The 144179-nt window shown below is 41.3% G+C and overlaps 2 protein-coding genes across 4 annotated transcripts; one reads left to right on the top strand and one right to left on the bottom strand.

Moving 5' to 3' along the window:
* Window positions 1-2148: 2148 nt before the first annotated feature.
* LOC118816735 (exportin-5) lies at window positions 2149-29969 on the bottom strand. Its single transcript, XM_036583297.1, has 33 exons — window positions 29745-29969; window positions 28228-28349; window positions 26437-26509; window positions 26207-26344; window positions 24079-24261; window positions 22316-22342; window positions 20800-20985; window positions 19020-19096; window positions 18858-18890; window positions 18070-18166; window positions 17904-17987; window positions 17017-17142; window positions 16237-16327; window positions 16014-16142; window positions 13814-13929; window positions 13478-13633; window positions 13317-13358; window positions 12297-12386; window positions 11877-12076; window positions 10749-10848; window positions 10119-10300; window positions 9324-9424; window positions 9134-9230; window positions 8911-9047; window positions 8689-8786; window positions 7443-7489; window positions 7261-7364; window positions 7118-7177; window positions 5628-5725; window positions 5405-5512; window positions 5157-5294; window positions 4600-4764; window positions 2149-2816 (listed from the first exon to the last, which is right to left on the bottom strand). Exons 1-33 carry the CDS (start codon window positions 29844-29846, stop codon window positions 2670-2672), a joined length of 3654 nt encoding a protein of 1217 aa, XP_036439190.1. The 5' UTR covers window positions 29847-29969; the 3' UTR covers window positions 2149-2669.
* A 6060-nt stretch (window positions 29970-36029) lies between these two features.
* Window positions 36030-90630, top strand: tp53bp2a (tumor protein p53 binding protein, 2a). Of its 3 annotated transcripts, XM_036583298.1 has the most exons (20): window positions 36030-36594; window positions 54736-54883; window positions 59579-59692; window positions 61219-61289; window positions 61615-61716; window positions 62705-62879; window positions 63505-63686; window positions 64724-64888; window positions 68148-68186; window positions 69286-69333; window positions 70150-70348; window positions 73109-73219; window positions 73374-73507; window positions 74660-75095; window positions 78031-78791; window positions 82551-82688; window positions 84680-84813; window positions 84947-85113; window positions 86412-86611; window positions 89222-90630. In XM_036583298.1, the coding sequence occupies exons 1-20, from the start codon at window positions 36568-36570 to the stop codon at window positions 89261-89263; spliced, it is 3393 nt and encodes a 1130-aa protein (XP_036439191.1). In that variant the 5' UTR covers window positions 36030-36567; the 3' UTR covers window positions 89264-90630. The 3 variants fall into 3 exon arrangements, with proteins under 3 accessions (XP_036439191.1, XP_036439192.1, XP_036439193.1); XM_036583299.1 differs by lacking the exon at window positions 68148-68186; XM_036583300.1 differs by lacking the exons at window positions 68148-68186; window positions 69286-69333.
* The last annotated feature ends 53549 nt before the right edge of the window (window positions 90631-144179 follow it).

Here is a 144179-nt window from a genome sequence, read left to right on the forward strand (position 1 = left end):
TATCCCGTGCGAATCGCTCATAACCGTTACAGGCGACCTGAGGTGAAGCCGGATCACCCAGCTCCCCCCGGAGAACTAATCCCGCCCGAATCAGGGCTTAAACCGGCATTTAGCCGCTCGTCGCCGGCCGGTGTCGTCGCTAGGCAATCAATAAATAAATAAACAATCAACTAACAGTGGCTTCTTCATTTCTGTGAGCAAACAAAACAGTTTGTTTAAGTTAACTCACAGCGTTGCTTAAGTCTCTCTCTCTCTCTCTATGTCTCTCTCTCTCGCTCCGGCAGCGGAGTCGCGGGCGGGGCGGCTTGGCTGGTTAGCTGAGGCGGCTAACGGTTCAGGCAAAGGTACGGGGCCCCGCTGGATCACAGCTTTTACTAAATCGTGGCCACGCGTTAGGATTTCTACGGAGCCCCACTGGTGACATCCTATATAAATAAAAACAATGCGTGGCCACGACTTAGTAAGGCGTGGGAATGAGATGATTAAGTCGTGGCCACGACTTAGTAAAGCGTGGGAACGTACATGAGGCGCCGTTTTAAACTCCTATAACTGGAGTTCAAAAGCCAGAGAACTTGTAGAGAGGAGAATTGCCACTCTGCAATGTCTTCTGGATTTCTCAAACACTAGAGGGCGCTCCCGAGCGACTCCAAAATGAATGGGTTGATATGGCGCATTTGAGCAAAATCATAGTTTATAAATACTTAAACATTTTAATGTAAAAGAATACAATCATTTCCTGAACACAGAACAGCATAAAACATTTTAACACCGCTGTTATATTTTTAGGAGCTTTTAAACTCGAGTTAAAGGAGTTTAAAACGGCGCCTCATGTACGTTCATGACGTCTGTGAGCGCGAACAGCCAATGAGCTGCTCTGCTCGCCAATCAATCATCGCTCTCTAGCAGTAATGCCCGCCTTCTGCTGCCCAAAACCCGTTTGCTGTAGAAAAATGGAAACATATAGGTAAGATTTCTTTGTTTTTTTAGTGAAATACATTCTTCTACTTCCTACAATTAAAGGAAAGTTCTGGGTGAGAGATTAGAAACTATTTTAACTTTTTGTTTTTAGCCGTTGAGCTCAGTTCACTCCCGTTCATTGAGGACTCCCTCGTGGGCGCCCTCTGCTGTTTAGCAGTCCTGTTTTTGATATAACAAGGGAAATAGGAAGCGGCCAGACTCCTCATAAACCGGCTCTGGTTTTGATAACATTACTGCTACTGAGTGCTGATTGGTTGGCGAGCTGAGCAGCTCATTGGCTGTCCGCACTCACCGACGTCATGAATGTACACGAGATGCCGATTTAAACTCCTATAACTCGAGTTAAAAGCTCTTAAAAATATAACAGCGGTGTTAATGTTTTATGCTGTTCTGTGTTCAGGAAATGGTTGCATTCTTTTACATTAAAAATGTTTAAGCACATAAACTGATTTTGCTTAAATGCTCCATATCAACCCATTCATTTTGGACACACTCAGGAGCGCTCTCTAGTGTTGAGAAACCAGGAAGACATCACTGACAGACTTGGCATCACTCCACACTTGAAAAAGATGGTTCTTTAAGGGTTCCATGGTAAAAATGGTTCTATATAGAAACCTTTTCTTTACTAAAGAACCCTTGAAGAACCATTTTTGTATGTGTGCACCTGGCCTTATTCACCCATCACATCTATCAATTATAACGTACACACCATGAGACCATGCCACCTTAGACGTAGACCCCTTTCTGCAGGATTTCACCTGTTAATTATCTAGATCCAGAACCATGACTGTTGGAGTTAGACCTTAATGAACCAGGTGCGGTAGATGAGGAAACGCACCAAAAAAAAAGTGAGATTAGAAACCCATTTCCCAAGCCAGGGGTGCTCAATCCTGATCCTGAAGATCTACCACCCTGGAGGGTTCAGATCCAACACACCTGGCTCTAATTGTCAGAGGCTTCTCAAGGCCTTAATTATCCGGATCAGGTGCATTAGATTAGGTTTGGAGCTAAACTCTACAGGGTTTTAGATCTCCAGTACCCTTGTCCTAAACAATGGGCGAGCAAACTTGACTGTGGCTGTGGATTTGCACGTTTTATTTAACACTGTGCACTGTGAGCGTACAAAACGCTGAGCTATTCAGTGAGATTCGAATCAAAACAGCCACCGCGTCCTCAGATGACCACTGAGTCTACATTTATTAAAAACAGCAAAATATAAACACCACAACACTTTTTACATACCGTCTCCTGTACACAAACAATTCACTGCCATTAGTGTTAAACCAAAGTTGATGTTTTTAAAAAAAAAAAAAAATAATTCATTGATCAAGTCCACTAAGTTAATGGTACAGCTGGAATGTAGTGCTGGGTCTTCTGAGGTCTCCACGTCCACACTGGAGGTATCATCAATGATCTGCTTTTACATTCCTCTGACAGGATTTTTTTAGCTTTATATTTGTCATTTCGATACTTTTCCTCTTTTTCTCCCTTCTTTTCCTCTGCGGCTCAAAAAATGGCACAAAATAGAAACGTAAGGAAACATGTACACCCAGCTTGTGCAGGATTCAAATTCAAATCTTTTTGTTAAAAAGAAACCAAAAGTAGTAAAATAAAAATCCGTTAGTGAGAGCAGACACTGTGTTGTAACAGAGAGGGCCACCGGTAGTACCACAAAGTTAGCCGTCATCACATTAGTCATCGTGATCAGGGGCGAACAGACTGACCAACCCAGCGTTCTCGCTGTTGGCCACAATGTCTTTTGAAGGCTTCACCTTCTTGAAGAGGGATGGAAGGTTCCGGATATGGACCTCTTTCTTAAATTGCTGCCCCAGGGGTTTCTGTTGAGGCAAAGAAACAGTCCCATTAAGAATCAATTAAGAAATCTGATAAAGAGGCTGGATTTCAGCTCAGTAATCAGATTTCTCAGTGCATGTGAACTCTTACTCTGATTTCTTTCGTTTCTGTCAGTCTGAGCATGTGTGAAAACAGACCGCAGTACCGGAAATAAGCGAGCAGCGTCGCCGCGAGATGCAGCAAAACGCTTTTAGAGCGACGCCGAAACCAAATACATGCTTGACAAAATGAAGGATTTAAATATTCTTCATGTTCTGGTTGATGCATGTTCATATTTTTAGGTAAATGTTTAAAAAAAATAAATAAATAAAAAGCCACTGCATGAATTTTGAGTTTTAACATTATGTTTAAATCACGTCTTCTTCTGTGAGTTTATTGGCTGGATACAAAGCAGAAATCTGATTACTGTCTGACTCATGCAGACCTGGAGTTTCCCAGTGATCTGATTGCTCGAGAGCATGTAAACATGTTAATCGGATTACTGACAAAATCTGATTTTCTGCAGTTATCGGATCGCGCTCATTGTCATGACTGACAGGCAACTGGCAATGCAGACAAAAGGGACGGCACAACCAAGTTCTGCTGAATGAGAAACTAATAAAAGTGGTTCCTAACTGTAAATATAATTGAGGGTATTTAGCCAACACACATGCGCCAGGGTATTATATGACTAGGCAAAATTAACTAACTGAGTAGTTGTGTGACTTGGAGACTTTATGGCTATGTTCAGACTGCAAGCCCAAATAGGTAGTTTGGAAAGCCAAAACCACACAAAATCAGATTTTTGGCATATCCAGATTGATTTTTGGTAGTCTGGAAAGCTAAAAACCACACAAAATCAGATTTTTGGCACATCCAGATTGATTTTTGGTAGTCTGGAAAGCTAAAAACCACACAAAATCAGATTTTTGGCATATCCAGATTGAATTTTGGTAGTCTGGAAAGCTAAAAACCACACAAAATCAGATTTTTGGCATATCCAGATTGATTTTTGGTATATCCAGATTGATTTTTGGTAGTCTGGAAAGCTAAAAACCACACAAAATCAGATTTTTGACATATCCAGATTGATTTTTGGTAGTCTGGAAAGCTAAAAACCACACAAAATCCAATTATTGCAAATCTGATCCAAACCTTGTTTGGAGGTTTTTTGAAATGTGATTCCAATCGAACTTTTACAGATGTGTCTCAGTCTGTATGCTCAAATCTGATTTTAACGTGTGCTCTGCATCACTCGCAACACGGCAACTCCAGAGCGACGGAGGTGCTGGGATTCACGAAGAGCGCCAAAGATTCATTATTATTCCAGAGAATTCTGAAGAGTTTGGTGGGCTAGATTTTACTCCTCCATCTCTCCTGCATCCACGTTTGAAATCTGCATCACCAGTGTAGTTACTGAGGCCTACATCATTACCATAGCAACCCATGCAGACAGGCTGGAGATGTCTGAACACACAAATCCGATCTGAATACTTCTAAATAACACGGCGGACAGTCGTCTCCAAAGATCTGATTTGAGCAACAAATCAGATCTGCCTGCAGTCTGAACACGACCTAAGGTGATGGTCACCAAGCCTAGTCCTGCAGATCCATCGTCCTTTAGACTCTAATGTCTAATCACAGTTTGCAACAGTTGCTCTATTTAATTAACTCCAGACGTTTTGATTGGCCGGTTCAAAGGAATAATAAAGCACTTAAAACAACAGAAATTGACCCCTCAATGTTAAATGGACATCTTTTTCTCCCCCGAAACAGAGCTCGTCTTACCCCCACAGTGCCTGCAATGAGCTTCTTAAACTGGTCTTTCCTCTTCTTCTCCCCGACCTTCTGCAGCGCAGGGTTGACTGTCCTTTGGTCAAACTGTTCTAGCTGCTCTGGATGGATGTTGGGGATTTGGTTCATGATGGCGCGCAGCTCCGCGTATCGAGGCCGCTGTGGAGAGCACAATATTCAGAAGCGTTGAGTGGAAAGTCCTGCTTATTGTTTTTCACAGTTTCATGGGAATTTTAAGGTAAACTGAACCGGCTATCATGAAAGCATCAATGAGGTCTGTAAAGGAATGAATCATCACCAAATCTAACACAGACAAGTTAAGAGGAAAAACTCAAATTTCATCATTTTGAAATTTCAGAAAGAGAAAAGAGAGATTTAATTTCTCTTAAGAAAAGTGAACGGTTTTGTACCACCAGCTTTCACACAGAGTTCGTTAAAGTGATTTAAAAAAAATAAATAAAAAAATAAACCCCTTTAAAACAAGTCTCAGACTTCCAATTGGCAACTAATACTGACCAATGCTGCAGGTTGTAGTCCTGCTGTACACCTACCAGAGCATCATAGATGAGCAGAGCCAGCTGGGTCAGGGCGGCATTGCAGCCATCGTGTTGACCGTGCATCTGCAGAGCCTTCAGCACGCTGGCGTACAGCCACGTTACGGCCTCAGGAAGCAGGTTTCCACCAACGACCTGTGATGGAATAAGCGAAACAATTAAACAGCGTGGACCCGAAGGTGATCACGGAATCCACTGAGGTGTAAAGCATACAGGGAGCACAGACTGCGACAGTATTGTTGTACCTGTCTCAGCAAAGCCCAGCAGACCTGGGTAGCAACCCGCTGACAGTTAGTGGTGTCTCTCCAGGACAGGGAGTTAAATGAGATAGCCAGGAGAGTCATGTAGATGTCCTAAAGGCAGGCAGAGCACAAGTACAAGTCAAAACATGGTTCAACCGGATACTGTAATCAGAAGAAGTGTGAATCAATGACCACAGCAACCACCTGGCATGAACATCAAGGTTACCTCTTTTTTGAGAAGACATTTGCCCAGTTCTGTGAGCTCATCTGCCGTCTGTGACGTATTCAGCTGAGAGGAATCTGTTGCCATCATCTCCTCATCTCCTAAAGAAAAACCACAAACGCATGAGCAGTGCTGCAGCTGTCTAATACTTACATTTAATATTCTGTGGAATATTATCTCCAACCTTTGAAGATTACATATCACGTTATTATAATAAATATTATTATTGTTTCAGTTTCGCATAAATTCTATTTGTGTATTTAGATTTTTAGTTAAACTTAATGAGTTAATGACAATGAATAAATAATCAATTTCAAAGCAAGTTGCATTAAAATGCTAAACTGGGGATCCCACCCAATCTGGCAACCCTCCAAATGTTGCCAGCAGTCTTTTTACCCATCGTCTAAAAAAAAGAAAACCACTGTTTTGGAGAGTTTGTATGTGAGAGGGAGTTGCTATCATTTGTTCTATGTAACAAACCCAACTGAGAACGTGCTACACACTTAATGATGGGTCATCAAGGGTTCTTTAGTAAAGAAAATGGTTCTATGTAGAACCATGGACATTCAAAGAACCCTTTGCATTATTAAAGGGTTCTCTGAATCATGATAGGCTGCTTCAGATGGATGGAGAATGTGCTGTAGATGGTTCTGTATAGAACATATTTGGGGGAAAAAAAAAAAAGATTCTACATAGCACCAAAAAGGGTTCTTCTATTATTACAAGCTTGACATCACTTTAGCAGAACCCTTTTGGAACCATCTACAGCACATTCTCCATCAATCTGAAGCACGCTTTCACGATGCAAAAAACCCTTTAACCTCAGAAAGAGTTCTTGGAATGTTCACGGTTCTATATAGAACCACGAACATCATTTGCATCATTAAAAGGGTTCTTTCCATCATGAAAGCGTTTTTCAGATGGATTGTGAATGTGCTGTAGATGGTTCTATTTAGAACATTTTAGGAAAAAATGTTCTATATAGCACCAAAAAGGGTTCTTCTATTGTTACAAGCTTGACACCATATCCATAGCAGAACCCTTTTTGGTGCCAACCCTTTTGGAACCATCTGTAGCACATTCTCCATTAATCTGAAGGACTCTTTCACGATGCAAAGAACCCTTTAATCATAAAAAGGTTCTTTGATTGTTGATGGATCTATATCTTCATTTTTAAGTGTGTAGCTACCTAGCAATTCAGAGCAGTGAGATACTCAGCTGGACCGTATCTGGAGTAAAAACCAACGCTGACGCCTCTACATGCGAGAATCTCGCCAGCTGTGCCAAAACGCAGCCTTGAATGAGTCTAGAAAACGCGTGCTAATAGGGACAAGGTGTCTTTTAGCCACATTACTACATATTTCTGCTCTGCTTTCCTCCCATCCACTCCTCAACCTAATAAAAATGGCTCTATATGAATAAAAGACCTGAGTAACTCCACAGACTGGTCACCGTATTCACAATTACGTTAGTAAATGATTCTATGAACTCACCATCTGCATCCTCCTTGTTTCCTGCTGGTTCTGGCAGCTTTCTCGATATGCAGGACATCGCTGCAGGGCCGGATCATGAAATCGGTCGTTAAAAATGGTCAAACAGGCTGGAGCATTTCATAAAAAACTAATACAGAACTCACACAGCAGATCCATGACCTCTCGCGTGGCTAGTCGCACCAGCCGATCCTCCAGCATTTCCTGAGTCACCTGGTTCTCCTCGGAACCCTCGTCGTCATCTGGACCACTGATTGAGATGAAACCGTATGAGAATCCAGCAGAGTGGAAAACAATGAAACCATGAAACTGAGAGCAGGTCACTCACCACACGTTGGTTCTTTGGTTGATGATCTGCCACCGGAGGTTCAGCCTCTGTGAAAGGGCAGAAAATAACAGTATCTTATTATGGTGTTCTACGAAAAGGGGTTCTGCTATTGTTACAAGCTTGACACTACACTCTTTAAAAAGATGGTTCCTCAAGGGTTCTTTATGAAAGACAATGGTTCTATATAGAACCATAAACACTCAAAGAACCATCTGCATGCTTAAGGGGTTCTTTGCACTGTAAAGGCGCTCTTCAGATTGATGGAGAATGTGCTGTAGATGGTTCTATATAGCACCTTTTTGAAAAGGGTTCTACATAACACCAAACAGGGTTCAGCTATTGTTACAAGCTTGACATCATAACACTACACTCTTTAAAAAGATGGTTCTTCAAGAGTTCTTTAGTAAAGACTGCGCCTCATTTTAGAACCATGAACACTCAAAGAACCATCTGCATGATTAAATGGTTCTTTGCATTGTGAAAGCGCTCTTCAGAATGCAGACTTCGTAGTGCTGTAGATGGTTCTATATAGAAACTTTCTGAAAAGGGTTCCATGTGGCACCAGAAATGGTTCTGCTAGTGTTACAATGTCACATCTGCAACAACAGAAGAACGCTTTTTGGTGCTCTATAGAACCCTTTTCAAAAAAGGTTCCATATAGAACCATCTGCAGCACATTCTCCATCAATCTGAAGGGTTCTTTGAGTGTTCATGGTTCTATTAAGAACCAATTTCTTTACTAAAAAAACTTTGAAGAACCATCTTTAAGTGTGTAGAAGAAACCTTTTTTTAAAAAGGTTCTATATAGAACCATATTTAACCCATTCTCCAATCTTAAGGACCCTTTCACGATACAAGGAATCCTTTAAATTGTGCAAAGCGTTCTTTGAGTGTTCATGGTTCTATATAGAACCATTTTCTTTACTCAAGAACCCTTGAAGAACCATCTTTAAGTGTGTAGAAGAACCATTTTTCAAATAGGTGCTCCATAAAGCCCATATACAACACATTATCCACAAGTCTAAAGAACCCTTTCACAATGCAAAGAATCCTTCAGTTGTGCAAAGGGTTCTTTGGGTGGTCATGGTTCTATATAGAACCATTTTCTTTACTCAAGAACCCTTGAAGAACCATCTTTTTAAATTGTGTACCTATGAGTTTACAAAATGCTGGATTCACAGCTCTCCTTTGGGAAAGTGGTGGTTCGGACAGGACAGAACAGAACAGAAGAGAACGTGCGCTTTACCTGGAGCAGGTGGGAGAACAGAAGGCCCAGCAGGGGGCAGAGTAGACCGTCATAGTACTCCGAAGGACAGGACATGACCAGAGGTTTCATGAACACCCGTGAACACGACCACATTAAGGCAAACAACGACAAGAAGAGGCCATCTAGCACAGCAGCGTCCAAAAGACTAGATGGTAAGAGCTTAAATATGGTTATGATGAGATGATCTATTACAAAGGATATGGATTAAGGGGCGGAGCCTGTGGTCAGGAACGTGCTCCAGGTGGATAAGGGCGGAGCCTACCAACTGTTCCGCCAGTCCTTCTATTGTGTAGAAGTCCTGCTGCAGGGCTGGCCCAGCGTACCCGATGACGTGGTAACTGCAAGAGAGTGAGGAAGCAGAAATTTGAGAAAACGGCTCGGGCTGATCGGGTGATAACTCCGTATCTGTAAGATCAGGCCTCACCAGTTATCGTAGAGCGTGCAGAAGAAGCCCTGCATGCGCTCAAGCGCGCTTCTGTACACGGGGGAGTCGTACACGTCCATGGTTGGCTGGGAAATTGCTGTGTGGAGCAGATTATATCTTTTTATTACCATCTGCCAACCTTCACACAGAACTGATATCATAACCGGATAAAGATACGTTTACCATTTACCTAAAATAAGATTCTTCTCCACATCCATCACATCATAAGCCCGACTGAAGGTCTCGCTGAGCCGAGCCAGATTCTCTGGCAGAAATAAGCTGTTGTGGGTTCTGGAATAAGAATTCGACATAATTAAACAAAACCATAATTAAAAAAAGACCATTTACTGTTAAACTGTGTTGAATGATCAGCAGAGCTTTATTTTACTGTAAAGGAGGATTATTTTATTTTTACCTACTAATCTAATTCAGCTGTGGAGCCACAACAGGGCAGTAAAAGAGCTGCGTGTTGACGACCCCTGTTTTCAATGAATGTCCAACTACTGAAATTAATGTTCAAATAATCGAAGTCACTTAATGAATACTACCGCTGTTTACACTCGTTATCAAAAAAAACGTGCAAGCCCACTCAAGGCTGCCTTGTACCTTGTGTCAGTGCCTGGTTGCATATAATGTGGGGTGTGTAAGGGATGTTTATTTCTGATTGACGAGCCAAACGGCCGATCATGCCTGTCACAGTTATTCACTCACTCACGATTTGAACAATCTACCTTCACAATGAACTGGCAGTGACTGGCTGGCAATTTCACATGATGATGCTGCATATTTTAAACTCTCCTATTAGTCTCTTTTACAGTAGGAAACAGCCTGGTGGCAACATAGTCCCATAATTGTTTTTATATGTGTGTCATAAGATTTTTTTGTTGGCTTTGTTTTTAAACTCCTTTAAACTATTTGACCATTACAACATTCGTCAGATTTCTTGGTGAATTCTTGTTGGCACTGGCCAGGACAAACTCCCCACCTGATGAGGCTGAGCAGGTTTGGCAGCAGGGCGAGCAACGGCTCTGCGCAAGGGTTCCTGTAGATTGGGGCTCCAGCAGGAGTGTAGCCCACCACGAAGCCTCCAGCTTTGGCCTCCTCCAGATCAGCAGGCCACCGCGCCCGCTTCACCACTCCCAGGATCGTGTACACGCAAAAACTGATCTGCCAGTGAAGAGACAAAGATTAGGGTTAGAAGTGTTGGCCAGGACTTATAACATTCAGTTTGATGCAGGTGAAGATTAGGGCTTCATTCATATGCAAGTAAAACCATTCGAGTTGGCCACCATCCAGCCACATCTCAGCAGACTTTGGGCAATATTTAATCATAATCATAATCATATCGCTGCTGTTGAAACAAAACCTTGTACCTCTGAAATGGTAAAAAAACAAACTTTACTCTTAATGTAAGTCAATGGAACCAGACTTTTTCCTAAGAAATGTTGGGCCATTTCCTTTGGGCCATTCAACATGAAATGTGAAGGCCAATGGGTACTTTCAAATTATGTCCAAAACTGAAAAACAACAAAAATGGACATACGAGGTCTTGATACAACGTGTGATCCCAGTGTGTATACTGTAAATACAGTGTGTGCAGATGATTCATATTTACCCTTGACCTGTTGATTCCCATCTGGTCCTCAGCTGCGGGCTCATTAACAACCTGATCAGCACCAACGAAGGCCAAGAAACTAGCAGGATCCCACAGCACACTGAAACAAAGCAGGAAACAAAATACTGATCAATATCATCATCTCTGTGGTTCGACTCGATATCGCATGGAATCCCACTGTTGATTGTCCCTCTATAAAGACAACCTGTTTCAGTCTCCATTTCCCAAACGCTTAACCTACTCGATCAAAGTCAACAACCACTTGTTACGTCTGTTAACCAGCAACCAACCATAAGAGCTCAGCTGAAACGTAAACACATTGTCAAAATAATCAGGTTAGTTAGCCAGACTGCTAACGTTAGCTACCGTTACTGATGTAAAAAGGTCAAACCAAACGTGTGATAAACTGAAAGTTAAGAATACTGTGAGAGCGCCCCCTGCTGTTTATCAGTGTCGCCGCTCCCCAGTTTCAGTCTCCATTTCCCAAACGTTTTAGCCGAGCGCGCTAACGTTACTCCTCCTAATAAACAGACACACGTTCAGCTCCGTCTCCTCATTATTCACCACCATCACTAATATTTCATCATCAGCATTAACACACGAAGGTGATCAGAGGGGCGGTGGAGATCGAGTCTGCAGCGTCTGAGATCTTTAAAACGCAGAGTTAGAAAAGAAAATCATCTCACAGTGAAAGCAGCGTTTTACAGTAGAAATAAATGGAGCTCATTATGCTGGTAGTGAACTATGCTGCTGACACAGCTGCCTAAAAACCATAGAAACGGACCTTAAACAGAAGTGAGGACCCTGTTGGGGTTCATCCTAAAGTTAGGACAGGATTTAGGAGGTTTAGTCTAGTTAGGATGTTTGTGTGATGCTGTTTTCTTATCTGGAGATAATGATGAGATTATGAAGTCAGGAACTGGTTATTCTGTAATAGATACTGTCCTGAATTCAGTTCGTGCTGAAGTTGTCATGGAGACTAAACAGATCAGATTTCAGAGTTAAGAAGTTTCTGTAATACGACCCCAAAACAACAGCAATTCATTTCCTCAACAGCACTATGTAGAAGCATACAGTGAGGCTGGTAAGTACCTGAGCTCTTCCACATGCATCCAGTTTAACTCATACCTGCGCATCTCCTCCGAGAGCCAGCGTGTCGTGACGGGGGCCATCAGCTCCTCCAAAAAGGCCTTCTGCTTGTTGTAGTCCTTAAACTGGTTACTAAGCAGCACCAGAGCCTCCATGAGGGCACACTTCTCCATCTGGGTCAGCAGCAGCTCACTGGCAAACAGCTTCTTCACTTGGGTGTACAGCATGTCAAAGCATGGCTATAAAAAAATCAAAAATAAACAAAAACCACATACATTAACGGTCTTCCAGTTAATTTTGACACATTTATCTGAAAATCTATTTCATCTGTTCTACATTTTGTCTTCTTTCAGCCCAGGCTGGATTTTGGGCTTCTGTTCTGGTTAAATCATGTCAGCGTGTTATTAGAAATAATGAGAACAGTGAATTTAATGATTTCTGCAAAGGGGTAATACTTACTAGTATGAACTCTGGGTAATCTCGACACATCTTGATGATTGAGGAGCAGGCATGTCTTCTGACGTTCTTGACAGCTCGTGTTCGAGGAGCCTAAAAGCATTTAGTGACATCAGTTGTTCAAATGAAGCACTTGATCCAACTCAATCAGAAATACTGGATTTCACTGAAACATATCGTCGCTGTCCAAAATAAATACATGAATAAGCTCTGTTTTTTATCAGTGTGTTGACATCTGAGCACAGCGCTGTCCTTTACAGTGAGGCATTAACATGCACTCAATAATCAGATCATAATCAGATTTCTGCAGTTATCTGATCATTCACATGGTCATGTAAACACCATACTCCAATCTAGAAATATGATTAAGAAATCTGATAAAGAGGCTTGATTTTAGCTCAGTAATCAGATTTCTCAGTGCATGTGAGCTCTTACTCTGATTTCTTTCAGATTTCTCAGTCTGAGCATGTGTGAAAACAGACTGCTGCACCGGAAATAAGCGAGCAGCGCTGCTGCGACGCAGCAAAACACTTTTGGAGCGACGCTGAAACCAAATACATGCTTGACGAAATGAAGGATTTAAATATTCTTCATCTTCTAGATGATGATTGTTCATATTTTCAGGTAAAGTGGCGCGAAGTTTGAGTTTTATGTTGCGTTTATGTCACGTCTTCTTCTGTGAGTTTATTGGCTGGTTGCAAAGCAGAAATCTGATTACTGTCTGACTCATGGAGACCTGGAGTTTCCCCGTTATCTGATTACTCAAGAGCATGTGAACACATTGATGGGATTTCTGACAAAATCAGATTTTCTGCAGTTATCGGATTATTAAGTGCATGTAAACGAACTCGTGGTGTCAACATTTACTGATGAACGGGCCAACAGCAATGTTTTAAAAATGGCTTGTGATAAAATCTCTGTTAACTCATGTTAAAAGAAATACTTTTGCCTTCTTTTTTAAAGTTACTGTTTTGGAGACAACGACGATATACGAGGCCTTTATAGCTTAACATTGTGTCTTACCTTGCTTTCTTCAACTATTTCGAACGTGATGGCGGGAAACAGCTATAAAATACAAACATAATGACGTGAATACAGAGCGATACGATATTAGATCAAACGTCAGGACCTTTCCGCCACAGGTCAGGCGCTAACGGGCACTGGTGTGTGATGAATCGTCTTACCTTAAAAAACACTTGAGGTAGAAACTCTGGCCGATGTAAAACAAAAGGAAAGAGGGAGGACAAGTTGCTGAGGATGCAGGACAGTATGAGGGGATCCCGCGTCTCGTAGTTCACTACGGCCTGGAGCAGCTCCATGCCTTGGTCAACAGGCAATTTCTGAACACATAAGAAAACGGCAAATTAAAGGTGATCAACAAAGCCAATTTCAACCTTCTGTAATTGTACAGAATGTTCTGTTTATTTGGCTGCAATAAATTGAAGTAGAAAGCTGTTATTAAGACAACTAAGCAGGCAAAATGAATAAAAATAGTGTTGTGGAGGTAAAACGAGTGATACCTCCTTGTCCACGATTTTGAAGAGCTGTCCCATCACACTCTCTGTGAGGAAGGTCATGGCGTCCCACTGCCTGGCTGAAGGTGAAAGCATAGAGCACAGCCCCTCTCCTGTTTTAGCTTCAAGAGAGTAGATGAAGACGGTATTTACTCTTACGTTTCATCTGGAAACTGAACACCAGATGCCAAATAGGATGAATTTTGGACTGTTTTCAGTGCAGGAAAAGGATGTGGATGATTAAACAAGTATAAATTGTTTTTTGTAAGAAAATATAAGTAAGAAAAACAAAAAAAAAAAATGGTAACTTTACAAGAAAGGGGAAAAAAACTTTCTTTACTTTCCACCAAAGTTATTGGGAAGATATTTTATTCAAAGTGATTTTGGAGCATTTCTAGTGGTCCAGTCATTATGAAATGTATGTAAAGGAGAGCCGCTAAACTCCAACTGTGCACAAAACTAAAAATCGCAAAAAAACAGAGACACGCGTTTCTGTTTGGACAGCGACGATACACAAGGTAAAAAAACAGGCTAAGAAGTTATTTTACAAAAGAAAAGCAAAAGTGTTCTGAGAACACTTTAAGAATACTAATTTCCACATTATTGGAACCGATACTCGATCCCACACAATGGTCTTGTTCCCAAAAAACAAGACCTACAGAAAGACATCCAGCAAAAACAATTAATTAGACCTTAGCATGGAAATTAGCGAGCTGACGCTACCTAAATTAACTAATGACAAATGGTGGCTGACTAAACTGTACCTCATTCTGAATAAGTCATCTTCCAAAATATGCAATCCTAGGCCCAACTCCATTTCACCTCTCGCCCTACCACTCAGTTTTGTGCATTCACGTCTAGCGGCAGGGTGTCCCAATTCTTGTTGGGATAGGGGGTAGTGTTGAAGTGAAGTGGGTGAAGCGTTAAGGCTACATGGTCCTCCAAGCGGAGGTTCTTCAGAGGCACAATCCAAACAGTGTTACGAGAAAAAAGAAAAAAACAGCAAGATGGCGGCACAAGAGACCAAAGAAACCCACAAATGTGAGAATTTTCTCCGTTAAAATTACAATAATTACTGTATTATCTTATATTATTATATTATATTATAGTTTAAGGTCATTTCAGCGCATTATGATTCTTTTCTTCATCACAAGCAAAAAAAAATGATGTCTTAATGTCTTGGTTGCTAGCTACATTTCCTGTTCCACCTTAAATAGTCCAGCAGCTGCTCCATTTAAGGTGGACCAGGAAAATTCAAACAAGAAGCTGGTGAATATCTGACTTCAGCTTCATATCACTGAAGAATTAGGTGCATGTGATAATAAATAAGTGCCCCCCTCTTTGAAGGCATATGACCCCCTAAATGTAACTAAAGCCCAGCAGTGAGGAGCTGAACTTTACCCTCCTCTGCTGTCACTGCAGACTGGCAGGGTCGCCTACAGAGCAGCGCTAGTAGCTGTTAATGAAGTAATGCTCTTTATTTGAGGGTCCCGTTTCAGAGGGAAGATTTCAACCACTACCCCTTTGTAACTCAGTTCCAAAGGGCAAGGAGACACTCGAAAACAAGCGGCAGAGGTAAAAATAAGAGACAGGATCGGGCCCTAGGAGACAAAAGTGGCATGTGCCTTTTCCACTGTGTACGAAAGCTGAGAAATTTAAAAGTTCTACTTTTCCTACTAATAAAAGCAAGCGTCAGTTAGCCTTGTGCATTTTGGGCTCTTTTACACCACTGAAGTCAAATATGTTTGCAAAATGAATCCTGCAAACCCAAAACATATGATAATCAGTAGTATAAAGAGCACCGGTCTCACAGCTGTAAGCCACAGTAATTTCCTCCTCAGACACGTACTAGCATGACACTCCGGAAAGTGGGTTTCCGAATTGGTGTTAGCACATTATGTGGGGCGAGTTTAAAAGCAGTCAGGTTGATCAAGCTGAAAAGCTGTTTTGCCTCAGCGGGTTTCAATGGCCCCCATGTCCCCACGCTATGACCAAAACTGAAACTGCACAGACAGCATGCTGTTTTCTGGAAGACCTAATTAAAAGAATTTGAAATGAGTTGCTTTCCAGGAACTGCAGTCATAATATCGAGACTTTTATCACCTCTCACACCTCTTCAAGAGCTCGAACTGAAATAAGTTTTATACTCTGTTGAAAATGCTCTGCTGTCTTTTTTTGTCTTTTTGTTTTAGTGCAAGAAACGTACACAGAGCATTTCCAGTGTCGAGAGGCGCGTTGATCTGATACTGTAACCATTCCCCGGCGATCTGGAAGGCTTCCATAGGGGCAATCTTACAGGCATGGCGAGCAACGTCTCCCTGTTGGGCCCTGAAAGCTGTGAAAGACATCATGTTATTGGAAAAGTTCTTTCTTTCGCAATTTATTTGAACAAAGTCCAGTCTCTACATTAAAGAACCTGGTCTGCTTACAATTAAAGAATGTATTGAAGTCCTCATCACAGTCAAAGTCCACACGGGAGTATTCGCAAGCTGGGCTGTCGTTCTGAGAGGGGAACCCTGTCTAAAAACATACAGCAATTACTATAGCATGCGATATTATTCAGGCTGCCAACAGATTAAAATAATCACGATTAATTACATTTATTTGTAGTTAATTGTCTTATTTGTGCAAAAAGAAACATTCATCGCTGAGCTTCAGGGTGGAGCTGCAAATGGTTTGATAGGTCAAACTAGGGCTGAAAGATTCATCATATTATATCGAAATTGCAATTTAAAAGTGCAATTTTCAAATCACAAGAGCTGAAATTTTAATTACAGCCTATATTAACAACAGCGTTACCTTAACTAGGCAACACTAACCTAATATCAGAGCTTTTGAACTGTGTGTAGATGAGTTAGACCAATCAGAAGCAACCAAACACCCAAATGCTGTGACATCACAGCCACAACCAACTGGCAGTCTTAACCAGAAAAAGTGGATGTTCTGGTCTTCTTGGCCAAAATAACAAGCCTGGAATTCTGTTTACTGAAAGTAATCGCAATTTAAAATCACAATATTGATCAGAAAAGTCTCAATTAGATGTTTTTCGCAAATCATTCAGCCCTACGTCAAACCAGAAAAGTGGTATTATGGCATTAAAAATAATGGTTAAAATAATAATTGGTAAATTATCATGTTGACACCCATTTATACCACTAAATATTATACAAAATTCAAATACTCTGCCAAAGTGATTGTTAACCACTTACCTTCACGAGGTTGGTCATGGCTGCCTTCAAATACTTAATGGCCATCTGTGCAATAACAAGATCCTTTGATAAAACTTCATGTCTGAAAATGTTTCCCCAGGTGGTCTGTGTGGAGGACCTGAGAAACTGTTTGTAAAATGCAAAAGGAAACTGATATTAGTGTGGGGGCCCAATCTTCCATATGGCATCTCAACTGTCATCCAGAACGGTTGAAGAACCAAACACACAACAATGTGGGAGTCGAGACCAAATAAAGGACGTAAACGCTTTGTGAAAAAACTCCTTCACGGCTTTCAGAGCACAATAACATCAGCTAACAGCTACAGAGTGATAAACCGATGGATATGTAAAAATAGCTATAGCCAACATGCTAGATAAGCCATGTTAGCTGGAGATGTTGAAACAGCTCACTAACAATAAACTAGCTCAAGTGGCAAAAAGCTAAACACACACACTCGCCAGCAGGGGGCGCCGGGTCATCAACAAACACCGGCTTCAGTGAGCAAACATCTACTCCCTGCTGAGCACTCGCTCTCTCAGATACGGACAGCTTTTGAGGGAGGAAATGAAAACTGTTCCTCTGAAAGCGGCTGCAGCAGCAACTTTAAAGCACAAACTGCACTTTAACGTTAGCCAGCAGCTTGAAAAGCTGACACAGAGGTTCTTTTACTCCATACGACAAAGTTTATTCCTTTATTAATTGTACAAATTCATTGTCCTCAGCTCATCATCAGCTGACAAACCACTGAAACTGAGATGAGGGTGTTTCTGCTCTAAGCTCGAACCCTTAAATAAGCTGCACATGTTCAACTCGTCATTGTTGTTATTGTTACTGCTTTAGCGGAAACAGTGTTATTGGGCTTATTGTAGCACAAACGCCACTTTACCTGGCTGGGATGAGTAGTGAAGGCAAGGAAAGCTTCCATGTATTTATTCAGATTCCCAGGAACGTTCACTTCTGCGACTGAGCCCTAAATGAATACAGGACCATGAGCACCCACTCAGGCTGATACATTAACAAAGATAAACTTAAAAAACTGATCAGAGACTCACCACCAGTGCACAGAGCTGACCGCCGAGAGCACAGAGCACCTGACAGAGCCTCTTCAAGAAGGTGTATCTCATCTCCGATAGCCCTGCTCCCGCTGGCCTACATTAAAAACTCATGTTAAGCTTTGTACACTGTTAAAGACTGACTATAGACAGGCTTCCATCAGACTTTAGGCCAAAAGTGCTTTAATATTTTCAAACATTTGATGGCGCAGGCGACAAAAACATAATGCTAAATATGGCTAAACTTTGTGCAAATGTTTTTAGCTGGTATAGAAACGCAATAATGCATATCGCTGCTGTCAGAACAAAACCACGTATCTAAATTTTTTTTGTCGTTTTCCAGTTTTTGGCATATTTTGAAAATACCTGTTACCTTTTACACTGTGTGTAAATTTCATGAAGAATGGACCAAAAGAAACGGCCCAAAATTACTTGGAAAAACAGTCTGGCTCCATTGACTTACATTAAAAGTAAAGTATGTTTTTTCCTTCTCCTGTAAAGTTACTATTTTGGAGATAAGAGGTTTTGTTCCGACAGCAGCGATATGTAGATGTCGTAATAGGATTTTCTTCAAGTATACGTTTACATTTGCTCAGTATTAATCAATTCTCTGCATATGAGTTTTGATGGAAACCTGTCAAACATACTTGATAACGTTCTGGTAGCAAAGCTCATAAGCATTTTTATAGCATTTTCATTTTATTGCTTCCAAAATGCTCAAAAAACAACAGAAAGCTAGCAAAAGCTACCAAACACCAAGGCTGAATCTGTCTATGCTGGATACTCACTGGTCACTGGCATTGTTGGCTCCATCAGCGGACCTGGAAAGAAACAATATTGAAAGGCTCTATAAACTACAGCACTTACACTGTATATATGATACCAAACTGCAACAGAAGGTGCTCTGATCATGTTGATATTCCTTAAGAACTCTGAGTGCAGATACTCACTGAGCGGCCGACAGAATGTAGTGCATGGCCACATCTTCAAACAGCACCATGAGGGGCTTCCTGTCCTCCAGCTTTCCCTGCACAGGAGCAGAAACAACACTATTAACTGGCGTTCCCCTTATTTTTGCTTCTACATGAAAGTCAACCTGAAATTGAAATGAACCTTATTTTATCTTTTTATTTCATCCTTCTGCTCTTATTAAGCACAGTTTACTATATCATATCATTTATGAGAGAAAACGGTTTTCCAGTCATCTTTGATCAAAGAGACTTTTGCCTGACCTAAGACTGTTGATTACATCACTGCGCATCAGCAGGCGGAGAAAGATAATATTAACCAGTGATACCATGTTTCACCTCCCCCACAGCTACGGCTGAGTGATCTGGGGAAAATATCTGATTGTGATTTTTCTGACCAATATTGTGTTTAAATGCAGTAATTTTCTATGAATTAATTTGCAGAATATCCTCTTTTTTTCAGTGCATCAGACTAAGTTAGTTGCGATGGTTGTGATGTCACATATACAGGACATGGGCATTTCGTTGCTTCTGATTGGCCTAAACTCCTCTACTGGGAGCTCATTCTGTGTTATTAGTTTAATTTTGTCCATTTAAAACTTGTTAAGACATCATTGCTGATCATGTATTGTATAATAAAATTTACAGCTCATCTTTAGAAAATTGTACTCTTTCAAACTTCGATTTTGACACAAAAATATCAAACTTTCAGCTCTACCTCCAAACCCCCTCTCGCCGCCGGAGGAGATCCTAATGCATGACCACAACTTAGTAAGGCATGGGAACATGATCTTAACACATGGCCACGACTTAGTAAGGTGTGGGAACGACATAAGTCATAGCCATGATCTAGTAAGGCATGGGAACAAGATAATTAAGACATGATCCTAATGCATGGCCACGACTTAGTAAGGCGTGGAACAAGATCCTAACGCATGACCACAACTTAGTAAGGCATGGGAACATGATCTTAACACATGGCCATGACTTAGTAAGGTGTGGGAACGACATAAGTCATAGCCATGACTTAGTAAGGCGTGGGAACCTAACGCATGGCCACGACTTAGCAAGGCATGGGAACATGATCCTAACGCATGGCCACGACTTAGCAAGGCATGGGAACATGATCCTAACGCGTGGCTACGACTTAGTAAGGTGCGGGAAAGAGATCCAAATGCATGGCCAGGACTTAAGAAGGCGTGGAAACGAGATAATTAAGTTGTGGCCACTACCTGGTAAGGCGTGGGAACGAGATTCTAATGTATGGCCACGACTTAATAAGGCATGGGAATGAGATGAGCCTTGACCACATCTTAAAAAGGCATGATCCCGTTCTCACGCCCTACTAAGTCGTGGCCACACATTAGGATCTCGTTCCCACGCCTTTCTAAGTCGTGGCCACACGTTACTTACATTTATACGGGATGTCACCAGCAGGGCTCTGTACAAAATAACTTTATGGCTGCGCAACATACAGTTTATCAAGTGTTCTCAATATCTGCCTTTACTAAAGCTTGCAATCTGTAAATAAGCATAAACGTGTACGTTATAGATGTCAACGGACGTTAATAACATCCTGGGTTTGTGGGTAAGACGCTCAGAACCATCTTCTTGTAAGCTTTAACAGTAAACTGAACACGACCGCAACTAAAAAGCACATATTCACGATCATAACTGCTCCTGTACGTTAGAGCGGCGATGCTCGGTGTGTTTACTAACATAGGAGCCCTTTAGGGCTGACTGCAGTAAAAGCCCCACTCACTTTCCTGCTGATTGCTATGAGGAGACACTCTGCAGCCTCCAGCTGGAGCTCCGGCTCGCTCAGCAGCAGACACAGGATCTCCAGCAGGTGGCAGTTGTCGTTGGTGATGTGGACCAGAGCTACCCAGTCAATGTAGCCAGCCAGAGTGTTTAAGGTGGCTATACCGACTCGGCAGTGAGCTTTAGCCTGTAGGACAAGAAGGAACCGGTTAGAACAGCAGAGCCCTTCCTTTACTATGTAGGCTAATCGCTGGGTGTATACACTGAGTAGACCTACCTACACACCTAAAATGATGGTTCTTCAAGGGTTCTTTAGCAAAGAAAATGGTTCTATATGGAACCATGAACACTCAAAGAACCCTTTGCATTTGATTAAAGAGTCCTTTGTATCATGAAATTGTTCTTCGGATTGTTGGAGAATGTGCTGTAGATGGTTCTTTTGAATTGGGTTCTATATAGCACCAAAAAGGGTTCTTCTATTATTACAAGCTTGACATTGTAACTAACGATTTTTGGTGCTATATAGAACCCTTTTCAAAAAGGTTCCATATGAAACCACATACAACACATTCTCTATCAATCTGAAAAACACTTTTTAGTGCTTTACAGAACCCATTTTAAAAAGGTTCTACATGGAACCACATAACATTCTCTATGAATCTGAAAAATCATTTTTGGTGCTATATAGATCCCTTTTCAAAAAGGTTCTATTTGGAACCACATACAACAGATTCTCCACCAATCTGGAGAACACTTTTTGGTGCTATATAGAACCCTTTTTGGTGCTATACAGAACCCTTTTCTAAAAGGTTCTACATGGAAACATACAACACATTCTCCATCAATCTGAGGAACTCTTTGGTGCTATACAGAACCCTTTTCAATAAAGTTTTCTATATGGAACCACATACAACACTTTTTCTATAATCTGAAGAACCCTTTTAAGTGCTATATATAGAACCCTTTTCCAAAAGGTTCCATATGGAACAACATACAACACATTCTCCATCAATCTGAATAAATCTTTTTGGTGCTATATAGAACCCTTTACAAAAAGGTTCTATATGGAATCTCATACAACACATACAACATCATTCTGTAGAACCCTTTCACAATGCAAAGAATGCTGTAACCATGCAAAGGGTTCTGTGAGTTTTCATGGTTCTATATAGATCCATCAATCCTCATACAACACATTCCCCGTCAATCTGAAGAACACTTCTTGGTGCTCTATAGAACCCTTTTCATAAAGGTTCTATATAGAACCACATACAAAATCGTGCAAAAGGTTTTTTTTAATTGTTCATGTTCATTGTTCTATGGAGAACCATCAATAAGAGCGTAGTTTCGACACCATTTAATCAGAAACACCTGCCACACTCTGTAAATGCATACAGGAGCTGAATGTAGCTCATCTGTAGCTGCACGTCAGCCCCACTTTACTGGTTACTTCAAAATAAAGGGACCACCCAAGACCACCATAGAGACCAGCTCTGAGAGAAGAGTTCTAGACTCACCTTTAACTCCTGTCCTGGAATTATTTTCTGTGGAACAAAAGCAAAAAGACAGATGAACAAACATGATAAATACAGCCCACCTTATACCGGCTGTTACAGAAGTTGGCATAAAAATGGTTAAAATTCACAGTAAATTAAGCTGTGTGCTCCTCTAGGGGGCGTTTCATTAAAATCCACAGACAAAAATGCTTAGCACAGAAATGCCTCCCATAAGATGGGTCAGCAGAAATGATTGTCCATAAACTCTCAGATGGATGGTGAAAGTAGGAGCATGACGTTAACAAAACAGGCAAGCAAAAAAATAAATAAACAAAACAAAAAAACAAAAACAAAGAGGTCAAAAATGTGTTAAAGTGGTTTAAATGGGCCTTTTACACAACAATCCACAATAACATGGCCCATTCAGTTTCAATAAGGTGAGGCTCGCTGGTCGTCAGCTAATGACATCACAGCTTTTGCCAGGGGAAATATGGAGGAGCGCTTCATCCCGGCAGAGTTTCTTGAGCTCTATAACTTTTTTAATCCAAACACAGAAACATTTTTACTCTTATTTTCAGTGTTTTCGCAATTTTTTATCTTTCTCTTTAAAACAGTGGGGCATTCTACACTGGACAGGTGGCTGCGTGAGCTTTTCAGTCACCACACAAGAGACATGGGTGATTTTCTGCCTGATTCAACTCATTAGCTAATTAACAAGGTCCTAATGAGCCGAGACAGGAGTGTTAGAGTATGGTAAACAGAGCGTGGGGTCCCTAGGACGAGGATTAGGAACCACAGTCTTAGAGCTTCTGCAAAAAAATGACCAGACAAAATGTTAAAGTACGCTGTCCTCCTTACGACTGCGGGCCTGGCAGGAGTACGTCGTCACCCTGGTATTCCTCATAATTATAACCCACCAAACATCCTTAAGGCAAGTGCGCTATATTTGGGCCCAGAGACAGATTTCTGACAACCCCTGCTGCTCCCCGCCACTTCGGCTGGGTCCGAAAAGAGCAATGATTCAAATATATTCAAACATATTTTCGTTTTCTTTTCTTTTTTCTCCTGGAATAACAACAGTGAGTTTCTCTAAATCGACTTTAGCACAGGACAGACTCTTCTCATGCTTATTTCCCCAGAGTCGCTGGCAGTTTGTCATCAGGTGGTCTGTCTGGGTGGAAGACTGTGCAGTGTGGGCTTCGTCTGTGATCACTCCTGTAGTGTACACACCACTGTATCGACAAACAAGTGGTCTCAAGTGATGAATAAATGCTGTGCAGTGTGAGCAGCACAGGGATTCTGTGACTTCAAAAGTCGTGTAGTGTCCATCTGGTCGTCCGCAGGCCTGTATTAGTCCTTAGTGGGCCAGTGATGGTGCATTGTGTCATAATGATTAGTGAAAATAAGTTAATTCAATTAACATTGAGAAATAAATACTAAATGGCTTCAAACAGTGAAGCAGCCTCCTCGATTTTTGCTTTCCTCACAGTTTCACTCAACTACTGGTATAAAAAAAGGTTGCAGAAACATTCTGCTTATTTTTACCATCATTCTGCTTGATTTCTACTACAAAACAAGCTCAGATTAGCCTAATCTGCCAATATTTTATGTTCAATATTACACTTTGTATATTACTATGAAGTTTTTTTCCTCTCTGCAGATTTTGGATGTTAATGCCAGATGTAAACAGGGTCTTTTAGAGCAAGGAAAACACTGAAGTGCAGGGCAGGGCTGACTCCAGGACCGGGGTTGTGGACTAATTCCCTAAGAACCTGCACGCCTACCAGTCTCCGGTACTCGTCGACGTGCTGCTGCAGGATGCTGAGGAGGAAGGTGAAGATGCTGTCCATGTTCTGCGTCAGGGTCTGCTGGATGTCCCGCCGCCGCTGCGTGGGCAGAGTCTGAAACGTGATCACGTCTTCGGCCAGCCGCAAGAGAATGAGCATCACCAGCTCCGTCTGCGTTTCCTGAGCAAGAGGGATGGCGGGAGCGGGAGTTAGCCTCAAATTCATGCGGTACAACAGAAATACACAGCTGCATAACTCTGACGTATCAAAACCGTTTGACTCATGACAAATAGATCAAGAGAAACAGTTCAAAACTGATAATCAGTCTCTCTCAATGTTCTTTGCATTAATGTACATTAAAGCTTTTTTCAGAGGAAGGTTTTGTTTGTGTAGTGGCAAAAAAGTCAGTGCAGAGGAATCAGAGCTGCAACCATTAGTAAACAACGACATCAATTAGGCAAAAAAAGCTGACACTTCATTTATTTAACCCCTTAAACGATAAGGTTAATAACTGAATAATAAGCCTGCGGTTGAGGAGGTTCGAGGAAAAAAACCTCAAAAACGCTCTACAACGTTCTTATCGTACACAATCACTCCAATGGATTTCACACACCACAAAACGTGTTGGAGGCGATGCAGATTCAATTACCTGGTTGAATCATAAAAGAAGAAACTGTGTCATGTAAGTCAGACAAAACTACAGAAATCATAATAATTCACTTTGTTGATTGATCTAATAATTGTCAATACATAATTTGATTATGGATGTTGTTTGTCTTTATAATAATAATAATAATAATAATAATATTTCAACAGAGGCCGCGTCAATATCTCACTGTTCTGATTGTGTCACATACAAAACTCTGAATATCGACTGACTTTAACTAGCAGTCAGTTTTCATGACAATATTAAATATCGCTGAGAATAAAATATTCAAATATTGATCAGGCAAAACATTTGGTCAATCAAACAGCAAAAAAAGAAAGTCGCTATTGATAAAAACGTCGATATCTGCACTGGCATTAAAAAATAAGGCTACTGACTGTGTCTCCTTCTCAGAGTGCTGTTTGCTGTGATGACTAGCTAGTTTGGGTCGGGTCTGCTGAATGGTCTGATATGTGTATCATGTTTGGAGCTTAAACCGTTCTGAAGTTATGAAGACCAGAAATCAACCACATTTTTGCTTTGGGTTAATTCACTTTAATTCACTGTGTGGCATCCTGCACTGTGTTGTTGGCATTTCAGTCATTTGTTGCAGTTTTTCTCCTTTATGTGAACAGACAGAATAAAAACAGCTGTTTCTGTATAAAATACAGGCATAACATTATGACCACCTCCTTGTTTCTATGCTCATTGTCCATTTTATCAGCTCCACTTACTATATAGGTGCACTTTGTAGTTCTACAGTTACAGACTGTAGTCCATCTGTTTCTCTGCAGCCCCCTTTTCAGTCCCCTTTTACCCTGTTCTATAGTGGTCAGGACCCCCATGGACCCTCACAGAGCAGGTACTTTTTGGGTGGTGGATCATTCTCAGCACTGCAGTAATACTGACGTGGTGGTGGTGTGTTAGTAGTGTGTGTTGTGCTGGTCTGAGTGGATCAGACACAGCAGTGCTGCTGGAGTTTTAAACACCTCAGTGTCACTGCTGGACTGAGAATAGTCCACCAACCAAAAATATCCAGCCAACAGCGTCCTGTGGGCAGCGTCCTGAGACCACTGATGAAGGACTAGAGGATGACCAACACAAACTGTGCAGCAGCAGATGAGCTATCGTCTCTGACTTTACATCTACAAGGTGGACTGACAAGGTAGGAGTGTCTAATAGAGTGGACAGTGAGTGGACACAGTGTTTAAAAACTCCAGCAGCACTGCTATGTCTGATCCACTCGTACCAGCGCAACACACACTAACACACCACCACCACGTCAGTGTTACTGCAGTGCTGAGAATGATCCACCGCCTAAATAGTACCTGCTCTGTGAGGGTCCATGGGGGTCCTGACCACTGAAGAACAGGGTAAAAGGGGGCTAACAAAGTATGCAGAGAAACAGATGGACTACAGTCCGATAGGGTACAGACCTGGACTGCACGCTTAAAGCCATCAAGCAAATACCCCACATACCCCAAATGAAGTGAGAGTTTCCATCTCTTTCAGCATGTCTGGCCAGTGCTGTGGCCACTCTCTCTTGATCATCTCCACCACAATCCGCGAGAGAGCATCTTTGATATGACTCTGTTCCTCCAAGATGGGATATGTGCCCTAAAGAGAGACAAATTCAAGTGATGAGCCAGAATTTCAATCATATTAATAGATAAACATCTAATAATGTATCAACAACCAGCACAACTCACATTTGTCAGCAGCTCCATTGTGCAGTTCTTTAAATGGACCTTGTCCTGCTGTGGCATGTTGTTCCACTGAAACCTGTTTGAATCAGAGTGACAGAATATGAGGGTTGAGAACACTGGTCCTGGAAAGCCAGATCCCAGCATAGTTTGGTGATTTTCCCGCTCTGATTAAACTCATCAGTTAACTGTTGGCATGTGAGCTTGTTGTTAACGTAATAATATTAACAATAATAACAGCAATAACATTTATTTATATAGAACTTTCCATTTTAGTTACAAAGTCTAAAAATGCTGGCTTAAATAAATATGCCTTTAATCTGGATTTCACCACACCTATTCAGCTAGCACTCCTAATTATCCGGATTGAAATGCTATTTAGGAACTACATAAAGAGATTTTCTTGCACTGACTGATCTGGAGGAGATCCTAGGCACAACCAGTAAGCCTGCCTCAGCTAAGCGAAGTTGTCTGGGTGGGCTAGAGCATTACTTTGTGTTTAGAAATTTACATCGAGACTTTTTAAAGCACATCTTTTGTTTCAAATATTGCACGTGTTAAATGCTATAACACACTGCAAATGAAAACATTAACGTACTAACGTAAGGCATAATATCAGCCATTCCTTTTTATTTATTTATTTCTTTTTACATTTAAGTGTTTATTGAGTTTTTTACAAGTGGACATAGACATAAAAAGAGAGGAGGAGGAGGGGAAAAAGTGGTTGTCTGTGGTTTTTAAACTCTTATCAAATGAGTGAATTCGAAGGTGTATTATCCTTGTATTTCCGTCAGTTTATCCCCATGTATTCTACGGTGTCATAGGTCATCCGTTTGAAGCTGGTATGTCATTTGTTTGTAGTACATAAATTTGTCTTACAATTTTCGCCCACTGTTCTATAGAGGGAGGTTCAATCTTACACCAATTTCGTGTTATTGCCTTTTTTGCTGCCTATCAGACGTATTTTCTTGCTAAATGTTTGTCATTATCAGTAAGATGATCACTTCTATCTCCAAGGTACATATCTGTGCATTTTTTGGGAACCGAATAAGCCATAATGTGTTTAAGCAGATCATATTTATTTGCCCAAAAAAAGTACAGTTTATTACATTTCCAAAAGATGCGCATATGATTGGCCTCCTTACTCCTGCACATCCTCCAACATGGCCGTTGATGACCAATGTGTTTACTATGTATTTCAGGGGTTTTACAATAATGTGTCAAATTCTTTCCATATCCTTGAATTAGTGAGCCGTGCCCTCATTGCGATGTATGGAGATCTATATCAAATCGTGACCCCACTGTATCGTTATTTTCTGAATCGTTAGCTGCCAGATTTTACCAAACTGCGTTAAACTCCGATATAGGATCTAAAATATGCACAGAAATAGAGCTGAACAATCTGGAAAAATATCTAATCAACATTTTTCTGATCAATATAGTGACTAAACTTTAACATGAATAGGTTACATTCTTTACATGAACATCCAGGCCTGTTATTTTGGCCAAGAAGAGCAGAATATCCACTTTTTCTGGTTTGAACACTGAACATAATGTGCCATTTACTTGTGTCTGTGTTGTCATGTACACAGACCATGGTTGCTTCTGATTGGTCTAACTCATCTGCATATACATTACTGGGTTTCCCCATTTAAAACTGGACAACGCTGCCAACATTATAGGCTTCAATTAAAATGTGAAAACTGAACTCTTTCAAATTCAGATTTCCATATAATCTTTCAGCCCTTCACAGAGAGACAACGGGCAAAAGGCTTTAGTGGCTGAAACAGAACTCACTTTATGACGTGCTCCAGTATCTGCAGACCAAAATGTCTCACCACCGCCGCCTGGGATTTGTCTGCCAACTGGAGGCCGCACGGTACACAAAACGGGCACTTTTCTTTGAATTCTTCAAAAAACTGAAAAGGAAAATGGGCTGTTATTGTGCTGATAACATACTGCAGTGTTTATGCAACCGTTTATAGCACCACTCCCACTAGAGTTTCCACAGGTGAGAGATGATGTTGCAGGTGTCAAAATGACCAGCAAGCAACCTCAAAAGGCATAATATGACTTTATCCTCCACTGGAAAAAAAATATATATATACAGAGCCATTTAGTCATAATAATGAGAAAAGTGTCCACAAGCTTGACTTAATCTCTCAGAATTTTGACTTGCTATCTCATAATAATGAGATCCTTTCTCATACTTATGATTTAGTATCTCAGTTATGACAGTATCTCATAATTATGAATTAATATCTCAGTTAAGACTCACAAAACTATGAGAAATTTCTCATTATTATTAAGTCATAAAATTACTAAGTCATAATTGAGATTATAAGTCATGCTTATGAAATAGTAAGTCATAATTGAGACAATAAGTATGACCTAGTAAGTTATTACTAAGAAATACTAAGACATAATTCTGATATTCTAAGTCATACACAAGAGATATTAAGTCATACTTACGAGATGCTAAGTCACAACTATGAGATAGTAAGTCACAATTATGAGATGGTGAGTCTCATATGAGATATTAAGTCAGAAATCTGAGATTGTTATGAGATTTCAAGCCATAATTATGAGATGCTAAGGCAAAATTATGAAATATTAAGTCACAATTATGGGATGCTAAGCTATAATTATGAGAAAGTAAGTCTCATATGAGATATTAAGCCATTTTTATGAGATACTAAGCCATAGTTATGAGATATTAAGTCATAATTATGAGATGCTAAGCCATAATTATGACAAAGTAAGTCTCATAAGCTTCATATGAGATGCTAAGTCAGAATTATGAGACGCTAAGTCAGAATTATGAGATACTAAGTCAGAATTATGAGATACTAAGTCAGAATTAGGGAAGGCTCTCATTATTATAACTTATTGTATGGCTATATGTCTCCCAAACGGGTCCTCCACTCCTATTAGACCCTCCACATGTGAGACAGATGAGGTCGCAGGTGTCAAAACGTCCAGATAACAACCTAATAACGCATAATAAGCAGGTAAAATAAGTAAAAACACCCAGCTAGAGACTTTAACCCCGCGGTATCTGAACCGCCCGAACTCGAACAGCAGCTGTGCCCCCGGTTAGCCGGCTAACCGCGCAATGAATGGCACCGCGGTGACACCGAACCACCAGAGCGGAGTTAGCTGGCCGGCTAACTAACTAGCGCCGTCCGCACTGAAGAAGGGCGAGCGAAGCGGCTGGACGCGCTTCCTGAAAGCGCGGCTCGGGTCAGGCTGTTTGTCCAGCAGTGAAGCCGGGCTGTAAGCTAGCACGGCCGGCTAGCGCGGCTCTCCGGTACCTTCAGGGCCTCCAGCCGATAGCGCTGATTAGACTCCGCGTCCATCATCACGTTCACAGCCTTAACCAGCTGCTCACACATCGCGGACACCGGGTCGGCCATGGCGCGGGAACACACGCGGTTCTGCTCCAGAGGGAAGAAAGAGCGGCTCACACGAACATAGAGGATCCAGCCACGGCAGCTACGACCGCTACGGCAGCGTGGACACACACTCACATGCAGCGGCTGCGGCAGGCCGGCCGGGAGCAGCGTGGGGGCCGGACGAGAGCCCGCGGAATCATGGGAGATGTAGTTTTCTGCCATGTTTCGTACCACAAGTGGGAGAGGGGGCGCCTACAGGGGGCGCGCTTGCGTTTGCCTGTCTCCACACCACGTCGTGATGTTTTTTTTTGCTTTCTTTCTTTCGAAAGAGATTTTTTTCTTATTATTATTTATAAAAATACCAATATTTGATGAAATGTGTGTGTTATTCTGCACTTGGTTCTTCAAGGATTCTTTAGTAAAAGCAATGGTTCTATACTCCTATAGAACCATGAACGCTCTAAGGACCATTTGCATGCTTAAACGGTTCCCTGCATGGTAAAAAGGTTCTTTAGACTGATGGAGAATGTGTTGAATATGGTTCTGTATTACACCAAACAGGGTGCTGTTGTTTAAGATGTCAAGCTTGTAACGATAGAAGAGCCATTTTTGGAGCACTTTTCAAAAAGGTTCTATATAGAACCATTTACAACAAATTCTCCAATCTGAAGGATCATTTCACTACGCAGGGAACCATTTAAGCAAGTGAATGGTCCTTTGAGTGTACATGGTTCTATATAGAACCATTGTCTTTACTAAAGAACCCTTTAAAAAACACATTTTTATGTGTGAAAGAGTAGAAATAAATCGATTTCTCTGAAGTGAAGTGGATAACAGGTGAGGAAAAGCAGACAAAATACAGATTATTATAAAATATAATGAAGATATTATCATCATCATTATTACCATCATTATTATTATACAATTACTGCAGGTTTCTGCAATATTAATGCTACTAATCAGAATCGGAATCACTTAGTGACAACATAATAATAATAATAATAATAATAATTATAATAATAATAGTGAGTGAATAAATTCATAAATGTAACACTATAATATATTTTACTTGTTTCTTTTCCTTATTTTTAGGGTAAAATATGTATTTTATTACACTGTTCATATAAAGAAATGCAGCTCAAAGTTCTTTAAAAAAACTGAGCAAACAGAACAAATAGATATAACTGAAAAATCACACACACACACACACACACACACACACACACACACACACACTCACTCACTCACTCACACCTATAGGGGCAATTCAGCATCTCCAACTGACTGGATCTAGGGAAACTCAATCACATTCAAACCCCACACAGAAAGGACCCTGGTCACCCGGCTGGGGAATCGAACCCAGACCCTACTGAAAAAACATGAAAAACAAATAAAAATGACTTAATTAAAGCGAGTAAACACATTTTTCCTTCTGTCAGCAGAAGTAGCCCATATGAGAAGTTAATCTGAGAATAAAAACTACATACTTGCTTTATTTGTTTGTGTGTTTGTGCTTTTCTCTATCGTAATACTTTATTTTTATTTATTTAGGTATTTCTGATTTCTCCCATGCTCCCGCACACCACCAATTACAATGTAACATGGACACTTTATTACACTGGACCTCAGTGAACAGTTTCCGCAGCATAAAACTGTTCATTAATGCCTGCGAAATGTGTGAAAACAACTTCTAACAGCAACATGACAGAGCGCCTTCCCTAAAACAAACAAACAAACAAACAAACAAACAAAGACACTACAGTATATAAGTGACCACTGCTGATATTAAACTGACACAAACCTCGAGAGATTCACTGTAATTCCCACAAATCTTAATGATACAAGACAATACTAACACAAGGTCATAAGACAGCAACAGTAGGAAACGGGACAAGATCAATGTAGCTCATTCAACCATAGCTATAAAGGGAAATTCCATAGATTTTTCAAAATTTCAGCATAATTATATTGTCTGTTCATTCAGAGCAGTTTGATATGAAATGCTCCATTCTTGAGAAACATATCAGGCCAGAACTATTCATAGTGGTGCTGATAGGAACCAGACAGCCAAAGAGCTTAATGCCTCTAAAAGCTCTTAGACTTTGCTTTATGATAGGTTTGAAAAAGGTTTTTTGGCCTGAAATGTCCTTTTTTTAAACATGCAGGACGTGGAGGGCTTTGCGAGGCAAAATCGTTCCCAGGGAAAACTTATTCTGTCAGATTTACCACCTCTTACCGCTGCACTAATTAATGTTTAAACTGCTTTAAAACATCTGATTTAACTCATCAGCTAATTATTAAACCAGGCACAGGCAGAATCGGGAGTGCTGGAGGAGAGAAAACACTGAAAAAGGACCATTAGAAGAAAAACAAGCAGGGAGAAAAATACTCATCAGCTACTGTAGTGGAACTTCTTAGGACATCCAGCTTCTACCAGCACAGGAACTGAGGTCTATTAGCTAAAGAGCCCCTGAGGTAACACTGTGATTTGGTGAGAGAGCTACAAACTAATAAACTGAGGCCATAATTACTATACTGAGGTACTTAATCACTACATTCAGGCTACCAATTACTACATCAAGGCCACAAATGACTATACTGAGGTACTTAATCACTACATAATCACTACATTCAGGCTACCAATTACTACATCAAGGCCATAAATTAATAAACTGAGGCCATAATTTTCTGTATTCAGGCCATAAATTAAAATATTGATGCCACAAATGACTATTTTGAGGCCACAAAGTAATATGTTGAGGCCACAAATTACTATATTGAGGCCTCACATTACCGTTTTGAAGGCACAAAATAATATATTGAGGCCACAAATTACTATATTGGGGCCTCAAATTACTATATTGAGGCCACAAATTGCTATATTAAGGACAGAAATCACTATATTGAGGCCACAAATTACTATATTGAGGGCACAAATTACTATATTGAGATCACAAATTATTATATTCAGGCCACAAGTTGCTATATTAAGGCTCCAAATTACTATATTGAGGGCACAAAGTAATGTATTCAGGCCACAAATTACAACACTAAGACCACAAATAATACTGAGGTCACAATTTACTATATTGAGGTCATTGATTAATATATTGAGGCTATGAGTTGAGGTTACAATTTACTATAATGAGGCCACAAATTGTTATATTGAGGCCACAAATGACTATATTGAGGCCACAAATTAATATATTAGGCTACGAATTGAGGCCACATTTTACAACACTGAGGCCACAATTTACTATAATGAGGCCACAAATTAATATCTGAGTCTACAAATTGAGGCCACAATTTACTACATTGAGACCATGAGTTGAGGCCATAATTTACTGTATTGAGGCAACAATTTACTGTAAGAAGGCAAAAAAATGCTATTTTGAGGCCACATATTACTATATTAAGGATGTGAGTTATGAGAAACTTAACTTGTGGCCTCAATATATTAATCTGTGAAAATAGTCACCATGTCACCTTAGGGGCTCTGCAGTGAGACGCTATTCTTATTCTGGAGTCTTTATTACTCCAGAGTAACACTGCTTGTGCTCGACTGTGTGTTTAGGCCCCTCTGAACTCGTATAAGCCCGTCGGTTCTCAGAGCGCGCTGTTTACTAAGAACTGGCCATAGACCGGTGAAGTTTGTGCACGTGAGCGCGAGCTCCCTCGGAGCGCAGCGCTCGCGGGGCGGAGCTGAAATTCCAGCTCGAGCTCCCTCCGCTCCACGTCACTCGGGGCCGGGCTCGTGCGGGCTATGGAAAGTTAGATTCAGTCTTCCGAATCGATTCATTCCGAGTGTCGAGCATCCGATTCTATGATTCATTTTTGTAATAAATAAAGTCACAGAGGCGATTAAAAAAACACTGGACCCCGGTTAAACACGCAGGCCCGCGCAGGCCCGGCTGGACTACCGTCTATATCGTCTCTACGACGTTGCTTTTTCAGGTTTAGTGATACACATGACTAGAACTACACCCATAAACACTGATATTCCTGCTCCACACTGATTGTTTTCAGCTTTTCTAATTTACCGTTGTGCTGTATCCAGTACCTGACTGACTGAAGGGGAATTTCACCAATTTTTCAAAATTTTTGCTAAGCCATTAAAGTCATTCCGAGTGGTCTGATCTGAAATGATTCAACCCAGACTCAAGATTTCTTTACAGTGATTGGAACCAAGGGCTGCAATAGCCTTCTTTATTCACTATACAAGACTGTTCATTAACCTACATGTGTCTTTGTATGCACTGTTGTTAATGGTAAAATAGTTCTAAATCAGAAAAATAAGTTGGTTTTCACCAAAAGCTTATCTGAAAACTATGTTGAAACAAAGCCTCAGGCATCAGGCAGTGTATCCGTGTTGTCTGGTATCTTTTTGTGATGTAGCTTTTAGAGGCCTTTCAACGCTTCAGACGTCTGGTTCCAATCACGACCACTGTGAACAGTCTGACTCAGTAGGTTTCTCTGTAACGCCTCAACAGTGGCACATTTCACATCAGACCACTCTGTTTACATGAGGGTGAATTATTTAAACATGCTCAGTAATGAGTGAGATTATCCTTTAATGGGAGAAAACGCAACAAAGGAGTCCAAATAGTATCAGCCATATCAGGAATATAGTGAGGCCACACTTTTCTGTGTTCAGGCCTCAAATTGCTGTTTTGAAGCCACAAATTAAAATATCAATGCCACAGATGAATATATTGAGAGCACAAATTACTATATTGAGGTCTCAAATGAATATATTGAGACCGAAGTTTTCTGCATTCAGGCCACAATTCACTATAATGAGACCACAATTTATCATGTTAAGGCCACAAATTACTGTATTGAGGCCACAATTTACTATACTGAGGCCACAAATTAATATATTGAGGCTACAAGTTGGGGCCACAATTCACTATAATGAGGCCACAACTTGTTATATTAAGGCCACAATTTACTATAGTCAAGCCACAAATTACTATTTTGAGGCTACAAGTTGAGGCCACAATTTACTATAAAGAGGCCACAAATTACTATTTTGAGGCCACAATTTACTTGAAGAAAACTGAACAAAACAGTCCAAATAAAATAAGCCGTATTAGCAGAGAGTACCAGTACTCAGGAAGAACAGTCTCATTATTATAAGATAAGATGATGCTTTAAGAGAAAACTTTATAATTAGAAACAATTAATATTATTAATATTAAATGATTAACTTTATTAAAGCATCTGGCACTGTGATAGTGTGATAGTTTTGGAAAACATCACAATACTGAATTTTATCATCATAACATTTATTCAGAAGTTAAAGTACAGAACCACAGTGTTCTTCAGATTGACGGAGAATGTGTTGTATATGATTCTATACGGAACCTTTTTGGAAATTGTTCTCTATAACACCAAAAAGGGTCTTCTATTGTAACAAGCTTGACATCGTAACAACGGCAGAACCCTTTTTGGTGCTAAATAGAACACTTTTCAAAAAAGTTCTATATAGAACCTTTACAGCACATTCTCCATCAAACTGAAGAACACTATATGGTGCAAGGAACCTATTAATCATGCAATGGGTTCTTTGAGTGTTCAACGTTCTATACAGAACCAATTTTTTTATTATACAACCATTGAAGAACCATTTTAAGTGCGTGTATAGCACCAAAAAGGGTTCACTGTCGTTTACGATGTCAAACTTTCATCGCTAGAAGAACCCTTTTTGGTGCTATATAGAACCATACAACACATTCTCAATCAATCAGAAGAACCATTTCACCATGCAGAACCATTTAGGCATGCAAATGGTTCTTTGAGTGTTCGTGGCTCTATGTAGAACCATTTCTTTACTAAAGAATCCTTGAAGAACCCTGTTTTTTAAGTGTGTAAGATGTGAAATACTGAATACAAATCACTGTATTTATTGTTTTCAATAGTATTTTTTAAATGTGGAACCTAAAGTATCGTGATATGATATTTTTTGCCATATTGCCCACCTCTACATGCTATACAGCACATTCTCCACCAATCTGAAGAACCATTAAAACATGCAAATGGTTCTATATAGAACCCATGGTTCTAAACAGAACCACTGTCTTGAAGACCTATCTTTTATAAGCGTGTACAAAAAAGTTTCGATTCAGTTGCAACTTGTGAATCGTCTCGAACGGTTCATTGAAACGAACCGATTCAAATGAACGAATCCTCGCTGGTGGTTCGCCTGCTGGCTGGGAGTGCTCGGCGACTCGCTTGGATATCTGAGGCTGAGGCGCGGGGGTTCGGGAAAAATGTCCTGAAAACACTCTTTAAAAAGCCAAACTTCGGAACTGGGCGTGAACCGGGACGTTTGTGACTCGCTACCAAGTAAACAGATATATTTCCAACAAGAGAGGGTCGTTTTTTTTAAAGATATCCCGGGAGTTACCTGAGCTGCAGCGAAGTCCTCCGCTCGGTAAACTTTGGAGCGACGTTAGCTCGGTGCTAAGCCTGTTAGCCCGCAGCGGTACGGCCGAACTTTCTCCGCAGACTTCACCGCAACAGGTCGACCCCGCCATGGAGAGGAGCCCCTCGCAGGCTTGACGTAGACATTTATCGCTTTTCTTCCACCTTGGAAGACTAAGGAAAAAAAGAAGACCCAGAAACTGAATTAATTTAATTAACAGTTCGGGTATCGAAGCCCTCACTGCCGCCGATAGCCAGGCTAGCTGAGTTAGGTTAGCAACACAGGGCAGAAAAAAACAACAAGGATTTGCTTTAAATGCGACACGACGCCAAGATGATGCCGGTAAGTACAACATTTCGGGTGTTTTATCTTATTAAATGTGCTTTTGTGTTGTGGTGGACTTCTCCCTGTTTATGTGGAAAAGGAATAAAACTGCCAACTCTTAAAAAAGTCGTTATTTTAGCTTGAAAAGCTAACCTGGCTACTTTTCAGCGCAACGAACGTTACTCTAAAGGGGAACTCCACCGATTTTTCAAAATTTTAGTAATTCAGGCCTTGAGACTGGTTTGTTGTGAAATCTTGAGTCAGAACGGTTCACGGTAGTGGTGATAGGAACCAGACGTCCACCTCTGAAAGCTCCCTCACAGTAAGTTATTACATGAAGCGGTTATAAATACACTGCCTGATGCCTGAGACATTATTTTATTGTAGTTTTGGCCTAAAATGTACTGAAATCAGTTCATTTTCATCTGTTCATGGTGGAGGGATACATGAAGGGTGTTCTAAGGCAAAATAGTCCACAAGGAAAGCTTGTTTTTTCAGATTCGCCACTAGTTTACCATATTCAGCATTCCATGTAAAAACTCAGAAGACTCGTGTGGGTTCACTGGTGGTTCTGGATAGTAAGTAAAATGTTTATATTTGTGTTGTAGTCATGGCGACCCCTGCTTCCTATCACCACCACTGTAAAGGGACCTGACCCATTTCACAACAAAACACTCTGAATCACTATGTTTACTTTTCAGACATTTGTTTACACAGAATTTTTGAAAAATTGGTGGAGTTTCCCTTCATTAACGTCTGTTTTTATTTAGTCAATTGAACCAGCAAAGAAAACATGTCAGGAGGTGGTAATGAAACTTAGAAATGGACATCTGGTTTGAGCAGCAGTGTTTCTCCACCGCTGAGTTCACTCTGTCGGGGCAAGACCGAAACCTGACTCTGACTCGCTGGTTTACAAAGTTACCTCATGACTCAACTCTCTCTCTACGTCTTCATTAACATGCCAATCCCATCCACAATCAAACGGTCAGGCTCGACTGAAACTGCAGTACCACGCCGTTTCGTCAGCACATGTCCTGCGTCCTTTAAAAATAGGGACGGAGGAAATGTCCAGTGGTGGAGATAAAGGCAGAATTATTGAGTGGAAGGAGATGAGGAGAGGTGAAGAAAAGCTTGGAGAAGTGCCAGGGCTGCTCCTGAGAGATGCCTGCCTTCTGCTGCAGTGTGATATGCAGGCTGGATGGAAGTGAAAGCTTTTCAATATTTTTGGGACAGTGCATTTTCTATTAACAAGCCCCAAAGCAACGTTTTATTCAGGGGAACTGTAGATCGATGCTTTATTATTTTATGCTGTTTATCAGATGCTCGTAGAACTTCTGGCTTGTCTATAGTATTCATGCTCAGCTGACAGCAATTTCTGCGTAATGAAATAGTTAAGATGTGAACGACATCATTTAGAGTGGTTTGATGTGAAATGTGCCTTTCTAGAGAAACTTTTAGGGTGAAAATCGTTCACAGTGGTGGTGATAGGAACCAGGCGTCCAAAGCATTTAATGCCTCTCGAAGCTAACTCAAAGAGAGCTATAGCATAAAATAGGAACAAATACATTGTCTATTGCCTAAGACATTCTTTTATGATAGGTTTGTGATAAGGTTTTGGCCTAAAATGTTAGCCCATTTATTAGCATATTTATATATGTATGTATGTATGTGTGTGTGTGTGTGTGTGTGTGTGTGTGTGATTTATGCATACGTAAATGGTTAAGATGTAAATAACATCATTCAGAGTGGTTTGATGTGAAAAGCCCCGTTCTAGAGAACCTTTTAGAGTGAGGATCGTTCACAGTGGTGGTGATAGGAACCGAACGTCCAAAACATTTTAATGCCTTTCGAAGCTAACTCACAGAAAGCTGTGGCATGAAATGGGAACAAACACACTGCCTGATGCCTGAGACATTGTTTTATGATAGGTTTGTGATAAACCTTTGGCCTAAAATATTAGCCCATTTCACCTTGAACTGCACTATAATTCCCCACATGCACTGCAACATAATGTGTGCTCCCACCACAACAAAAAGGTGCCAGGTGTCTAGTTGAAGCGAATGGGCAGTTTTAAAAATCCTACTGTACGTTGGGTAGATGTAAAGAGGTTTGACAGGTATCTGCAGCTATTGTTTTATATAAAACAATTTGGTTTTATTTAAAATTATTTTTTAATCGTTCAAATGTGTTTCGCCATTGTAAATATAAACGCATAGCTGACCCACAGATCTGTTGAGAGTTTATAATATGGCCGACACTTATATGAGTTCGACACACCTATTTTATGTAGTAAATAAAACGGTTTTATTTGCATCGTGGACATTGGACCCTTGTTTTCTCGCCTTCACTGTAAAGAAATATGAGTTGTTTCATTTCACATCAAACCACTCTGAATGATTTCGTTTACATCCCAACAGGTGAATTATTCAGAAATTCGTGTAAGTCAGGTTAATAGCCCTTTAAAGACCCCGCGCTGTGTTCCCTGCGCTCGTATAGTAGTACTAAGCCAGGCTGGATTTGTATGCATAATCGCATAATTAAATGGTTAAAATGTGAACGACATCATTTAGAGTGGTTTGATGTGACAAGTGCCTTTCTAGAGAACCTTTTAGAGTGAGAATCGTTCACAGTGGTGGTGATAGGAACCAAACATCCGAAGCATTCAATGCCTCTCGAAGCTAACTCATAGAAAGCTATAGCATGAATTGGGAACAAACACACTGCCTGATGCCTGAGACTTTCCTTTATGATAGGTTTGTATAGTGGTAGTAAGTCAAGCTGACCGGATTTGTGGTGTAATCTGGAAGATTATGACATTGTAGACGATAATCTTTCCGGATTATACCACAAGTCCAGCTGCCTATTAGACTGGGTGTTGAGCTGGGTGTCTCCAAACCTTTGCAGACACGTTACCTGCACTATCAGCACAGCCAGCCACAGTCAACAAATCTACACGAACAGATACCATTTCATTGGGTGACAGAGTTCCTTGTAGGCCTGCAGCAGTTGTCTAAGCACAAAGCCCTCCACAATTCCAGAAAGGCTGGACTAGGCTGGCTAAAAGGGATTGTTCTTGGCTAAACACAATAGAACCAAGAAGCTTTTATTGCACGGCGTGGGAGAGCGTATTGTGTATAAACTGCTGCTGAGCTCTGATAAGAGACGCTCTTCTTTTATGAGACCTATTCCAGTGGAGCAGGCTGACAAAGCTTGTTTGTGATTCTTCGCTCTCCACAGTGCTGAAGTCTTCGCTATACTAATTAGCCTAGCTAAATAGAGCACAGTTGTCTGATGAGTGGACAGTGGCTGTGTTTTTGTGATGACTCTGGTTGTGTCAGGGAGAAATGTTTCAGACTTGACTCCTGAATGGAGTTCTGCCTATTTATTCTTATATTGGAGTTTAAGAGATTAAGTGTTTTGGTTTTATACTGAACCTATTCTTAGGCTGCGTTCACATTACCAGGTTGAAGTGGCGTGAATCTGATTTTTTGCTCTAATGTGACTCAGATCTGATGTTTTCTGAGCTGTGTGGACACGCAAATCTGATCTTTTTAAATACGACCTGAGCTACCATGGCTACGTTCACATTACAAGCCTCATTGCTCAAATCAGATTTTTTGCTCAAATCCGATCTCTCTGACATGATGGTTCAGACTCGTTTAGGTAAGTGACTCAAATCTGTCATTAATGTGACGAACCAGTGTCTGAAATGACCCTCATGAGCACATCCTACTCAGTAACGTCACGTGAGTGAATCACGTGCATCATCAGCACAAACTAACGAGCAGAACGAGCTTCGCTGAGAAGATAATTAACGCTGATCAGCTCTCAGCTTCATTATTAGAGCGAGACGAAGGAGAAAAAGGTGAGATGAGCTGCTTTTCCACCGTTTACAGGCTTTAACTTCTGTTCGGCGCTGCTGCCATGGTAACGCTGAATGATGGCGCATGCGCAGTGGAAAAAAATGAATTCTGATCTGAGCGTCACATTAAGGTCGCATGGCCAATACTTGTCCAATCTAGGACCACATGTGAAAGTGACTCAGGTCGGATTTGAAAAGATCAGATTTGTGTGTCCACACAGCTCTGAAAACATCAGATCTGAGTCACTTCAACCTGATAATGTGAACGTAGCCTTTCATATGTGATCCTAGATCGGATATGTATCCGATTCGTGGCCATGCGGCCTTAATGTGACTCTCAGATCGGAATCTGCTTGTCTTCCATCATTCAGCGTTACCATGGCAGCAGCGCCGAACAGAAGTTAAAGCCTGTAAACGGTGGAAAAGCAGCTCATCTCACCTTTTTCTCCTTCGTCTCGCTCTAATAATGAAGCTGAGAGCTGATCAGAGTTTATCTTCTCAGCGAAGCTCGTTCTGCTCGTTAGTTTGTGCTGATGATGCACGTGATTCATTTACGTGACGTTACTGAGTAGGATGAGCTCATGAGGGTCATTTCAGGACACCGGTTCATCACATTAATGACAGATTTGAATCACTTACATAAACGAGTGTCAACCATCATGTCGAAGAGATCGGATTTGAGCAAAATATCTGATTTGAGCAACGAGGCCTGTAATGTGAACGTAGCCTATGCGTATGGCTTAAAGGAACACCTTCATTCTTCACTAAAGCCTTTGCTTTTATGATCAGTGCTTTCAGACACAGAAACAATTAGAGAATCGTGTATCTAAACATGGGAAACTGTTAAGCGTTTGCAGTCAAGGCCAAAGCAGGTTTCGTGTTTTTTGCAGTACATAGGACGGATACATTCCACCAAGAAAACTCCTTACAATCGCATTCATATTCTCAGAAAAGAGCAGGAACACAAGTGCGTTGACAAAAGAAGTCTTTATTCTTAGTTTTTAAAATTCAGTTTGGCGCATGGGCAGCTTGAGTAGCCCTGTTCTCCCGTTAACAGTGTGGATATTGTGACTGATGCTGAAATGTGAGTCATTTAGGGGGATGGGAATGGATGTTTGTGAGTGTGTGGGGTGGTGGTCTCTACTGAAACACTTGAACCCATTCAACATTGCATGTAACATGTTAGAGCTAAATCATTAAGAGCAGATCGTTTGGAGTATGAGAGTCCAAACACCCAGTCAGGAATAAACCTGCAGAGCATCTTCTTGTGTGGCCTCTGGATTATTAATATATCATTAATGACCCTTTATCAGTGATGTGGCTGGAGTTTAGACTTAGAAATGTGCGACTGACCCATCAGCCTGCGTGCTGCTTTCTTAATCTTCAGGCTTTTTCAGTGTTTTATCCTGAAAAAGGTGCAGTTAGAATTCACAGTTATTGTGCTGAAGGGTTTTGAATGGCCTCTAAAAGCCAAGCGCCTGTATTTGGGACCAAAAATATGTTTTCTTGTGATCTTCTATTAAAATTTGGTGATTTTTCAGGGCTCTAAAACATCTGAGTTTTCATGATGTCACCGTGCACCAGTAGGCAGGGAAAAATAATGCTAATCAATAAAATTGTTTCATCTTCCTCTTCACCACTCCCACGTATCATAAGCCGCTTTTCCACTGTGTGGTAAGGCCCGACTCGACTCTACTCACTTTTGGTACCAGCTACTTCGTTTTGCAGTGCAGATATGGTGCCCCCTCAATGTAGCTGGCTAACCTGGTAGCTAACATTAGTGTATGGGTTTAGCGATTCTCTCCAGCCAATCAGTAGTCTGTTGCGCTTGTACATCACCTTTTGGTATCAGCTCAGCTTGCTTGGAGCCTGGACCAAAAGTAATACCTGGTACCAGGTACCAGATTAGCCTAGTGGAAAACCAAAAAAAGTGAGTCAAGTCGAGTCGGGCCAGTACCATGCAGTGGAAAAGCCTCTATAGAGTAATAATGCTTAACTGGCCCTCCCTGATTCTGTTTCACTTGTAAATGCATCATAGTAAGGAAGAAAGTGTCATAATTTAAGATTTGACTTTAATATTTGTTAATCAAACCATCTGCTGCATCTGCAGTGTACGGTTGATTATCACTATTAGTTTCCCTGTGATGACTTTGTTGGTGGTCCTGATGTTAGACACGGCTCACAGTGACGCCACAGCGAAAGGGAGACCACATGGGCCTGAGACTTGGCTTAAGCCCTACTGGAGCTGGATTAGTTTGGTCTGGGGAGGTGTGGTAATTTGAGTGATTACTGACAGGATCAGTGATCACAATCCAGTATTTGCAAAGTTAGTAGTTTTAAAAAATCTGCTAAGTAATAATTCCAGAGTGAATTACCTTCTATAATTGCCTGAACTCAGAGCTCCATCAGCATTAGTAGTCCTGTTCCAATTGAGATCAACTAAAGACAAGACTAACACCGAAATGGAGCTAAATATGACAGTCATTAATCCTCAAGTTCATGATAAAACTACTGAAATCCACAACAATTTGGTGATTATACTCTGCCGCACGCTATGATTATGCAGCGTCATTTGCAAGTGGACTTGACGATGAGATGTAAAGCCATCCTGTGTCATGTTTATTTTATTATTTTTGGCCACCATTTATGCCATTTAGCTGCACAATATGTTATTGTTTGAAAGTTCGGCACCTCTTGCAAAACACTGAGGTGAACATCTGTGCAGTGAAGTTTGGATCTGGGTAATTTGGGGAAGTTACACAAATTCTTTATACCGTACGAATCGGCCAGTGAAATCACACTCAATTTACAAAAATACCTCCGCTGACAACACTAATCCAGCTCAAATAGGGTTTTAGTCTCTTTCTCGCAGAGTGACACTCACCAGTTGTGGCTGTCAATTAGAGCCTCTTTTTATACTTGGAAGCAGTGATGCATTTTCTGCATTGCCTTGAGAAGATACTTTGGTGTTGCAGCGTCTCTTGCCCTATGGATTTTTACAAAAATTCAGCGGTTGGTGTCTCTCAGTGTAGAGAGTTTGAGAGATGGTAGCTGTAACCGTTATATTATGATGTTTTGCTGCTTCTCAAATCGTAGGAGTGTACCGAGTGCTCGGTCAGATTCATTTTCTTTGGGTTAAAATTAACATCAAGCACTTGATGTGATCACTAATAGTAGGTTAAATTCAGATACGTTTTAGTGAGTCAAAAACACCTCTTAGGTTGCTGTAGAGTCATATGTGTAGACGTTAATCTAAGAATATAACTGTGAGAAAATTTGTTTTTATAAAGCAGCAGCTGTTTAGGGTTTAAAGAGTTGTTCAGTTGGATTATTTATACCAGAAAAATTGACTGCTCGTTGCTAAAGGCTGGGTTTTTTAGACCTGTACCAGTGTTTAATGCGTGTTATGTTGTATATCGTTTACATTTGTATCAGTGTTATATCGGTATTGGTGTTGCAATTAATTTCTAGTTTTAATTGATTATATCAACAATAACATTGTGGGGTCGTATTACAGAAACACCTTTGCTCGCTATGATGACTTCAGTACCGACTGAATTTCGGACAGTAGCGGTTACAGAATAACATTTCTTAACTTGATAATCTCATCATTAACTCCAGATAAGAAAACAGCATCTAGACTAAACTAACTAACTAGACTAAACCTCCTAAATCCTGTCCTAACTTTAGGATGAACCCCAACAGGGTCCTCACTTCTGTTTAAGGTCCGTTTCTAAGGTTTTTAGGCAGCTGTGTCAGCAGCATAGTTCACTACCAGCATAATGAGCTCCATTTATTTCTACTGTAAAACGCTGCTTTCACTGTGAGATGATTTTCTTTTCTAACTCTGCGTTTTAAAGATCTCAGACGCTGCAGACTCGATCTCCACCGCCCCTCTGATCACCTTCGTGTGTTAATGCTGATGATGAAATATTACAGTGACGGTGGTGAATAATGAGGAGACGGAGCTGAACGTGTGTCTGTTTATTAGGAGGAGTAACGTTAGCGCGCTCGGCTAAAGCGTTTGAGAAATGGAGACTGAAACTGGGGAGCGGCGAAGCTCTGATAAACAGCAGGGGGCGCTCACAGTATTATTAATCTCACGTTTATTGCACTTAAGTTTTGATTTCACCTTTTTTGACCAGTCTGGCTAATTAATTTGCATTTTTAACATTATTTTGGTTACTTGTTTAAGTTTTCGGCTGTGCACGTATCGCTGGTTGCTAGGCAGCAGGCATGACCGTTGACTGTTGGCTTTGATTGAGTATGATTTCCTAACTTGAGATTAGACACTGTAAGATAAGATTCCTAAATTAAGATAAGATTTGCTTCTGGAACACGATTTTGTGGAAATTTTATCTTGACCTGTCAGATCTTAAGTATACAAACATGTAGGTAGCTTCTGTAATACGTATAGCATCACTGTTGCTATACTTTTGTAAATAAACTATAAAAGGTTCTGTGTGGAACTAATAGTCCGATCAAAACAAACTAAGACATTCGTTAAGCCTAGATTACTGACATTCAGGAAGCATGGGCTCATTAACTTTATTAATGCAAAATTAAATATCATCAAATAGTGCGGTATAACCGTCAGAAAACGTGGTGATGTTGATTTTTATCAGTACTGCCCACCCTGTGATTGTGCTGTTTGTGAACCGCATTCTTGGACATTGAGTCCGCTAGCCGTGGTTATGCCCGTTGGGCGTGGTCAAGGACGCTGTGCCTGCCACTTTAGCTCACCCGCCTTTGGATGACCTCTGCTTTCCTGGCTGAGCTGCTCGTCCCCAGGGCTCGCGGCTCTGCTGGGTTCAGCTTTCTGAATGGCCCGCTGCCCCGACGCTGCGCTCTGTGCTTTGACAACAGCTGGTCGACTCAGAGCCACAGGTAGGCTAAACACTAATTGACTGCTAGGATGGTGTCCGGTTTCATAGTTATTTACTGTGTGAATCACTTTCTGTGCTGTTTGTTTTTAAAGCTGGCCTGTATCACAAGTCATGTATTATGTCATGCTGCTTTACGATATGCAGGAATAGTATCAGTGACATTTTTGAAGCATGTTTAACCTCTTTGCCTTTGGGGGAAACTACCAATATGCAGACTTTTACAACGTTTACGTTGGTAGTTTGGTCGCCTTTGTCCAGACCAAAGCACAGAAAGAAAACTTGTTCTGGATTGTTTTGCATTTATGCTTGTTTTTGACTTCAAATGACTGATGTAAACAAAAGGCATGGACAAAAATGTCAAGACTGATTGGGCATATTTTATGATATACATTTTGTATAAGTGATATTCTACTGCAGTACTGTGCATTGCTGATGGGAAGCCACGTCAAATTACTGTGTAAACACACTTACACACTTAGACTTTTCAAGTATTGTTATTGTGTTAGTATGTATTAATGTGTCAAGATTTCAATGCTATTCTTGTCATGTTATTGATATATTGATTGATATAGCATGTTGGAAACTTGACACATTAATACATAATATAATTGATGTGTGTGGTTTAAGTATATGTTTCGCTGCTGTTGGAAGAAAAGCTTGTATCTCCAAAACTGTAACTTCACAGGAAAAGGAAAAAACATACTCTACTTTTAATGTAAGTCAATGGAACCAGACTTTTTTCCAAGTCATTTTGGACCGTTTTGTTTGGTCCGTTCTTCATGAGATTTACACACAATGTAAAGAGCAACAGGCATTTTCAAATTATGCCAAAACCTGAAAAACACAAAATGGAGATACAAGGTTTTCTTCCGACAACAGCGATGTATTGTTTATAATGCTTCAAACATGCCTCAGCCACGTTTTAAAAACAGAACCATTCGTACTATATCTATAATTACCGATAGAAAAGACAAACGTGCCAGTGTGTCAGAACAGCATGTACCAAAGAAGGTGAAGCAGAATATAGACGGCAGTTCATTCTGTGTTTGGTCTGTATGGACATGTTTTACTTCATTCAGATTGAATCTGAACTCAGAGTTTGAGAAATGGACTCTCTAGTGGGTCTTGGTCCACTTATCCATTGTGCACCAAGTTTTTCATGGTGATTTCTCACTTGTTCTAGCTAACTGTACTAGCAGAGCCTATCACACCAAGGTTTGTTTTAATTGGGCCAGATCTACCAAATATAAACACCCCCCGATTATTCCGTTGTGGTCAGTCAGTTATTTGACGTTGTTGCCCTGAATTGTACAAGCTTCCATTTGCCTAGTGCTCCAATGTCACATTCATGCTTGAATACGTTCTCTCGCTCGCTCACTCTCTCTCTCGCTCGCTCGCTCTTGCCCTCCATGCTTTTTGCCGTGTCAGCCTTCTCAGTTGATTTGATCAGAAACAAATTGAGTTTATACGAGAGTAGAAAAGTGAGATTGACTGTGGAAGACTGTACAAGGACCTCAGTAGCCTGATTAGATAACCTCACTACTGACTGCATGATGGCTTCATTTCTGTCTCTTAGTCATTTCCAAAGATACAGTTAAAACTTCCTGTAGGTAGAGCTGGACGATATGGCCAAAAATGTTATCACAATAAAAAAAAAAATCCATATTGGTCGATATCGATACATATCGCAGTAAATGTCAAATCATTATTTCTTTCAAGTCTGAAGGCTGATTTTTGCTCCTGGGTGGTTAATTGCTGTTTAAAACTGTCCTTTATGGTCTGAACATGACAAACACTCAGCAAACAGTGGAACATTTCACCAATCTGTCGTGGGACAGTGGGAGAAAGTTTCTGGTGAGCTGTTCTTACCAGCTGGAAAAGCACGGCTGCAATATTTGTAATAGTCATAATTTAAGAAAGAAAACTGATTACTTTAGCTGTCTGGTCACGAGTGCTGAACTGTTTAGTTTCTCAACGTCAGCTTAATACGAACAGCAAACATTAGCTGGATCGGTAGGTCAGTGATGGATCACACCGCCTTACTGTGTGATCCTCTCCTACCACATCCATGTCAGAGTATATCACGGTATTCAGACACCAGCTAGCAGACGACTGGGTTTCTCTATACTATCATAGTACTTTGAGGGGTGAACCACAGTATATCTGACACTCGCTGTGTAGAAGCATTAACTGCAGTCCGATTCTCCTTTTAGGATGTTTAAACTGAAATCAGCGCTTTTTTGTCATGTTTGATCTACAGTATCATCAATTCTCCGTGTTTTGGAGTGACTGCTTCAGGTTAGCCAGCTGCTAAAAACAGCTAGCCTAGAAAGATGGAGCTCTCCCGCTCTCCAATGCCTCACAGCATCCTCAGTTTACTTTAGTTTAAATCAGGGCTATAATTAATATGAACCCACTTCTTTCTTTCATGGGAAAGCACTAATACTTAAATATGAATGAGCGCTGTAACAGTGCTTTAGCTGTGAGGATCAGACGTGATTTAACGCTGCTAAAGCTGGGTAGGATGTAAGGAAAGAGCTGAGTTCACTGTAGGACAGTACAGTTACACCACTGATCTCGGTCACAGGAGAACAGATCGCTGGTTGCTCGACTCAGACAGGGAATATATAACTCCACGTTTCGGACGTTGCTAAAGTATGTTTGACAACTCATTTCACTCATCACCCCCTCCCTCTCTAATCATGTCGAAAAACTCTGAAGTGCGCCCTCTCGTGGCGACAGCAGAGTAGTGTCGCTTTCTTTGCAGTAGACGCCACCAGGGCTGTCGCTGAACGCAGAAGTGTGAGAATCGTCTATTATATCAAATATTTATCGAACATTTCTCATATTTCTTTCGAGGAGAGTTATATCACGATAATTATCGGTATCGTTTTATCGCCCAGCCCTACCTGTAGTTTATTTGCTTGCCAGTGTAACAGCTGAGCCAGAGGGGATCCTTGTTGGAGATAAAACGCCGCTCACCTAGGCGTAAAATGTTTTGCAGCTTTGCTTTGCTTTTTAATCTGGTTTGTTCAGTATTTCTCCCCAAAGGAAAGACTCCAAAATGTTCTATTATATTGTTTAGGTGCTTTTTGCGTCAGCAAGGTGGTGCTTTCTGAAAGGTTTTTATTTCCCAGGATAATTTCTAGTTAATTGCGTTAAAGTAGTGCCAACTCCAGACTGTTTTCCACTGCATATGTGACTTTTTTTAGTTCAGTTCTCGTTGCCCGAGGCTCGCTCCTCTGTGCGCCTTTGCGTTAGTCTCCCAGTATCTCTGTTGTCTGTTTAATCTGTGGGAGTGACTCAAAACATTCCCCCTTCCTGCAGTTGGCCCTTTTGTGTTTATGCGTCTCCAAATCCAGCCGAGCTCCGCATGTCCGATGTACCCAGCAAGGCCAGATAAGCTCGTTCCCAGGACGTCAGGCACAGCCAGGGACTTCAGTGTTGCTGGTGGTTTTGAGGCTGAGGGATGCCTTTATCTTGAGCTTATTAGTAAATGGTGCCTTTTTACAATGGTGGAGGTGCACGGACCCTTTTTTCTGACTGCTTTACTCGAATTCTGAGTACCGATCTGGTCCCAGTGTTCTTTATAGGTGGTTGTGTACTGTAGTTGCAAAGTGATGTCAAGGACTGCGAGTTAAACGCTATCGTTTCTTGTTGCAAGCTTCTGACGAGTAAGCAGGTAATATTGGTTTTTCTCACTAATTTAGCAATCAAAAAATCATGTGTGTGCAAATGTATTGATTTTTATCTTCACAATGAATATTAATATACATCTTAATCTCATTTCTTAATCTGACGACCCATACAGACCTACATAGATACACTACATGGCCAAAAGTTTGTGGACACCGGCTCATCCAATGTTTATTCCAAAATCTAGAGTGATAAAAGGAGTTTGACCCCATCTGATGCAGTAACATGTCTTCACACTTTAGGAAATGCTTGACACTAAATGTTGGAACATTGCTGTGAGGATTTGATTGAGCATTAGTGAGGTCAGGTAGAATGTTGGATGATCAGTTCTGTATCGCTCCCAACTTATTCCTAGAAGTACTGGTTGGAGCTCCATCACTCCAGAGAACACAGTTCAGAAGCCCCCACAGCACAATGCTGGGGGTCTTGATTCGCCGCTAGCCTACGCTTGGCATTGGACAAAGTGACCTTAGGCTCATATGCGGCTACTCCAGAGCATCCTATTCTGTTGGCTATGCTTTTCTATGGAGACTGTACAAGCTATGAACTAATAAGTAGGGGTGTCCACAAACTTTTGGACAGATGTTGATGTTTGTCACATTCTAAATCTAACCCTATTCAAATAAACACAAGTGTAAATATACAGTGGGACTAATTTTCAAGTGATGCACTGAAGTTCTTGGCCAAAACTGAAAACTAAATTCAGCTTATTCTGCGTGTTGAGTATGAAGTGTTTCCAAGTGGTTTTAAACCTGTAATGGAGAAGTTCCTGGGAGTTGTATCCTGTCTTATTACTTGGCATAAGCAGTGAACAATACAAATCACTTGTCTAGCGTATCTTGTAGAAATGTAAATTGGTTCTAATTGGCCAGTTTTCACTATTGATCTACTTCTGCTCAAACTGCCGTTCCCCAATGCAAGAAAGCAAAGGGAGCGTTGTTTTAATGATTTTTCTCATCATCACTACCATTTACAACTATTTACACAATCTGAGATTTTTGCACTTCCTTGTTGGCTAACACATGTTTAAAAAAAGTGGGTTCTTTAGTAAAGAAAATGGTTCTATATAGAATCATGAACACTCAAAGAACCCTTTGCATGATTACAGGCTTCTTTGCATTGTGAAAGGAATCAATTCGGATTCAATTCGGAGTAAATGGAGGCTGTGCTTTATATGGTTCTATATAGAACCTTTTTGAAAATGGTTCTGTGTAGCACCAAAAAGTTGATATCGTCACAATAAAAGAACCCTTTTTGGTGCTACATAGAACCCTTTTCAGAAAGGTTCTGTGTAGAACCATATACAAAAGATTCGCTTTCAATAGCGGAATAACTTTTTCACGATGCAAAGGACCCTTTAATTATGCAAAGGTTCTATTCATGGTTCTACATGGAGCAATTTTCTTTCCTAAAGAACCATCTTTTTTAAAGAGTGTATGTTTAATCCTTGTTTTTTGTCAATGTTGACCTATTTTTTGGTTTGGTCTTATATTTATTTATTTAATTATAATTATATAATATTACCCTAGTGAAAATTATGATATGCCAATAATTAATTTACGATTGTGCAGATTTTGTAATTATGTTGCCATTTTATTTTTATAGTTTTATAACGATTATGGCTGAGAAACAGTCTTGAATGTGGACCGGTCATCTCTGGCTGATATCCGATCCATTTAATAAGGTGTTTTGAATTAGCGCATCACTCTCCTGTAATGCACCTGTAATTTATAGCATGATTTTGTTTAGGATGGTGTAGGTTTGTTTAAAGTACGCTGCTGTGTGTCTCAGTCAGGTACACTGGACGCACTCGGTGGCCTCAGCTGTGGCCTTTGTTTGAACTGCCTGCAGAGAATCCCAGCTCGAGCTTTAATCAGTGAAACCTGGTCTAGACACAACAGGAAATGGTGTGCACCTGTGGAGACTGCTTTTTACCTGCACGCCTCAAAGAACATTTTCTTTCGCAAGCGGTGACAAAATAACCCGGCACAGTAGAGTGCGGGTTCTTTCCTAGAACCGTATGTAGTATGCGCTGTAGTCCTGCTTTGGCCTGCATAATTTCGAAGCTAAAGGCAAACAGGCTTCTAAAGGAGCCTGTTTAACAGCCGAGGCCGTCAGTACTATTTGCAGCCATTTGTGCTCATGAATATTTAATGCACAGCAAGGCATGGTTTGACGCTTCGCTGTCGTCGTGTTGTGGATGCAGTGGGTCTCGAGGAGTATGAACATGCTTGAGCAATCACCTTCTTTAGATTTTGTAGTCTTCTGAAGTCTTATTTATATTCATATGAATGCATTTTAGCTTAAGATTAAAGGAAACGAGCTCCACTTTTATGGATCGCACCACTTTCATTTGGGGTACAATGTCAGTTCACCTAATTCACCCACCTTACTCACTACAAGTGCTGATTTGAGTACATAAATAGTATTATAATACTAAAACCAGTTACTGTGTACTGTCACTTTCTAGTAATACTTAGAGCAAATGCTTTCTTCTCCCTCTTTGTTTAGGTTTTATTAGCGGTCTGCCTCTTTCTCCCCTGTTGTTCCGTCAGTCTCCTTGCCTGCGATATTTCATGCAGTTGGAACGGGATGAAGGTCACATGCATCCACTGCAAACTGCCAACTCATCCGGTGCAGGCTTTCAGAGTCCTGGATGGGCGGTTCGTGGATCATTAAGTTTAGTGCTGAGTGAATGGAGCTGCCTGGCCTCAGTCTACTGTAATTACGCTCTCACTCCCTCTCTCCTCTCTTGAAGGCTGATCCGGCCTCTCAGAGGTCCTGCCGTCTTTGGCAGTATTAGTCCTCTCGTCCTGCGCCCCGTTAACAGGTTGCTGTGTGTTTATTTCTGTTTACAGCAGAGAACTACTAGCCCCGGCCTTTTAGTTTGTTGTCGTGCGGCGAGCTCAGTCGAATTGGATAAAGCTGAAATGTTCATTTGGCAGATGAGCGAGCCGCAGCTGTAGCCGAGGTTCGTGATGGGCAAGGCTGACCGCGGCTCTCTGATCGGGCTAACCGTGAGGTGAAGAGGAGTGGCTCCCCTGGGGAAGATGCAGGTTCAGCTCTGGCTGCTGAGGTCGGGATGCTCTGCTGAATAACTGAACTCAGTGATAGCAGCTTGTTTTGGTGCTGCACAGTGACTTAATGCGAAGAGTAGATCATTAGATTATCATATGTGAATCAAATCCATTCAAATCCTCTTATATTGTTCCTGAGCTGTTTCATGTCACTGTGCTGGGTATTTGGTATTAAGTGACTGTTTTATGATGTTGCAGTGACCATATGGTGATAGAAAAGGGGCTTATGATTACTGTGGTCATTTGGCATAACTTACTGAATCCGAATTGGATAGATAGAGGAGTGGCATCCTCGTCTTTCCTTTCTGTTTGTCCATACTGTACTGTGTGTCACACAAGTTATTTCATATATTCTAGCAAATATTGGCTTTGTGGCCTTATTTGCTTAAACATACAAGAAATACAAGTTATTTTTCACAACAGTCCAGTACCAGGAACAGTCATTTCAGTGCTTTCCCAGTAGTAAAACAACAGAAGATCCAACATAAAACTTACTTAGAGTGGAAGAAATCTTTAGTTTGCTTGGCTTTCTGTTTGTTTCTAACATACTGCCTGTGTTAGCTGGTTGTATATGCTGCAGATGTGCGTGATAGAGATTGAGTTAATTAACGCTGGAGTGTTCCTCTAATTGATGCGCCAAGGACAAATTGAATTAATTCTTTATTACATTTGGCCACCTGTGTTTATATGCTATGTCTAGAGAGCCTGTGCAGAAATGCATCTGTGGCATTACTGATGTAATGAATGCATTAAGTCAGTCATCCTAGGTCATGCATGTGTTGTGACCCTGTTTACAGTGCACATATTTTCATATTCGATTCAGTTTTTGATTCAGAGATCAAGATTTGATTTTGTGTTTACAGTGTCTACAATAACTTTGTTTTATCTCAGCCTTAAGACTTGGAGGACACTCAGAAATCACAACCCGTAAAATTAATAAGCGACTTAATTTACAACTTTTAAATGATGGCATTTGAAGATGGACATGTGCGTAACATGAGCCGTTCCCCAGTCTCCGCCCCCTTCGCTCTTGACAGGACGCATCCAGATACCTTGTTTTGATTATTGACCGTGGTTTCCATGAAACATGGCGAAAGAGGGACTCGCAGAAGTGACAGAGGGGCTTAGTGTATATAGATTTATTCATTTCTGTATGCTGGTTCGAATGTAGAGTGTTATTATTTTGTTAGTATACGTTGGAAAAAAGGATGCAGATTTTACTTATTTTAACATATATGTAGGGTTGCACTGATGACGATACTGATATCTTTGACCGATACCACAAAGCAATATCTGATGCACACATTTTGTGGAAAGGCAGTGGTTGTGGGTGATATATACCTGTTTGAATTCTTCCTATGGTGTTAGTATGTCACAGATACACCTGATTGTACATACAACATACATACAGCGTAAAACATGCTAACGGGAGCCTCTTACTTGAATGGCTGAGCCGTACATCTTTCAGTAATCCCTGTTTTGCTGCGTAGTCAGTTACAGGAATGGCCAGTCTCTTGGGGTAATTACAGCCTGTAGTTTTGGTTTAACCTTTAGTATTTCAGTCTGCTAGCTGGGCCTGTGTCCACTCCGTCAGTCAGCTGCATCACGCAGCAGCGCAGACTCACAGCCTTTAGCTTCAACAAAGCCGAAGAATCCGCTGCTTAACCAAAGCTACTGTTAGTATGAACGATTGTAATAATTAACTCCAGAGATGTAAGCGCGAGTGAACAGGAGCATCATTTTGGCAGAGTCAGAAAAGCTCGACCACAGTTACATCAGTATATCGTTCTGTTTTTAATTATAAAAATAAGTGAAAATAATTTGCATGTATTTCAGTTGTTAAATCCGATATTTACGGATCAGATATTGGTATCGTAAGGGGGGAAAGGGTAGTATCGGTGCATCCCTTTCAATGGGTACATCTGTTCCACATGAATATGGTGTATTTCATCAAATCAATTCTTGCCAAAAATTTGGAAACTGTAAGAAAAATATGTTGATGTAATATTTTATTCATATGGTAGCAAAGTGTTTTTTTAGGATATCGGTGTCGTTACAGGACTTCTATGTAAGCAGCGAGAGGCGATGGAAACTAAAGGCATGTGTAATGCTCAGTGTATGTGTGTAGACAATAAAATGTTTTGCTTGTTCTGTACTCTTGTAGACAGATGAAAGCCCAAAGGCGTAATTACGTTTTCAGACAAAGGCTTGAGATAGCTATTAACTCTGCAGGCCGTTTGCTCAGAAAAAAGGCCTCCTGAGTCATGAATGCTCAGACCCTCAGCCTGTTAGCAGTGCAGTATTGCTGGTGACAGTGCCGTAGCAGAGCTGTTCTGTTTCGCCTTGCTGGAATGGCGAGCGCGCTGCCCTGGTTACAGCCAACAGCAGGCAGGAATGAAGACAGAGGAGAAGGGCATGAAACGCCAGGGTGCCATCAGATGATACCAAGAAGGACATTGATCCTAACTTGTTTTGGACTAGATCTGTAGTCACTCGGCTAAATATGTGTAGTTCATAATTGGTCTGTGGCTCACAGTTTAAGGTCAGGACTAAATCAGCCTGAGAATGTCCATAAGACCTTGACCTCCGTCTCAGGTGTTCATTCAGCACTTCATAATATTCTTCTTGTGTTTTGCAGATGTTCTTGACCGTGTACCTCAGTAACAATGACCAGCATTTTACGGAGGTGCCCATCACGCCGGAGACCGTGTGCCGCGATGTGGTGGAGCTTTGCAAGGAGCCGGGAGAGACGGACTGCCACCTGTCCGAGATGTGGAGAGGCTCAGGTAACAAAGGAGCACACGTACTGTACACTCCTCTTAAAAAAGAGGGTTCTTCAAGGGTTCAGAATGGTCCTATATAGAACCAGGAATGCTTAAAGAACCCATTGCATGATTAAGGGGTTCTTTGCATCATGAAAGGGTTCTTCAGATTGGAGAATGTGCCGTAGCACCAGAAAGGGTTTTTTCTATTGTTACAGTATCAAGCGTTTTAGAACAGAAGAACTCTTTCTGGTGCTATATAAACCCTTAGCATAAAGGTTCCATATAGAACCATATACTAAACTAAAAATACACTCTTAAAAAGGTGGTTCTTCAAGCGATCTTTAGTCAAGAAAATGGTTCTATATACAACCATGAACACTTAAAAAACACTTTGCGTAATTACAGGGTTCTTTGCATTATGAAGAAGTTCTAAAGATTGGAGAATGTGCCATAGACGTTTGTCTATAGAACGTTTTTGAAAAGGGTGCTGTATAGCACCAAAAGGGGTTCTTCTACTGTTACGATATCAAGCTTGTTACGGTAGAACGGCTCTTTTTGGTGCTACACAGAACCATTTTCATACAGATTCTACATCTTACAATGTAAAGAACGTTTTAATCATGCCAAGTGTTCTTTCAGTGTTCGTAGTTCTATAAAGAACCATTTTCTTTACCAAAGAACCCTTGAAGGATCATCTTTTTTAAGAGTGTAGATTCAGTTTTGCGATGAATTGTGAAAGTCAAACATTTAATTTCTAAAATCAGACCGATTCCTGAAACTGGGGTGGACAGATGTTTTTTTTCCTTCAGCTATGATTTTGCAGATTCCTGCAATCTCCAGGTTGACCTAAGCCAGGGGTCGGCAACATGTGTCTCCGGAGCTGCATGCGGCTGTTTCACTGCCCTGTTGCGGCTCCACAGCAGAATCAGATTTGTAGGTAAAAATAAAATAATCCTCCTTTACAGTAAAATAAAGCTCTGCTGATCGTTCAACACAGTTTAACAGTAAACGGTCTTAAACTCTGGAGTTAATGTAGAACTGCTGATTCACCCTTTAACCCTGAAGATCAGCACAGACTGCTGGTCACCATAGCAACACAGACAACAATCTCACCTAGCTAATGGCTAACAAAACAGCAAAGAGAGAGATTTAAGACGAACATCGATAATCAAATGGGCATATTTGCATTTATAATCACTCCAGCTGGTTTCCTGATACGTTTAATCTGCAACGAGAAACTGACCAACACTAAAAGGTCATGAAGCTGAGTTCTTTCTGGCCAGCTTTTTCACGTTCCACCTTAAATCGGCGCCTGAGGTGCCATAATGTAACTGCTGCACCGTTTAAGGTGGAACTGGACAATTAGAAAAGGAATCTGGCGAAAGACAAGCTGACCACAGCCTCGTAAATGAAAAGTCGAACATTTTACAGACATTTTACAAGAAACTGTTTTACTTGTATATTTTTTTAGGCTGTGTTTTTATTTATATTGTATTTTTTAGCCTATATCAGCACATTGGCACACACTGAGACATGTTCACAGCCAAGACGGTAAAATGTTACTCCAATAAAATGGACGTAAAATGCTGTGGCTCCCAAGGTGGCTTGATTTTTGCTGAAACAGGACAAAATGGCTCTTCTTAACGCCTGCCTTGCCGACCCCTGGCCTATTGTGATTTCACTTGCTAATGTGCCTTTTTGCTAACGATCTCTGTAGAGACCCATTTGAGTCCTGGATTAAGGAACAGCGCGGTGATTTGAGGAGCCGTGTTTTTGTGTTCCTCAGACTTCAAGCACTCTCAGCTCTGAAGTGCCTGAGATTGCGCTGTGGCTCGTTTCCATGGTTACGTTTCTTTCGGCGAGCCGAGTGGCCGTAAGCTTTTCAGTTCGAGTACCTAGAAAGGCCTTGAAGTCCCGGAGTATTTATTGGCCCAGCTGACATCACTGACAGGAAGTCTTTCTTCAAGCGTGGCTGTGTGACCGTAAACGGAGCCTGGCCGCGTCTCGAGCCAAAGGTTGTGATTTTGAACAATAACAGCTTTGAGACGTCGGCACCGGAGCTGTGGAGGGTTAATGACAAGCCGTCATGTAGATAAGCTAAAAATGCGAGTCAGCGCTGAAATGCAGTCGCGCTGAACGGCGGTCAGTCAAGCTGAAGCAGTTTTGCAACATTCAGGAGAAGAGCGAGTGGTTGTTTTCTTTCGAGAGAAAGTATTTCCTCCTAGCGAGTGTACAGTTACAGCACAGGTTTGGGGAAATCGGAGCAGAGCTCATGCTTACTGTAAACCTAATCCAGACTGGGCTGCTTTGTGACACTAATGCAGCACCAGATCGCCCACTGATACCAAATCCTGAGGTGAACTGGGTCAGGCTTTGTCTGGAGGGAGTGGAATGACCATTAAAATGCTAACCTGTTTTGTCCAGGCTCATGTTAATACTAAACCTCCTTACATATACGTTCACATACCGAACAGTCACTTATTAACCTGTAGCCCATGAGATGTAACAGCTGTGGAAAGATGACAACTGGAGCTGTCAGTTATAGAACTTTATTTAGTGACTTTTTTGTGCTATTTTAACTTTTTAAACTTTAAAAAAGGGCAGTTTTTAAATCCATGCTGTTTCCTGTGGTGCCCAAATTGTCGTTTAGAAGACAGTCACTGACTCCGACAGGAGGCAGACTATTATCTCTGGCAGATGGCAGCAGTTATGGGAGTTTTTAGATGTTTTATGAAATTTGTGAGATTTTTTATTTTTTATTTATTTATTTTTTTTTTTTTAAACTGTAAACTGTCGCTGCCTATGATGACCCCCTTGGTTTATATACCAGGGGCCGGATTCATAAAAGTTTGTTAAGACATAAAAAATCTTATTAAATGTGTTTTTTCTTAACTTCTTTCTTAAGAAAAACGTTACAAAATATTGTTTTATTTTCTTAACTATTTTCTTAGGAATCATTATAAGAACGAATGGGATTCTTAAAAATATTACGTTCTTTAATGTTTTCTTAACCCTCTGGTAGCCTCACACCTGTCTTAGTCTGTAAGAGCTGTAAATGTAGAGGTCACCGTCTAAATTAATTACAGACGCTGCCTCTGCTGCTCCTGCCCGTCCTCGTCTGTCACCCCACAGTTATCATTTTCCTAAGAGGATTTTATTTCCTGGTGGCTGTTTCTTCCACCATCACTTCTAGTTCTCATTTGCTAATATAAGTTTGTTGTGATGTTTTTATTCCGTTTTGCTCCTTTGAGCGGATTAAACTGAATAATGGAAATGACACAAGACACAATTAGAATTTGTATTAATTGTTGTTTGTGGTGCTCAGTAAAAATGCAACTTAGCCCACATGAGAAAACAATTAAAGAAAATTAATGAAATAAGATTATTTTCAGAGAATATTTGAGAATGCAAGTTTTTTTGAGAACTGCGTTTAAGAACATTCTTACAAACTTCTTAGTGTTTGTCTGAAGAACCTTCACAAGTTTTTTTTCTTAAGAAAGCTTTCATGAATTTGGCCCGAGATCATACAAAAAACCCAGATTTCATAACAGCAGTAAGGTGGTTGTGACATAACTAACTAAGGTCGCAGTTTTGACCTCGGGTAACCTAGGGTGGTTCTTAGGCTTGGTTGTGGAATACCAAAGCCCCGCCCCCAAGGGGAGCTTGATGAACTAATTAATAAGCCTGTCCTGAGGTGAATCGGGAGCAGGAAAAACACAACATGCAGGACTGCGGCACTCCAGGACCAGGGTTAAAATCCACAGACCAAGGGCTTCACCTAAGATATTAATGTATTAATTAAAACATTAAGTTTGTAAGACTTTTGTGTATAAAAAACAGGGTTATGTTTTGTTTTGTTTGATTTATAGGACATTGCGCTTTTGGCTTATTTCTTGTTATTTTGAACTGCTTACCGAGTTTTTTCACTGCTAGTTTTCATTCTCTTGGAACCTTTCATTAACAAAAACACCTCTTTAACATATAAACCATGCAAAAACGAATGTAAGGACTGATGTTTGATGCAGAGGTGAAATGAAATCACAAAATGCTTGAAGCTCAGATAACGCAAACCTAAATAAGGGAACATCGTTGCTTTTTGATACGGTAAAATGATTATATGTGGATTGTTATTTATCTGTATGTATGTATGTATTATTTTTATATATATTATATTATATATTAGGTTTGCGTTATTTGAGCTTCAAGCATTTTGTGATTTCACCTCTGCATCAAATTATTTATATATGTGTATATATATATATATATATATATATATATATATATATATATGTGTGTGTGTGTGTGTGTGTGTGTGTGTGTGTGTGTGTGTGTGTGTGTGTATATATATATATATACTCAAAATGTAATGATGGTGCAAGTTCCTCATCCTTGTTTGACAGAATGATGCACTTTTTGTCTGTTATCTATTTAGTGTTGACATTTAATCCTTTAGTTTGTTGAAACTTGTTTTAATCTGAAAATACAATATAATAAATAATAATTATATATGTAATACATAATATAAATAATATAATATTAATTGAAATCTTACATAATGTCCCTCAAATCACTTCATCTGCCCCAGCGCTCTGTTTCGTCAGCAGTTCCGCACGCGCCTCATATCATCAGCATGTGTCAGCAGTCTTTCACCTCTGTCCCACGCTGAGGAGCTGGTGGCGTGCGCTGACCCGTCAGTGCGTTTGTGTCTTTGTGCAGAGCGCGCCGTGGGAGAGGGCGAGAGGATGCTGGAGCTGCTGCAGCGCTGGGGGTCACACAGGGCCGAGGTCCGCTTCTTCCTGCGGCACAACCGAGCGCCGGGCCGCGAGGCAGGTGAGTGAACACGCCCCGGCTCTCTCTTTGATCACAGCATAAGTGAACGAGCATGAGTGGGTCTGAACGACCTTGGCAGAAAGCTCTTAATAATCCTCCCTGCCAGGGAGACGGGTGAGTGCCCAAATACCCTGAGAACCTACATCGGCGGTTCTGATCCTTGGTGGCACTCTGTCTGTCCGTCATGCCTTTGATGAGAAGATTCACTTGTGAAGTAATTGAGAAATTACTGTGGAGAACTAATTAAACAAAACAAATGCTTCACTTTTCCTGACCATCTTGTGCAGCTTATGAGTCCTTCGCTCACTTTGCTGACTGGTTTAGAACATACGCTGAACTGAGACAGTCTTTAAAAGTAGCTTATACGCGTTATGTAAACGGCAGGCTTGTGATTGGACTTTCTGGCCCTGTGACACCGTTATTTTCCTTTCGGCCTCTCGCTCAGAGAACCATGGTAAATCTGTTGGTCATGGCCCGTTACAGGGCCACACTGTACCCTTTGTTCTGCTGTGCCCTGTTGGGGCCCTTTGCTAATTTTAAGCAGTCTGTGTTTTGCTAACCTGCATGTGACCCCTGCCCCGTCCGCACAATCACGTCTTTTGAAAGCGGAGATACTTGAGGTTTTTTGTCCTCCTCTACCTCGCCTCATTGATCAGTCTCGCAGGGCCCCCCTTTAGTCATTGTGGGTATAAGCTGTGCGTTAGTCGTCCAAGGAGAGTTTAGGGATGTGAGAAATATTCAGTAACAAATCTGTAAATTAGTAATTAAAACATTCCAGAGCTTTAAAGTCGTTCAGATAACCGACACTTTTATCTCTTTCATGAAACCACGCACTTCTGTGCGCCGAGTCCAACTTGTATGACTGATTATGACTCCCAGGCATATCGCACATCTGTTAATCCTTCCATCCATCCTTCTGTCCTTTCATCCTTCCATCCATCCCTCCTTCCTTCTATCTGTCCTTCCATACTTACATCCATCCATCCATCCATCCTTCCATAATTCCATCTGTACATCCATCCATCCATCCATCCTTCTATCCATCTATCCTTCCGTAATTTCATCCATCCATCCTTCCTTCCTTCTATCATCCATCCATCCATTCATCCATCCTTCTGTCCATCCTTTCTTCCATCCTTCCATACATCTTTCTGTCCATCAATTCTTCCATTCGTCCATCCTTCCATCCTTTCTTCCATCCTTCCTTCCATCCATCCTTCCTTCCATCCATCCTTCCGTCCGTCTGTCCTTCCATAATTTCATCCATCCATCTATCCATCCTTTTATCCATCTGTCTTTCCAGAATTTCATCTGTCTATCCTTCCATCCTTCCTTCTTTCCATCCATCCGTACATACATCCATCCATACATCTATCTGTCCATCAATCCTTCCATCTGTCCTTCCATAATTTCATCCATCCATCCTTCCACCCTTACTTCTATCCATCCATTTAAACTTATTTCAGAATATCACATCATATGGGACATGATTAGTGAATAAACCGGCCTTTTTGTTTTTAAAACAGCGAACGCCAGGGCTGTGGAACAGAAGAGGAATGGTGTTAAAGGCCCATCAGACAGAAGGATGGAGAACGGGGTGAGTTGGTGGTATTCTTTTTTTTAAGGTAGCATATTCTCTGACCTTCTTAAGGCAGTGTTTGTTAATGCTGGCCTAATGTGTACTGCTTTTCTGCCATAAGAAAAAAATAGGGAAGGAGGCAAGTTGAGCTGCTCTTATTAGAGAAGCCGTGAGAGGAATGCAGTGTAAGCACACAGGAAAGGCGAGATTGTTTACGGAACACAGCAGAAACTTCACAAAGCTTTAACTCTCATGTGAACCCCTTTGCTGAAACTTGAGCTTTGTGAGAGTTTTCTATGATGTGGTGTTTTGTTTTTTTTTCTGAGGGTTTTTTCCTTTGCAGGTTGCTGCTCCGCGGATGGACATGACTCTGGCAGAGCTGCAAGAGATGGCAGCCCGACAGCAGCAGCAGATCGATGCCCAGCAGCAGCTCCTAGCCTCTAAGGTAAAGAGGGGATGTAGAAGAAACAAAGCTATTTTAGTGTGGGGGTGCAACTGAAGTGGAACAACTGAAAGATGAGTATGGCTGTCTGGAGAGTGAAATATTTGAAGAAAAGTAAAAAAACTGAGTGATACAGCAGAGTTCATGGGAGAGGGAGGTGACTGTTTGCTTGAGTGCAAACCAAATGTACATTTAAAAAATTTGAATGTGGGTATTTGAAGCAAATAGCTGTGGTTTCCCACGTGGTATGTGAAAAATGATACCGTCAACACGTGACGTTCTAGCTGACTCCCAGTGTAGCAGATTTATAGCTGTGTTCAGCTTTGTGAAGCATGGGTGAAAAGCACACATCAAACTGACTTATATGTCCTGTAGGCCTTTATTATACAGGGTGATTCTAAAAGATTCATCTGATTTCAAAATGATTTATTTCACTTGTAAATCATTACAGAACAGTGCAGTAAACTGTAAATGGTTTAAGTGATCATAAAGTTTATTATGTAATTTTACAAGTGCTCAATATGAACCTCCTCCAGCTGTACAGACATCAACGCCATAGTCAAATTCATCCCATACTCGATTGAGTGTGTCGAGTGTGTCGGGTGTCTCTGCACTCACGGCTCTTTCAGTGCGATTTCGGAGATCATCAGTGTTGTTGGGAGTGGCACATAAACAGAATCCTTAAGGTAGCCCCACAAGAAATTCACACGGCGTGAGATCTGGTGATGCTGGTGACCTTTTTCTTGGAACTATTGGTACCAACGACGAACACTCTGAGCTGTTGGAGGTTCACTGCCATACTGACAGCTAGAAAACCTAGAAACAGCTAGAAACCCTATGACCCCCTCTTTCAGTTGAAATGTGATTAACCAATCACATAATAAATAATCACCTAGACGCCTTTTTGAGTCTTTTTGAATCACCCTGTACTTTTGAAGCACTCATCAATTCCACATGTTCACATATTCTCTCTTTTATCTTTGGAATCAAGGAGCAGCGTCTGCGCTACCTGAAGCAGCAAGAGCAGAGGCACCAGCACCAAACCTCTGAGCAGGAGAAGCTGCAGCGCCTGAGGGAGAATGTGGAGAAGCAGGAAGCTCGGCTGAAAAAAGTGCGGGCCCTGAAGGGCCAGGTGGAGCAGAAGCGCCTCAGCAACGGAAAACTGGGTGAGTGGTCAACATAGAACCGTGGAGAACAGTGGCTTCTAACTAACGAACATTGGCTTCCTTCATTGATGAGCTCAAGGGAGCAGCACTGAACCAACACAAGATCGGTCTGATAAGACTTTCTAACCACAGCTGAGCCTGAGGCGGTAGGCAGGTTTCCTGAGGAGGAGACGGGGAAACTTGCTCCTGTTCCTAGAAATTGTAGAAAGTAGGGCAACCTCTATATTTGATGGGAAACATCACAGAAATGCAGCCAACTTTTCAAATAGGGAGAATCTTGTAAACTGTGGTGATTAATAAATAATTAGTACAATATATTTAAAATTATTGATGATATGCATGCCCACAAAATTTGTCAGTAAACTTTTTTTTAATATGATATAGCAAAACTTTGGTGACAGCAGGGTTTTGCCCCAACACAGTCACAACGTAAAGCATTTTTATTGCTTTCAGTTTGGCAAAATGTGCATTAAGTAGATGAAAACTACTAAGGCTGCCGGCTCTCTCTAGCTTTTTCTCAGTGCAGCTCTTGGTTCTAGCTGAACTAAAGGTTTTAGGGTTTTGGAATCGTGCATCATTACATTGCACTAATGCTAACCAAGCTTTCTTCATGTTTGCTTTGCAGTGGAGGAGATCGAGCAGATGAACAATCTGTTCCAGCAGAAACAGCGAGAGCTGGTGGTGGCTGTGTCTAAAGTAGAGGAGCTAAGCAGGCAGCTGGAAATGCTGAAGAACGGTAAGATGGACGCCCTCCATGACAACCAGAGCTCTGTGGCTGAGCTGGATCGACTCTACAGAGAGCTACAGGTGAGGAGCTACTCACTACTACTTGTTTCTCCATGAATCTTTTTGTTCCTATTTTTTGAGCTGCTGCATGCTGAGTGTTGAATGTAAAGGCACAGTAAATATCCTCAAAATGTTTGTTAATATTTTTTGAGTGTAATAAGCCTTCACTGCTCAAAAATAGTATCTTGTCAAGTAAAATTATCTTAATTCTAGTCAGTATATCTAGTATTTCTTGTGATTGTGCACTTATTATAAGCTTATTTAGCTTATTTCCAGACATTTTTACCTGTTTTAAGTAATTTTATTAGGAGAATGAGCTTACTGTACTGGCAGGTAGTTTAGCTTGTTTCAATATACTGAGATACTTAATAAAATTACTTAAAATAAGTAAAAATGTTTGGAAATAAGTTAAATAATCTTTAAATGTGCAATCTCAACAGTCTCAACAGAAGAAATATTGGATGTATTGACTAGAATTAGGATAAGTTTACTGGACAAGATACTATTTTTTGCAGTGTTTTGTTTTTTTCATGGTTTAAAATAACTTTGATGTTTAAATTCAGCATTAAAAATGCACATAATTTTTGATGTTGAATAATGAAGACTATTCTATTTGTTGTGTCGTTTCACTTGGCCCAGTTTCAGTATAGTTAACTATGTTGATTAATGTTTTTTGTGTATCTTTATATGTTCCTTTGCTTGCTTGTGTTGACACTTGCGGACCATATATGGTGTACAAACCTGTTTCAAGAGAGATGAACATTTTTTTAGTTTGTAGTGTGACCCAGAATTTCTGTCATCAGGTTACAGGCCCATGTTTATTAAACCTACTTCAGGCTAAGCATTGATCTCAGGTCATGGTTTACTTTACACAACCTTTTGTATGCTTCTAAACAAAGAAGAGATTGTCCTAAATCAGTCCTCTTACTCTGAGCTATATTGGAAAACATGGAGCCTTAATACAGAGTCACATGAGTCATTCAGCTTCTGATGCCATGATTCTGACAGCAGGTCTCTGGTAACCTAAAACTGCAGTAACAGCCTCCTCTTCCAAACAGCTGAGGAACAACATGAACCAGGAGCAGAATGCCAAGCTGCAGCAGCAGAGGGAGAACCTAAACAAGAAGAACCAGGAGGTGGCTGCCATGGACAAGCGAGTCAGTGAGCTCCGTGATCGCCTGTGGAAGAAGAAGGCAGCTCTGCAGCAGAAAGAGAACCTTCCTGTGAGTACCTGCAGCATGGCCTCCGTTCTCACCTGTCACAGCTTGTGCTGGGGACCTGCATTCGGTTCCCAAAAGGCACCAGCTGAATCGTATCAGTGTGATTCAATATGGAGCTCAGGGCAAAAACGTCAGTACAACTAAACCACATCATTCTTATTGGTTTCCTTTTAATAACAAAATGACACCACTGTGCTAGATGTCAGTAACTGGGTAACCAGACAGGGATTAAGCTTAGGCCCGGACTACTCAGCATTCTGAGTAGAGAGTGTCCATCGTGAGGAAGATGTAGTCCAAGACCCAGTCCTATTTCACCCCTCGCCCCTACCACTTCACCCTTAGCCCCTGTTTTGTGCGTTTAGGTCTAGGGGTAGGGTGTCCTGATTCTTGTTGAGATAGGTGGGCAGGATGAAGTGTTAGGGCTACATGTCCTCCAAACAGAGGTTTTTCAGAGACTCCAAACAGAGTGTTCTGAGACCAAGGAGACCCATAAATGTATTTTCTCTGTAAAAATTACATTAACTATTGTATTGTCTTAGTTTAATGTAATTTCAGTGTACTATGATAATTTTCTTCATAACAAGCATAAAAGTTTCTAATAATATGCTGATGTCTCGATAGCTAAGTAGTTAAATTTGCCTTTCCACCTTAAATAGTCCACCAGAATGTAACTGCTGCTGCTCCATTTAAGGTGTAACGGGGAAAATTCGAACAAGAAGCTGGAGAATATCTGACTTCAGCTTCATATCACTGAAGAATTAAGGGTGATAAATAATAATTGCCCCCCTGTTTGAAGGCATATGATGCCCTAAATGTAACTAAAGCCCAGCAGTGAGGAGCTGAACTTTACCCTCCTCTGCTGTCACTGCAGACTGGCAGGGTCGCCTGCAGAGCAGCGCTAGTAGCTGTTAATGAAGTGATGCTCTTTTTATTTGAGGGTCCCATTTCAGAGGGAAGATTTCAACCACTTCAACTTGTAACTTGTTTCAAGGGGCAAGGAGACACTCGAAAACAAGGGGTAGGGGTAAAATAAGAAATGCTACTGGGCCCAAGACTTGGCTTAATCCCTTTCCTGGACACTGACCCATGTTCACATATTGAATCAATCTGTGTTTTGACCACATGAGAAGCGAAACTTTTGCTGGCTTTACTTCATCACCATGTTGGACAAACTGCCATAGAGCCGCACAACACAGCAGTAATGTGTGAGCAAGTGTCACTAGCGATCATCTAGCTGCTTTTATGTTTTTCTTTTTGTTTTGTTTTTTTGGCAGATTGTAACAGGTACATTTTCTCTGCCAGTGCAACATATGATTTAGAGAAAAGTCCAGTTTTGTCAGATACTTTGTTGAACGTTGCTCTGTGCATTCAACCAAAGTCAGTGAGCACCTTTTCATTTATTTAATCTCCAGTCAAAACAACCTTAAGTACAGGTTATTCATTTTTCAAGCAACATTTCTGAGGAAATTAGATGTACAATGGAGAATGAAGGGAGAACTAAACAGAAAGCGAAAAATGAAAAAAGTTTCTAAAATGTTGTTTTAATCAGATAAACAGCACTTAAAGCTTTCGTCTTTGAGAGAGACGAGAAAATCAAGCTGCTTCAGATCTAAAAACATCCACAGGTGTTTCTGTCCATCCTTCCACTGTGAGGAGACGACTCAGCGCTATGGGTCTGAAAGGATGTGTAGCTGTCAAGAAGAACCTCACTGAGAAAAGGAGACGGACACATCAAACAAAGAAGCTGAACAATGGACTGACCACCCCAGAGTCCAGACCTCAACATCATTTGTTTGGGATTGCCTGGATCATGAGAGGCAGAAAATGCAGCTCATTTGTAAGACTGGAGGTGTGGAAATCTGTACCTTCAGATTTCTTTAACAAACTGAAAGTGAGCCTCCTTAAAAGGCAAGCATCTGACTGCAGAACCACAGAGTCACAGATTTACGCCTGCAGTTTCAGGCCAGGGGAACACAAGCGCAGTAGGACAGCACCATTGTGCCATGTAAAAAGAAGTCCTTATAGGAACGTTGAGCGTTATGAGTGTCCCATTCATATCTCAACCAGTGGCCTATCTCCTCATTTATAACGTCTCTGAGGTAAGCAGCGACTGCGTGTGCTGGTTGTATGTGTCGCTATGCATATTACCATTCAGGAAGGTATACTTTTGCCAATATACGGATCAACCATTGGTAACCGGTTAAACCAAAACACATTACAAAGTCATCAGAAACCAAACGAAACACCTAATGTTTCTGAGGTTTTTCAGCTGGGATACATTTAAAATTAGTTTGTTTTAGCCTAAAACTTGAAATACAGGGTGATTTTAAAAAGTTGAATCTGATTTCAAAATGATTAATTTCACTTGCAAATCATTACAGAACAACGCAGTAAACTGTAAATGGTTTAGTTGAGCATAAAGTTTATTATGTAATTGTACAAGGTCTCAATATGAACCTACTCCAGCTGTACAGACATCAACGCCATAGTCAAATTCATCCCATACTCGATTGAGCGTGTCGGGTGTCGCTGCATTCACGGCTCTTTCAGTGCAATTTCGGAGATCATCCAATGTTGTGGAACCAACGACGAACTGAGCTGTTGGAGCTTCACTGCCCACGAAAATCACTTCACAGTTATGACTGATTCACTCTTATTGAAGTGGAGAACGCAGAACACTTTCTGCTCAGGGGTCTCATCTCCTCTCAGACTGAAGGGAGCCATCTTCCACTGACAGAAACTCTATGACCCCTCTTTCAATTGGATTGTGATTGGTTCCTAGGCGCCTCACGGTTGTAAAAAATATGGCGCTTTGAAATCGGATGAATCTTTTTGAATCACCCTGTAAAACAAAAAATGATCGGAAATGGAATTATCCACATAAAATGACTAAAATGTTGATTAGCCTAAAACTGGCTAAGATGAACCAAAACAGTTTGTGCTGAATGTCACTGGCTTGAACCTACTGGAGTGGAACTGTGTCTCAGTTATTATTGCCTGAAAAGAATGGAAGCTGTAATAAAGGCAAAGCATGGACACCCTGAATACTGAAACATCTGATATTAGATATAGTTGTAGAAGCTTCTCAGTAGTTTTTGATCCACGATGCTGTGGCTGTTTTGACTGGAAGTTACACAAATGAAGGGCGATTTCTGATTTCTGCACCTCAGTTAGAAGTAAATAATTAGGCAGACATTGTGATCTTTCAGAAAGCGCCCCCTAGTGGATGCAAAGTTAAGCCCAGTTTTGTTTCCTCTATAAGCCACAGATCCCAGGCGTCTTAGACTCTGCACAGATTGAAGTAAGACTCCTTTTCTTCTACACTTGGGCTCATAACTGGGTGTTTCACACATGAATTACTGTGACACCGTGTTATCTCTCCTCTTCACTGATGGTGTGGATGGACGTCTGCAGCCCTGGCACAGTTGTGAACTCACTAGTTCATTTTCTACTAACAGTCCTTTCACTGTTTCTGTGAACCATATTTTACCAATAGTAAAGGTTTGAAAAGGGAATGTATTTTATGTTGTATTTGTGTGTTCTTGCTAATGTTTGATCTCTTGATTATTGCTTAAACACTTCATTGGCATCACATTACATGAAGGCTTGTTAAAAGGTCTCGGTGGTAGTTGAATGAACATGCTGTCATTGAAATTGAGTTGATTTACTTTTGCATGAAGACTAAATTACATGTTGATTTACAAATTTGTCAACATTTATGCTTCTCTTTTAAGATTTACGTGTTGGTGCTTGGTTATCCGTAATCCACAACCTTTCCTTCTCTGAGTTTTATAATAAAAGAACACTTCACAACTTCAATCATATTAGATTTTGCCCAGTGATCTGATCCCTTTGAACCTGTTGATGCAATCATTTCTCAGTTTAATGAAGCTGTTTTGATGCAATGAAATCCCTTTTTTTTTTTTATTTAATGCCCAGTCACTCCTCACACTCTTTCGGGTGGCAAAATAAGACCCTTTAGACACACTCTGTCCTTTTTTGCTTCTCCTTCAAAAACCTAAACCCGAATGGTGGAGGTGGGTTTGTTATGGCACTTGAAAGAAAACCCAGGCGTGCTTTCTGCGCGCCTTGGTGTGAATTTCTTTTAGTAACGGTTCTGCGTGGAATCTTAATGAATTGGCTTTTTCAGACTAACACAAAGGGATTGCGTTTCCTTCTTTCATCGCTGCCAAGAAAACCGGTTGACGCTACCAAGCAAGCATGCTGGTCCGAACCTGAGTGGGCTCTCTCTATGATTTTTATACCAGACTAACACGAATCTCCCTCTTTCTCTCACCCTGGTGTCTCGATGAAAGCGGCCGTCTCTCCTTTAACAGAAGACGAGTGTTCATCTGCTCTTTTTAATGTGCTGAAGTTTCTTTGTTCTTGTTTTTCTCAAGAATGGCTTCCCTGTTAAGGAGAAGGCTTCAAAAGACCCCCATCCTAAGGTAAAACTGCTGAACTGGACAGTGTTAATCGGCTCATCCGAGCTGTTTTGACGGTGGATTTATGGAAGAGGGGAAAAAATTGTATTTTCAGTCTTGGATTTCTTTCTTTTTTTTTCTTTTTTTAATGGGCATGGCTTGAGTTAATCAGATTCCTTTTTGAGTTGCATAAGAGTTTTTGACGCATCTTGGCAGTAGTGGAGATTCAGACTCGTTCACTCATTATTTTGCTGACTCATTGCTTTCAAGTTTGCCATTTTACACACAGTTTTATTTTTATTTTTTTTTAAGAAAGCTACAAACTCAAACAAGCCTGTATGTTTGCTTCAGGAGGTATTTTATGTTTGGCAAGTTTTTTTTTCCTCTGAGATCACTTAGTTGCATTAATTATGGGTTCATCCATTAAATACACCTGTGGTTTTTTCCATCTGCCTTAGTGCCAGAGGCAGTTTATCAGCTGTATCGCAAGTGACTGTAAGACTGGCAGAAAGGATTTATTCAGCCTGTAGTAAATTAACAAGCTACTGATAGTCTTACTCATGTTTATGCTTTTAAAATTGCATTGAGCAAGTTTTTTTTCTGTACAATTTAATTTCTTTTTCTTTGTTCTTCCTATTTTACTGTCTTTGTCTTTGCTTCTTTCTATCAGTCTCCATTTTCTTGGTCTTTTTTCTAACTCTATTTCATCCTATTTCTCTTTTTACATCTTTCTTTTCCTTTCTTTCTCCCTCTGACTTCCTTTTGATCTTTGTTTCTTTACTCTTATCATTTTCCTCATTCTTATGCTCATTCTTGTCTTTCATTCTTTGTCACCCCCAGGTGCCTTCTGATGGTCAGGCCCCCCAGCCGGTGGGCCCCTCTCGGGTGGCTGCTGTTGGACCATACATTCAGTCGTCCACCATGCCTCGCGGCCCAGTGAGACACGAGCTGCTAGTGAAGCCCACCTACCCGGACGGCACCGCCACGCTGCCGCCTCAGGACAAGAGCGCAGCGCTAAACCAGGGCAAACCTGGCCCAGGTACGCCTCACAGTACACCCGCCACTGGGCTGAGGCCCTGTAATGCATATTAGGCAGCAATGAGCCTCTAAAGAAAGCTGCTGGCACTGAATGCAACGGGTTCTGCATTCACAGCAGGAGAGGAGAGTTCTGCAGCATCTCCTTTAGAACGGCTGGAGAATGGCTATGATGTAATGCTCAGCTCAGAAGGTAGAAAACTGTGGATTTTGGTTTGCTGTGGTGCAGTGTCACGTGTTTGATTCACTCTCCCTCATTTTCTCTCTCTGTTAAGAGTTGATCTCAGTCTTCAAACAGTTGATTAGTTACCTCCAGCTGTTTGGCTGGAGTGAAAACCTGTAGCAACAAAGACTATTTGCTGATAAAGATGGTGACTCCTGTCATAGAAAACACTTCTGATTCCTAAAAAACTTTGTTTTTTAGTTGATGGTTCTTTAAAGAGTCATTTTTTTTTAATGACTTGTAGGAAACGCTAACGTAAAGTTTTTAAACTGATTAAATTTTTACGCAGTAATATGTCCGAGCCAAGAACTGTTCAGGAACCGTTATATTTGAGTGTGCTTTTCTTGCTAATCTGCTTCAGACTGGGTGGTAAACCCTTCTAGGCTACCAGAGTCGTCATGTCTATGTGGGGTCATCAGCAGTATCATTTCATTATCTCACAGAATTAAAATGCAATACATTATAAATGGGAATATACCAAGTTTATATTATACATTCCCTTTTCAAGAAGTTCAGTTGTCTGAGCAGGAGTTCATTTATAATCAGTTAAGTAGTGTCAGAATAATTAATTGAATAATTCATAATAATGACTGAATACTTTTATTTATACTCGGCTGATTATTAATGTGGGTATATTTCTATAGTGTAGTATTTAAATAGTTACTTAAACCAACACTAAATACTGGTTAGATTGTTAAGTTTATAAGAAAGCCCAAATAAGTCTGCCTCTGGTTATTAGGGCTTGTAGAATGCTATAGGAAGTTGATTGCTTATGTCTGCAAACATCCAGAAGAATTACTCTAGAATTACTCTTCGCATAGATCTGCTTAACATGACTGTGTATTGTTACTGAAGTTAACATCTCTCTTATTAACAAATTCTATATTTTTGTTATTACCAAAAACAAAGCCTGTAAACCTGTCAGTTCCATCTTCTCATCCTATTTTGTGATGGAAGAAACGCTGAATTTATATACTGAACAAGAAATTCTTTGAATGTAGTTGAAGTTGCAGTATATTTTTACAATGGTAATTTCACTGGGTGGGGTGATAAAACATTTATTATGAAAGTGAATTTGAAAATTGAAAACTGTCTGGCTCTGCATCCTGCCATCTGTGGCCATGTGCTGTGATAATGACCCTTCACTGGAGGCTGAAGTTGCTGGCAGTGACCCCTCAGAGTTGCAGCAGCCTGTGATTCATTAGGTGCTCGATGGCAGCTCCATGTCAAAGCAGAGACCGGAATAAGGCAGTCAACACTGACCCGTGGCAGGACAGCACACGCACTGACTAATCAACGGACTGCTTGCTTCTAGTACATTGAAAGGCCCCACTATGGCAAATCCTCCCCTCCACCACTCCCCCTTTCACTTCTTTCCTCTTCGTTTCTCACAAAAGGATGAGTCAGCCTTGCTCACCCAGTTTTTCTCTTAAATAATCCTCCCAACGGAGCCCATTTGCAGTCATTAAAAATGGATGGAGTCTCCGCCAAAACAGCAATTAATTAAGAGGTGACCTCCCCCAGCCCACTGTTCTCGTTTTCTCTAACTTTTTTTTGCCACTTGGTCTTTTGGGGATAGGCAGGGGTTAAATGTAACAGGTTTTCTCAAGTCTGCCGCGATGCTGCGTGCAATCAGTTCCGCATGATGACCCAATATGCAGTGAGAAAGAAGGAGAGGATGTTGGAGAGTCGAAGAGGGGAGATAAAGCAGATCGCACGAACATCTTGTCCGAGGAGCTGCCGTCACTTATCTGGCCCGAGTGGAGGGATGATACCGGTCTTGTTTAGCTTCTCACGCCAGGCTGTTTTGCTCCCTAGAAGCTTTCTCACATTTTCCTTCTCTGGTTTAGTCGGTGGGATATTGACTGCTTTGTTATTTTTATTCCCCCCTGTCCCGTTGCTTCCATGTTCAGTTTTGTCTGTGCTTTGCGTCTTTTTAGAAGCAATGTTCTTGCTTAAGCCGCTGAAAGAGCTGCGGGCCAAGAGAAGAGGTACACAGATCTTTGGCTGTGTTTGTTGTTTTTGTGTGTGTGTGTGTGTGTGTGCAAGAGAGCAAGCTTCGAACTGCAGTTGACTGGAGTTGCGGCATGTTGAAACTGAGTGCTCTTTTTTTTTTTTATTGTTATTCTCAAGTGTTTGGAGGTGTAAACCATGTAGTCGACTTAAAGGATCTGTCTTTTTCCCGTTTCGTCTTCTCAGCATTGGAATGTTTGCTGTGTTATGCCTTTTTTTTTTCCTCCCCTCTACATCTAGAAATGGGTCAGCTGGAAACAGAAGGCTTCTCCTATGCAAAGCAATGTTTTCTGTGTGCGTTCTGGCCAGTCTGATTCTATTATCGCTTCCAATCTCTTCTGGAGTGCAGTGGCTGCTTAAGTAAAACCCCCCTGTAGGCCTTCTAGTGAAGAATGCTTTTCCTTTCTTGGGAAGTTATCTCACAGAGAGTTAATCCCATGCAGTGCAGTGAACGCATTGGCAGGCATACTCTGTCAAATCGCATCTGTATTATCTCTCAAATAACCTCACCGACTCCTCGTCCTCCAGGGCTGCAGTCAGCGAAGGTGGCCGACTGGACCTCACCCGCCACGGAGCCCAGTGCTGTCCATGGCTCCTCCACTCTTCCTCGTATGCCCAGCCAGGCTCCAGCAGAGCAAGGTGACCCTACACACTGCACCCAGACCTTGATTTGATTACAGCTAATAAAACTCTGCTGTGACCTTGCCCCCACGTTGTAGCTGAGCTGCACCTAGTTGTGCCATGAATGCTAATATGTGTCCTTCTGTCACTCCTCTCCGCCCCGCGGCTCCAGATGACACAGAAGTGCTGAAACGTGGCCAGCAGGACCGAAAGGTGCGGCCCGTCTCCATGTTCGAGCCCACCGAGCCGCCTGCGGCATCCTTACGCAAGAACCAAAGCAGCGAGGACCTTGTGAGGGACGCCCAGGTAGTAGCTTAAGTTGCAGGTGGTTTAGTGGAATTTAATCTTGCCCGAAATGTTTTTAAATAGTGAAATACACTGTTATTGGGTGTGAAAACTAGTAAGAGACTTAACTGCATGACTCTTTAGACTAGTCATTCTCATCTGGTCTTGTCTCAGAACCCACTCTGTCCCTCATTAACTGGCATCCCAAAAGCCGTTTGTCTTTCTAAACCTTCTAATTTATTTTGCAAGTAAGTTTAAACCTTAGAAGTAGGGCTGGGTATTTTCAGCAGGATACAACGACCAAATTCACCAGATGTACCACAGATATTTTTAAAATTATCTTAAAATGAAAGAGTAGATAAATAAGGTTGGGCGAAAGGAATGATTGATATTCTTATAAATGTGTACTAATGAATAAATAAAGCTGAAAGTTTAAATAGTCAAATACTCAGACAAGTACACTTTAATCACACGGGCAGTGGGCCAGGAGGCAGTAGCCAGTATTTGGACACACAAGCATGTGGAAGAGCTTCTGTGGCTGTAAAATTATCAATAAGCAACAAACTGTTCATGAACAGATCACAGAGATAACTGACATCTGAGTTACATTATCTGCAAAGCATTTAGCAGTACAACCCATGAAGCTGCTCTGCTAACATATTACCAAAATGCTAAGTGCTGATCACAGCAGGCTGCAAACTAATTAACCACAAAAATTAAGGCCACACCTGCAAACTAAACCTCGTTATATACAGTATGATTTATGAATTGAGGCCATAAATTAATATATTGAGGCTTCCTGGCCACAAGACACTTAACTCATGGCCTCAGTATATTAATTTGTGGCCACACCTTACTAAAAAATAATCACCATTTCGATTTAGTGGCTCCATACAAAACAGTACATGACAAACTGATGAACACTCCTGAACACAAAATGGGCCGGAGTGGACTTTCTCCAGAAACACAGACATTTATAGTAAATAATAGTAAATGAAGAGCAAGTGCCTCTTCCTTTCAGAGGCAGGTTGCATTCTCAAAAGTTGTGTAAACTAAAAAGAACCACTGCTGTAGATTATCCATGAATTGCCGACACACTCGAATGTACAAAGCTGCCTTTAGGGAACAGCTGCCTCACATTTTGCCTGTGCCTTGTTTTCTCCTCTTTTGCAGAGTGCTGTCAAAAACACTGTCAAGGTTCCTCCTCCAGTGCCAAGCAAACCCAGACAGGTCAACCTGCCCTCTGGTGGCCAGATCGGGTACGGCAAGCCTGCTCTCAACACAGGAACTTTCCCTGGCAAGAGCAAACCAGCCAGCCAGCAGCAGTCTACCGGCCCCCACTCCCACATGCCCCTTCCCTCAACCCAGAGCAACACCTTACCCCTGCCCTCTAAGCAGGAGGCGCCGCCGGCTGCCACTGTCCGACCTTTCACTCCAGAGCCACCAGGGGCCAAGGACCCCAGCGGGCAGCCTTTCCACAAGCCCCAGACGCTGGCGGCCAGCTCCATCTACTCTATGTACACAAAGCAGCCCACTCCAGGGAAGGGCTTCCAGCAAGGGGTCCAGGGAGCGCTGAATCGCTCCCAGACTCGCAACAACTTTATTAGTGGTGAGTGAGACACTGAGCATGTGACAGTTTCAAGGTTTTAAGCCTTGGAAAGTCTTTAGGAAAATCACTGGACAGCAGGCCCTTTGCCTGGGCCCGGTACATGAACTCATCTTTAATATGCCTGGTAATGTGCAAAAAAATCAGAGATCACCCTTCATTTATTTAAAGTCCAGTCAAAAAAGCCATTAAGCATTTTAGCACCAGGGAAAAAAAGGACAAAACGACACAAAGAAAATTACACAGAACCCTCACTTACATTAGACGACAGGGCGAAAAGAGACAATAACACATAAAATGAGTTTGGGCTATGAATAAGAACTCAAACTCCCAGATCTCCTCAGATCACATGACACAAACAAAGCTAAACTTACTGGACCTGTTTGTGCTTTTATGCGCAGCGAAAGCACAAACTGGGATTTAATATGTGGTGAGAAACACTGGTATCACACTGTGAGCTGGAGAAACACTTTACTACCAACTGGCAGCTGAGCTGAAACTGTAAAGAGAGTGTTTTGACATCTGGATCAACATTATAATCATGATGTCGGCTCTTATCTGCCTGTGTTTTACACGCAGCTCCACTTTGCGTGTTCATGCACGTCTCTTTGCCTATTTCTCTGCTCTTCTAGCTCTCTTATTGACTGTTTGAATCACTCGTTGAGTGAATCTCTGACGTCCTCACACTGCAGGACTGGTGAACGTTTTGAGTTGTAAATATCAAACATGTTTGATAATATCGGAGGGTCTCTGATTGCTCCATCGGGGGGCTAAAGATTCACTCGTTTCTTCTCTCACACAGATCATTTGCTTCACACCATCAGTCGCTTCTGATTGAGCTCCCGACCTGCAACATCGCTTTAGATTGTGAAAATTTGTCCCAAGGAGCAAATCGGGCTTAAAATCGGGCAAAAAATCGCGTCGTGTAGGCTTAGCTTAAACAACTAAATATAGTGTCACATATTTTAACATTTACTTTGTCCACACTTTGCCTTTATTACAGCTTCCTTTCCTTTTATCTCAGTAACAGCTTCTTCACAGCTAAACATCTTTTACCCACTTGTTTTCCTTTATCTTTCACTTTTCACAATATGTAAGAAGATTATTTTCTATTATCTAGATTATTATCTAATCTCCTCTGATATAACTACTGAAAAATTAATGACTTGGACTGAATGGCTGTTTGACTGAAAAGTAAACAAAGGAAATGAATGGTGGTCTCTGCCTTTTTCAGAGTACTGTAGTTAAGTTAAAATGCTTCTGCTGGATTTGTCAACGCATATGTGCCTGTGCATTGTTGTGAATTCAAATCTGATGCGTGGACTTGAAATAGCAAGTGACAGGCGGTAACGTCTGCTGTTAATTTTAATACGAATGGATAGGAAGTCAGTCTGTATTGAGCACATTTATCTCAAGCTCATTAATCTTTCTTTGAAGAAGGCCCTGTTTATCACTCTGTGCTGACAAAGCTATTTAAATGCCATCCCTAAACTTGTTTTCCCAACTGTGCCACTTTTTGCACATGTACAGGATCAGCTTTGACAGGCAGTGTGAATTATTTTATTGCTGTGACATATCAATATGGAAAAGCGTCCTGCATTAGTACAGGTTGGTTGTTAAATGCTAATAGGTTAATAGCCCAGGTTGTTATAGTGTACATTATATTTATCATCCATGTTTCCATTTTGTAATAGTCGGAATGAGATGTCATATATTTCCTAAACGAGGCCTGTCGAGTGTAATTGGGGCCAGTGGGTCATTTAGGATGAAAGAAATCAATTTATTTTACAGATGAAAATGGTTTAAATGTTTAAATGTTTAAATGTCTTGTTCAGTGACCACTAATGAAATGTAGGCATTTTTCAGGAACATCCCTGTAGTGAGAAATCTGTTTAATAGAGAATTATGGATGAATCTGAATCCATTTAATTACATGAGAAACACATTTTGACTAACCTCCCATAGAGGCTATCATCAGTGCATTACCTAGAGGCAGTGCAGCATGTTTTACATAGACCTTCTAAGTTGTCTGGCTGCGTATCTGTGGTGCGTTTATAATTAGTGTAGCCTCATATTTATACAATGACTGAATGTGAAGTTTTGCCTACAGATGTCTTATTGTTTAGCTGATGTTATGGTTTGATAAATGTACACCTGGGCTTAGATTTGCGTGCCTTAAGAAAGAAAATGTTCTTAAATGTGTTTTTTCTTAACTTCATTCGCAAGAAAAAAGTTCTGAAAACTTGCAATTCTTTAAATGACTTCTTAAGAATTCACTTATTTTTTTCTACACTATTTTCTTAAGGATAATTCTAAGAACTAGTGGTATTGCTGAGTATTGAATAACAGATATTATGTTCTTAAATGTTTTCTCAACCTTACGATGAACTCCCACTCGTCTCAGGCGGACAGTTGACGAGGTGATCATCTAAATTTATCGCAGACTCTGCTGCTCCTCGTCTGTCACTCCACAATTATTGTGTTTACGTTTTTCCTGTTGGCTCTTTCTTCCCTCATCACCTGTAGTTCTTGTTTGCTAAAATCGTAAAACACTTGGTTTGATGTTTTTCCTCCATTTTGCTCCTCTGAGCGATTGAACTAAATAATGGAAATACTGTTAATACAAATTCAAAGTCATTTAGGGTACATATTGAAATGCAGCATAGCCTAGATAAGAAAACAGGAAATAGTTAAGATTATCTTAAGATAATATTTGAGAACTTCTGAAGTTTTTTTGAGAATTGCATTTGAGAACATTCTTATGAACACAACGTATTGCAACAAGCTTTTAATTGTGAAATGAATGCATTTTCAATCACTTCACTAACTTTCTCGGTATACAGTGAAACATCTCTTATGTTGTGGACATTTCTGCAGAGATTTTAATGTGCTGGTTCTCAGAATCATCTCCTTTCCCCTTTCTTTGTTGTCCATGCAGTATATGGGAAGCCTGTGATCCCAACAGGTCAGCAGTCCCAGCCCCAGCATGTAGAAAACCCCTACCTGGAGCGGCCCACCGTTCAGGAGACGGAGCCGGATCACGGCGCAAATGGCGTTCCTGCTCCAGAGAACCAGGAGACAGAGCGCATCCCAAGACCACTGAGTCCCACCAAGCTGCTGCCCTTCATCTCCAACCCCTACCGCAACCAGAGCGACGTGGACCTGGAGGCTCTGCGGAAGAAGCTCTACAACGCTCCCAGACCCCTCAAGAAGCGCAGCTCCATCACCGAACCTGAAGGTCCTGCTGGTCCCAACATTCAGAAGCTCCTCTATCAGAAGACCACCTTGGCTGCTATGGAGACCACCGTGAACTCCCCTAGTCCTGCAGAGGAGGAGAATGCACCAGCATCCGATTCCCTCACCCCTGAAAAACCCTCATCCGAAGTACCCGAACAACCACGTTCCGACCCGCCACCGCCACCCACGACCGTGCTGAAGATAGATGGCGAGGACTTTATCCCACCTCCTCCACCTCCACATCCAGCCCCGCGTCCTGATGAGGCCCTCTTACCCCCTCCCCCTCCTCTTTTGGTAGAGGAGCAGATGCCTGGGCTTTCGCCACCTTCAGAGAGCTACATGGAGGAGTTCCCTCCATACCCTCCACCTCCTTACCCCAGCGGTGCTGAGCAGGAAGCCCTGGGAGAAGACACCTTCAATATGAAGCCACCTGAGGTTACAGGCCAGGTTCCTCTCCCACCTGTAAGTGTCCGTCTGTTCAGCCTTCTCCAAATGGGTTCTGCTGTCTTAAGCTGCTTTCACACTCAAAACCCGGGATATTATTGGGGTTCTATTGCCAGTAATGTTCAGGTTTGCGTCATTCACACATGCGGCCCTTGCAATGTGTTTTACCTGGAAGCACAGGTGCAAATGAACGGGGGGGTGACGTTCTCAGCTCCGTCGTTTCTGAATCTGGGGCCATATTACAGAAACTTCTTAACTCTGAAATCTTATTTTATCTGCTTGGTCACCATGACAACTTTAGTTAGGACTGGATTTAGGACAGAAGCTATTACAGAACAACAGTTCTTAATCTTATCATTAACTCCAGATAAGAAAACAGTATCACACAAACATCCTAACGAAGTTTCTAACTTTCTAACTTAAACCCCAACAGTGTCCTAACGTCTGTTTTTACCATCTGTTTCCATTGTTTTATGCAGTGAGAGGCAGCACAGTTCACTATAACTGACATAATGAAGCTGCATTTATCTACACTGAAAACAATGTTTGACTTTTGATGTTTTTTTCTAACAGCGTTTTAAAAATCTCAGACGCTGCAGACTCGATCTCCACCGTCCCTCTTATTACCTTCGTGTGTTAATGTTGAACTATTACAGTGATGGTGGTGAATAATGAGGAGACAGAGCTGAACGTGAGTCTGTTTATTAGGAGGAATAGCGTTAGTGCGTTTAGGAAACTGAAACTGAAACTGCAGGTCAGCGACGCTCTGATAAACAGCAGGGGGCACTGAAACAATATTTTCAACTTCATGTTTATTGCGCTGTAGTTCTGTTTGACCTTTTTACATCAGTAACCGTAGCTAATGTTAGCTGTCTGGCTAACTAACCTGATTATTTTGATAACGTGTTTACGTTTCAGCTGTGCGCGTATGGTCGGTTGCTAGGTAACAGACATGACAGCTGATTGTCGACTTTGAGTAAGTTAAGATTTCCTAACTTGAGATAAGATGCAGTATAAGATTCCTAAATTAATGTAAGTTTTGCTTCTGTAATACGAATTTGCGAAAAATCTTGACCTGTCAGATCTCAAGACAAAAAGAAAGGTTTCTGTAATACAGCAAAACAGTCATGTACTGTTCTCATTGTATGTTTGTGTACACAATTCAGCAGGAAGCCAGACTCCATTCAAATGAATACATGGCAATCAGGATGTAGCCTCTAAACTTCAGTGCTGTGCTGAGCTGCACATTCATGCACTGTGAATAGGAATATAAGGAAATAAGAGTGACAAAAGGCAATGTACGTAAGGCTACATGGGCACACATAGGGTCAGAGAACAGAGGCTAAAGGTAGCAGCATATAGAAACGGGGATATATATTGGTTTTCAACACAGCTGAGATTAAAGGGCAGCTTTGCATTGAACACAAGGTTGATTTTTGCCATTTCTTTCTAGAACCAAGTTCAAAATTCACTCCTGTGATGTTTTCACTCACAAAAATAACTAACAAATTAAAATGCGAATAAGCGTCACAAGAACATTCAACTTCGCTGATGCTCACGCTTAACCCCTTAGCATTTAATTACTGTTAAATACCCAGGTAAAAGTGCATGTGTGAAAGAGGCCGTTACCCTTTCAGGTTCAGTGTAAAAGGCAAGGCAAGTTTATTTATATAGCACCTTTCACACAATGCTGCCATTCAAAGTGCTTTACAAATGAGAAGGTATAGTCTTTAAAAAAAGTAAAGAAAAGGAGAATAGAAATTAAAAACATGATTAAAAAGACAAATTCATTAATTTGAAAAATCAAATTAGAACTTAAATTAGGACAGTAAAGTGCTGTTACAGAGAAAAAGGGTCCAGGAACGCTAACGGTGTTTAGACTGGCTGAAAGCTGCTCAAATAGGAGCATTTTGAGCCTTGATTTAAAGTGTCCAGTGTTGGGGCTCTTCTCATGCTCATTGTCAACTGGGTCCATTTAAAAGTAGCGTAGGATCTTAACGCTGCTTCTCCATGTTTAGTCTTCACCTTCAGCAGGACTAACTGACCAGTTCCTAACGATCTGAGCGTTCTGCTGGGCTCATATCGCTGGAGCAGATCAGATAAACACGCTGATCGTGCACCATTAACACATTTATAGAGCAGTGACAGCACCTTAAAGTCTACTCTGGAACAGACTGGTAGCCAGTGTAAGGATTTAAGAATGGGAGGTGATGTGATCCCTTCTTTTACTCCTAGTGAGACTCTGGTTTGTGTTGCACTGATACCGATACTGTATCGGCGTCGGTGATGGGGATACCAATACACAGCAGCCCGCTAACTGGGCCCGTGCGTCCACTAGCCCAGCCTACAGTGCGCCTTCGACGGTCAGCTGTATCACTCAGCAGCGGACTCTCGAGGCCTGTCGCTTCAACCAAGCCGGAAAAACACTAAACGTCTTCGCCTCTGACGAAGACACACATATGAAACAAACGACTTGAGATAAATGGATGTGGAACAACATTCAGCTCCGTTTTTGAGCCAGAGAAGCTGCCGTGTGCCGATGCGTTAACACCACAGGTTTATCTGTACACTGTTCAGCTCTGTCTTTAACTGTTTTACACAATAAAGATATCCTACATTTACTTAAGTTGCTAAACACAGTTCCTGTTACTAATTATGTGATAGGAAATGCAAATTATATACACTAAATAAACAAAAATAAGTTTTCTTAAGCATCTAATAAATATAAGCCAACAAGTAAATGCCATCTAGCCAAGCTGAGTGTGTTTCATTTGTGACGCAGAACGTAGATTTTACCAAAATAAAATGTTTTAAAAAAGTAACTGTATATAAATCAGGACTTGTATGTGAGTTAGGTTAGATCGAGAGTTCGTATCGGTGTCGGCCGATGCTGAAGGATCAGGTATCGTGTCAGAATTAGAAGGGAAAAAGTGGTATTGGTGCATCTCTAACTCTGGCAGCTTCATTTTGAATCATCTGAAGCAGTTTGATGATCTTTTTTGGGCCTGGCCGCAACCCTATCTTGACTAAGCGGTTAAAGATGGTGATGATGATGGTGAAAAGGCCCGTCTGCACTGCCGGGGTTCATGCAGTTTAGTGACAGTATGTCTTTAAGCAGGGAACACAAAAAGCTGGGCAGCTCGTGTGCAACTTTATAGTTCAACTCGAGGACGCTAGGCTGCTCTTTCAGTGGTTACGTAATTAATCCCTGTATAGGGTCAGTTTTGTTAGACAGTAGGGGAGGTTTTGTGCATTGCGCTCTAATCGGGTACACTTATTTTGAAATTTGCATAAGCTGCCCCTCATTGATCTTAATGGAACTTACGTGTTTTTCCATTTGCCTCCATATAAATGCAAAGATCTCCATTCCTCCATGAAAGCTCCATTAATTCTCTTAAAGCAGCCTTTCTACATAAAGCCTGTGCAGCTGAAATAAATAAATGACCCATTTCTCAGTGCCCTTGTGTTTACCCTTAATGAGCTGTGTCCCATTAAACCCTGAAAAGGCTCTTTATTCAGGGAGGAAAATAACTATAATCGGCTTACGTAATCCGGTTAAGTGAAACCGCTGCGTTTTTACGGCAGTGCAGTCCAGGCAGGTTTCTCCCCCGAGATGCAGAAACAACAGGTGTTTGTGCACTCGTGGTGGAGGAGATGGCTTCTGCGTCTTACTGCTGACCACGAACTGTAGAGTCATTCCTGATGAGTCAGGTAGTTGTACATCATCTCGGTGAGGCAGTGGATCCCAGAGTTAAATGAAGCATCTGCTTTTCTCAGGGCAAGAGGACAAACCTGCGGAAGGTTGGATCTGAGCGCATCAATCACAGCATGAGGGTCAAATTCAACCCCCTGGCTCTTCTTCTGGACTCCTCTCTGGAGGGGGAGTTTGACCTGGTGCAGAGGATCATCTACGAGGCGAGTTTTTCCATTTCTACTCAGTGTGTAATCTTTGTGCATCACACCACGGAATGTTATCATGTATTTACGAAATCATTTTGTTGACCTTAGTTATGATTTCATTTATTACTTGGTGCTAGAAGTGATTAGCGGATTTCCTAAACCCTATATTCTTAAAAAGATGGTGCTTCAAGGGTTCTTTAGTAATGAAAATGGTTCTATATAGAACCATGAACACTCAAAGAGCCCTTTGCATGATTAAAGGGTTCTATGCATCATGAAATGCTTCTTCAGATTGATGGAGAATGTGCTATAGATGGCTCTGTATAGCACCCAAAAGGGTTATTCTATTGTTACGATGTCAAGTTTGTAACAGTAGAAGAACCTTTTTGGGTGCTATATAGAACCCTTTTCAAAAAGGTTCTATATAGGATTGTCTATAGCACATTTATGCACATTTTCCATCAATTCAATGATGCAAAGAACACTTTTAAGTATGCAAAAGGTTCTTTGAGTGTTCATGGTTCTACATAGAACCTTTTAAACTAAACTGTTGAAGCACCGTCTTTTTTTTAAGAGAGTAGTCAGACAGGGATAGTTTTAAAAGAGGAGGTCAATTTTACAGCTGTTCATGTGATTTTAGTCCTTTGTCATTTTTACAGACTGGTCACTTCAACATCAGTAAAGATTCCTACTGTACAACGTCATGTTCTAAAAAGTCTATCATATACTGTAGAAAAAAGGTGTTGAAAGAAGCTTATACTTATGTTCTCTGTGTGTTAAGTCAAGCTGGTATGTACTGTCCTACCTCAAACTCAAAAAAAAAATTATAGAAAAATTGTTTCATTTTATGCAGTAGTGTTGGCTCTAAATTCCCAAGCTAATGACAACGGTAATAACAGTGCATTAACTAAAGCCATATTCGAGCTGGCTTAGTTTAATCAGAGGAGGTCCGGTAATGTAACAAGTGCATGATTTGGTTGGCCAATTCATATAGGATAAATGATCTGTGTAATTTCCCCAAATTACTTTAGCATTATGCGACAGGCCCCGCACATCCAAACAATAAAAACATGTTGTGCAACTAAATCATATGGGCTAAATGATGACGTTAGGCTAGTAAAGTGGGTTAATGTCACTTAAAAAAATTCCACCTAACAAGACTGAAAGTGAGCTGCCTTGCAAGAGGTGCTTTAGTGATATTTCATTTTCCTTCTCCTTGCAATTCAACCATAACCATAAATGTTGATTTCAGTAGTCTTGCCATGAACTTGAGTATTAAGGGTCAGACTGTGCTCCATTGTAGCTAATAACCTTGTCTTGAGTAAAAAAGGAAATAAAGGGAGGCACCTTCTTCTACGAAGCTGAGGTCACCTTCTTATTTGAAATTTCTCATTCCGCCTTAAGCGGTTCAGCAGTAACTGCTGCACTGTTTAAGGCGGAATAGAAAAATCTGAATTAGAAGCTGGCGAATAGTAAGCCGACTTCAGCCTCGTCCGTTTTATATTATCTGGGGTTGTTATTACATTACTGAGATTTCAATTCAAGCAGGCCTGCTAGTACCGAGGAGCTCAGAGCTTATAGGAGGAAATTCACTCTGGAATTATTACTTAGCAGACATGTATAAACTACATATGTGGCAGATCATAAAGTACAGCAGGTCCCCAGCTAATACTAATCCTGCTCAAATAGGGCTGAAAACAGCAAGACAGATGGTTAAGGTAAACTAAATAACAGCTAAATTAAATGGTTTGACATTTCTTTATCCAGAGTTAAGGTCGCTCCCTTCTCTGTCACTTATACTGATATTTATCACGTACAGATTGTTCATAAATGTTACAGATGCCCTCTAATTAACTGGCATTACACCGCCTCCCCATTAAAATTAATCCCACCTGAGTAGCGCTTTAGTTATATAACTGAAGGTTGAGTTCATCAGCCTCTCAAAGCCTTTTCACTTCTAGGTTTGTGTTTCTAGAGCTTTTGAATAATGTTTTTAATTTCTGCAGGTTGAGGACCCAAGTCAGCCCAATGATGAGGGCATCACAGCTCTGCACAATGCCGTCTGTGCCGGTCACACGGAGATCGTCAAGTTCCTGGTACAGTTTGGAGTCAACGTTAATGCTGCCGACAGTGACGGCTGGTAGGTTGGTGATATTAGATCAAGAAATAACATCAGTACTGCTGTAATTATGAATGTTAAATGAATGTATGAATTCAGAAGGAGAGTTTAATCAATAACCTAATCAATGAGTACATCTGTACCCATGTGCTAGGACCCCCCTGCACTGCGCAGCCTCCTGCAATAACGTGCAAGTGTGCAAGTTTCTGGTGGAGTCTGGAGCCGCCGTGTTTGCTACCACCTACAGCGACATGCAGACGGCTGCCGATAAGTGTGAGGAGATGGAGGAGGGTTACACCCAGTGCTCGCAGTTCCTCTACGGTGTGTATGCCCACAGCGTTATTACTTCTACCACCACCTCTTCTACATTTTTCGTTTTGCCCCTTTGAAATGGTCGGATGTTGAATTCTGTGCTGTTTTTCTTCCTGGTATTTGGTACTAAAGCATTATTCATTGTGCACTTTCACGTAAAAGCTCCACTGTTTGCTCTTGATTCTGAAGTATGTGGTAGTCCAGTGGTCACCAGTCCTGCTCCTGGAGATCTGTCTGCGGGGTTCACTTCCAACTTGTGATGTTTGGCCAAAATTAATGACAAACTCATTCGAAAAATAAAGTAAATATAGGCTACAGCATACGCTTATGAAATCCATTTTTCTTAAGCCCTACACTCTTAAAAAGATGGTGCTTCAACTATTCTTTTGTGAAGAAAATGGTTCTATATAGAACCATGAACACCTAAAGAACCCATAGCATGATTTAAGGGTTCTGTGCATCATGACAATGTTCTTCAGACTGATGGAGAACGTGCATGAATGTGCCATAGACGGCCCTTTTCGAAAAGGTTCCATATAGCTCCCAGAAGGGTTCTTCTGTTGTTATGGTGTCAGGCATGTAACAATAGAAGAACTCTTTTGGGTGCTATATAGAACCCTTTTCAAAAAGGTTCTATATAGGACCGTCTGCAGCACATTCATGCACATTTTCCATCAAAATCTGATGGCATATGCCTATGAAAATGACATACCTTGCACTTTTGCTACATATGGTGTCGTGCTAGCAGTGACTTTCTATTCTGCATTTGTTATTTTTATTAAATCTGTAGTTTTGGTCTATTATGTCTCTACTTGATTCTCAGTATGAGTTACAAATCATGTATAGAAACCAAAAAATAGTGCATTTTCTACAGTAATCGGCTGCCCCTCAAACTGTACTGACCGGCTGACTGCGAAGGAAACAAAGAGCTTTTTTATTTTTTGTTACCATAAAAATAATATAGTTACTTTGAGCGTCAGATGTTGACAATTTTAGTGCCTCCGTAGTTTCAACCAAATTTGTACCACGCCTGAAATAATCTAGGATTTTTGAAAAGAGAGATTTGTAGGTTTGTTGGATCAGAGCCTGTGTTCATGAAACCTCTCAGTGTAGGAGTGATGATTTAGGATCTGTTCCTGTCAGAAAGGTCAGTGTAAATAAGAGAGGAATCTCATACTATACAACACTCCTGCTTTGAGAAGCTTTTTGAGTATGCGCCCAGGAAGGCAGATTTCCAGGAAGAGGATTGGTAATCACTGGTGTAGTTATTGTCTTTCTTTAACTCTGAACTTGTTCTGCCTCTCCAGGAGTCCAGGAGAAGATGGGCATCATGAACAGAGGTGTGGTGTACGCGCTGTGGGACTACGAGAGCGAGGAGGACGACGAGCTGCAGTTCAGAGAGGGAGACTGCATGACGGTGGTGCGGAGAGAAGACGAAGACGAGGTCGAGTGGTGGTGGGCGCGGATGGGAGACAAAGAGGGCTACATCCCCAGAAACCTCCTCGGAGTGAGTATCAGGGTGGGGGGATAAGGATGAAGATGAAGTGATCAGTTAAAGGTTGCAGACTGACTTTTGTGCCTTTAAGTGATGCTGTTCAGTAAGCATAGGAGAAATAAATCAATACGTAATGATTTTTTAAGTAAATAAAATACGGTTGACTCATGGAGGCTCACGTGTCAGTGTTTTATCATTTGATTATTAATATTGAAATGCATTTTAAGTCTATTGGTAGAATAATACTAGAATACCAAAATGCATTGCTTTATTAGTCCACAAGATGGTGCTGATGAGTGTGACCAAAGCTTCCTTTAAGGTACAGCGTGATTCAAAAAGCTTCATCTGATTTCAAAATGGTTTTTCACTTGTAAATCATTACAGATCAATGCAGTGAACTGTAAATGGTTTAATTGAGCATAAAGTTTATTATGCAATTGTACAAGTGCTCAATCTGAACCTCCTCCAGCTGTACAGACAACATCAACGCCATAGTCAAATTCATCCCATACTGGATTGAGCGTGTCGGGTGTCTCTGCACTCACAGCTCTTTCAGTGCGATTTTGGAGATCATCCAGTGTTGTTGGGAGTGGCACATAAACAGAATCCTTAACGTCCCCCCACAAAAAAAATTCACATGGTGTGAGATTTGGTGATGCTGGTGACCTTTTTCTTGGAAATGGTGGTACCAACGACGAATGCTCTGAGCTGTTGGAGGTTCACTGCCAGACTGACAGTCAGAAACTCCATGACACCCTCTTTCAATTGGATTGTGATTGGTTCCTAGACGCCTCACGGTAGTAAAAACATGGTGCTTGGTTGAGTTTCACCCTGTATTGGCTTAAATAATGGCCATAATGTCTTGGCAGCTGTTAGAATAAAATAGAGTTTGCGGTTCTCTCGCAATTTTCCAGTAAATTCAACCATTTGTTGAGGTCATTTGCCAATAATGACACACATTAGCAACTTGCTTTTTGACTTGGTGTTAGCATGTAGGTCATTTGCTACCGTGGCAGTTATTCAATAATGGGCTTTTGTTTCCCTGTAATCGAATGTCTTTACAGCCCTGTTTATTTTCCAGTTGTTTCATCCTGGATTTGGCAGGTTAGCTCTGATATTCCAGGCAGTGTTCATGCAAAGCATCGATGTTATGATAAAACCTTTTACCTCCAAAATAAAACTTCCGAAAGTCAGTGTAAAGAGATTTTATTCCAAGCATTTTTGGACCATTTCTGTTGTTCCATTCGTTTATGAAATGTTTACACAGTATAAGTGGCAGCTGGTATTTTTAAATGATCTCAAAAAATGAAAAACTAAAGAAAGCGAGATAGAGGGTTTTGTTCCAACAGCAGCAAAATGTGTTTATGCTGGTTCCCCAGCGTAATGTGAGATTTCAGCACAATACTAAAGTTAAAACCCTGCTATTATAACTAAAAATGGTGCTTCACCAGTTGTGCAAAATAAAATATGATGTTAAATACTTGAAATCATTTTTCAGCTCATAACATCCTGGTTCAGCACACTTCTGTATGTTGATCGATTTGCTTTTTATAAGAACAGCGTCTGTATTTATTCATTAGTTTAGGCTCACAACAGGTGAGATGATTCCCCACGTACCTCTTAAAACATTCGTTCTGCAGTATTTATAATGGAGACATCTGTACACAGTAGGCGCTGAATGTTCTGCTTTTAGCCTCTTCTAACAGTATTTAGTCTTACCAGTGTAGAATATTGATCAGCATAACCATGAGGGGAGGATCAGTATAACCTCTGAATATTTTTGCTTATTTCTGATCTTTATGACTCGATGGTTCACATTTGTGGGGATAAGTGACCCTTATGTGTTGTTATTGAGCACATCTGTGACCAGAAATGACCGTTTTGCAACCCACATCCAAAATGGCAACGTCACGTGATTGGACCATGTGCGTCATGAGCAAATTAACTAGCAGAAAAGTTTCTCTGAACAGATCTCAGCTGTTCATTATTAGTTTGAGACCAAGGCAAAAGAAAACTTGGAAGCCTTTACCTGCCCTGACTTTAAGTTAGGCGCTGCTGCCGAGTCAATGCTGAATGAAAAAAGAGAAAAATTAAACTAAACTAAAATAAATAAATGCTGATCCAGCCGTTCTCATTAAGGTCGCATGGCCACGCATCAGATCTGTATCAGATCCAGGTCTACATACTGAAGGTGGCTTAGATCAGATCTGATTTGTGTTCACTCGGCTCTGAAAACATCAGATCTATCTTAACATTAAAGGGTAATCCCACCAGTTTTTCAAAAGTTCAGCTTATTTGAATGGTTAAGATGCAAACAAAGTCATTCAGAGTGGCTTGATGTGAACCTTACAGAGTTCACAGTGGTGGTGATAGGAATCAGACGTCCGAAGTGTTTTTTTCCAGGGTCACCACTATTTTATCATTATTAGCATATAAAAACTCACCTGTTGGTTTTGGATAATAAATAACATGTCTGTATTTGTGTGGTTGTCATGGCGACCCCTGGTTCCTATCACCACCACTGTAAAGAAGTCTTCTTTTATGCCTCTTCAAACAGGTAATGTGGATGTAACTCATTGTTTTTTTGTCACTAAGGGATTTTTTTCTCTTTTTCCTCAACAGTTGTATCCAAGAATAAAGCCACGACAAAGGAGCTTGGCTTAAATCCTGCCACAGCGGGGCGACACTTGACGCCGCAGGACGTTCATATCCCTCGGAGATGGACTGGGACACTCGATATCAGTATCCTAAAACATGCTAAAGACTAATGCATGAGGACCTGCAAACAGATGAAGAGACCAAAACATGAAGGATGTTTTTTAACGGAAAGAAAACTGACAGTTGAACTCCACACTGCAGATGGGTTTAGGACCACTGACTCTCTTGGCTCATCTGAGGCACTTTTCTAATTCGTTGGATTTTACACATTTTTTTTTTTTTTCTTTTTCTTTTTTCTTTTTTTCCAGAACTGTCTTTCTTACTTCTCGACTTTATGCTAACCGTATTCGTCCTCTTGTGCGATTCGCGTCTAGAATACAACTGAGTATTTCTCTATAATGGGAATATTATGTCTTGTGTAGCAAATCTGTGCTTTAGCTCCAGCTCTCCTGGGTTTTGTTATATGTTTTTATATACAGAGAGCTCCTTCCCTAGTCAGTGCTTTGTTATGTCAGTTATTAGATTATTAAACTACGATTAGGCCTATTAAATGCGTTGTACTGTGGGCCGACTGTTCTTTAGACAATCTGGAGATCATGTTTTGATGTATATTGTCATCATATACAATTACACAGCTCAGCCGCTGAAAGGAGAAACCTTTCGGAGCCGTACGCGGCGTATCTGCCACAACATGGAGACGTTTAAATCACTAATTCACTGATTTAAGTGATGTTAACTGACGTGATGCTTCAAATCACCTTTTAGAACTCGTTTTCTCCAAGAAAGAACACAATGCGGTGAGAGACCCTCGAGTCAGGGCACTCAGAGCTCAAAAAACTGCTTGAAATCCAATGAAGTATTTAACCTGTTGACTTTAATGAGTGATTTGAGACGACTGCTTTTACCTTCGGTCAGTATTCCTTTGCCACAAAGTGATAAACTCTTTTTATGTAACATGACAAACGGCTTGAGTGCTGCGGATCAAAGGGGAGCACCTGAAACCGCTGGAGTACCAGATTAAGCCGATCTCTGTTTTCTCAGGTGATGGAGCATCGTTGTGTTCATCATTCCATCTCACCAGTGGTAACATGCTGGTGTTTCTTCTGTCGGATCCCTTTAATTAAGAGCTGTGTTATCGAATTGCAGATGGTGATATGATGGAAGTGATATGGCTAAACCCTTTTCCCCTTTTTTCTTCTTCTTGTCTGTGTATACTTACTTTTTTAGCGCATCTTTTCACAGTAGATTTTTTTAATACTCTCAGCGTGCACCACTGTCAAAGCAGATGTATTTATTTTGTTATTTCTCTGTGACTTCTCGTCTCCGTCTCGTGCCCTGTAACCTCACTCAATCATAAACCATTTTACACACTACACCTGGGCATCCTTTGGTCATTTTCTTATATTTATAACTGATTTTATTTCTGATTTTTCCATAATATCAGTGTTTGAGATAAACGGAGTCATTCAGAGTGGTTTGGTGTGAAATTGTTCAGATGTCTTTACAGTGGTGGTGATAGGAACCAGGGGTCGCCAGGACTACAACACAAATATGGAGTCTTCTTAGTGTCTATATGGAATGTTGATGATGGAAAAATAGCAAAAAAATGAAATAATTTGTTTTCTTTGGGGGCTGTTTTGCCTTAGAACGTCCTATATGTATCCGTCCACCATGAATGTGCTTTAAAAAATAGATTTTAGGCTAAAATTTCGTCTCAAAACTAAAGTAAAACATTGTCTAATGGATGTATTGGTGCGTAAACTCACGTCATGAATCAATTGTTGAGATGTAAACAGAGCCATTCAGAGTGGTTTGGTGTGAAATGGCTCAGATGTCTTTACAGTGGTGGTGATAGGAACCAGGGATCGCCATGACTACAACAAAAATATAGACATTTTATTTACTATACAGAACCACCAGTGAACCAACACGAGTCGTCTGAGTTGTAATGTTAAAGATGATAAAATAGTGGTAGTTAATTAACAATAAGTTTTATTTAAGGAATATTTTGCCTCAAAACACCTTGTGAGTATCCCTCCACCGTTTAAAAACATGTGTTAGGCCAAAACCTTCTCTTCAAACTGAAATCTCTTCTTAAAACACACTTAAACAGTTTGTACAAAGATTCTGACATGCATGGCAGACCGGCTTGATGTGAAAACAGCTTTAGAAAAGTCATTTTTCAAAACCAGAGACGCAAAAAGAAAATCTTGATGAAGAAACGTACTGCACTGATGTTTCATTGGGTTTAGGGTTGGTTTAGTGTTGTAGGCACTTGTTTAACCAAAATACTGGACTCTGTCAGTGATTTATGATGTGATTTATGTTTGTGTAGTAATGTGCGGTGCTGGACAGCAGCTCTGTTATCGATGTTCTCGTATTTCTCTGTTCCAGACAGAAAATCTGACATGGAATTATGAGAGCCTGTATCACAAACACTCCCCATTCAAAGGCTTAGAAGCACCAGGCTTGTTAGTTTTTCTTATTATATATACAGAGATACACTACATGGCCAAAAGTAAGAGGACACCCCTCCTAGTTATGGAGTTCAGGTGTTTCAATCTCACACACATTGCTGCATTGGTGTGTGTGTGTATATATATATATATATATATATACACATATACACACCGATCAGGCATAACATTATGACCACCTCCTTGTTTCTGAGCTCATTGTCCATTTTATCAGCTCCACTTACTATATAGGTGCACTTTGTAGTTCTACAGTTACAGACTGTAGTCCGTCTGTTTCTCTGCATACTTTGTTAGCCCCCTTTTACCCTGTTCTTCAGTGGTCAGGACCCCCATGGACCCTCACAGAGCAGGTACTATTTGGGTGGTGGATCATTCTCAGCAGTAACACTGACGTGGTGGTGTGTTAGTGTGTGTTGCGCTGGTCTGAGTGGATCAGACACCTCAGTGTCGCTGCTGGACTGAGAATAGTCCACCAACCAAAAATATCCAGCCAACAGCGTCCTGTGGGCAGCGTCCTGTGGGCAGCGTCCTGTGACCACTGATGAAGGACTAGAGGATGACCAACACACACTGTGCAGCAGCAGCTGAGCTATCGTCTCTGACTTTACATCTACAAGGTGGACTGACAAGGTAGGAGTGTCTAATAGAGTGGACAGTGAGTGGACACAGTGTTTAAAAACTCCACTCGTACCAGCACAACACACACTAACACACTGCTGAGAATGATCCACCACCCAAATAGTACCTGGACAATGGACAATGAGCGTAGAAACAAGGATGTTTGACATAATGTTATGCCTGATCTGTATGTGTGTGTGTGTGTGTGTGTGTGTATATATATATATATATATATATATATATATATATATATATATATATATATTCTGACATTCACCAGTGTTTTCTTATTTGGGATTTGTTCTTGGTAAAAACAGAATCTACACACTCAAGAGCAAAAAGGTCTGATCAGTTCTGTGCTTTAAGAACACGTCATGAATCTGACGTAGACTTTTTCTTAAAACCTTTCTCAAGAAACTTCAGAACAAACTTAGGAAGATTTTGTTTACATCTCAACTATTTAATTATACAGATGTTTTTAAAAATAAGTGGAGTTCACATCTAAAAACATTTTGAAAACCGTTTTTAATAACAGGATTAAACATGGCGGTTAAGAAGCATTCTGGCTGAGATGAAAGCAATAACAAGGCTAAGGCCATACTCACTTTAATATCAGGTCTGGCTAGATGAGGCAATAAAATTTAGTTGCAAAGGGTGCTTTCAGTCCATGTACTAATTAGGCCTTGTTTGTCACATTCAACCATTTAAAGGTCTGGATATCTTAAAAAAAAATTGCAGCACAAAGACCTACGCTTCCCTGTACAAAGCAGGCCCGTACTGCCTTTTCCTGGATGTTTAATTGTGTATTTGTGCCTATTTTCATTTAAAAACATTAGTAGTTGAAGATTTTTGCTGCTAGTTCATTCTTCAACAGCAGATGGCAGTGTTTCACAGCGCTTCCTTTAAAATCATTGAGAACACCAACTCAAACATGACTGACCTTCCCATGGCAAAGAAAGACATTGTGTTATTGTCTTTAAAGCTTTTTAATCTAACTGATGTTTATATTTTTAGCCAATATCACAGAGTGCAGGTCCACTAGAGCTTTCTAGACCTGACTGACCGGTCAATAGTGGACGAACTCAGATGTTTCTTTTAAATATTGGAGACGCTGGCTGTGTTTACATGCAAAGATTTTTGACAACCCGATTGAACACATTCTGATTATAGATGAAGACTGAGGTGTTTATATTCTCACTCTACTCAACAATCTAATGAAAATCTCCGTTTTCATGCTCACTAAAAGTAATCAGATCCAAAATTACACGCATGTGTAGAGAACCGCTCAGTGTAGACGTTACCATGACAACCAGCACCACGTGAGTCCAGTCAGAGTGAGATGAGCAGCAGTGAGCAGTGCTTGTGTTTTTAATTACTTTAAAATGATGTCAGACTCAGGAAAACGTCCTTCACATGTCCTTATTAAAGAAGGCCGAGAGGAAGACGTCGTGTTCTGAGACACATAAGATGGACGTCCGTCCCACCGCCGTCTTTTAAAGATCAGAGCATAAACTTCGTCTCCTCTGCTGACCAGTTTCTGCTCCGCCATGTTGAACGGTATAAACTTTCACTATGACGCGACAAACACGATCAGAACGGACTTAAACTTTCAGATAGGGAATGTAATCAGATACAGGCGTTTACACAGATATTATTCTTCTATTTAACGGATTATTTACAGGACTACCCACCTCGATCAGTCGGATAGAGACTGTATGTAAATGTGGCTATTCGGTGGTGTGACAAGCTCAAATCACATGTATTACTGTCTTTAAGCTGACTTTAAGCTTCGTCACCTGTCTGTAAAGCATGTTGAGCTGCCAAAGGTCCACTTTCTTATTATTACTATTATTACTATTATTATTATTATTATTATTATTATTAATGATGGAACACACCCCAGTGTCGTGTTTATGTCACTAATTACCCTAAATGTGTTGGAAAGGAACCACATCCTGCACAGAGTCAGTTGCTGTTCATGCTTTTGACCACCAGGTGTCATTAATGTGCACTTGATTTAAAAGCTGCAGTCTTTAAAACCCCTTTTCACTGCTTCAGCTTAAGGACTGTGGATGAGACTCTAACATAGAGCAATCAATACGAATGTGGCTTGTGTGGAAGTTCATGTTCCATCTGGTGTCAATCTCAGATCTTAAAAGCTCCACAGCGCTCAGTCTTCATGCTGCTCTGAATATCTGACTCAGTGAATGAAGGGTTTGGTAAGCAGCTACTGATTTGAGTCAGGTGTGCTAATTAAAGGGAAGCCAACAAAGCCTACAGGGAGTGTTCAGTCACCCATCTCACCCACCAGGACCCATCACCACCAACAAGGGCAAGGCAGCTGCTTCAGAATGAGAGTGAGAGACTAAAGGGTGGTTTATACATTGTGATGCTGATATGAAGGTCTGGTTAGAGAGGAGAGCTAATAATACAGAGGCTTTTTGGCATGAATGCAGGTTGATTCACATTACTGACATGTTTATGTCACTTACATATGTAAAAACTTCAACAATTAGAATTTGTAATACGTTCACAGATTTTTTTGCTTTGCATTTGTAAACCTATTATTTGAAGTGAAGCTGTTTGTGTAGTTTTTAAGTTAAAGAGAAGTTTAATTGTTTACAGTTTGGGTGAAGATAAAACGGCTCCTAACAAAATGATCTGCTTAAAATGTGATTTTATTTTGAAATTCACTCTAATATGTTCGGCCTTCATCGAGGATCAGGCCGCTCCACAGAAACGCAGCCCGTCATCTAAAACATGTTGAGCTTTCATTTCTTTTTGATAGAGATGAGCTTCATTAGAGGAGACGTGTGGAGTCTGTGTGTGTGGAGGTGGGCTGGTGATCAGAGAAAGGAGGAATGAGCTCCTCTCACAAAATTTAGAAGATGCAATGAATCTTTAAAGGGAGATTTCAAAGTGATTTTCTGAGAGGATCTCAGGGCGTTTAGGACGTGGTGAGCCTGGTGCTGAAATTAGGGGCGATAATGGATGGAGAGGAGGGTGAAGATGCTGAATTGGGGGGATGAAGATTCGAGGGACGGATTTTATCACAGGAAAATAATCTGTTCATGAGCTGAACCTGCATTTGAAATGAAATGAGATGTAAACAGAGTGACTTGTGTGTTTGGTGTGAAATGGTTCAGATTCCTTTACAGTGGTGGTGATAGGAACCAGGGGTCACCATGACTACAACACAGATATAGACCTTTATTTACTATCCAGAACCACCAATGAACTGCCTTTTTCAAATTAGGTCAAAAAATGAAAACCTTAATTTTGTCCTGACAGCAACGATATGCAGATAAAATTTTAATATTTACATGTTTCAAACATATATGGACACATTACATACATATATATGTCAAAACACACTTTAAAAGGTATGGAAATGTATTTCCTTTGCATCTGGGTTCACATCAAATGTGACTTTGTTTACATCTTAACCATTTTCTTACGCAGAAATTTTGAAAGATTGTTGGAATTCCCCTTTAAAATCAGATAAAACGATGAAAACTACATATTTTCAGGTAAATACAGTTATACGGTGTGAATTGTGTACATTGTGATCTTATTACAGTGCTTACCTTATAAGAAGAAAACTATTACTTAGTTATAGCCGTTATGCTTAAACCTTACAGAGTGAAAACACTGCAAGAACAGCACCATCAGTATCTGTAACAGTTTTTAATCTTTTCTGGAAAAACACGCTCACCGCTTCACGAGCTGCTGCCGTGAGGTCGTCAAAGTTTCTCTCTTCCATTGACTGTTAATGTTTCTCTCCACAACCCATAACTCAGCAATGGCTTTTTGATGCATATATTAAATGAGTTTCACATCACATTATTAATTGAATTCCTCGCCCTTGGCACATGATCTGATGTGTTGCTTTTTTTGGAAGCTTTTTGATGGTTCGTGAAAGAGAAGGAAGAAGCGGTGCAGTACCGGTGTGGTCCACTGGTGGGCAGTGTGGTCATATTTCCTGCATGCAAAGGCATGTTTTGGAGGAATAGGAATATGGAGCTGGTTAGGAAAGGGCTGACAATGAAACTTTATACAGTCATTCATACTGATAATAGAAGAAAAAAAACTAATATTAGGTGTTTTGTTGTAGGACAAGACTGTTGTCTTCACTAAGCAAGGCTGTTAGTGTTAAAAGAAGGGGTGCCAGTAATTGTGGCACACAGATTTGAGTACGGTATTTACTTCATGATAAGATTTAGGTTTTTTTTTGTCATTGTACTTCAAATAAAGGTTAAAATGTTCGTATTTTGAACGTAACATCAAAAGCATAAGCAATAAATGTTTTACGGCCTGTTTTGCTCATGTTTACCAGGGGTGCCAATATTTATAGAGGGCACTGTATTATTTGTTTTGTCCAGTCTGAGTTACAATATGGGGTAAATGACATTACCCAGGCCCTCACACTGCATATCACTGCTCTTGCTACACCTGTACCAGAGCGTCCTGGTAACCCTTTCTTTTACAGTTCTAGGTATTACCCGGGTAAGCGTGAGGTACAAACTCTAAAGTACTAGGTAATTATTTTAGGTGACAAGATAAGTCAGTATCAGGATGGTCTAAATGAATTATACTGAAATGTCTCACAGGTTCTAGGTATTACACAGGTTAGTGTGAGGTAGAAACTTGGGTAACATGATGTTGAGCACCATTACAGTCTAATGTAATTACACTGAAATGCCCATCAGGCTCTTTGTATTAGGTTTAAAAGAAACATGATAAAATACCTGAAAACTGGAAAACCATTCAGAGCAAAGGGGGAGACTCCGTACTCTGTCCTGAGAAGTGAAAATCAAACCATTTAAACATGCACTACAAATTATGGGGAAAGAACTGAACAGCACGGTGTAGGAATTAAGACTTTCCTGTACAATAATCAAGTCAAGTCAGCTTCATTGTCAGTACTACAGTATATACAGGACATAGAGTACTGAAACTGCGTTACTCTCAGACCCCATGGTGTAGCAATAACATTAAACAGACCGGAAACAGGAAAAGTGTGTATTTAAATAGACACTAAATAAACACTAATTGTAGAAAAATATAATAATAAAAAATAATATAAATATAGAAGGTCCTGAAATTAACACTAAAGTGACATAAGGCACAAACAGATTAAGGTCTGTGGGTTAAAAATAGTGCAAATATAAACAGTAGTGCAATTAGACTGAGCTTATGGAGCACTTAAAGTGATAAGTCTGTAACAGTCACTGGGAATGTCAGAGTTCAGTACTGGGGAGTGGGGGTCAGGAACCTGTGTTTGACCAGTACTGTCAGAGTTCAGTATTGGGGAGTGGGGGTCAGGAACCTGTGTTTTGACCAGTACTGTCAGAGTTCAGTATTGGGGAGTGGGGGTCAGGAACCTGTGTTTGACCAGTACTGTCAGAGTTCAGTATTGGGGAGTGGGGGTCAGGAACCTGTGTTTGACCAGTACTGTCAGAGTTCAGTATTGGGGAGTGGGGGTCAGGAACCTGTGTTTTGACCAGTACTGTCAGAGTTCAGTATTGGGGAGTGGGGGTCAGAAACCTGTGTTTTGACCAGTACTGTCAGAGTTCAGTATTGGGGAATTGTAATGTACAGGGATTATTGTGTCAAAAGGCTTTAATAAACAGGTATTACCATTGTGACGAATCCTGCTTTCTCTTACAGTCTGTTTACACTTGCATAACAAGTGCCAATTTTTCTGAACTTTGTGGTCAGAACGCAGTAGAACCATAAGAGTCCCTGCTTTCTTTTACAGTTCAGATTCAGTGTAGTATCTAGGTAATAGATACACACTATTTAAGACTCTACAGATTCGAGTGACCTGAGCTCTGACTCACATCCTGTTTATTCTTTTTAAGTTCTAGGTAAATACATTATAACAGTAATAGATATAATAATAGATATACTCCCTCAAATATTAATCTAAATATAAATCTAGTACCCATGTGTCAAGCACAAGGCCCACGGGCCTGATCTAGAACTTGTGAGATGTTTCATAATAATTCATTTAGGCCATCCTGGTTCCTTAATACTTCTCACCTAAAATAATTACCTAGTACTTTGGAGTTTGTACCTCACACTTAGAACTTAGGGGACTGTAAAAGAAAGGGTTACCAGTGTCCTAGCATAGTTGTGCTAATTCTGTGCTAATTTTAGCTGCTGCCTCTTATGTTGGAAGTAGTTCTTTGAATCTTGTTATTTACTTTGGCAGCTGAATTTAAGGCGTCCGTTTGGCCCAAATGTTTGGCCCAAAGAGCAAATAATGTTGTTTATACTGCTACTTCATATTGCAGAACTACAAGAGTTACAGGCTAAAAACAATCGGCTAATTTGTGTACAAGGAAATCGTGACGGGCAACATGATTAAAGGCTTTATACAACGTTTCAGTTTTATCTAATCACATTTTGAATGTATGCTAATGCATGCAGGCCTGTTAGCCTACGCTCTACAATCAAATGTCGTTCATTGTTGTTGTAACTAAGCAGGCTAACTTAGCGACTGTTAAGCTCCATCCATGTTCCAGGTGACCTGTTCATGTTACTTTGTCACGGCAGGTCTGTAATATTTAAAAAGTCACTGAAAAATGGAATCATAACTAATAATAAAAATGAATTAGCTTGATTTAAATGAGTGCATCATGATTAAATTATCATAAGTCACTGATATTATCCTTCAGTTTTTTCACAGTAATTGAGAAACTAAAATGCTGAAAATGAGAGCCATATCTGATTCCCTTATCAGTGCAGCCTTTGAAGCAGCCATAATCATTCAGTGTCTAAGCACAGGACCTCAATGCCTGCTGAGATATTCGACTCTCCTTCTCATGGTGATAGCAAACCTGCAGCTCAGATAAACTACCCATTATCATCCTTCCCTCCGTGCGCACCCCCTCTCTTCAGTGCGACGCGCGGCGGCTCAGGCTCTGATCAAAGGGAGGTGCGCCAATAAAGGCAGATTCCTGTTTTTTTAATCCTTTGTTTCTCCGTGGCCCAGTTTCTGGTTCTGCTGTGAAGATGTCTGTCAGCGCTGAGTGTAACTACTGCCACGTTAGCACTGAGGACAAACAAAACTCATGGATGGAACACACATCAGTCCTACTGATGCGTGGAGCACACGTCGGACATGTTAGCAATGCCCCTGAAACTTGTTCAGGAACGCATCATAGCCTTCCCATATATATATATATATATATATATATATAATATAAGAGCTGGGCGATATGGCCAAAAATGTTATCACGATAAACAAAATTCATATCGTTCGATATCGATACATACTGCGATAAATGTCAAATCATTATTTCTTTCAAGTCTGAAGGCTGATTTTTGCTCCTGGGTGGTCAATTGCTGTTTTAAACTGTCCTTTATGGTCTGAACACAACAAACACTCAAACAGTGAAACATTTCACAAATCTGTCATGGGAGAAAGTGTCTGCTGAGCTGTTTTTACCAGCTGGAAAAGCATGGCTATTTTGTAAAAGTCATAATTTAAGAAAGAAAAAAAACATATTTTTAGCTGGTGACGAGCGCTCGGCTACCCCGCTACAAATGACATCACAGTATTCAAACACCAGCTGGCGACGACTGGATTTCTCTATACTATCGTAGTAGTTTGAGGTGAACCGCAAAATATCAACACCAGACAAACGGAGTCCTCCTTTTAGGTACGTTTAAACTGAAAGCAGTGCTTTTGTGTCATGTTTGATCTACAGTATCATCAATTCTCTGTGCTGTGTGAGTGACGGAGCGCTGCTTCAGGTTAGCCAGCTGCTAAAAACAGCTAGCCTGGAAAGATAGCGCTCTCCCGCTCTCCAATGCCTCACGTTCCTCAGTTTACTTTAGTTTAAATCAAGGCTGTGATTAACATGAACCCACTTCTTTCTTTCACTTTTCTTTCTTGTGAATGCACTAATACTGAAATATGACTGAGCGCTGTAACAGCGCTTTAGCTGTGAGGATCAGACGTGATTTAACACTACTAAAGCTGGTTAGGATGTAAGGAAAGAGCTGAGTTCACTGTAGGACAGTAGTTATACCACTGACCTCGTCACTCACACGTGTGTGTGTGTGTGTGTGTGTGTGTGTGTGTGTGTATACCTCTTAAAACCCTCTTATGCAGTTTTCAAGTTTGCAGAACAAAAAAGTATGCTAGGAAAACACATCAACCGCAGAAAACACAAAGCTATATTAGCATTTGAAACAAAAAACATTCAAGAACAACAGCCGTGTTGGCACTGATGACAACAAACAAAAAAAAATCAAAAATGCTAAACATTCAGAACAAAAATATGCACGAAATTGTACAAAAGCTATATTAGCACTAAGAACAAAGACATTCCTGCTAAAAAAAAAAACAGTTTAGGTCAGAAATGCTGGTCACCAGCAAAATGTTGCCTTTTGGATGCTGATATGCTGGTCAACCATCATGACTATTCTGGGTGACCAGCTAAACTAGAACCAGACCAGCATTAACCAACATGCAAGAAACACAAACAGCCGTATTAGCTTTGAGAACCAAATATATCGTGCAAGAAACAACACAATAGCTGTGTTAGCACTGCGAACGGAATACAGCTCAGAGAAGGAGAAACATTTATGGAGCGTGAGACAGTGTTGAACAAAAAATTAATGAATAAATAAAAAGGAGGGACTCATATCGTCGATGTGAGCACTGAGAACAAAAGATCACTAAAAAATAACCATTTTAGCAAAAGGAGCAACAGCTTTTTCAGCACTGAGAACAAAAAAGTACAATACACATCCCTGCTAGAGAAAACAGCATAGAGCAGCATTGCTGGTCACGAGCAGTTATGTTGCAGTAATGATATTCTGGTCAACCAGCATGACCATTCTGGGTGACCAGCTTTTTAAACACCAGACCAGCGTAAACCAGCATGCAAGGTACACAAACAGCCGTATTAGCTTTGAGAACCAAACAAATCAATCCAGAAACAACACAATAAGCCGTGCTAATGACAATGTTCAAAAATGTTTGATTCACTTTTTTTGCTTAAATTGACTGTAAAATGGATGCTATTTGTATTTATTGTAACATTAGTGTTTTTCTGAGTAAATAAAAACTAATTGCCCAAATAAATTGCTTTTTGAATATGACTTTATATGTAGACGTTGGCCAAAATGTTTGCTGTACTGTGTTTGGAACGAAATTGAGTAATTTATATTTATATTTTCTATATCCATTCCACTCTTGAACAGTGTTGCTTCAAGACAACATACATGTTTAAGCCATACAAATCATTTACATGACACCGAATATTAAAAATAAAAACAACTTGACACTCGAACAGATGGATAGATGGAAAAAAATGGAAAAATTAGAATTTTTCTGAAGGAAACTGCCTGGTACAGAATTATGTCATCTACCAGCCACATAATGCCAAAAAATATCCACCCAAACCCACTTTTGACCAGCAGAAACTGGTCTTAAACGCTGGAGTTAATGTAGAACTGCTAATTCACCCTTTAACGCTGACGATCAGCACAGACTGCTGGTCACCATAGCAACACAGACAACAATCTCGCCTAGCTAGTAGCTAACGAAAAGACAAAGACAGAGATTTAAGACGAACATCGATAATTTGGACACAAATGGACTTATTAGCGCTTATCCTCACTCCAGCTGGATTCCTGATACGTTTAATCTCTAACGAGAATCTTTTGTGGAAAAGTTTCCTGCCGGAGGTGCGAGAAAAGCAGCTGTAGCTGAGCTAAAGCTTAAAGCAGAGCTCAGTAAGTCCGCGTTTTTGTTTATTTTATATATTTTAGCCTATATTAGTGCATCAGCACATACTGAGACAGATTTACAGCCAAGATAAATGGACATAAAACAGTGGTTTGATTGTTGTTGAAGGGGCAGAATGGCTATTCTTAACATTTGGGCTGTGACCCTGAGATAGCACGGCAGCCATGTTAGTATTGAGAACAAAGAATGCTAAAAATGGACAAAAAGCTGAGAGACAAAGAGCATACAGCAGTGCTTAGAACCATATAGAAATAAAAACAACAATAATAATAATGAGGAACAGAACTTTGTCAGTTCAGAGAACAAAATAAAATCAACAAAAGAGCAAAAGACGTGCTAGGAACACGGCAGCTGTGCTAGAACTGAGAACACATATGTACCATTTTCATGAAAAAATCAACAGCGAAGAAGTAAAACTTTCCTTTATGCTAATTTCTTGGACGCCACCTTGCTCTCCTTCATTACAGCGTAATGCCACGTCTAAAAACGACACTTTGACGACGTTTTTTCATTGTATGACCGGCGTAATGAGCACGTAGACGAGGATGGCGAACCTTTACAGATGCTAGTCCAGCCATACCAACGTATCTCTTAACCAGACCCCCAAGAGCCAGTGAAAATGTGGCTTTACCCCCCCTCGCCGTGCCCTCCACATCTATATGTCTGCTCGTCTTATTTAATGAGCACTGTGTGGTGGAATTAATGGGATTTGGTGTTGTCTGCTGCTTTCTGCGAGCTAACGATCCCGTTTTCGTGCTCGGTGTAGGTGTAGTGACAGCTTATTAAGAACAGAGACGTGGAAGCAGCAGCTGCTACTCAGCGGAGAGACGAGGCTCGCCGAATATTCACACGCTCAGATTCCCAGCCCCGGCAGAAATGGTGCTGTCTGCACTTTCATTTGGCAGAGCTTAGTAGCCTTGCGCTGAGATGAGTTAATCAACCATCATACGAGCAGGCAGAGCCTGTTTTGATGTGCGGTGAGGCAGATCCGAGTCCAAGTTCAAGCCTGCTTTCAACATCAATGACAGCCCGGGTCAGCTGCGGTCAACACCATTAGCTTTTGGGTGGTTTTAATGAAGGAAAATCCCAAACACTGCGTCTGAAATTATGTAAGAAAGCAGTTTTTTCAGACACTTTTATAAATATGTAAGTGAGAGGACAACCGAGCCGGAACAGTCTACCCTACGTGTTGTTAGCATGCTTGCACACATGCTAACGCTACGCCACAGTAGTGCTACCGCAATATATTCCAAATATATATATATTATATTGTTATATTTTATATATTTAAAAAAAAAACGAGGAAAACCCACTTATGATGATGTTGAAGGTGGGAGAAACTTGCTTTGGGTTGGGCTGTTGTGAAACATGAATGCTAGCTTGGTTGTGTTTATTAGCCTAGCAGTAGCTAGGCTAGCAGTCACCCTTGGTTAGCACCGCAGGGTCTCCCAGTGGTGTTCTTCAGTGAGATGGCACTGATGTTTGAATACGTTCATATAAAACTACATTGTGCTCAGGGGTGATTTAAAGCACTGGCTGACCTGAGCAGAAGCCCACAGGTAAATTACAGCCTTTGATTAGCCTTTTTAATGAGATTTATTTGGGTCATTGTCCATTTGGAGTGAGAATTGAGGTGGACACATTTTTAAAAAATCTATTTCTTTCATCCCAAAACTAAATAATGGTAATATGTCCATTAACATCTCCTGTTATCATATAGACAGAAAGAAGAGCTTAATTCAAACATGTTTTATAGTCGCTGGTGTTGTATGAATGTGGTGTAACACCAGTGACGGTGACTCCAGTGACGTTCTGGGTAAAACCGAGGATTCTTTAAACTGGCTGACTCACTGGTTGATCAGGTGACCTTGTTTATTTAAAATCAGTGATAAAAATGATATATTTGACATTATTTTGACAATTTTAATTACCCAGCCACTAAAGCACAAAACACTGGTGACACACAGAGGTTTTGAGCTGCCTGATAAACAGAATTATTAATAAATTAATGAAATATAGTGAGCGAAATATAGTGACTCACCTTCTCATGCCTTGAGACGCTTCCTCTCTGAGCCTCGACCCAAAGAAACAGTTTAATAGAGCTGGAAACACTGTGTTAAAATGTAAAATAAGAGTCCTGATAACACCAGAGACTAAAATCTCTGTGAGAAATGAATTTTTTAAAATTAAATACATATTTTTTAAATGTAGTATACCGTTAATGATATAAAAAGTAAACATGAGTCTTTTTTTATACAAATTTCTCAGTTTAACCTCTTAATGTTGTTTTATATTGAAAATGGTTTCTCAGATGTTGAAAATTGGTTTTGTGACGAGCTGTTTTACAGATGCAGAGCGACTATGAAACATGATAAATAAAGAAAAATCTGAGAAATCATAAGGAGAAAGTGTTATTTAATCTTGGGTCAACTGTGTAAATGTACATACTGACTTTTGGAGCTGAACCTGATATTTTGAGCATCCTTTTTCGGCCCTGCAATGCTGACATGGTTTTCCCTCCAAATGGAAAATGATCCATATCATTTATTTTACCATCGACCAATGATTATGTTTATACACATCATATCCATGACCTTTGATTGGCCAGATTTTTTCAAAACATTAGCTCTGATGCTAGTTGGTGGCTGTATCTGATGCATTTGCCTGTACCAGGAAAAATGTGTAAGAGTGAAGATCAACAAAAAGCCCAAAAAGAAAAATAAGGACCTTACAAGACTTTTTTTTTTTTTTTTAATTCCAAAATATATATATTTTTTATTTCACTATTTGTGGCATTAACATGTTTAGATGACCAAATAAATGGCTAAGTAAATAAATAAATAATGTAATCTTTTCAGGTCAGTACATTATCGACTCATTCAAATGGGATGTTGGGATGTCGGTGCCACTAAAAATGGAAATAAATATTTAACATATTTGATCTCACTTTTCAGGTCTTATTACACGGTATTGTTGGAGTATGAGGGTCTTGTGCCAACTGCCAGAATGCCACTGGACTGACTGCTGTCTTCTTCAGCAATGGAGTGGATTGAGAGCGACGTTAAGAAAAGGGACACTATTAAAGACGGTTCAGAAGAGAAAAGGTGAAGAGAGAAAGGTAAGCTGTGTTTATTTATTGTCCTATTTAAGCAGTTCTGCAGTGTTTTAATGGGGAAAAGTATCATTTGCCCCTTGTGTTTTAAGACGATGAAGTGGTGGATTGTAGATTGATGTAGAGCTCGGTTGCTTTAGTGATGTTAGTCGTTGTACCGAGTGAACTCTACCGCACACTAGTGGAGATGAGCTGCATTGCACGACAAATTGGACAGAGCGCTGCTATTCACGGTTTTCCTAAAAAAAAAAAAACCAAGTTGGCGCTGCCATGACCCCCACTGTTACGGACTCTACGTGTGCTGTTCTAGGGTCCACTCCACTCTACTTCCCCTCAGTATTAGCCATGCCTGACGGCTGACGCTCTGACGGCTCTACTTCAGCTTAAACAAGGGAAATCGCTGTGTTTGCTATACAAAACCTTTCCTATTTTGTTGTTATACAGATGATTGTATGTCTCTCTGCTTTTATAGTTAAACAGCTATTGACCGTCTACACCCAGGGGTGCACAGCTGTGGCCCTGGAGGCCCAGCGTCCAGCACAGTTTGTTGATTTACCTGCTCGAACACACCTGAATCAACTCATGTGTTAATTACCAGGTTTAGTGAGTGTGTTTGAGTAGGGAAGCTCCCAAACCATGCTGGACACAGGCCCCCCAGGACTGGAGCTGTGTACTCCTGGTCTACACCTTCAGAAAAGATGATGGAGTCCTATATCAGTATAGCTACCCTTAGGTCGTGATTTCATGTTATCTTCCCACTCTGTAAGCATCGAGGGATGGGACGCTGTCAAAGCACGGTCATTACTTTTTATAAATATCGGGCCTCGATAATTCTCTAATATCTTCCTAAGTTTGTTCTTAAGTGTGTTCTTGAGAAAGATCCTAAGAGAAAGTCTACGTCAGATTCATGACGTGTTCTTAAACCACAGAACTGAACTCACCTTTGTGCTCTTGAGTGGGTGTAGAGTGTGTAGATCTCAAATAAGAAAACACTGAGTGAGTTTACATGCACTCAATAATCTGATTTTATCAGTAATCCAGTCAACACATTCATATACACTTGTGTAATCAGATAATGGGGAAACTCCAGGTCTACATGAGTCAGACAGTAATCAGATTTCTGCTTTGCAACCAGTCAATAAACTCACAGAAGAAGACGAGACGTAAACGTAATGTAAAACTCAAACTTCACGCCACAGCTTTTTTTAAAACATTGCGCCACTTTACCTGAAAATATGAACATACATCATCTAGAAGATGAAGAATGTTTAAATCCTTTATTTCATGTTCGGTTTTCTGGTTGCTCGCTTGTTTCCGGTACCGCAGTCTGTTTTCACACATGCGCAGACTGAGAAATCTGAAAGAAATCAGAGTAAGCGTTCACATGCTCTGAGAAATCTGATTACTGAGCTAAAATCCAGCCTCTTTATCGGATTTCTTAATCAGATTTCCAGATCGGAGTATGGTGTTCTCATGACCACTTGAATAATCTGAATCGTAACTGCAGAAATCCGATTATGATCGGGTTATTGAGGGCGTGTAAACGCACTTATTGATGAATGTCGGAATCTTTGGGAAAATTGCGTAAGTGGGTTTTAAGAAGAAATTTCTTCTTAAGACTGGTTGGTCAATGATGTTACTTCCTTTTGTATCTTGTTATTGATATTATAGCTGATGTAGATAGTAGTTTGGCTTAGTTAACCGCTTAGTTAACACTCCTACCAGACAAGAGTTTCATTGTACAGATTCACCCAAATGAAAGTGATGAATAGCAAGACTGTTGTTGATAATTTGTCATTCGCTCATTTTATTAACAAGTTTAAGTTTGACGAATAAGAGCCAATATGTTCCAATATGTTAAGCAAACATACAATAAAATTGTGCACTAAAACTAGCAGAGAAATGCCACATTACAGTTCCCTGAGTGGATGTTTACTTCTCTTCACTCAGAAAATCAACAAAACGGGTCACTTGACTGGAAGTGTTCAAACTTTTTCATCCGACTTTCAACCAGTCTCGCCGGAGAACTTACCAAAAGTTTGATTTGCAATGCATATTTCATGATTCCTTTTTCCTGTTGCAAAGCCATTTCAGGTCCCAAGGCTATTTTTAGGAAAACAAAGTCAGCTCTAATGACGTTACACAAGAAAGGATGCAGAGAGCTTATCACCTTTTGAGGCGAATAAATACCCCACTGCTTATCAGAATCAGAACCGCGCTGATTACTCCAAGGTCACTCCTTCTGAGAAATGATTTGCTTTGGGGAAAAAAAAATGTTTTATGTTGAAGGTAAATGTTTGATTGCCCTCATTTTATTGTGTGTGGAGGAAAAGCTTTTTTTTTTTTTTCCAGAAAGGGTTGAAAAACAGTCTGCTGCCATGCACGAGGCAGAATTACTCCGGCTATGCAGCATGAAATATTCACATCATATTAAAAAAAGATAAATCAGTGTTTTTACTAGTAGAATATCTGCCATCTTGAATTACGCTTACCCCCGAGGCCTGCACACGGCTGCCCCACTTGCATGACCTCATCTCTTGATGTGTTTGTACATAGCTGAAGTGTTGTGCTGCGTTTTCATGCACTCTTTCCATTTCCACACAAATTAGGTGGCATATAAAGCTGACATGCATGGCAGACCGGCTTGATGTGAAAACAGCTTTGGAAAAGTCATTTTTCAAAACCAGAGACTCAAAAAGAAAATCTTGATGAAGAAACGTACTGCACTGATGTTTCATTGGGTTTAGGGTTGGTTTAGTGTTGTAGGCACTTGTTTAACCAAAATACTGGACTCTGTCAGTGATTTATGATGTGATTTATGTTTGTGTAGTAATGTGCGGTGCTGGACAGCAGCTCTGTTATCGATGTTCTCGTATTTCTCTGTTCCAGACAGAAAATCTGACATGGAATTATGAGAGCCTGTATCACAAACACTCCCCATTCAAAGGCTTAGAAGCACCAGGCTTGTTAGTTTTTCTTATTATATATACAGAGATACACTACATGGCCAAAAGTAAGAGGACACCCCTCCTAGTTATGGAGTTCAGGTGTTTGTCTCACACACATTGCTGCATTGGCATATAAAATCAAGCACATGCAATCAATCCCTCAATAGGCCTCATTCAACAACTGTTCTTAAGAAATTTCCCCTTAAAACCCACTTTTTATGAAGATTCTGACATTCACCAGTGTTTTCTTATTTGGAATTTGTTCTTAGGTAAGAACAGAATCTACGCACGCTCAATCTAACGTAGACTTTTTCTTGGGATCTTTCTCAAGAACACATTTAAGAAGATATTGGAGAATGAGGCCTGTTGGCAGTGGAATGTGCTGTACTGAAGAACTCAGTGACTTTAAACGTGCCATCTCTGCCACAAGTCTGTTTCTGCCCTGCTAGATCTGCCCCAGATAACTGTAAGTGCTATCTTTGTGTGTTATTGTAAAATCTGGAAACACCAGAACTAGAACTGTGCATTGGGAGCTTCATAAGATGGGTTTCCATGGCTGAGCAGCTGCTCAGAAGCCTAAGATCACTATGTGCAATGCCAAGCGTCGGCTGGATTGGTGTAAAGCACGCTACCACTGGACTCTGGAGTGGTGGAAACGTGTTTTCTAGAGTGACGAATCACACTATCTGTCAGTCTGATGGATGAATCTGGGTTTGGTGAACGCCAGAAGAACACTAATGCATAGTACCGACAGTAAAGTTTGGTGGAGGAGGGATAATGGGCTGGGGCTGTTAGAGGGTTTGAGCCCCTTAGTTCCAGTGAAGGGTGATGTTAATGCTGCAGCATACAAAGACATTCTAGACAATTATATGCTTCCAGCTTTGTGTTCCTTCATGACTGAGCCCCTGTGCACAAAGCGAGCTCGTGGTTTGATGAGTTTGGTGTGGAGGAACTCCAGTGGTCTGCACAGAGCCCTGACCTTAAGCACACTGAACACCTTTGTAATGAACTGGGACGTTGATTGTGAGCCAGGCCCTCTCGTCCAACATCAGTGTTTGACCTCTCAAATGCTCTCTTGACTGAATGGGCACAAATTCCCACAGACACTCTCCAAAATCTTATAGAAAGCTTCCCAGAAGAGCGGATTTGGAATGGGATGTCCAATAAGCTCTTATAGGTGTGACTGTCATGTGTCTTTTGGCCATATTGTGTGCCTTTAAGTTTGATTTCTTGGTCATTTTAGATTCTTAAGCAGCTCTTCATCATTTTGGACATTTTACATTTCTTTTGTTTTTTTTTGTTTTTTTTTGGAGTTTTCGAATGTCCTACTAATCACAGTCCCTTGAAAAACATTTTTCAATTGATCATTCATAAATTGTCTTGTGTGTTACCTCCTGTTCTTGCCTTATGTAACAATTTATATGATGATCTGAAACCATTTAGTGTAAAAAATTTGCAACAATTGGGGAAATCGGGAGGGTTTTTTTCATGGTACTGTATTTGAAACCTGTGAGGTGAAGCACACGGCTTTCATATTAGACTCATTTTATTCTTTTGTCTGCAACCAAATTGATTCTCTAGAGTTGAAAACAGCAATTCCAGACTTTTGAACTGCAGTTGGAATTGAAATAAGACATGCAAACATAGTTAGTTTCATTTGCTCAGTCTAAACAGGCAATTTAAGGAAATTAAGCTACAAAAAACAACTGATTGCTTTTGGGATGTAACAAAAACGAAAGCATTTACGTAGATTTACTCATGAAGTCATCAGCAGTTTAGCTTCACCTATTCACACTGAAGGTGTAACGAGTGTTTCAGCCTGCTGTTTGAATGTACAGGGCAGCAAATGAGAACAGAGCTCATTTACACATCACTTACAGGCAATGTCTGTGAATAATGTGAAAAGAATTATGACTTTTTAAAACAAAAACTCATACAAATGTAATTTGCACCTCAGAGGAAAAACAATCTGCGAGGAAAATGCAGGATAAGAACCCTTTAACACTAACAGACGTTGTCCATTATGTAACAGGAAGTTCAGAAGTGTACAGTATGTATGCCCACAGGCGTGCACTTTTCAGTTTCAGTCCTTTTTTCTTTTTCTTTTTTCCTACTCTGTCGTCTGTGGGTGGTCAGACGTACAGATTGTGTGTGTGTGTGTGTGTGTGTGTGTGTTTGTGTGTGTGTGTGTAGCCATTGGCTTTTTAAAGCTCATAGTCTCCGCATTTCATGCAGCCAGGTTTAGCCATCTAGGTTATGTAATTATATGGAATGCAACATCTGGAGATTCAAGTCTGGAGCATGTTTATTTCTGTGCACTGTGTCTCTGGAGAAGCGTGCTGCAGCACCACAGGTGTGTTAGAGCATGTAGGAAGCATGTGGCAGCACCGCAGGTGTGTTATGGCATGTAGAAATCATGCTGCGACTTAGAATTTGATCTTATTTACAGGTGAAGGTAGTGTTAGGACTCTTGCCCAAAGACTCTTTTTGGTATAGGGTGGGGTGCTTACCCAGACAGGGACTGAACCCCAGTCTACAGCACAGAAAGTAGAGGGGTTACCCACTACAGGAATCATAGTGTGTAGGAAGCATGTCGTAGCTCCGCAGGTGTGTAATGGCGTGTAGGAAGCACGTCGCAGTACCGCAGGTGTGTAATAGCGTGTAGGAAGCATGTCTCAGCTCCGCAGGTGTGTTATAGTGTGTAGGAAGCACGTCGCAGCTCCGCAGGTGTGTTATAGCGTGTAGGAAGCACGTCGCAGCTCTGCAGGTGTGTAATAGCGTGTAGGAAGCATGTCTCAGCTCCGCAGGTGTGTAATAGCGTGTAGGAAGCATGTCTCAGCTCCGCAGGTGTGTAATAGTGTGTAGGAAGCATGTCTCAGCTCCGCAGGTGTGTAATAGTGTGTAGGAAGCATGTCTCAGCTCTGCAGGTGTGTAATAGTGTGTAGGAAGCATGTCTCAGCTCCGCAGGTGTGTAATAGCGTGTAGGAAGCATGTCTCAGCTCCGCAGGTGTGTTATAGTGTGTAGGAAGCATGTCTCAGCTCCGCAGGTGTGTAATAGCGTGTAGGAAGCATGTCTCAGCTCCGCAGGTGTGTTATAGCGTGTAGGAAGCATGTCTCAGCTCCGCAGGTGTGTTATAGCGTGTAGGAAGCACGTCGTAGCTCCACAGGTGTGTTATAGCGTGTAGAAAACATGTCTCAGCTCCGCAGGTGTGTTATAGCGTGTAGGAAGCATGTCGTAGCTCCGCAGGTGTGTAATAGCGTGTAGGAAGCATGTTGTAGCTCCGCAGGTGTGTTATAGTGTGTAGGAAGCATGTTGTTGCTCCGCAGGTGTGTTATAGCATGTAGGAAGCATGTCTCAGCTCCGCAGGTGTGTTATAGCGTGTAGGAAGCATGTTGTAGCTCCGCAGGTGTGTTATAGCGTGTAGGAAGCACGTCGCAGCTCCGCAGGTGTGTAATAGCGTGTAGGAAGCACGTCGCAGTACCGCAGGTGTGTTATAGCGTGTAGGAAGCACGTCGCAGTACCGCAGGTGTGTTATAGCGTGTAGGAAGCACGTCGCAGCTCTGCAGGTGTGTAATAGTGTGTAGGAAGCATGTCTCAGCTCCGCAGGTGTGTTAGTGTGTAAGAAGCATGTCTCAGCTCTGCAGGTGTGTAATAGTGTGTAGGAAGCATGTCTCAGCTCTGCAGGTGTGTAATAGTGTTTAGGAAGCATGTCTCAGCTCCGCAGGTGTGTAATAGCGTGTAGGAAGCACGTCGCAGCTCCGCAGGTGTGTAATAGCGTGTAGGAAGCATGTCTCAGCTCCGCAGGTGTGTTATAGTGTGTAGGAAGCATGTCTCAGCTCCGCAGGTGTGTAATAGCGTGTAGGAAGCATGTCTCAGCTCCGCAGGTGTGTAATAGTGTGTAGGAAGCATGTCTCAGCTCTGCAGGTGTGTAATAGCGTGTAGGAAGCATGTCTCAGCTCCGCAGGTGTGTAATAGCGTGTAGGAAGCATGTCTCAGCTCCGCAGGTGTGTTATAGTGTGTAGGAAGCATGTCTCAGCTCCGCAGGTGTGTTATAGCGTGTAGGAAGCATGTCTCAGCTCCGCAGGTGTGTTATAGCGTGTAGGAAGCACGTCTCAGCTCCGCAGGTGTGTAATAGTGTGTAGGAAGCATGTCTCAGCTCCGCAGGTGTGTTATAGCGTGTAGGAAGCATGTCTCAGCTCCGCAGGTGTGTTATAGCGTGTAGGAAGCACGTCTCAGCTCCGCAGGTGTGTAATAGCGTGTAGGAAGCATGTCTCAGCACCGCAGGTGTGTTATAGCGTGTAGGAAGCACGTCTCAGCTCCACAGGTGTGTTATAGCGTGTAGAAAACATGTCTCAGCTCCGCAGGTGTGTTATAGCGTGTAGGAAGCACGTCGTAGCTCCGCAGGTGTGTAATAGCGTGTAGGAAGCACGTCGTAGCTCCGCAGGTGTGTTATAGCGTGTAGGAAGCACGTCTCAGCTCTGCAGGTGTGTAATAGCGTGTAGGAAGCATGTTGTAGCTCCGCAGGTGTGTTATAGCGTGTAGGAAGCATGTTGTTGCTCCGCAGGTGTGTTATAGCATGTAGGAAGCATGTCTCAGCTCCGCAGGTGTGTTATAGCGTGTAGGAAGCATGTCTCAGCTCCGCAGGTGTGTAATAGCGTGTAGGAAGCACGTCGCAGTACCGCAGGTGTGTAATAGTGTGTAGGAAGCACGTCGCAGTACCGCAGGTGTGTTATAGTGTGTAGGAAGCACGTCGCAGCTCCGCAGGTGTGTTATAGTGTGTAGGAAGCACGTCGCAGCTCTGCAGGTGTGTAATAGCGTGTAGGAAGCATGTCGCAGCACCGCAGGTGTGTTATAGTGTGTAGGAAGCATGTCTCAGCTCTGCAGGTGTGTAATAGTGTGTAGGAAGCATGTCTCAGCTCTGCAGGTGTCTAATAGTGTGTAGGAAGCATGTCTCAGCTCTGCAGGTGTGTAATAGCGTGTAGGAAGCATGTCTCAGCTCCGCAGGTGTGTAATAGTGTGTAGGAAGCATGTCTCAGCTCCGCAGGTGTGTAATAGTGTGTAGGAAGCATGTCTCAGCTCCGCAGGTGTGTTATAGTGTATAGGAAGCATGTCTCAGCTCTGCAGGTGTGTAATAGCGTGTAGGAAGCATGTCTCAGCTCCGCAGGTGTGTAATAGCGTGTAGGAAGCATGTCTCAGCTCCGCAGGTGTGTAATAGTGTGTAGGAAGCATGTCTCAGCTCCGCAGGTGTGTTATAGTGTGTAGGAAGCATGTCGCAGCTCCGCAGGTGTGTAATAGCGTGTAGGAAGCATGTCTCAGCTCCGCAGGTGTGTTATAGTGTGTAAGAAGCATGTCTCAGCTCCGCAGGTGTGTTATAGCGTGTAGGAAGCATGTTGTAGCTCCGCAGGTGTGTTATAGCGTGTAGGAAGCATGTCGTAGCTCCGCAGGTGTGTAATAGCGTGTAGGAAGCATGTCTCAGCTCCGCAGGTGTGTTATAGTGTGTAGGAAGCATGTCTCAGCTCTGCAGGTGTGTTATAGCGTGTAGGAAGCATGTCTCAGCTCCGCAGGTGTGTAATAGTGTGTAGGAAGCATGTCTCAGCTCCGCAGGTGTGTTATAGTGTGTAGGAAGCATGTCTCAGCTCCGCAGGTGTGTAATAGCGTGTAGGAAGCATGTCTCAGCTCCGCAGGTGTGTAATAGTGTGTAGGAAGCATGTCTCAGCTCTGCAGGTGTGTTATAGTGTGTAGGAAGCATGTCTCAGCTCCGCAGGTGTGTAATAGCGTGTAGGAAGCATGTCTCAGCTCCGCAGGTGTGTTATAGTGTGTAGGAAGCATGTCTCAGCTCCGCAGGTGTGTTATAGCGTGTAGGAAGCATGTTGTAGCTCCGCAGGTGTGTTATAGCGTGTAGGAAGCATGTCGTAGCTCCGCAGGTGTGTAATAGTGTGTAGGAAGCATGTCTCAGCTCCGCAGGTGTGTTATAGCGTGTAGGAAGCATGTCTCAGCTCCGCAGGTGTGTTATAGTGTGTAGGAAGCATGTTGTAGCTCCGCAGGTGTGTAATAGCGTGTAGGAAGCATGTCTCAGCTCCGCAGGTGTGTTATAGCGTGTAGGAAGCACGTCGTAGCTCCGCAGGTGTGTAATAGTGTGTAGGAAGCATGTCGTAGCTCCGCAGGTGTGTTATAGCGTGTAGGAAGCACGTCTCAGCTCTGCAGGTGTGTAATAGCGTGTAGGAAGCATGTTGTAGCTCCGCGGGTGTGTTATAGCGTGTAGGAAGCATGTTGTTGCTCCGCAGGTGTGTTATAGCGTGTAGGAAGCATGTCTCAGCTCCGCAGGTGTGTTATAGCGTGTAGGAAGCATGTTGTAGCTCCGCAGGTGTGTTATAGCGTGTAGGAAGCACGTCGCAGCTCCGCAGGTGTGTTATAGTATGTAGGAAGCATGTTGTAGCTCCGCAGGTGTGTTATAGCGTGTAGGAAGCACGTCGCAGCTCCGCAGGTGTGTAATAGCGTGTAGGAAGCACGTCGCAGCACCGCAGGTGTGTTATAGTGTGTAGGAAGCATGTCTCAGCTCCGCAGGTGTGTTATAGTGTGTAGGAAGCATGTCTCAGCTCCGCAGGTGTGTTATAGTGTGTAGGAAGCATGTCTCAGCTCCGCAGGTGTGTAATAGTGTGTAGGAAGCATGTCTCAGCTCCGCAGGTGTGTAATAGCGTGTAGGAAGCATGTCTCAGCTCCGCAGGTGTGTAATAGTGTGTAGGAAGCATGTCTCAGCACCGCAGGTGTGTTATAGCGTGTAGGAAGCACGTCGTAGCTCCGCAGGTGTGTTATAGTGTGTAGGAAGCACGTCGTAGCTCTGCAGGTGTGTTATAGCGTGTAGGAAGCATGTCGTAGCTCTGCAGGTGTGTAATAGCGTGTAGGAAGCATGTCGTAGCTCTGCAGGTGTGTAATAGCGTGTAGGAAGCATGTCGTAGCTCTGCAGGTGTGTTATAGCGTGTAGGAAGCATGTCGTAGCTCTGCAGGTGTGTTATAGCGTGTAGGAAGCACGTCGCAGTACCGCAGGTGTGTTATAGTGTGTAGGAAGCATGTCGCAGCACCGCAGGTGTGTTAGTGTGTAGGAAGCACGTCGCAGCACCGCAGGTGTGTTATAGTGTGTAGGAAGCACGTCGCAGCACCGCAGGTGTGTTAGTGTGTAGGAAGCACGTCGCAGCACCGCAGGTGTGTTAGTGTGTAGGAAGCACGTCGCAGTACCGCAGGTGTGTAATAGTGTGTAGGAAGCACGTCGCAGCACCGCAGGTGTGTTATAGCGTGTAGGAAGCATGTCTCAGCTCCGCAGGTGTGTAATAACGTGTAGGAAGCATGTCTCAGCTCCGCAGGTGTGTAATAGCGTGTAGGAAGCATGTCTCAGCTCCGCAGGTGTGTAATAGTGTGTAGGAAGCACGTCTCAGCTCCGCAGGTGTGTTATAGCGTGTAGGAAGCACGTCGTAGCTCCGCAGGTGTGTTATAGTGTGTAGGAAGCACGTCGTAGCTCTGCAGGTGTGTTATAGCGTGTAGGAAGCATGTCGTAGCTCCGCAGGTGTGTTATAGTGTGTAGGAAGCACGTCGTAGCTCTGCAGGTGTGTTATAGCGTGTAGGAAGCATGTCGTAGCTCTGCAGGTGTGTAATAGCGTGTAGGAAGCATGTCGTAGCTCTGCAGGTGTGTAATAGCGTGTAGGAAGCATGTCGTAGCTCTGCAGGTGTGTTATAGCGTGTAGGAAGCATGTCGTAGCTCTGCAGGTGTGTTATAGCGTGTAGGAAGCACGTCGTAGCTCCGCAGGTGTGTTATAGTGTGTAGAAAGCACGTCGTAGCTCCGCAGGTGTGTTATAGTGTGTAGGAAGCATGTCGTAGCTCTGCAGGTGTGTAATAGCGTGTAGGAAGCATGTCGTAGCTCTGCAGGTGTGTAATAGCGTGTAGGAAGCATGTCGTAGCTCCGCAGGTGTGTTATAGTGTGTAGAAAGCACGTCGTAGCTCTGCAGGTGTGTTATAGCGTGTAGGAAGCATGTCGTAGCTCTGCAGGTGTGTTATAGCGTGTAGGAAGCACGTCGTAGCTCCGCAGGTGTGTTATAGCGTGTAGGAAGCATGTCGTAGCTCCGCAGGTGTGTTATAGCGTGTAGGAAGCACGTCGCAGCACCGCAGGTGTGTTAGTGTGTAGGAAGCACGTCGCAGTACCGCAGGTGTGTTATAGTGTGTAGGAAGCACGTCGCAGCACCGCAGGTGTGTAATAGCGTGTAGGAAGCACGTCGCAGCACCGCAGGTGTGTTAGTGTGTAGGAAGCACGTCGCAGCACCGCAGGTGTGTTAGTGTGTAGGAAGCACGTCGCAGTACCGCAGGTGTGTTAGTGTGTAGGAAGCACGTCGCAGTACCGCAGGTGTGTTATAGCGTGTAGGAAGCACGTCGCAGTACCTCAGGTGTGTTAGGGTGTAGGAAGCATGTTGCAGCACCGCAGGTGTTATAGTATATGGGAAGCATGCAGCAGTGCACAGGTGCAACAAGCATCAGTTGTCCTAACACTTGCTGAGGTGATCTGACACAAACATCCTTCTTTTTCAACTAGTGCTTTTTGGAATAAGCCTTTATAAATGCTTATGCAGGTCTATGTCAGCTGTAATGAAGGGCTAATCCAGGAAAGAAAAGGCTTCATTTAAGAAATGTCTCAAATTGTAAAAAGCATCTTCAGTGACTAAGATTACATTTAGGGTCTGTACTGCAGATTCGATATATGAAGCAAAGAGGCCTAGTTTCTCTCAGGGCAACGTCTTTAAAGTTTTAGTACCAAGAGTCAATATTTTACTCTCTTTCTGTAAACAGAATTGATTTTCAGAAAGAGTACACATATATATCAGCATCACTATGCACAGTGATCTCATTATTGATGTCATATATCGGTAACGTGTACAAAGAGAAGAGTAAAGGCCCTAAAGTGGAGCCCTGTGGCACTCCATAGGATATATTAAAAAGCTGTAAATTAAACCTTCATTTTCGATGCCTTGTGAGCGCAAATAGTGGTTGTGTCACGCCATGTTTTGTGCTCTTTCTTCTCACGTACATACCTCTGGCCCACAGTGGCCCTTTCTTTCATGCGGCAACCGTGTCTCCCACGCAAGGCGACCTACCCTTGTTTACCCACAGTTCCACAGGCCTTTTGTTTCTCCCTCTCAAATCGAAAATGACATTTCGGAAAGCCCTGCATGCTCTGCTGCTCCCAGAACACAAGACTTAAAGCGAGCGTGTTGTGTTCTCAACGAGTCCGACGGAGACCAGGCAAGAGCCGAGGAAGACAAACTGGATAAAGCGCAGGATTACCACTCCGTGGAGGAGCCCTGCTTTCTAATTGGATTGTGGCGAGGAAGACCCGCGGGACGCGTGTGTAGGGAACTCTTCTCAATTGGCTGGGATTTTCTGTAGCCACGTTGTAATTTCCCAGAGGATTCAAGGATGTTTGATCATGTTTTTTTGCGTGTCTTGTTTGATGTTATACTTTCTTTTAGGGAGTTTGTGGTGTATTCAGACCTGGAGAGGTCCTGAGGGGCCAATTTGGACCGCTAGGAGTCAAAAGGGACATTACATCACGATGTTGGGTCGTGAGACTATGTCCGGTCACTTTCTGAGTGGCCCTTGTGTTTTAATGTCTTCTCACACTGTTTACTCATTTTAGTGGAGCAGAGACAAACAGCTGTAGGGAAATAATCTTCCTCTTTTTCTTCCTCTTCAGCTCTATCTATTTGCGGTCGTCATTTGAGTGTGCCTGCTAGGCTGTAGTTTGTCCCATTTCACAATCTGGCATTGAAAGGGACCCTCACAAGCGCCCTCTATGCACCCTTAGCTTGGCCTTTGGCGAGAGCCACAGTTTCATTGTGCTACATTATGCTTGTAATCTGGATTCAGCCACTCAGTAGATCCAGTGAGTCCATCCCATATGCATGTGTCTTAATCTAGAACCCCGGGGTCTCTCGTCCGTTCACATGTCGCTGATGTCACGACTTTGAGAAGGACCGCAGAGGTTGTGCTTTTAAAAATAAGAGCCAAAAAAGGTTCCTTGAGTGATGCTATAGAAGAGCTGCTTTTGGTTCCTTAAACTTTCAGTGGATGGTTCTTTGGAGAACCGTTTTTGTAAGTGAGGCGTGAGAGTGTGAAGAGCCTCCTTTAACGCTGAACAAAGCCCCTCGTAATGTGAAGGTCTGAGGAGGAACCATTACACTGGTGTAGAACTCTGACATTATGTGAAGGTTCTTCAAACTCGCATTTCTTTTTCAAACACGGTTCTTTAGGCAAACAATAGCGGTTCTTTAATGGCAGGAGGGCCCAAACCTTTTGTCTAGTTAGACAAGGTGTAATGTTTCTGGTGGGCTAAGGGCTGCTTCTCGTTCTCGTTCTCCTCCTCCTCCTCCTCCTTCTTATTTATTTTCTTTTATTGTTCTTCTTCTTATTTTACTTCTTCTCTTCCCCTCTTTCTTCTTCTCCTCCTCCTCCTTCTTCTTCTTCTTCTTCTTCTTCTTCTTCTCCTCCTTCTACTTATTTTTCTTCATTTTCTTCACCTCCTTCTCCTTCTGCTGCTTCTTTTTCTTCTTCTTCTTTTTTTGTTCCTCTCCTCCCCTCTTTTTTCTTCTTCTCCTACTCTTTCTCCTTTCTTTTTCTTGTTGTTCTCCTCACCCCTTCTTTTTTCTTGTACTCCTCCTCCTGCTGCTGCTCCTTCTTTTTCTTCTTTTGTCCCTCTCCTCCCCTCTTTCTTCTTCCCCTCTTTCTTTTTCTTCTTGTCCTTCTCCTCCCCTCTTTTTTCTCCTCCTCCTCCCTTTCCTCACCCCTTCTTCTTTTTCTTTTTTTTCTTATTCTCCTCCTGCTGCTCCTTCTTGTCCTTCCCCTCCCCTCTGTCTTCTTCTTTTTCTTCTTCTTCTTCTTCTTCTTCTCCTCCTCCTCCTCCTCCTCCTCATATTTATTTTTTTCTTTTTGTTCTCCTTCCTTTAATTCTTCTTGTTCTTCTCCTCACCCCTTCATGTTCTTATTTCCTTAGGCTATATATATTTTCTTAGGCTCATTTAGAGAAATGATTACAGATCTAAGAGTTGGGTGTTCCCGTCTCTTATCTGCACCGTCTGAAAAGAGAAGAGTATCTCCTCCGTTCTCCAACAGTTCTCACGCAGAACTGTCACAGACGTATGCCGAGGCAGTGATCACACGATCGCTGAAGCAGGAAAATGGATTTTCTGCGTTCTCAATGACTGACTGATCTGAAGCAGCTCCTGGGAAAAGCCTTAATAAATATGTTGCATCTCGACAGACGGGGATTGTTGTTAATTTGAGTGTGTGCTGACTCTGCTGTGGATGTTGGCTTTTTGTAAACCTGTAAATTCTGCATCAGTGATTTATCAATGATGGGCATCTCTCTCTCTCTCTCTCTCTCTCTCTCAGGAGTTTATGACCTGCTTATGTTCCAATTTAGTTCAATAGAACCAAACGTGGTTCTTCTATGGCATCGCTCCAAAGGACCCTCAGTGTTAATTTCATTGTTCATAAGAACAGCATGGAATAGTTCACGTTTTGGATGGATCATAGCTTTGGGATCATCTAACACCCTTCACTCAGAGAAATTATAAAGGAGGAGGAGACAGTTCACCGCGGCATTATGGCATCTGTTTATGGGGAAAGTCTGGCCCTTAACTCTCAAACAGTTGGTTCCTCAAGGGTTCTTTAGTAAAGACAATGGTTCTATGTAGCAGCAAACAAGAAAACAACAAAGGCATGTATATATCCACCCTATTGTACATGCGTCCACCATGGCAGGGTGGACAATTTTAGAGTTAGCATTTGATGAACACTTGATTCACCAGCTGTTGCAGACAAGATGAAATGTTCAAAATGACCTTGTTTTGTTTCAGAGATATTTTAATATTCTCTTTGACCCTGACAGGATAGACAGCTTAAGCTTTACCTCAGATTATGGAGGTAATGTGAGAAATATTAGGTGCAGTTAACTTAGTTACTGAATGTACAACAGGTGACTTCAGTCCAGTGAAGATGAAACAACATGAAAGTTGTCATGTCAGTGATATCAAAGGTCACTTTCTTAGAGGAGCAGGTATCCCAGGGGTGACAGGGTGGACAGTAATTCTTGGGCATGTTTAAACAGCTTGATATTTTTTTACAAAAATGGCAAAATAAATGATCAAAATGTCCAAATTGTCAACAAACTGAAACAGAAATAAAATGGCCCTTCAGGTGTCATATGGAGTTTTTCCCAAGGTAAAGTGCTGAGGCCGGTTCAATGGGGCCATGCTAAGTAATCAATATTGAAATGGATGTTTGGTTCCAGTCACACAGTAATGTGGCCCATGATCACAGACACTTCTCCATTTATTGGATGCAGGATTTAACAGGGCCTTTCTTCAGTTAGCATTTCCCATTCATTCCCAGTCTGCATTTCTTTGGTAGGTTTGTTGAATCATTCAAAAGTCAAATCCAAAAGCAAATGTTTTTACCTGATTTGAATTATTCTCTATGCATTCACAGCAGTCCTCTGATTTCCAAGTGACCTATTTTTTAATGTGTGCCCAGCACATATTCTTTGATGCAGCTTGTCCACCCAGATGGTCCAGTGGTCCAGTCTGGCTGTGAAAGCCCAGGCACCAGGTGCTTTACTGTCATTTTGTCACACCCACCGCACGTTTGGCTGGACCGGAGAGCCGATGTCATTGCAGGACGACTGCCTCAAGTCAAAATGCTCACCTGCCAAGAGCGAGGTGAGCGCTCGGCCTTTGGGGCGCAGAAGAGCCGCATAATTTACTGTCACTTTCCTTCGGTTGACAGTTTTGCTCTATGTATTCCTTTTTTTCTTTACATGACTGGCTCACTCATCCTACCCCATGGATGAGAAGAAGGATAAAGTACCAAAAAAGACATAAAAAAAAAGCTTTTGAAAATGAATGTGCTATAGAAGAGCCACTTTCGGTTCCCTAAAAAACCTTTCAGTTGAGGTATTCAATTGAAATGTAACACAAAGAACCAAAAGTGCCCCAGCAAAGAACCCATTTTTGCACCCCCACTTTTCTACCCCACTACTTTGTCTTCCTCTGATCCCTTTCCTTCCCCACGCTTTCCCTTTCCCATTATTTTGTCTTCATCACGCCCCTCCAAGTCATCCCCCACGCGATCGATACGCTTAGCCTCCATAAAAATGATGAACGGATTGAAAACAAAGCCCCATGGCTCCCTTAATGCCCCCGTTGTTTACTGGCCCCTCCTACCCACGCTGGTGAAATGGCCCGTAGGCTTGTTGCCTTTTGCTTTGTTTTTCTTGCCGAGAACCCTGAGGGGGCAAAAGCTTTAAATATGTTCCCCCACTGACTTCAAATGTTCGGGAACTTTCTCAGCCAGTGCAGCTCAAATTATGCAGTGAAATGATCCAAGACGTACTGTCCTTCAAACGAGGGGAGCAAGCAACCTTTATGGTGTCAATTGATGTTTCCGCCCAGCGCTAGATGTGAAGCGGAGCTAAGCCGCATCAAAGGGTGTGGAAATGGAGGGACCAAGAGAAAAGAGATGAGTCGAGGACGGGGTTTACGCTGAGTTAGGAATGGGACTGAAATGCACATGAATGAAGAGCTGTGCTGAAAGATGGGCCTAGAGGCGCCTCAGCCATCTACTGAGGGAACTGAGGAACCCTAATGAACATCTAGGGTTTCAGACAGCACATACAAATACGTGTGGCGTGTACATACATTGTTTAGTGCAGTGGCCGGCAAGTCAAATGTTAAGAAGAGCGATACTTTTCATTTACGAGGCTGAAATCAGCTTCTCATTCAGCAGCTTCTCGTTTGAATTTTCCCGTTCCACCTTAAATGGTGCAGCAGTTACATTCTGGCACCTCGGACACCATATAAGGTGGAAATCTGAAGAAGCTGTCGAATGAGAAACTGACTTAGCAAAGATCTGACTGAGCTAGCAAAGATCCTATTGTTTTAACCCTGCACTCTTTCTTAACAGCCGTCAATTGAAATGTTCCACAAGTGGTTCTTATGTGGCACCACTCCAAAGAACCCTTTTGGCCAAGAATGGAATGACAGAATGGCTTTAAAGTAATCCTGATGTCCATAGCCGTGTTAACCCTCTGCAGTCTGAGTGCATTTTCTTGATTTTTGCGTATATTCTTAAATGCACCTCTAAATTTGCTTGCATAGGACATGATGCCCATGTTGTACATCAAAATGTTCAAAACAGTCTTTGGTCTCTTTAAAACAAGGCCCTTTTGACCTGGAGCACCGGGTAAAGAGAGAATTCGGCCCTAAAGCTGAAAAATTGAAGTCCAGTTTTAGAAATTCTTAATATCTTGTGTATAAACAGCTTTACTCATGTGGACGAATTGTTTTGGTGCTTGAAATAGGTTTATCAAAGTCTTAGATTCAAAAAGTGGTGGAATGTATGAATTAAATAGGAAAAAATGCAACTTCAGCGGCCGGCAAACGTTTTACACACCATTTTATGTCTGTGTCTAAGGCGACACGAAGGGTTCATAGTGATTTCTTGGGTTTTCAATGGTTAGTTTAACGCAAAATATAGATGGACACACAAATCCACCAATTACACCCAGTAAGGGGAAGATGGCATGTGTCTCAACGTGTCTTCATTGGTTCATAACTCGATGTCAGTCACGTACAATCTGGCAATGAGATGGAATGGAAAGGGCAACTTGTGTTCTTGTGTTCCTGTAATGTTCCATGAAAATGTGACTTTTTTGCCCCACCTATGAACATCTTGAGTTTTGATTACATCACTGTGTGGAAAAGTAATATTAACCAATAATATCATGTTTCACCTCCCACTCCAACCCCACCCACCTGTAATCAGAAAGGCTCAGCTTGGAGTAGAACCATCATATGGCATCAGAAATCCCCTGAATTGTTCATCAGATGTTCAGAAACATTACAATTTTGCATAAATTATTTTTCCAAAAACATTATTTTAGAAGGAATGCAGACTGCATAGCTGCTGTGTCTATCAATGTTATTTTTCCTAAATCCACAAAGGGGTCAGCATAAATTGTCAAGCGTCACCAAAACCATGCGGTGTATAAACCAGTAATTTTCGAACTGGGAGACACAGCTCGCGAGATGGTCAGCAAATAAGGCACATAGGCCTGTTCTGATGTATCTTTGAGACTGACAGAAAAAATCTGTTCTATTATCATTATAAACCAAAGAGACTAGGGGCACTGAAAGCATGAGCACACAGAGTGTAGTGAAAGTAAAAGTCTAGAGTGCAGACAGCTGCATGAACTGTGCAGCAGCTTAGCCACACAGCTAAACTAGCAAATAACTTCACTACCTTATAAGTATTACGTGATTTATTAGCTTACTGCGCTGCAAAGCGTCTACATTTGGCTTGTTAGAAAACGTCTGCCGTCTGAAGCAGATCATTCAGTTACCTGACGAGAACTTATTTCTGGCTGTTAGTATATTCAGTTTATGAAGTATTTGCAAATAATTCTAGTTCAAGCCAAAATAAATCAATTTTGTTTGTTTATGGTCAGCAATGACATGTTGTTCTCTGCTTGAAGGCCGTTGTGTGTAATGTTAGTCTCTAATTGGCCTGGAACATTTTAGCAGCTGCAGAAGAGGTTATACATTTTTGTATGGATGCTTTCTACTGTTGAATATTCATTTGGTTTCATTAAATTCAACAAATGCAACAAGCATTTATTTTTATTATGACAGCCTTCACTTGCAGATATGCCACAGTATGAATAGAAAGAGGCAAACGGCAATAACAGGTTTATAAATGCATGTTAAGAAAAGTATAGGGAAGGAAAGTTGTCCAAATGCCCTCCTGCTGTATGCATTCAAAATGTATTGGAGGTGCTGGACATTACAGGCTGTACAGCGTAACATGCCATATTTAGTTATATGTGATACTATGTCAGTGTCACAAATGATAGACAGAAATAAAGTTGTGTTTCCCCAAATCGGACTACAAAGTCTGTTGCATGGATGACGTCACTTACCCTCACTGGGCCATGGGTTTTGTGGTTTATTATTAGAACAAACACTTCAAGCCTGTTGCAATAAATGAACTCATTTTAATCTTAATCAGTGGAAATATATGTGCAAGTGTGGGTGCCTCTGAGTTTAATGGGCAAAGAGTCATTAGATGTATGACGTTTTTCAGTGGCTAACTGGGGAATCGCTAGAATTTTGAAGGTGATTTAGAGCAAACTGTCAGGTAGAAAACTGCCTCTGTTGATTAATGGTATTTATACCCTTGACTAATAACAGCAGCAGATGCTGTGATTAAACCAATGTTTTTGTTTAAAATCGAAAAACACAGTTGTCTGGAAACAAGAAAGATAGGTGCTTGTCTTGTTTATCACCACGGTGAGGTGAGGAATGAATTAATGGGTCAGGCTGGACAATGTTCAAGAACTGGAGAGTTTACCTGGAAATTACGAGGCCTCACAAACATTCTGAACAGTAGAGCCACCACATTTAGGCTTGCATGGTCTTAAAAAGGTGTATGGAAAAGCTCTGCTGATGCTCAGAAGCTGTACATAAGCCCAAGGTCACTATACCCAATGCCAAGTGTAAGTGGGGTATAACACCGGCTGTGGACCAGTCAGTCTGCAGTGATGGTGGTCAATCCCAGTACCTTTGAGATGAGTTGGAGTAATCCAGAGCTAATCATCCAAAATCAGTACCTGACCTCAGTAATGCTGTTGTGGATGAATGCAATCAAGTCCTCATAGCAAAGTTCCAACATAATTGATTGAATGAGTGATCAAATAATTTTTTTTTGGATTGGAATTATAATCGGTCTGTCTGCAGGTCATTATAAAGCTGTCTGAAGGTCCTCCACAAGCACTCTGTTAGCACTCCAGTCACGTGTTCATCACTGAAAGAGAGGAAACTAACATGAACCCACACCAGCAAGATCATACCAGTGCACATTTCCTCTTAAAACTGCATCATATAAAGTACAAACCTATATGAGCTTGTTGGACATCCCATTGGGCATTAATATGGAGTTGACCCCCCTTTGCATTTGTAACAGCTTTACTCCTCTTGGAAGGCTTTTGGAGTGCATCTATGGGAATTAGTGCCCGTTCAGTCAAAAGAGCATTTGTGAGGTCAGAACCTGATGTTGAACGAGAAAATCTGGCTCACAGTGGACGTTCCGATTCGTCCCAAAGATGTTCGGTGAGGTCAGAGCTCTGTGCAGGCCAATGCAGTTCCTCCACACCACAGTTGTCAAACCATGTCCTTATGGAGCTCGCTTTGTGCACAGGGCCACAGACATGCTGGAACAGGAGGACCCCAAAGAATGTTCTTTTTTGTTGCCACAAAAAAACTGTCTGAAATGTCTTTGTATACTGTAGCATTTTGCTGCCTTCTCTTTTGCCGGCTTCTCTTCTTTTTTGCCATCTGCCTGTAAGTATGTTGAAACAGCATTCTGCTCCTTGCTGCTTGGTAGTACAATCCCACTTCTGACACCACTGTGGCATTAACTTAGGAGGAGATGCGGGAGAGGCCATTATTTCCGCCACGCGAAGTGCTCTTTTACATCAACAAAAAAAGGCACATGAAAAAGGGATAGCAGGCAGGTCACTTCTAGCCATGTGGTTCCATTTTGTGGTAGATACACTAACCCACACAATCAACCTCACAGCCCAGCAAAATAACACCATTAACAAATGCACACGTTTCAAACTAACAAAAAACAACAGCAACTGTCTTTTTAATGGAGGCAGGGTGGCGTGCGTGGCACAGCTTTGCATACCATACACCCCGAGTCCTTGAAACATGGAGTGTGTGGTGGACGTCACAGTATTAATTAGATTTTGTGGATGCCCTGATAATGTATATTTTAAACTATAATGGTCTTTTTTACAGTTAGATAGAGAACCCTTAATTTTACGCACTTTAAGGCTTCCTGTTTTTTTCCCACTACAGTGTACAGAGCAAAAACTGCTGATTAATCATAAAAATAATCAATGTCAATAAATAAACTTTATGATTCAGTAACAATAAATAAATAGTAACATTGCAAGTAGTTATGTACAGTATGGACTGTAACCTATGGTGTCCTTTCATTTATCATGGAATGAGATCTGGGTTGACAGAGTGTAGAACCTGATTGCTGTGTTTGCCTCAGATGTGTGTTCAATTTGCGTCCTCATGGGGCAGACATTGAAATATTAGAGGCCTATCTTTATTTTCTTGCAGGGAGTGTCCCTGCCATCTCTGAGCCTCAGCAGAGAGCCTCCCTGCTTTCATCTGCTACAGATACCGTCCACGTCCTCAATCCACACTCCAGTGCGTTTGACTGCAGCGGGGTTGAGTCACACAGGCCTCTGACATGCTTAGTGGAGCATTCAGGATGCCAGGCGCACGTCAGCTCTCCGCTCACTCTCCTCAAATACAGAATAACAGGAGCCCACAAGCACGGAGACGAGACCTAAAGGAATTCAGGTGCTGGAGAAAGGCTTCTTTATTAAGGCCCAAGCACAATGATTTTCTAATGTTTATAGCTGTACTTGGACTGTTCGGTAACACTTTACTGTAGAGTGCCGTACGACACCTTGTCCTGGCAACTGACATAACCCTACATAAATGTTTATAAATGCTTATTCCAATAGGCATCATTCGGTAAGGGTTAGATTTGCCAATTTTGATTAGTTAGCTGAAGGCTATTGGAATAAGCATTGATAAACATATGTAGGGTTCTGTCAGGCTTATGTAGGTGACACACAGCCTTATGAACAGCTCCCTACAGTAAACAGTAACCGAATGTTCTAACAAGCCAAACAGAGGCAGAGTGAACAGGGTTATAAACAATATTCCAGATTATCCCAGCAATCAAGCACAGAATGCATTTGTTTTTATTTATGTTTATCTGGTCGGTAAACTCTGGCTTTTAAACATGCTAGTTGCTACAGAATGGCGCTAATACATTTCTACAGTAGAACATGTGAGGTATTGTGTTATCACAAATAGGCTGTAGGCTCGGGCCGAGGGCGAGTATTCATGTTATTCATGAAAAAAACACATGACCTTCAGTGTTCTACTGCTCTTACACAACAGTTCTGCCGAATAAATAAAACAGCAAACCAAAGAAGCTTCAAATATTATCAAAAATGCTTTAATATCTGCAAATCCTTCCATAAAAAATGTTGCGTCCTTTCGTGTTACAGATGAAATGGCCAGCCTCCCCTTAAACCTGGCTCTGCTGGCTCTCAATACACCATTTCTCCTTGGTAGCCATTTGTTTGCTCAAACATACATTTTTATAGTGTTCAAATGCTGTTATATTGAGATTGTTTGATATGAAGAAAGCTACAGTCGTCTGTTTTTCTTGGCAAGGTCGTCTTTGGGGAGAGTTGTAAATTGTTTTTCACAGCATTGGGTTCTCAACCCTCCCTTCATTCCTCATTGCTCACTAGCAGCTCAACAGAGTCACACACAGCAAGACAACATTGTCCTAGTTAGTCTGATAACAGAGTTATGTGATTTATATTAATTAAAAATGTCATTTTCTATTCCTCCAATAAAATGGCCACTAGGGGGCGTGCACTAAATCTTTGGTAATTAGAGTTGAATCTTGTTAAAGGCTTGTTTAACGCTAAACTCTGCAATGTTGGAACCCACAAGAACTGTAGACTAACACGTCCCATAGAAGAAATACCTTCGGTTCTCTGAGGCGATGGTTCTCAAACTCCTCACGGACCCCCAGAGACCCCCAGACAGTCCACATTTTTGCTTTATCCCTATCTGTTGCTGATTAGGTTGGAACAAACATATGAACCGTCTGGGGGTCCCTGAGGACCTGTTTGAGCACCACTGCCTCAGGGAGTTCTATAGCCATTAAAGGCCTTTCCTAGAACCACACTTCTAAGCCAGAACCATTTAGGAACTATCGTGTTTCCGACCATAAATGTCCATATATGAACATGCGTTAAATTAGTCCTGAAAAGGCCACGAGGTTCTTGTAACTGCCAGACAAAAGAAGCTACTACAGCATAGCAGATACTGCAAATACCAATTGGGCATTTTTACTGTGTTCTATTCATCCTTTATTTTAAACTCTACTTTGTTTCTTTCCTTTTTTACATCCCTGACCTTTTGACTAGTTGCATGAACCACATTATTTCCACTGTACTGGCCATTCCAACCAATTGTGCTGCTATTCTGACGAACTAGGAGGGGAATTTTGGAGGTTAAGGGCCCATCTAATGATTCTGGATGTTCAATTAAATTACAGTGGTTGAGCAAAGAGCATGAAAAGTCCAAAAAAAGAGAAAAGCCCTAGAGAAACCCTTTTCATGAGCCATAAAACCATCCAATTATATCTCTAACGGCCTGCGCGGTTGTTTCGGCTGCTCCTGGTCGTTCCTGGGTCCGTTGTTAGTGGCGGAATAGCCTTGTCAAACCTCCAGCCCCCCCAGCTCTGTGTTAGTGTCATCTGAGGACAAACTGCAGACTGCTCGATACAGCCTAATGAGGACTGAAGTAGAGTGATCCTCTGTTGTGTGGCACTTTCTCTCTCCCCATAGGAATTCTTTCAACTTTTTTAGCTCAGCAGAGCCAATCCCTCAGCTCCGTACGCTCTCCTCGGCCTGACCTTAAACACACACAGCCGAACCACGGGAAGTCCTGGTTCAATAGTGCTTCCAAGTGTCACTGGAACACCATACAGCAGGGTCAGATCCTTGAGGCTCAGAGTCCAGCGCATTGGTGTTTTCCACTACTCGAACACACTAAACCTGGTGATTCACTGATGTGTTGAGCAGGGCAGTCGCCAAAATGTGCTGGACTAAGGTCGTCCAGGACCAGAGTTGGGTTCATTCCTTCATTCCAGAAGCTCCTGTTTAGGCAACAGCATCATATATAGCACTGTGAAAGTCCATCCATCCCTTCATTAATGTCTAGTAAAAATGGCCATTAAGTGTAAGTTATCCTTTTATGTCTGGGGATATTTCAGAGTAGATTAGATATTCTAGTGTTCTCAGAACAGTGGATTGGGCCCCCCCAGAGTCCAGACCTCAACAACTGAATGTGTTTTTCTGAATGTGTGATTTCTTTGAGAAACCGAAAGTGAGTCTCCTGAAAAGAATGGAAGCTGTAATAAAGGATGAGTGGACACAATGAGTGGTGAAAAAATATTATATTTAGTTGTTGAGGCTTCTGTATAATTTCCTTTTAAATATGTACTTAATACTTAAAGGTGCCATAGAATGGGAAACTGTATTGACATTGGTGTAGTTGAATAAGGAGAGTTCAGTACATAGAATTGACACACAGTGAACCTCAAACACCTTGAAATACGAATCAGCAGGAAAGAAAACGGCAGACTATGAGCAGAGCTGCAACGTTATGGTTCCAGGCTGTTAAGGGATGTTGGCACTTTTTATACTATTTCCAAGGAACGGAACTGTCGACAGGCTGATGTTCATCATTAAACGAGGCTAAAGTTAACTTCCTATTATTGGCCGGCTTCTTAAATGAATGTTTCCATTCCATCTTAAGTGCTACAGCTTGTACAGGTGCCAGAATGTAACCGCAGCACCATTTAAGGTGGAACCGAAAATTTGTAAGACAAGCTGCCGGAAAGGAACTTCAGCTCTCACATCTTTAACAGGATACCAGACAATTTCAATTCAAAGTTGTTGGTTTGCTCTACACATTTCACTCCAGACAGTTTCTCAAACCTTGGACAATATCGAGCAGCTTCACTTAACATTTCACACTGAAGAGATGGAAGATTCCACCTTTATTAGCATCACAACTCCAACCGCAGCCTGTACGTAGCCATGCTGTGTGATTTTATCACTTTTTAAAGCAGATCATCTTACTCTGAAGGTTTCACAGTGAGCTAACAACTTTGTCGAGATTGAATGCAAGTAGCTAATTCAGGTAGCTGTAGCACGTCATGTGCTACCCTGGGCTCAGGAAGGATACTGGAGGCAGGATTCGGAGTTGCAGCAAAAAGCTAAGCTGGCCACTTTTCAGTGGCTTCAAACAAGACTTTTCTGTCTTTTTTTCACACAAACTTTCCAGCTCTTCATGCTGTTCCTCCTACTGCTGCTCATCCTTCGCTCCCTCTGTTCCCTCTCTGCTCTTTTTAAAAGGGGCTTACGCTGCCAGCACCTGAGCACCTGAGCCAAGAGGGCAAGAGAGCTTGTTGCTCTGCCTCTCCGTCACCATCACTGCCTTCACATCGCATCTCTTCTGCCTCCGATCGAACGTGAGGTGTAGTGAAGCGGCCTTACTGCAGAACAGGGGGCGGGGCCCAGCCAGGGGAGTTCGGCACTCGCATCCCGCCTTCGTGTCTCTCGTGGCCGTTGTCATTGTCCCCTCTCTGGTGGCTGATGTCCTCGTTATTCTGTCACTTGCGCCCCTCGGTGGTGTTCGGGATACAGGCCCTGCCTTCCTGCCAGCTCTCGTTGCTGTCATCGGGGCGCATAGCACAGTAAACCTACCTACTAGCAAGCTCCATGTAGCTAACATGGCTGATTAAATAGTATGATGACCTAGCTTAATTACAGGAAGGTTCATTTTCCTGCATATGTCCATGTCTTGGTGCTTTGCTGTAAACCAGCAAATCAGAGCAGAGCTTATCAGATAATTCATGAACTCACAAAAAGGGGGAATATAAGCCCATTTCATTCTAGGGCCAAATCACAGGGCTGTAAAAGGGTGTGTAAAACCACATTTGGGCACTCATATCTTCTATGTAGACATCGGGGAACAATCAAAATGCTGAATAAATGCACTCAGACACCTTTAGTGGTCATTTTCACTATAAATAAATAAATAAATGAAGGTTGCTCTCTGACTTTTCTACAGTACTGCATGTAAAAACACAATATTTTTTACCAAAGCTCCAAGAAGGCACAGTATACCCACTTATCCAGATGGCACTACACCACTGACAGCAGCTACTCAACTCCACTGACTAATCGTTGCAGCCTTGTTTACCTCCATTGCATCACTCGGCGTGGGTCGTGACCCTTGCTGTATTGTTGTTTCTCTGTTTTGATGGCTTGATACGGTGAGTGGCGTTAGCTTGTCCGATTTATGCAGCTTAGACTGTGACTGGCAGGAACAGGAAGCGTTTTCTCCTCATCAGCTGAAGGGAGGCAGCTGAAGTGCCTCGGGGGCTCCGGCGCCGTGCAGATTCAGGTTGGTGCACGTGTGCGTGTGGGTGGCCTGCGTGTAGGACTGAACGGCGCTGGCACTGATCGAGCAGAATGATGTGTAAATACGAAGCACGGGAGCTTCTGTGCACCCAAAAATAAACCTGATACTGCCACAGTGCAGGAGCACGTTTATACACACAACACAGCTCAGGAACACAGATGCATCATACGCCGAAGCTCTGAGAGGAGTTGCATGAAACATCAGGGTATCAGATTCAGCCAGGGATGGATCTTTGGTTCATGAGGCTCCTGGGCATAGGTGACTTGCATCTTTGGAGCCCCTCTATCCTTACACTCTGCCAATAATGGGAAGAAAGAATAGAACAGACCTGAAAAGGAACTTTAACAAACAGCTTGTGTTTGCTTATGAGCACTTCAAACAAAGCTGAAAAAAGGTAATATGAAAAAAAAATATTCATTCCCAATTAACCTGCAATAGACTTTTATTTGTTGCATTATATTAATCTGCACGTTTATAGAGGAGGGTGCTTTTAATTTGTGTAAATACAGCAGTAGATTATTGCCTTAATTTCATTTATTTCATCGTTACATTATCAAACGCTGTTTGTTCATCTAGTTTTTGTAGCTGCAGTGAACTGTACACAGACTTTGAGCCACCTCAGCCCTTGTGATGCCTAAGGTCCCCGGACACTGGCCCCAGTGGCCTGGTCAGTAATCCAGCCCTGTAGACAGCTCAGCGACTTGCGTACAAATAATATATGGACCATTCTACCATTGTAATTCAAACTGTGGTCCACAGTAAAACACAGTTAATTATTCCCACCTAAGATATTTGTAAAGGTTAGGTTTTGATCTATTTAAACCATTTAAGTCATTAATTGAGACAGTAATAAGCTAAATAAATACAGAATCCCCCTATAGTCCTGTAAAATTTGAAGCTGGTGTTCTACATCTCTCTAGCCCTCCAGAACTCTGCCATGGGTGAGCGTCTGGGCAAGGCCACTTGGGCTGCGCCTAAGTCGGATACACATTTGCAAGACTCCGGGGTCCATATCTCCAGTTCACTAAACACTAGCAGTGTGATCCACGGTTGTTGGAAAGGGCATGTCATGATCTACTGACCTGTGGAATTTGATCAGATATTGAATGACTTCATCTCTGCTTTCCCAAAGAATACAGTAAACATTCATGTGTGGCTGGTGAGAGGGGGCATAATCCCCTATAGTCCTGTGAAGTTTGAAGTTGGTTACTCTTATCTTGGCCAAGTGACAGCGCTCTTAAATTTCTCTGGCTCTCTGGATCTCCACCATGGACAAGTGTCTTGGCAAGGCCACTCCTGGTGTGCCCAAGTCGGATACACGTTTGCAAGATTCCAGGGTCCCTGTCTCCAGTTCCCTAAGGCTAGCGGTGTGATCCGGGTACAGGGAACATCATGCTCTCCTGACCTGTGGAGTCGGGCTTCGGCACGGATTTTTAAAGTTGCTTGCTGCAAAGCATTCGCTTCTCCTGTGGTTTCATTCATGACGTCACATGCGATTGGTCATCACGGACTTGACTTTCATTACAGAAAAATCTAAAGCTGTACAACCCATACTTTCTATTGAGAGGTAGCTGTGGAGGACTAATACGTGTTAGTGTAAACTTCTAGACTATGTGACCGGCATGTCAAACTGGGGACCTTCTGGGCCAAAGTGCTGCAGAGATCAGTGTTTACCCTCATTTAACTCTCTGAATTCAGTTCATGACGGTCTTGCTAATTAGCTGACGAGCTGAATCAGGTGTGTTTAATGAGTGTGCTGAAGTCTGCCGTGTTTTGACCTGCGAGGATTGGAGCCTGACGCATGCTCGATGTCATAATTGTAGATAAAATAACAAAAATAATTCATATGACAAGTAATTCCAACCTTTCGAACAGTAGTGTAGGTATCTAATTCTGGTTCAGGTCAAGCCCCGTAGAGGCATTTTACTCCAATTATGTGCTGCAACTCTTTCTTCCATTCTTTCTCCGCACTATCAGCCTGCCTTGTCGATGTGGCTGATTTACTGTGTTTTCTGCTCACCTCCTCCTCGCTTATTGGCCTCTCTGGGATCATCTAGGCTGGCCGTAGATTTTACCCTAATGCTCGCCACTATTTTATCCCACTCCATAAGCTCTGTTGTCCTGCTGCTTGCGATTAGGAGTAGGGTTCTCCTGAGGCTCTTCTGTGGACGTGCGGTTGAATGTCCTAAAGTAATATTAATAGGAAGATAGTGGCCTGGCTTTTGGACTGTAATGAGCAGGATGAACCTCAGACGGAGTTCCCTGGGTAGCTGAAAGACATTATTTCAGCTTAAGCTGCTTGCTAGGCTGAACGTGTCCATAGGGTGGAGTATAATGAGGAACCTCTCAAACTTTAGCTCAGGTAATGTATCTTGTTGATGCCAGTAGGTGAATGAAATCTGTCCCGCAGCATTAGAACAACAAATTAAAGGGAAACTTTTACAATCAGTGGATCAACTTTAACAACCTTGCATGTTTAAATATAACTCTTAATTTGTCCTGCTTTGCGAAGTCTTGAGGGTTAAGAAATTGCCTCTGTTTAAAGCTAAATGTGAAACAGTCACCTCCCTATGATAGCTCTCTGTCAGCTCCTGTTTTGTCTGGTCTTGCACAAATACAATCACAAGATGGCGCTCTTTATCCCAGTGGGTTGCTTGGAGAAACACTCGTTTTGTTTATTCACAAATTTAGCCTGAAATATCACAATTTCTCGTAATACAACATAACGCAATGCTAAATGAAGTGCACTGCATGGACACAAGTATGTGGACACCCCCTCTAATTATTAGGCTGGGCTATTTCAGCTGTGCTCTTTGGTACCAGGTGCAAAAAAAGTACATTTTAATAGACAAACACTTGGCAGAAAAGTTCCTGTGAAAGAACAGTCAGCACAAGAACTCATCAGGAGCTTCATGAATTGAGTTTCAATGATGACCGTGGTGACCACAAGCTGAAGATCACCAAGCATGTTCTAGCATTGGAAAGTAATCCTGGCCCAAGAGCTGTTTGTTGGATTGCGTTCCATTAGCTGAGCATCTGGTTTATTACTTTGCCTCAGTCGATGGCCAAAGTTGGGAAAATTGATGGAACTCTTGACGGAACTTCTGTTCTCCTGCAATATGACTTCACTGCTCCATTGAAAGTAGTGGAATATCCCATTTGCCATCAACTGCTAACATGTAAACGTGGTATAAGATCGCCATGTGTGATGCCAAGCGTCGCCTGGAGCTGCGTAAAGTGTACCAGTGTTGGAGCATGTTTCACTGCCGGGTAGTCTGACGGACAAATCTGCATTTAATAGATGCCATTGGAATGCTACCTACCTGAATGCATCCAACTGTAAAGTTTGGTGGAGGGGGAATAATCATCTTGGGCTGTTTTTTGTGGTTTGGTTTTGGGCCCTTAGTTCCAGTGAAGGGAAATCTTACTTCTACAGGATGCATCGACATTATGAACAACTGTGTGCTTCCAGCTGTGTGGCTTTTCTTTTTCCGCATGACAGCATTCCCATGCACAAAGTGAGGTCCATAAAGACATGGTTTTCCGAGGGATGAATTGAAATGCTGCCAGGCCTTATTTCCCAACATTACTGCGCAAACTCATTCTGCTCAACATGAGAACACAGTCATATGCAAACGTTTGGGAACCCCTGGTCAAATTTATGTTCCATTGATTTGTAAATATGTTACCACATCGTCTACAGAGAACACAAGTCTGCACATGTTAATGCATGATTACTCATTTTCCCATATTTTTCACATATTAAGGTAAAAAAACATAAAATGTGGCCTTTGCAAAGGTTATGGCATATTTTTTTTTCCCAATAAGTGGAATTCAGCATATAAATGCACAAGTTTCTTCTGTATAGAGGATGTGTTAACTTACTTTCACCTAAAAAATCAACCAAACTATTTTCCGACAGTATCAAACATGCATACAACTCTATATAATTATGCATTTACCTGTGAAAAGTTCAGCGAAACGAGAATAATAACTCATGGTGCTTAAATGTTAAGCACTAACCAACATTATACAAGGGAAGAGGCTGAGATTGAGCTCAAACATCCTTTTCAATTATATTCACATTATCGTGTGAATGAATATTCAGCTAAAAGGTTAAGGAGGCGGTTGCTCCCAGTCCCATCCGAGAGCTTCCAAAGGATTTTAAATTATTCACATTTCCATTAATCTTTCTGCCGTACCTCCAACAGAGCTGCACAAGCAGCGTCTCAGTAATCTGAGTGACAGCTAGGCCCTTCCTGTGATTGACAGACAGTGAGGGTATCTGCAGAACTCTCCCACGGTCAGCGCTGGATTGCTTGTAGCATTTTCTGTCAGTTTCAACATCTAAATTATCCTCAAGTGGAGAACAGTCTTGGCATTATTCTGCGGATTCGGTGACTAATGTGGTGCTGTTAGCATGCCTGTGGATAGACTCCCTCATACAGTACCCAGAAAAGACAATTAGTGGCAGAAATGGACATAGATTTCTCCTTTTTCTCGTTTGTTTTGGGTAATAATGTAAGGTAATAGTAGAAACGTGGTATCTCACTGTCTGAAAATGGCTGTTAATACAGAGCAAGTGGCTTGTGGAGCAACATTACAGTGGATTTCTCCTTTGCTAATGTTGTAGCGTTGATTCTGCTAGTGTTTCACTTTTTGTGAATGACACCACGTGAAATGTTAAAATGAGTTCAAACTGTGATCCCACTACTTAAAAAAAAAAGTATTTTTATCTTAGATATTATGTTATGATCCATTCAAACTTAATACATTAGCTTATTATTATCTCAATTAAATATTTACAAAATCATTTTATAGAGTACTTCCTTTTGGGAAGTGTCTGTGTTCAACCACCAAATTTACACTAATGAAAACAGTGTATATTTACATTTTTTGTAGTTATTTCAGTGTTTTTTAAAGTAAAGTTGAAAGTTTTAGATTGATCGAGTTACATTACTAAACATAAAACTTAGAAAGTTGTCCCGCATTTTCATGTCATTAACGAAACGCTGAGTTTTAGTCTGTAGGCGGAGCCTTATTTTAGCCACGCCCTTGCATTTTTGAGCAGGAAGTGAGGCTGCATCCCTGTCCCTCATGGCCACATGGTGAGCAGTTACGTCCCATTGTTTTGATGTAAATGTGTCCCAAAGTCTGAAAATCAGTGGGGAACATCAAGAACCGTCACTACCGAAACACTTTTGCAACTTCTTTGTGTTTCAGTATTTTTAAGAGTTTATTTATGTTCAGCTGTTCAAAGCTGTGTTTGCTAGTCATGTACTGGCTAGTATTTTAAAATTCAGCTCAAAATTAACTAAAATTTTCACTTCCGAAACAGTCATTACTGAAACGTTTGGTAAAGTTTCAGTAGTGTTATGATTGAATGTTCCATTTTGTCACTACCAAAACAGTCATTTGTTTTAATAAAATAAATAGAATTAAGATACAGGGTCTCTCAAAGCAAAAAGGATTTTAGGTTTTATATTTTTAGATTTTTTTTTTAGATTTCCAAGGCAGCTGAACGTCCAAAATGTGTTTTCAACTCTGAACCAATTTGGTGGAATGATTAATTCTCCTATGGTTATATACAGACAGATGATGAATTAAAGAAAAATCTCAGACTGTCAACAAGTACAACTTCTCTATATCTACATAGAGATACTATAGTAGAGCTGCAGTGCAAAAACCCCTCATTGCAAAAAACATTTGAGAGTCCATTCGTGAAAAAAACACCGGCACAGCGTCTACAGAGATGTGGAGAGAAGTGAGAGGTCCACTTGAGTCCACTCTCTTACAGGATGACTGTGCTCCCATTTACCAGGCACAAGGGGTCACTGAATGGTTTGATGAGTACGACAATGATGTAAATGATATGCTATGGTCTTCAGTCACCAGATCTCAGTCCAGTTGAACACCTAAGAATGTAAGAATGCATTAGACAGCACTCTCTACCTAACTGAATGTTATTTATATTACTGTGTATTAATGTTATACTAATTAAGCTAGCTTCATTCTTATGTTAGTAATGGGGTAATTAATCGATGAATAAAATGAGTGAAATTCTAGTAGTTGTCATATAGATTCCACCGAGCTTCTGCTCTCTTCACGATGGGAGATTTGGTTTCAACTGGGCTGCGTTTGGTGTCAGTTTATTAGAAACCCTGCAGAATCATTTAGGTGTTTCCTGTTCAGCCCTTTACTGTTTTTAACTGGGACGAGGCTTAAGGCCTTACCGTTCACTGAGACGGGACAAAACTCTGTTCAACCAAGTCACCGGGATTAAAAAGAAAAACATTTCAGCCAAGCTCTCAGGATCTCCTTTTCTTCAGCCCTTCGCTGTGCACCTGGTTACACACAGAAGCTTTTAAAACCTCAGGCTGAGTCGTGGTTCATACATAATTCTGTGTCCATTTTCCACTAGTGCTCTCCAGACTAGAAGGCGGAATCCTACTGGAGGCAAAAGGCACTCAAGATAGCCTTGCTTCAGCCCCGCAATATCACCTGGATCTGCTCCACTGAACTTGGGGGGAGGGAGAAGCAGTCTTCAAAGGCAAACCTCTTTAACCCCTTTAAAATCCCAGGTTTATTACATACTAAGCCTTGTTATTCAGTAATTACAGGGACTTCAATGCAAACTAAACGAGCTATTGTTAGGTTATAGAAATGTGTAATAAAACTTTGGGCCTGCTGATTGGCCCTGGCCATTTTAGGGGTTGATCTAAATAAGCAAAGTTGGAAGAGGTAGTAGAGCACACCACCTAATTGGCCGACCCATTCTCCGCCCACCAATGCATTCTTCTCCAATAGAATGGGACGCTCTGAAGCAGCCATACATGAGCCTAAGGTCACCATGCCCAATGCCAAGCGTCAGCTAGAAGTAGGTCTGTCACCATGAAATTTTAGCTGACAATTATTTGCCAAATAAATAATTGCAGTGAGCAAATTATCTGTTTTTATTGGATGCAACTTATGAATGGCCAAATTGGCTGATTAGCTATCTTGTTTATTAGCTCCCAACCGATGATAGAAGCATCTCTAGCTCATGAATGTTCCTCACGACTGCATTACTTTTCAGTTTACATTTTGTTTGTGGAGATAAACATGTGACTGTGAAAGCTAACAGCTGTGGAAAATAACTGTGGTCAGCTCAGATATCTAGGCCTAGCTAGCATTGGGCTGTGGAGCAGTGGAACTGTGTTCTCTAGAGTGATGGAGCTCCATCCAGTACCTTTGGGATGAGTTGGAGTGATCCAGAACTGACCATCCAACATCAGTACCTGACCTCACTAATGCTCAATCAAATCCTCACAGCTAATGTCCACAAACTTTTGGACATATTATGTGCATATCTGTCACTTCAAGTATCAGAACAGAAAGTGCTTCAGTGTCATTTGAATTATCGAAGAGCAATCAGGCGATTATGGTCACAGAATGAACTAATCAGGTTTGATTAGATTATGACTAATTATAAACAGCCTTCAAAGACTCCTGCAGCCTCTCAGTGTCTTGACTGGATTTGGACTCAGTGTGGATCAAGAAATGATATGTAAAATAACATCAACACAACAAAAGCCTTATTTTTGAGAGACTAGCAGTACAGACCTGCAGGGATCTACTGGACTCACAGTGTCTATTGATTATTTGCCTTCATTATGGATGGCAGAGTGAAGAGAGAAGCTGGGAGGTTGTAAGAATGAATGTTAGGAGTAATGCAAAATAGTTCGTAGGCTGATCTTTGGAATCCATTCAGCAATTCACCAGCTTAAGAGCACTCCCACTGTAGCATATGGTGGATTACCAGGCAATAGTTCTGATGTTTTCCCTGTAAAAGAGCAGGAAATGTGTTGGCATGAATACAAACCATAATATATAAAAAAGCAGTGCCTAGCAAATTCTGTAACCTGTATAAAATTGAAAATAGTACAAAAATATATTCGATGTTTTTTGGTAAACATACTCTCAGTCTAGATTTGATGCCTGCAACACGGTCCAAAAAGGTGGAACATGTTTTTTCACCTTTCCCTTTAACACCACTTTGTTAATTGTTTGGGGACCAAAGACACCAGTTTTGAAATTGGAATATTTTTGCTGTTCTTCCATTACACAAGTCTTGAACCATACGGAACCTTCTTTGCCATATTTTGTGCTTCAAACTTCGGCATCCAGTTTCAGTGAGGGCAGTTCGGGACTGCCGGCAGGCCAGTCAAGTATCCACACTCTCTGATTTGAACTGTCATGCTGTTCTAATGTGCAAATTGTGGCTTGGTGTTTGTCATGTTGAAGTAAACAAGGACGTCCCTGAAAAAGACGTCATCTAGACGGCAGCATACGTTGCTCAAAAATGTGTATGTCCTTCAGCGTTAAAAGTCCTACATGGACATGCAACTTACCCAAAGCATGGGTATACCCACATACCAGGACAAACCCTGGATTTTGAACTTTATACTGGTAACGATCTGGATGGTTCATTTCTTTTTTGGCTCGAGGAACACTGTCCTTTTTTCAAGCTCAGGCCCAGAGAAGTTGGTGGTGTTTCTGGATGTACGGTTTCTGCTGAGCATAGTGCAGTCTTAACTTTGTGGATGGGGTGCCGAGTGATGTTTATTGATAATGGTTTCTCCAAATATTCCCTGTAGCCCATATGGTGAAGGTCACAGGCTTTATTTGTGGTTTTAACCTCTTCAGATTTCTCTGAATTCAGATTTCTCCAAATTCCCTGAATCTTTTGGTGATTTGTATGCATTGTAAAGGATGAAATACCTGAAATCTTTGCAGTTGCTCTTTGAGGAACATTGTTCTTGAACTTGGTGAAGTGGTGAACCACAAATCCTTCTTGCTCATGAAGTATTGGGCCTTTTCTTAGACCCTACTTTTATGTCTTAGCATGATTGCATCACCTGTTTAAGATGTTTGTACATTTTACCACATTCCTATACACTTAAAAAAATGGTTCTTTAAGGATTCCTTAGTAAAGAAAATGGTTCTATATAGAACCATGAACACTCAAATCCTTAGCATGATTAAAGGGTTCTTTGCATCATGAAAGCGTTCTTCAGATTAATGGAGATTAAAAGGGTTCTATATAGCACCAAAAAGGGTTCTGCTATTGTAACGAGCTTGACGTCGTAACAATAGAAGAACCCTCTTGGGTGCAATACAGAACCCTTTTCAAAAAGGTTCTATTTAGAACCATCTAAAGCACATTCTCCATTAATATGAAGAACACTTGCATGATGCAAAGAACCTTTCAATCATCCAAAGGGCTTTTTGAGTGTTTATGGTTATATGTAGAACTATTTCTTTACTAAAGAACTCTTGAAGAACCATCTATTTTGAGAGTCTAGTCCTTAATTCTCCTATTATTTTCTTTTAATACAGTACAGGTAAAAAAAAAATCTTTGATTTCTGTTTTAATCTGCATTTCACATACTGTCCCAACACTTATGGAGTTTTGTAGAAGATTAGTAGAAGCCAGTGGACAGATGCTGACGCAGATGCCTGTTTGTTTCTATTTTAAATGTGCTTTGAGTCTTCAGACTGTTGAAAAACGCTGCTCCTCAATGATGTGGCCTATACTTTGATTAAACGTGGCTGTAGATTTCAGCATAGAGGATTTTTAGATTCCTCTTTTTTTTCCAAAGCCCTTAATTTGAGGTATGATTATTTCATACTGTGTTAGACCTCATCTATATTGCAGGGGCAGCATTAAGTTGAATAACGTGCTTCTCTGTTCTTTCACATTACACAAAGCGATAAGGCCTCTGTGAGAGAAAACAATTACTGCATATGCAGCCAAATAAAGCCGGCGTTTAAAAGCAGGGGGTGCTTAATCTCGCCAAATCCCCAAGATCCTTCACTAAGTGCAAACAAACAAGCAGAGGTCATGTGACCTGAGAGCGGAGAGCTGAGAGAGGGGCAGGGGGAGTGCTGAGTGCAAGACGTTTGCACATCTGCTCGGTGGGGTGTTTGGAAAGTTTTTTCTTAAAGTGATCCTTCACTCGAAATCGTTTAAATGCTCACTGACTCTCATCGCTTTTATTCCCATGATGTTCGGTTACGTTTGTCATCTCACCAAGCTTAATCACTGACGCATGAGGACAGTACGGTAGGCCTGGAGGCTGTCTTTGTTCAATTTTCCAATCTCCAATTTTCAATCTCCACAGCTTAAAAGCTTCAAGTTCAATACATTAATTGATGTGTTGTAGCACAGCATTATATGGCTCAGCCTCGTCGGTCTTACAGACGTATGATTTTGTATCGTCTCATGTTTTCATTCATCAGTGTTCTCTCATAACTGGGGATCCCTGTGGTGTCACCCAATCGCCACTGCTAGCCACTGATCTATAGGCCTCAAAATACAACCCAGCTAGCATTTCTCTACCTCAGTTTTTAAAGAAAATAAAGATAACAGTGACTCTACCTTTATTCAGCACAAAAACAATGCGAGATGAGGTACATAGACAGCCAGGTTTACTTCAGCCTTTGGCCAGTCTTCCCAATCTGACAAGCCATTTGTCACTTGAGTAATGCTTTGTAAGGACTATGCTGCAGTGAGCTTTTCAGCTTACTAGCAGCGATATTAGCTATCCGTTGTCCTGAGCCTCAGCCAGCTATTAGCTATCCACCCCACGAACCTCATCAGAAGAGGGTTTTTCTACCAGAAGACTAGAACATCTTGAAATTCTACTAGAAAATCTCACTGTAGACATGATTGCAGGATACAAGTTAGCATGTTTTGGTTATAGTGTCCCTTTAATTCCTGCTGAAATAGGACTATTAGAAACCATTAGGATTAAAACCCTTGTTGAATTTCCCTTTCTAAAAGGAATTGGCTTAATGGTTTCCCAAACAAACTACCTGTTTCCTGTAGAACGCCTTTAGATCCTATTAAGAAACCATCACATGCATTTAGAGTGAGCCATTGCTCACCTGTTAAACCATTAGGATCCTTTACACTGTGATATTAACCCATCAAAAAAGCCAAACACGTTACAAAAACATCCGGAACCAAGGAAACACTTGATTTCTACAGGTTTTTTCAGAAGGGATTTGTTCATTTATGGATGATTCTACTGAACTGATTCAAAGTCAGAGTTTAAAACCCACTTCAGACTTTTAACTGAGTTAGACTTAAAATCCATTTTACTTTGAGCGACTCTGTACCTTAATTGTGTTTATTTTATATTTTTTTATATAAACAAATGATTGAACATTTTGTCACTACCAACATAATCATAATTCTACCGAAACTTTACCAAATGTTTCAGTAGTGATAAGTTTAGAACTCAGAAACGCAGCCAGTACGTGACCAGCAAACACAGCTTTGAGCAGTTATACACATAAAATCATCAGAATTTTGCATTAAAACACAAAAGTACTTAATGTTCCACACTGATTCTCAGACTTTGGGACACATTTACTTCAAAACAATGGGATCTAACTGCTCACCGTGTGGCCATGAGGGACAGGGATGCAGCCTCACCTCCTGCTCTAAAATGCAAGGGCGTGGCTAAAATAAGGCTCCGCCTACAGACTGTAACTTCTTGTTTCGGTAGCGACATGAAAACATTTATTTAATGCATTTTTAAAAATGAACTCGTGACAACTCCAAATGGTTTAGCACCACTTTACATGATGATCACAGATTCCTAAAAAATGTTTAGATGTTTAAAAAATGTAAGTATTATTTTCACAAGTGTAAATTAGGAGTGTAAATTTAGGGGTTAGAGTTTTGAGAGAGACACTTAAAATAGAAAGTACTCTATAAATGATGATTTTGTATATGTTTAGCTTATTACTGTCTCAATTAATGCCCTGGGTTTATGTAGATCATATTCTCCTGGTTGGAATGCTTACTTGTTTTTTAAACAGTTTCTTTTTAACTGTGGTACTGTAGTAAAATGGTCCGTATAGAGTATTTATGCAACCATTTAATTGGTTAGTTTAATTAGGATAGTTTACTGTAGAAGATGGCAGTCAGGGTTGCCAGTTCTGTAGTTCTTCTGCCAAACAGGGCTAGTTTAAAAATGCACTTGTGGGAGAAAAAGAAGTTTCACCTTCCGGTGGGTGAATGTCAAGCAAAATTTTGGTCTTGAGATTTTCGCTGGACCTGGCAACCCTGTAACACTATAAAATACAGCAAGATCTGTTGATCTTAAACCAGCATGAGCCAGTGAGAGATGTTTCAAGTTAATAAAACTGAAAATAGGAGTTTATAATTTTGAGGGATTGTTTTAATATTATTTTAAATAAAAAATAATATAATAAGGTGGCACTGCCAGCTGCATCAGAATGAGAATCGCTGCATTGTTGCCAGTAGCCCACCTCGACCACTGGGCGCATATGAACTGCCTGGGTCATTTAAGGACCCTCCGCTAGCCATATAAAATATTGAATTCACCAGAATGACGTACTGTAACTTGGGTAATATCTGGATATTACAGCAAGCTTCATAGACCACACGTCCTCGCTTTGAAGTCGCTGGCACTTATGCATAGATAATGAAGCTGCTCTACTTTATGCTGGTTAGAGGATATGATTTTAAGTAGAACCCACTGTGCCCCATAGGTCTGACTGGCTAATTCCTCAGCATGCTATGTTTGTTTTTGGGAAAGATGCTTACTCTGGGGTTAGAAAAATGCTAATATTAGCGTAAGTGCTGAAAAGGTTCCAGCTATTTCCAGAATGCATTCATAGACAATTTGAGGTAAAGAGGTTAACAGTAAATGCCGTCATGGCGAATGCTAATTCTGAGTGCATTATCCTCTACATTGTTCGTGTGTTTTATTGGGCAGG

Source organism: Colossoma macropomum, unplaced genomic scaffold (assembly GCF_904425465.1).
Source record: "Colossoma macropomum unplaced genomic scaffold, Colossoma_macropomum, whole genome shotgun sequence".
NCBI classification, from domain to species: domain Eukaryota; kingdom Metazoa; phylum Chordata; class Actinopteri; order Characiformes; family Serrasalmidae; genus Colossoma; species Colossoma macropomum.

Excerpts from the sequence above, each read along its gene's own strand:
- tp53bp2a (XM_036583298.1), top strand. The coding sequence starts at position 36,568 with ATGCGACACGACGCCAAGATGATGCCG. Across the intron at positions 36,595-54,735 it reads ACGACGCCAAGATGATGCCG|ATGTTCTTGACCGTGTACCT; the intron begins GTAAGTACAACA and ends TGTGTTTTGCAG. Across the intron at positions 59,693-61,218 it reads AGCGCCGGGCCGCGAGGCAG|CGAACGCCAGGGCTGTGGAA; the intron begins GTGAGTGAACAC and ends TTTTTAAAACAG.
- LOC118816735 (XM_036583297.1), bottom strand. The coding sequence starts at position 29,846 with ATGGCCGACCCGGTGTCCGCGATGTGTGAGCAGCTGGTTAAGGCTGTG. Across the intron at positions 18,891-19,019 it reads TACATTCTGTCGGCCGCTCA|GTCCGCTGATGGAGCCAACA; the intron begins GTGAGTATCTGC and ends GTTTCTTTCCAG. Across the intron at positions 16,328-17,016 it reads CCATGACCAACCTCGTGAAG|ACAGGGTTCCCCTCTCAGAA; the intron begins GTAAGTGGTTAA and ends GTATGTTTTTAG.